Genomic DNA, 144,179 nt, shown 5'->3' on the forward strand with positions numbered 1-144,179 from the left:
TGGGAAGCCCACCCTGGAAAAGATTCCCAGGAGGGCCTTTGCCACTGCAGGAGCTGTAGTGGTCCTTAGATGAATTGCTTCAGGATATCTTGTGGCATGGTCCACTACCACCAAGATAAACCTATTGCCTGAAGCAGTAGGAAGGTCAAGGGGGCCAACTATGTCAACCCCTACCCTTTCAAAGGGAACCCCAACCACAGGCAGTGGAATAAGGGGTGCCTTTGGAGTGCCACCTGTTTTGCCACTGGCTTGACAGGTTTCACAGGACTTAAAAAATTCCTTTGTGTCCTCTGACATTCTAGGCCAATGAAACAAGGGGACAAGCCTGTCCCAAGTTTTCATTTGCCCTAAATGTCCAGCTAAGGGAATGTCGTGGGCTAGAGTTAGGAGGAACTTCCTGTATTCCTGAGGAATCACCAATCTCCTGGCAGCTCCAGGTTTTGGATCCCTTGCTTCAGTATACAAAAGGTTGTCCTCCCAGTAAACTCTGTGAGAGTCACTGACATCCCCATTTGCTTGTTTGACAGCTTGCTGCCTTAGACCCTCTAGTGTGGGACAGGTATGCTGTGCCACACTCAGCTCCTCCCTGGCAGGCCCCCCTTCACCCAAAAGCTCAGCAGTGTCTGCTTCCAGCTCCTCTGGTGTAGGTTCTGCACAGGGTGGAAATTCTTCTTCCTCAGAAGTTGAATCCACTGTAGAGGGTGGGATAGTAGGTAGTGTTTTACCTTTATTAACCCTAGCTTTAGGGAGCACTTGGTCTATTCTTCTAGGATCCAAGTCACCCTGTCCTTTTTGCTTTTTGGCCTGAGCCCTGGTTAAAGCAAAAATATGCCCAGGAATGCCCAGCATTGCTACGTGAGCCTCCAACTCCACATCTGACCAAGCTGATGTCTCTAAATCGTTCCCTAGTAGACAGTCTACAGGTAAATCTGAGGCAACCACAACTTTCTTTGGACCAGTAACCCCCCCCCAGTTGAGATTTACAACAGCCATGGGGTGGCTAAGTGTGTTGTTATGAGCATCAGTTACTTGGTACTGGTGACCAAGTAGGTGTTGTTCAGGGTGGACCAGTTTCTCTATTACCATGGTAACACTGGCACCTGTGTCCCTGTAGGCCTGAACCTCAACACCATTTATTAGGGGTAGTTGCTTGTACTTATCCATGTTAAGGGGACAAGCAACCAAGGTGGCCAAATCAATGGCCCCCTCAGAGACTAACACAGCCTCTGTGGTCTCCCTAACAAGACCAACCCCAACTAAGTTACCAAAAGTGAGCCCAGCTACTCCCTTGGATTGGCTATTAGTAGGTTTGCTCCCACCACCACTGCTATTACTAGGGGCACTAGGTGTAGCAGCAGGGGTTGTAGTGGTAGGAGGCTTGGTGCTTTTCTTTGGACAACTGGGATCTGTTGTCCAATGGCCTTTTATTTTACATAAATAGCACCATGGTTTATTTTCTTTGTTTTGATTTGAAGAGGATTTGGGCCCACCCCCCCCCACCAGAGTGTTTTTGTGGGCCTGATGAAGACTCATGTTTAGATTTGTCCCCACCCTTGTCAGAAGACTTACCATCCTTCTTCTTGCCATCCTTGTCACCCCCTGTATGAACTTTTCTGTTCACCCTTGTTCTGACCCATTTGTCTGCCTTCTTTCCCAATTCTTGGGGAGAGGTCAGATCAGAGTCTACCAGGTACTGGTGCAACAAATCAGACACACAATTATTAAGTATATGCTCTCTCAGGATTAAGTTATACAGGCTTTCATAGTCAGAAACTTTACTGCCATGTAACCACCCCTCCAAGGCCTTCACTGAATGGTCAACAAAGTCTACCCAGTCTTGTGAAGACTCCTTTTTGGTTTCTCTGAACTTCATCCTGTACTGTTCAGTGGTTAAGCCATAACCATCTAGGAGTGCATTCTTAAGAACTGCAAAATTATTAGCATCACTTTCTTTAACAGTAAGGAGCCTATCCCTACCCTTTCCACTGAAAGATAGCCATAGGATAGCAGCCCACTGCCTTTGAGGGACCTCCTGTACAACACAGGCCCTCTCAAGTGCAGCAAACCACTTGTTAATGTCATCCCCTTCCTTGTAAGGGGGAACTATCTTGTGCAGATTCCTAGAATCATGCTCTTTTACAGGATGAATATTGGGAATACTGCTGCTGCCACCATGGGGACCAAACCCCAACCTCTGTCTTTCTTTTTCTAGGTCAAATGCTTCCCTGTCTAGATCCAGCTGTTGCTTTTTAAGCTTCAGCCTGGACTCTTCCACTCTCAATCTATTGAGTTCCCTTTCTAACACTCTGTCTTCAGGGAGGGTGGGTTGGGCATGCCTTGACACAGAAGAATGGTGTGAATGAACAGAGGGAGACCTGTCCCTAACAGATGGCACTCTAACATTCCGGCCTACAGAAGTAACACTCCTACTGTGATGGGAACTCACACTCTTGCTGGGATGAGAAGTCACATTAGTACCAGCCATGCTAGGTGGCCTGCTAAGGGGCAGGTTGGGAAGGTTTCCTTCTAACTCTCTTACTAAGGGTGCCCCAGAATCAGAGTGGGAACCATCAGCTAATTTCTCACCAGAAGTGCCAACAAAGGTCTTTTCTTGTTCAAGAAGCATGTTAACTAATAGTTCTCTAGAGGGATTCTTCCCTACCCCTAAACCTCTTTCAACGCAGAGACTCCTTGCTGCCTTCCAGCTAAGGTGGTCATAAGCAGTCTTGGACAGATCCAGAGTTTGACCTGTACCAGACATAATAGAAAAGGTTTAAGGGACAGAAAAAGAAAGAAAAAGTTGTCAGAACTTTTTAAAGGACAGAAAAAAACTTTTAAAACTTTTTAAAGAACTTTTTGAAAGTTTTAGAGGTACTTTTCAGCACTTAGCAAAAGAGTAAGAGAAGAAAAGCAAAACTTTTTGGTTAGGTGTACATACACTGAACTTGTTTTCTATATTTTTCTCTTATGAAAAGTACAAAATGACAAAGTGGTAAGTAGTTGCAAGTACTTATCCCACCGCTGCACAACCAATGTAGGAGGCTGGACTGGCTTGTAGTGATTACCAAGGGGTACTTACACCTTGCACCAGGCCCAGGTATCCCTATTAGTGTAGAGGGGTGTCTAGCAGCTTAGGCTGATAGAAAAGGTAGCTTAGCAGAGCAGCTTAGGCTGAACTAGGAGACGAGTGAAGCTCCTACAGTACCACTAGTGTCACTTGCACAATATCATAAGAAAACACAATACACAGATATACTAAAAATAAAGGTACTTTATTTTTATGACAATATGCCAAAGTATCTCAGTGAGTACCCTCCGTATGAGGATAGCAAATATACACAAGATATATGTACACAATACCAAAATATGCAGTAATAGCAATAGAAAACAGTGCAAACAATGTATAGTCACAATAGAATGCAATGGGGGCACATAGGGATAGGGGCAACACAAACCATATACTCTAGAAGTGGAATGCGAACCACGAATGGACCCCAAACCTATGTGACCTTGTAGAGGGTCGCTGGGACTGTAAGAAAACAGTGAGGGTTAGAAAAATAGCCCACCCCAAGACCCTGAAAAGTGGGTGCAAAGTGCACCTAAGTTCCCCAAAGAGCACAGAAGTCGTGATAGGGGAATTCTGCAAGAAAGACCAACACCAGCAATGCAACAACAATGGATTTCCTGACAAGAGTACCTGTGGAACAAGGGGACCAAGTCCAAGACTCACGATCAAGTCGGGAGTGGGCAGATGCCCAGGAAATGCCAGCGGTGGGTGCAAAGAAGCTGCCACCGGATGATAGAAGCTGTGGATTCTGCAAGAACGACAAGGGCTAGAAACTTCCCCTTTGGAGGATAGATGTCCCACGTCGTGAAGAGTCGTGCAGAGGTGTTTCCGTGCAGAAAGACCGCAAACAAGCCTTGCTAGCTGCAAGGGTCGCGGTTAGGGTTTTTGGATGCTGCTGTGGCCCAAGAGGGACCAGGATGTCACCAATTGCATGAGGAGACAGAGGGGGCGTCCAGTAAGATAAAGAGCCCACTCAGAAGCAAGCAGCACCCGCAGAAGTGCCGGAACAGGCACTACAAAGTGGAATGAACCGGAGCTCACCCGAAGTCACGAAAGAGGGTCCCACGACGCCAGAGGACAACTCAGGAGGTCGTGCACTGCAGGTTAGAGTGCCAGGGACCCAGGCTTGGCTGTGCACAAAGGAAATCCTGGAAGAGTGCACAGGAGCCGGAGTAGCTGCAAAACACACGGTTCCCAGCAATGCAGTCTAGCGTGGGGAGGCAAGGACTTACCTCCACCAAACTTGGACTGAAGAGTCACTGGACTGTGGGAGTCACTTGGACAGAGTTGCTGAGTTCAAGGGACCTCGCTCGTCGTGCTGAGAGGAGACCCAGAGGACCAGTCAAGCAGTTCTTTGGTGCCTGCGGTTGCAGGGGGAAGATTCCGTCGACCCACTGGAGATTTCTTCGGAGCTTCTAGTGCAGAGAGGAGGCAGACTACCCCCACAGCATGCACCACCAGGAAAACAGTCGAGAAGGCGGCAGGATCAGCGTTACAAGGTCGCAGTAGTCGTCTTTGCTACTTTGTTGCAGTTTTGCAGGCTTCCAGCGCGGTCAGCAGTCGATTCCTTGGCAGAAGGTGAAGAGAGAGATACAGAGGAACTCTGATGAGCTCTTGCATTCATTATCTCAAGAATTCCCCAAAGCAGAGACCCTAAATAGCCAGAAAAGGAGGTTTGGCTACCTAGGTGAGAGGATAGGCTAGCAACACAGGTAAGAGCCTATCAGAAGGAGTCTCTGACGTCACCTGCTGGCCCTGGCCACTCAGAGCAGTCCAGTGTGCCAGCAGCACCTCTGTTTCCAAGATGGCAGAGGTCTGGAGCACACTGGAGGAGCTGTGGGCACCTCCCAGGGGAGGTGCAGGTCAGGGGAGTGGTCACGCCCCTTTCCTTTGTCCAGTTTCACGCCAGAGCAGGGCTGGGGGATCCCTGAACCGGTGTAGACTGGCTTATGCAGAAATGGGCACCATCTGTGCCCATGAAAGCATTTCCAGAGGCTGGGGGAGGCTACTCCTCCCCTGCCTTAACACCTTTTTCCAAAGGGAGAGGGTGTAACACCCTCTCTCTGAGGAAGTCCTTTGTTCTGCCCTCCTGGGCCAAGCCTGGCTGGACCCCAGGAGGGCAGAAACCTGTCTGAGGGGTTGGCAGCAGCTGCAGTGAAACCCCGGGAAAGGTGGTTTGGCAGTGCCCGGGTCTGAGCTAGAGACTCGGGGGATCATGGAATTGTCTCCCCAATGCCAGAATGGCATTGGGGTGACAATTCCATGATCCTAGACATGTTACATGGCCACGTTCGGAGTTACCATTGTGACGCTATACATATGTCGTGACATATGTATAGTGCACGCGTGTAATGGTGTCCCCGCACTCACAAAGTCCGGGGAATTTGCCCTGAACAATGTGGGAGCACCTTGGCTAGTGCCAGGGTGCCCACACACTAAGTAACTTAGCACCCAACCTTTACCAGGTAAAGGTTAGACATATAGGTGACTTATAAGTTACTTAAGTGCAGTGGTAAATGGCTGTGAAATAACGTGGACATTATTTCACTCAGGCTGCACTGGCAGGCCTGTGTAAGAATTGTCGGATCTCCCTATGGGTGGCACAAGAAATGCTGCAGCCCATAGGGATCTCCTGGAACCCCAATACCCTGGGTACCTCAGTACCATATACTAGGGAATTATAAGGGTGTTCCAGTATGCCAATGTAAATTGGTGAAATTGGTCACTAGCCTGTTAGTGACAATTTGGAAAGAAATGAGAGAGCATAACCACTGAGGTTCTGGATAGCAGAGCCTCAGTGAGACAGTTAGTCATAACACAGGTAACACATACAGGGCACACTTATGAGCACTGGGGCCCTGGCTGGCAGGGTCCCAGTGACACATACAACTAAAACAACATATATACAGTGAACTATGGGGGTAACATGCCAGGCAAGATGGTACTTTCCTACAATAATCTACAGCGAGTAAGTTGTATTTGTATGCATCAGGTTGTAGGGGACCGCAGTGGTCCAGGTACATACATTGTAGTGGCCTGTTGGACACTAAGAGGACGTTTGATGTTTGAGCCCTTAATTTGCTGACAAATGTCACAACAAAGGACATATTGCTTGGTCTGTTTGTATAGACCTGGCCACCAGAAGCATTTCTGTAAGAGTGGTATTGTGGCTGCAACACCAGCAAGAGCAGATGTGACACCCGCATGCGCTGCTTTAATGAGATCTAATTTCTGGTCTTGGTTGGGGATCACTTGATCTCCAACCCCAGGAACTGTCGCAAAGGCAACATTCTGTGCACTGATATGCTATGAATATTTAGTTGGGTATGAGTTTGGGATAGGCTTGCCTTCAGCCGAAGCTTTCATGGCAGCCAGAATTTCATTATCCAACCTCGTATGGGAATGAATCACTGCAGCAACAGAAGCCATAGCTACTGAGGATTTGGCTGCTTCATCAGCCAAGGTGTTACCAATAATGTGTACACCTACACGTTTGTAGCCCAATGTATGGATTACATGAGCATCAGGTAGCTTATGCTTAAGATCAGCCACCCCACAACAGAGTTCTGTGTTTTATGGTGTTCTCCTTGGAGTCTCTGAACCCGTTCAACTGCCAATGATTGAGATAATCATTGTAAGACAGGACACAGTAGCACGAATCACACACAATCAATGTGAGATATCTTGGATTTGTATGTTCCAGTGCCAGGATGAGAGCTTTGAGTTCAGCCTGTTGTGCTGTGCAGTTCCCTAGGATTTGTGTGTAGGTACTGTGAGGATGGAATACACCATCCTTCATCACTCCGTCTGTGGCTAGGCAAGCGGCTGAATATTGATGTTTTGTACCTACAGCTGGTTGCACTGAACCATCAGTGTAAATGACAGTGTGACATCTGTCAAGTGGCAAGATTTTAAGATGTGTGGGGTACTCCTGTTCTTATTGGAGAAATTCTTGTATTTGAAGTTTTAAGTCTAAGATGTAATCAACATTGGTTGCGGTCAGGGAGGTTGCCCACTGTATCCAGTGTGGATGTAATGTTTTAGTGTTATGAATGCTTGCTTTGGTGACAGCCTCTAAGTCTGGCACCGGGGTCATGACAATAATGTGTTTCCCTTGGGCAAGTGGCCTCTCCTTTATGACAGCCATGTGTACAGCAGTTAGAATTTTTTGTGGGTGCAAAGAGTTGTTCTGCATTGGAGTGTAAGTGTGATTTATATGCTATGGGCACCATTAAAGGTGACATAAGTGAATCCAATGGCACAAGCAATTATTATGTTGACCAAATTTGTTTTGTTGTCACAGTGTGTAAGTGTTTTGCTCTAGCATGTCCTCTGAGGATGCACGTGTGTTCAACTGTCCAGTGTCTGCTTGAGAAATCAGGGCAAATTAGATCTTAGAGTGGCAATGTATTGTTCATAGTCAGGAATGGAAGTTCTGCCAAAGTTGAAGAAACCGTGTAAAGACTGCAGTTTCTTGATAGTATTTGGTGGCTGGAGTTGAGCACATTTTTCTAAAAAGTGAGGGCCAGGCTTTTGCCCTCATTTGATAGCTTGTATCCCAGGAACGATACACTGAGAAAGGCTATTTTAATTTTCTTAAAATCAAATTTAGTAGCTAAGGGCTGCGAATCCTAGAATGATCCAATCAAACCCTGGCAAGATGAATGTTGAGGCTGTCATCTGTGAAATAGATGTCATCCACATAGGACAATGCCTTGGGATTTATATCATGCAATATTGATGTTACATGGGATGAGAACAGCCCTGGGCTGTTCTAGTAGCCCTGGGGCAAACAACAGAAGCATTTTTGTGAGCCGAATGAGAATGCATTCAGGTCCTGGCTTTCATGTGCTAATTTTTGGCAGAAGATAACGTTGGAGATAGCTAATGTTGTTTTGTATTTTTTATGCACTATGTTGTTAATTAGTGCGGTGCTGTGTGAATTTTGTATTGCATATGTGGGGGTGTGACTGTTCAAGTGTCTGTAATCTAAGACTATTCTATATGAATGGTCAGGTTTTACAAAGCGGAATAAAGGGTTATTCATTGGAGAGACACCGGGTTCAATTACACCCTGTTACTCAAGTTGAGTAAGGATCTCCCTCACTGGAGCTCTGGCCTCATGTTTAACAGGATATTGGGGCTGAGCTGGGGTGTAGTCCTGATAGGTATTACATGGTAGGGGGAATCCTTATCCCAACCTACATGGTTGCTGTCTAGTGCCCAGTTGATAGTGCAGGCTTGTTTTACCACCTCTGGAACAAGATCAGAGGAAGAAGGCAAAATTACATCTTCCCCGTGAGGGAGCTATTGACATGTTCGGGTGGCCAGTCTCTGTCGGCCAATAGGATATCACAATTAAGTTCATCACAGAATATTACACTAATGTGTACTCTATGTCTCTCTCAATTTGGATGTTTAAATCATAAACCCTGTCAGGTGGGTGAATGCACCCGTCCATAGTCTCGACTGCAATAAAGTTGTTAGTTGCTGTCGCATCCAGAAGATCTTTCAGACTCTGGAGACATATTGTGACTTCTGCCATGCTGTCCAGCAGGGTCACTGCCCACGTCTTGTTCTTAAACAATGTTCTCAAGTTTGCTGGCATTTTTAATTGAAAGCGCTGCCACCTTTTTCTTAAATTGTGGCTTTTGTTGTGGGAACTTGTCTTCTTTCTTGTCTGAATACCACTGTGAGTCTTTTTTCTCTTTCACAGTCAGGACATTGCTCTGACTGCCCCACTCTCTCGCTACGTCTATCTGGTGCATCCTGAAAGGAACAAGGGGGATGTGAATCAGTATATGTGTCAGTTGCCTTTAAACTTTCTCTATGTCTAAGATTATATTTCTTTTCGGAGATCTCTGGGTGTGGAGAGTCTGCTCTCTGACTTTGTCTTTATTTTGTTTTTATTTATCTCAGCGGTTTTTAGAACTCTCCTGTGCTTATTTAGTATGTGCCTTAGGGCTAGTACTCTGAATTTTAGGCTTTTCGGCTTAGCTCCTAAATTATTCCATCCTATGCAAGTATAGGTACCAGAAATCATTTTCGGTAGCTTCTATTCTAGTTGTGGAATCTCCTGGAGCCGCTGACATATAGCCAACGCTACTGATTCCCCTTTAATGTTACTGAGTATTATAGAGGTGACTGTGTCATGTGGTGCAGTCATCCACTGAGGGAACCATTCAGAATGGCATGCACATTGTAAGAATTCTATGTTTTTCCTGTGGTCCCATGTGGTGAAACACAGCTTCCAGCTGATTAGTTGTTTGTGCTATCCAGAACTGGATTTTCTCGCATTCCGTGGGCACTTTGCCCCTGATAAAATGACTGATTGGTATCCAGCTGGTGCTGGTGTTGAGTTCAAAGTTTGTAATACGAACTGAACAAGTCGTCTATATAATGTTACTAACTCATTGTAAAGAGTGCGCAGATCAGATGCCTGCATTTTTTGTACACCTGAGTGTGGTGTATACGTGGCAAACATTGGCCACATTGGTCCATCATTACTTAAGGGACCTAATCTCACAGGTTGTATTATATGTGATAGGGCGCCATTAAACCAGTTTTGATGCTATTGATAGGTAATTGGTATTTCAAGATACTCGTAAGCTTGGTACTGCTGTGGTGCGTCATTTCAGAGGAGTCGTGGTTGAACGGAGAGTACCCTTTTCTCACATGAGCAACAAGTCTCAGTCACACACAGGCAAAGAAGGAGATGCAGGAAAGTTTTTAATAGATTTATTAAAAAGACTGCAATATGCAATAAAATGCATTACCTGAAATGAGTAGGATAATGCACAATGCCAGAAGCATAATTGTGAAAATGAGAGTCGTGAATACAAAGACCCCAACCATCTTGCAATAAACATGAGATATAAAAACCCTAAAATCCTAGCATGGAGAACATAACCTCTAACCAAAAGACAGCTAGGTGTGATAAACACAATCTGCCAGTACTGTGTCCATAAGAAGTGCCTCCTAACCCTCGTTACCTTGGAATAGGCCTCTAGGTCAGACTCCGTGGGGACACTAAGGCTGGGTCTGCTTCAAGGCAGCATTTAGCCTAGATAGCGTTGATGGCATCTGGTAGGAATCCCTCTCATAACCTTGTCTGTGTGAAATGTATTTATACAGATTTCGTAGGACCCCTGATGTAGGTATGTTCCCAAACAATAGATAATGAGGCATGCTTGGTGCAACAATTATATAAACAATTCCCTCCAAAAGTACATTATGTACAACACATCAGTGATGCTGCCCAATCAGGAAATGACGCATCATCTGCAAACGTGACACATCCCTTCCTTTGGATCAATGCATCATACCTGAGCATTGACACAACCAATGTACTGTCAGCGGGTCTGCATGACTCCTGTACCCGACCCGCACTCCATCGCGGTCAGACTGAACTTTTGTTTGGATTGGTCTAATGCGACCAGATAGCCCTGGTTGAAGCTATTGACTTGTAAGCACTGCATTTTGATTTAATCTTTGAACATTCATAACTTGGCTTGTGTATGTTGTTTTTGTCCATGTTGGCCCTGTTTTACTCAGATAAATATTGGCTTTTTTTTCTATATTAGTGTGGAGTACTTTTGTGGTGTTTTCATTGTTACTGTGTGTGTGGACAAATGCTTTACATATTTGCTGTTTAGTTTAGGCTAACTGTTCTGTGCCAAGCTACTAGAGGGTGAGCACAGGTAAACCTTTAGTGTGTCTCTTAATTGCTGTGACTAGAATTGGGGTCCCTACCTCTGCCAACTAGAGACTTAGGGGGTTATTCTAACTTTGGAGGAGGTGTTAATCCGTCCCAAAAGTGACGGAAAAGTGACGGATTTACCACCAGCCGTATTACGAGTCCATTATATCCTATGGAACTCGTAATACGGCTGGTGGTATATCCGTCACTTTTCCGTCACTTTTGGGACGGATTAACACTCCTCCAAAGTTAGAATAACCCCCTCAATTTCTAACATGTGTCATCTGTACTGAGGGTGCACTAGTCCGTTAGGAGGTGGGTGCTCTTGATGGTGAAGGGGGGTTTGCGTGATGATGTCCTCTATCATCGGTTGGGGTGTGAAGTTAGAATAGATTCTGAGGATTTTGTTTTGATAAAAGTCTGGAAAGCCGTTGCAGAGGGCCTGTGAGGGTATGATGGTGTTGGCAGCAGCAGTTTGGTACGTGAATTCTTTGACAATGTTGAAAAATGTGTTGGTAGAGTTGGTGCAGGATTACAGTCTGGTCATGAGGGCCGCATACCTGGTTTCCTCGAGCTGTGCATGGCACCTTCTGAGTACGGATTTATAAGTGTCTCTGGAGGTTATGTCTCGGCTTGTCCTCCATTTTCTTTCCACCTACTTGCAATAACGCTTGGAGTTTCTTACGTCTTCTGTGTATCAGCATGCTTTAGTGCGAATTCTGGTGTGTCTGGTCTTCTTTATGGGGCCAGGTTGTTGGTGAAGTCTGAGATCCAATTGCTGAAGGTAAATAGGTTGTTTTGTAGGTCGCCAGTGAACCCCATTGGGGTGGCATGGGTCCAGTCTGTTACTGTTATGTTGTTTCAGTTGCAGATGGTGATGATGGTTGGTTTGGGTTTGTTGCAGTGGGGTGCGCTGATGACGAAGTGTACGAAGGAGTGGTCTGTCCATGTGAGCAGGGAGGTGTGGCGGAAGGTGATCTTGTTGCTGGTGGTGAAGACTGAGTTGAGCATGTATCTGGGAATGTGATTTGGGCCTTGTACAAGCTGTGTGAGAATATGTTGTTGAGGCTTTCTAGGAGGCCAGTGGTGTTGCAGTCTGTAGGGTCATCGAGGTGGATACTGAGGTGGCCGAGTAGGAGGAAGTCTTGAATCTGATGGTGATGGTGGTGATGTTGGTGAGGAGATTGTTGAAGGTGGTGCGGAGTCCTAGTGGTCGGTAGGCGAGAGTTTCTGAGATGGTGGTGTAATGGTTGGGCTTCAGTTGGAAGTGCAGATGTTTCGTAAGTGTGGTTGGTTCATCCGAAGAGAGCTCATGCAGATAATGGTGTCCCAGTGGATGATTGTGAAACCTCATCGAGGTTTGTGGGGCCTGTTGCGGCAACTGTTCGTGTAGCCGGGGGTAATGGGTGGCTATTGCGCTGATGGGGTTGGAAGGCGGGCTGTCATTCTTGTAGGACAAATGGGTTTTGCTTCTGTCAATTGAATGTGCCATTTAGAAGGCTATGAAACAAATCTAGTGGGGAAAACCAAAATCTGTATTAGGATTACACTGCTCCCAAACAATTAGGCACGCTCTGGGCAAGAACAGTTCTTGTGCACCATCAAAGGGAAAGTCCTGTGAGTATATCTGGTGCTTTAGTCTTGGGGATGCTATTAATAGATGGTACAGGGTGCAGTCAATGTAACAAAAGTGATAAATCTGCTAAAACGTAGATTGGGGATGGAGAGCACAGGATCCTTTGGCCTTAGATGCTTACATCATGAAATAATGGACTGGTCATACGTAATTATATATTTATAATTACGGTAAACAACTGTAAAACGTGGACATCTTGTTGTTATTGTTGTTAACTCCAAAAACTGATAAACCTTTAGTGAAGAATTTTTTTTTTTTAAATCTAATAAACTTGTGTAACAACTCCACTACCAGTGAAGCTCCTAGAGGAACCCTAGAGGAAGCTTGAAGTGAACATTGTGGGCTCATTTAACTTACCTTAATGGAAAGGTGCTTATGCTGGTGTTGCTGTGAACTATGGCTCCAAGTGAGAAATTTTGAAAGATGTCACAGCTGATATGGTGATCAATTTTAAAGATATTTTCTGTAGAGGGGGTTTATCTGAGGGTCTGTTGCTCTACCCGGGTCTATTTGTGCAAATGATGGACCAGGAGCTAGTTAATTCCTGTAGGATTTTGGTGCTCTTGACTGAACCTGGTTCTCTTTTGGCATTCTAAATGACAGTTAAAAAGAACATGTGACGTCTATTTGGTCTCACAAAGATGACAGACAAAGCATGCTTAAACCTTAAATGTTTAGTTTCAGATTTTAAGTCATACAACATATTAAATAGCACAGCCAAATTAACAAATCAATAATTCAGAATGCGCAGCTTAGATAGACTACAAAATTAATCAAGGAATTTAGCAAAGTTCGGGACAGCAAAACAGATTATAAAATGGGAGGGCAAACTGGCAGGAATTCACAACCTAGGGTGAGGGAAAAAAGATCCCTAACAATGGTCCTGAACTAAGGATTTCACACATTCAGCACAGTCGCACATGGTTCCCACCACGTGGACCAATCGGAATTATGCAAAGTGAAACAGTTGCGGAAGAATACAGTATATTTCAAAAGTCTCCCATAATCCTATACCAGGGAGCTTCTCACAAATTCTACCTGTACTAAAACAAATAAGGTTACATTTTTAGGTCGCACATGCAAGCACTTTTTGTCCTCTTGTAAGTATTCTGTGAGCTTTTAACTATGCCCATCACTTTCACTCGTTCGTGGGCCTGCCTTTCAAAAATCCCTTGATGTCATTGGTAAATGCTTTACGTTTGTCCCGCCTGGGGATAGTTTTGTTACTTCCTTACCCTGTTACATGGATTATTGCACGGTTGCCAATATACTCCAGTGTGGGCAAACTATTGTTTTTTTGTCGCTCCCCTTCATGCTCCAGGGCGGCCATGGGCTCACAGTGCACTTCATTGCCAGTATTGAAGCGCTGGTCACATTGTTCACACTGTTACCTAATCAGACTCATTTCTTTGGCTCTCCTCTTTACGCTCCATAGCTTTCACAAAAACACTTATAATTGATAAATGCTTTACGTAAAAAAAAACAGAAATCCTCAAAGCAGCTCTCCCGGCACAGCGGCACAATATTCACTGCACTCGGGAAACTCGACCCATAATGCTTTACGGGGCATTCATTTTACAAAACATGTTTGCTCATAACTGAGCCTTTGGTGGTCCTAGGGCAATGGGACCACCTTCAAAATGTCCACCACGATGTGCTCCTTCTGTCTACATAATTTCTGGGTTCCCACAGAAGGTTAGTGGGGACCCCAAAATATGAACCTCTTCCACCATTCATTGTCTGTTTAAGCTCTCATGATTGGAGCTTTTGTTTTACAGTGTAGTTTGTGTCTCAAGGGCCTTGTTTGTAATTTCATTGTAGGAGGCTTCTTAGCTCAGAATATGTGTAAGGCACTACGCCCTCGAGGGGCTAAATATATGGCTACACTAAATTATTTTCTGCCATTTTCTTTTCATGTGGTTATGCCCTGTAGGAGCTAAATATATGGTTACATGACCATGTTTCATACAAATGCTATTTTCATTGTGGTGTCCTCTAGGGGCTGTTCTAAGCATTACAGTTAACATATCAACATAGTACAATATTTACGGCACAGAAACTTGCCCCATAGTGCTTTGCAGGGCATTACTTTTAGAAAACATTTTTGCTCATAACTCACCCTATGGTGGTCCTAGGCTAGGGAGGAACCCAAAATAAAAAAAAACTCCCACCATTCAGTGTCTTTTTAAGAGCTCTCATGGTTGTAACTTTTGTTTTACAGCTGGGATTAGTTTGTGTTTGACATGCCTTATTTGTTATGTCATTGCAGTAGGCCTGCTAGCCCCATAAATGTGTAATGCAAAATGCCCCCTATGGGCTAAATTTATGGTTACAATGCATTACTTTCTGACATTTTCTTTTCATGTGATTATGCGCCCTAGGGGCTAAGTATATGGTTACATGACCATGTTTCTTCCAAATGCTATTTTCATTGTGATGTCCTCTAGGGGCTTTTTTGAGCATTACAGCCTAATGCCAAACGTTTATTTCTGAGAAAGGTTTTTTAGGTGGTTTACATGGTAATTGTATATGGAGTATTAATCTATCCTCATTGCAATTATGACCAAGATTCAGGTCAATTTAACATCCTTATTGCACTATTACTGTTTGAATACTCAATATGTTTGGGCGACCTTTCTAGTTTATTGCTCTCATTACTCTTCCATGGCTGTCTTGTGTCTTTTTTGGGGGGAACTGTGTTAGCCAGCCAGCAACTTGGATGGTGGGATGGTGAAAATGGTATTCTATTGGAATTAGCATGGCAGATTTAAATTAGGCTGCTAAAAGGCAATATTTTGACAGCAGATAGAGGAAGAAGGTAAATGGAAGTGTTTTAGTTATATGCAGGGCCCTTGGAATTATGTGGCAGGAAAAGGCAAAATTATGAGACACGGTTGACCAATTTATGTGGCAAGAAAAGTCCAGTTATGAATTTAGAACGCCAATAGCTCTAACTCAAGAAAATGTGAGGTCTATTGCTTTGCAAATGCTTGTTGCATACTAGTACCAAGACAGATAGGTTAGATCTTCGACACATACATTTCTGAAACAAGAAGTTAATATTCTTGGGAAGTCATAGTCTTGTTTGGGAAATAGACATTCAACATTATTCTACAGCAGAGGTCTTCAAACTGTGTGGTGCGCCTCCCTGGAGGGCCGTGGCAGTCTTCCTAGGGGGGCGCAAATATCTCTGTAAAGAATTGCAAATGAAAACAGCGTGGAGGCACAAATTAATTTATTGACCATGCTTACAGGCTGTCTTAAGTTACAAACAGCAGCTAAACTTCATGGTAGGTTCAAATATGTGATTTAAAAATTAAAGATAAAATATTATTTAACTGTTTTGTTCTGTGTTTTGTTAACTGTAGGTAACTGCAGTTAAAATACAGCACACCATAAATGAAAAATAATTTCAAGTTAATATTTATGAAACCTCAATAGGTGAAAGCAATCACTACAGATGTCTGTGTGTGGGGCCTAAGAGTTACAGAATTGAATCCTGGTGGGTGCAATGAGGAAAAGGAGCTTGTGTATATATTGTGCTATAAGGTCTCAGCCTATAGCAGAAAGCACCTGCATGTGAATATGTAAATCATTATTTTAAAACAGTGTTATACACAGTATAAGATAGGCTGCTGTAGAATGGTTTAGTCAGAGCCACTGGATTTATGAGGCAGGGGAGCACCAAATTATGCAGTAGGGTTGACAAAATTGTGCAGGAAGAAAAGGCAAATTACGCAGCATAATGTGACTTTTTACATTATTACTTCATATTTTTGTACTTTTTTACAAATGGTAATTCTATTTGGGCAAAGCTGGTAACTCATTAGAACAAGTTTAACAACCAAATACATTAATAAGCAAACTAAATGTGACCAGTTAACCTTTGTGAAGGGCCTCCCACTACTTCGCCATATTTTAGCAACGTTTGATCCATTTGAGCTAGAAATATTTTTTCTTTCTAAAGTCTGCAGCTTTTGCACCAGATGATGGATTATGAGGTAAATGTGGTAGATTCATAATTATGCCAAAAAAGACACAGAATCGCATAATTCCAATGGCTCTCGGTTTAGTGTATAAGATTAAACAAGGCCTTTTAAAGCATATATTTAGCAATAGCTAATCAGACTGTTCCTAGTGCAAGTATTTTTATAAGTATCCATTAAAATTACACTTTCCAGAACTCAACACCCTTATTTCACTTGTCATCATGAAACTTCAAGTAACTCCATCAATTAAGGCTTACATTACGTTCTGACATTTGGTGATTAACCAATTGCACACTGTTAGAAATGGGGTCTTTGGTTGGCAGTCAGGTTACCACCTGTCCAAGCAGGGGCCCTCACTCTAGTCAGGGTAAAGAAGAATCACCCTCAGTTAACCCCCGCTCATTCCCTTCGTAGCTTGGCATGAGCAGGCAGGCTTAACTTCAGAGGCAAGGTGTAAACTATTTGTACCAACACACATAGTAACTCAGTGAAAACACTACAAAATGACACAACACAGGTTTAGAAAAATAGATATTTATCTAAACAAAGCAAGACCAAAATGATAAAAATCACAAGTCAAGTTATGAATTTAAAAAGCAAAAGAGTCTTAAATCCTTTAGAAAACAGTGAGAATGTTGATAGGGTATAAAAGTACCTGGGTAGCATCAAAGTAAAGCCGCACGGGCGAGAAAGCGATGCTACAATCCGGACAGGCACCTCCGGTCCGAGTAGGCTTTGCGTTGATTTTCCACGCCCAGCAATGTTGCGTTGAAATCTGATCGCACGGGTGTCAAGAAACCACGCTGCGTGGGGGCTTGCGTCTTTAACAGCAGCCGCTGCAGGTGCTGCACCTCGTTTCTACAGCCACGTTGTGTTGATCTCCCAGCTGCGATGTAGGTCGAGTGTTGATTTTAGCCGCGAGGCAGCAACGTGTCGTTTTTCAGCCACAAAGCAGGTGGTGCATCGAAAGTTTCCCCGCACAGCAGTCTTTGCATGGATTTCTGTCCTTTTCCACCAGCTGCACCTTTCAAGGATCCAGAGACAGGTTAGGGCAACACTTGGCAGGCAGGACCCTCAGCAGAATGCCCAAGTGCTGGCAAAGAGAAGTCTTTGCTGTCCCTGAGACTTCAACAACAGGAGGCAAGCTCAGTTTCAAGCCCTTGGAGAGTCTTCACCAGTGGTAAGTCACACAAAAGTCAGTCTTTGTCTTCTCTCAGGTAAAAGTAGCTACTGCAGGCCAACCCAGCAAAGCACAGTCATAGGCAAAGGGGCAGTACTCCTCCTCCAGCTCTTCTCTTTGGCAGAGGTTCCTCTTGGTTTTAGAAGTAATCTGATTTTCAAGGGTTTTGGGTGCTCTTCTTATACCCCTTTCTGCCTTTGAAGTAGGCCTATTTCAAAGGAAAGTCTCTGTTGTTTTCAAGATCCTGCCTTGGCCAGGCCCCAGAAACACACCAGAAACACACCAGGGGGTTGGAGACTGCATTGTGTGAGGGCAGGCACAGCCCTTTCAGGTGTAAGTGACCACTCCTCCCCTTCCCTCCCCTCAGCCCAAATGGCCCATCAGGATATGCAGGTTGCACCCCAGCTCCCTTTGTGTCACTGTCTAGAGGAGAGGTGCAAACAGCCCAACTGTCCAACTGACCCAGACAGGGAATCCACAAACAAGCAAAGTCACAGAATGGTTTAAGCAAGAAAATGGCTACTTACTAAAAGTGGCATTTTCAAACACACAATCTAAAAACCAACTTCACTAAAAGATGTTTTTTAAATTGTGAGTTCAGAGACCCCAAACTCCAGATGTCTATCTGCTCCCAAAGGGAATCTACATTTTAATAATATTTAAAGGCAACCCCCATGTTAACCTACGAGAGACATAAGCCTTGCAACAGTGAAAACCGAATTTGGCAGTATTTCACTGTCATGACATATAAACCACATAAGTACATGTCCCACCTTTAACATACACTGCACCCTGCCCATGGGGCTACCTTGGGCCTACCTTAGGGGTGCCCTTCATATATAAAAGGGGACGGTTAAGGCCTGGCAAGTGGGTACTCTTGCCAAGTCGAATTGGCAGGTTACAATTGCACTCACAGACACTGCAGTGGCAGGTCTGAGCCGTGTTTACAGGGCTACTAATGTAGGTGGCACAACCAGTGCTGCAGGCCCACTAGTAGCATTTGATTCACAGGCCCTGGGCACCTCTAGTGCACTTTACTAGGGACTTACTGGTAAATCAAATATGCCAATCATGGATAGCCAATTTACACATACAATTTATACAGGGAACACTTATACTTTAGCACTGGTCAGCAGTGGTAAAAGTGTCCAGAGCAAACAAAACAGCAAAAACAGAGTCCAGCACACAGTAACAACCTGGGAAGTAGAGGCAAAAAGTTAGGGGAGACCATGCCAATGATGCCAAGTCTAATACACACATTTATATTTCTTTCAGGTAGCAGGCACCTTGGTCTCTGACCCGCCCTCAGCTTTACAACACATGAGAGTCCCACCCCCTTCCCTTTCACTTTCACCCAGAGGCAGCACAAGTTCCACATTAACCATTCAGGAACAGGTGTTTCTTTTTTGTTCAAACAAAACGTATGGGAACTGGCTTTGTGAAATTAAAAAGACAGAACACCCTAATTATGCAGGGTAGAGATTTGTGGTCAATTTTTGTTTTTGTGTGATGTTTTTGCTCTTTTATACAGCTCACATTTAGAGCAGAATTTGAGCCATAGAAAAGTACCCTGAAATTATCTTGTACTCCCAGATCCCTGTGTTTATCTTACCATTCCCTCTCCCCCATGTCTTGCCATAACGTTTTGGAGGGGGGCCCAGGTTCAAAAAAAAATTCTGAGGGGGGCTCAAAGCAAAACAGTTTGAAGAACTCTGTTCTACTGTGACATCTGAGGCCTATACTCTGTAAGTTAGCATAAGCTCTGTTTTCATTATTGTGACACATCTAATTTCAGAAAAACAGCTAAATCAGATCTTCTGTCATATAATGGTTCAGAACCCTTCAGAGGGAAATTTTCTGAATAATTTAAATGGGTGTAGTATCACACACCAGCAGGTCCTGTGTCATCCTCCTGACACCTAAGACCAAGTAGAAAAGTTTAACTGTATTATCAAGGAAGAACTTCAACTGGCAGCTCTAGGGCATATCTGGAGGAGAACAGCCCTGCAAGCTGCACTGCTTTCATACAGAACCACACCAAATTCTGTAACAGGGTGTTCGCTGTTAAAGTTATTGAAAAGATTTAAGCCTTAGTCACATCTAGCACTATAGCTAATGAAGTGAAGAACTTATATCATAGTTCCTTCTGGTCTTACAATGGAAGTAGTGTATGAGAGGGTTCTTTAAGTTGATGAGCATAAAATTAAGATGTGAAGTTACATGGTGCCGAATAAGGAAGAGCCTGCTGCAAGCTCTGAGTACTCCAATAAAGCACGCTAGGAGAAATAAGAAGTCAGACTCTTAGTGGTCTAGCCCTGTTGGGGTGACTGACTGGGTTGTTCAATGGGGCATTTAGGACTGAGGAAGGTGACTTCGGGAACTTGGCCAGGATTTTCATTTTCTATGATACTGGTGATAAGACAGATTTTGACCAAAACATATGGAGTTCATTCTCAGCAGGTGTTTCTGGGCTACCTGCAATGGATACTGATAATACTACTTGTTTGAAAGAAGGATATGGTGAGTGTCCTGGGATTTCCTACCATGAGGTGGAGAGTTTATAAGCTGCTCCTAGTGATTTGACTGCCAGGTCGACCAAGGTCACTCCTAGCCCCAGGTCCCAAGCAGATAGATGCCTCTGAATGGCATGCTGCTGTGAGACAGAATGAGAAATTTTCTAGCTAGCGAGAAGGCGAGTTTCAATTCTATTAAGGACACGGAGGCGAGGATTATGCACATCTTTCTTCACTCGTTATTCAAAAGCAACTTCAAAGTTTAGCAAGAAAAAACAACAAGAACTACAACTCCCATGAGGACAGTCCCATGGCAACCAATGTCCAATCATCAAGCCTTCGGCCGATGTGTATAAATGTCCCTGGTCGGCGTCATCCAGCCTCGACTTCACTGCGGGAGGGAGTTCAGACATTCTCAGGTTGTTGACGCCTCGGATCCTACGGAAACAACATCACTCATTAAGCGAATGACAGACTCTTTTCCAAAACACAACCCATATAGGAAAAGAAGCATATCTTAGATAAGTGCACTGTGTCTTTAAACCATATTAATTACATGAGTCAATGAATAAGCAGGAAGCAAAGACAACCAAGATACTCATACATGCACTGTATGCAATTCTATATGTGTATACCGCCTCAAATGTTACCTCTATAAAGCTCCCGGTGGGAAACTCATATCCTGTGTAGGGCGGGATAATCCTCGCCTTCGTGTACTTAATACAATTAAAACTTTCTTTCTCGCTAGCTAGAAAATTTCTCATTCTATGTCAGGACCGGATGCAAGGATTATGCAAGTTTCAAGCTTACTTACCACTACAGAGGCTGCTTCATGGATAGATTTAAAATAGATTTTTTTTAAAGTAGACTCTGATGACCAATCCGCAGCATTCATACTGTCCTCCAACCTGCCGCCCACCTGGATGGCTTTGGAGGCCAAGGCACCCCAAGTGGAGTGTGCCCCAAAAACTCGTACGTTGATGCCTGCTTCTGTCAAGATCCATCTGATTCACCTGGCTATTGAAGGAGAGGAGACTGCCTTAAAAGGTTTCTTCAGCGAAATCAACAATTGGCGTTCTGCAGGAGGCCGAAATTCAGCCCTCACTTCCTCACCAACCTTGAGGCATCTTACCACGCATAATTTGGCGCATGGGGAAAAGCTGGATAGGTTACCGAGCTGATATTACATTTAGTCCTCCTGGAAATGGCGAAAGTCATCCCCTCCGGGAAAACACTCTAGCCGAGACGTCCAGGGCCCTAACATCCGACACCCTTTTGCACGATATAAGAGATAATAACATAGCCAACTTAGCTGACAACTCCTTCCGTGAAAGATGTTGATTATCCTGCCACGAGGATAAAAGTCGAAGAACCTGATTGACGCCCCGTAACTCCGAATACGTAGGTTCCGGAGGTCTGGAGATCCTGATACCTTTAAGTAACTTACATACCCAAGGGTGCTCTCCAACCGGACGGTTCTGCAGTGGTGGGTGACCAGCCAAGATGGCTGATCTAAAGGAGTTTACAGAACAATAAGACAAGCCAGATTCCACCAGCTTTGCAAGAAAATTCAGGATAGCCGTAATCTGGGCCCCTATGGGATCGATATGTCTGTCCACACACCAACGAGCCCATCTATTCCATGCGGACCTATACCGCTTACATGTTCTTGGAGCCCATGCCTGTCTGATGAATTTCTCAGCATCCTGTGAAAGCTGGCAGTCCTGCCAGCGAGTCCGGAAATCTTCCAACTCACCAGAGCGAGGTGGCCTTGAAGGACCAGAGGATGAAAGTGCCCCGCAGGGTCCCGGAGAATTGAGGGAGAGTCCGGGAGGCGAATTGGAAAGTCGCACAAGAGTTCCAGAAGTGACAGGAACCACACCTGTGACCTCCAAAGAGGGGTTATCAGAACCACCGTCGCCTCCTGACGACGTACATGGGCTGATACTCTCAGTATCAGAAGGAAAGGAGGGAATGCATACCCCTGATGCCGTCCCCAGTCCTGCAAGAACACGTCCACTGCCGCTGCTCCTGGGTCCAGGTGCCAGTTGAAGTACGTCAGTAGTTGGGTGTTCCATCTGGACGCAAAGAGATCCACTTAACAAGGACCCCAACGTTCCATGATCGCTTGAAAAACTACTTGGTCCAGCTGCCAATCGCTGGAGTCTGCCAGGAATCTGGAATTCCAGTCCGCCAGAGTGTTCTGGGAACCGGGGAGGTACTCCGCCGTCACCGAAATCTGGTGCTGGAGGCAGAAGTGCCAAAAATCCTTTCCCAACTCTGCTAGGGCTCTCAAGTGCGTGCCGTCTAGGCGATTTATGTACCACACTGCAGACACATTGTCTATCCGAAGAAGAACAACACAGGAGACCTTGTCCCGAGTCAGGAATCTGATCGCAAACAAACCCGTCAGGAGTTCCAGACAGTTGATATGCATACTGAGCTCCTGAGGGGTCCATCGTCCTCCGAACGAGACGTCCCCGCATCAGGCACCCCAGCCCTGGCGGCTGGCGGACGATTCTATGACAAGGTCCGGTGAGGCTCTGAAAATGGCCCTGCCATTACATGCTTCCATGTGGTCCAGCTACCATTGGAGCTCCGTTCTCACCTCTTGGGTAAGGGAAATGAGCTTGGAATACGTTAATCTGCATCGAAGGTGATGTGCCTTCAGACGCTGGAGAGCCCGGTAATGAAGAGGGCCTGGAAATATGGCCTGAATCGAGGAGGAGAGCAGTCCCACTACTCTGGCCAATTGCCTGAGTGAGATCCTGTTGCGTCTCAGAACCTTCCTTAGTTCTTTCTTGATCTTGGAAATCTTCGGGCTCAGGAGACTAAGGGATGCAGATTGGGACTCTATGAGAAAGCCCAGAAAAGTCATCGACTGCAAGGGCAGAAGATCCAATTTCTGTTGGTTGATCACAAACCCCAAATCTTGGAGGAGTACAATAGTCGTGCTCGCATTGGATAAAAGTTGGGACCTGGATTGATCCACGAGGAGGAGATCGTCCAGGTAAATGATCAGGCGGATCAGGCGAGAGCAAAGGACTTCCACCACTGGTTTGAGTAGTTTGGTAAAGCACCACAGTGCCGAAGACAGGCCGAAAGGGAGAGACGTGTACTCAAACACCTGATTCCTCCACAGAAATTGTTGGAACCTGCGATGAGGGGGAAAAAACTGGGACCGTCAGGTAAGCATCCTTGAGGTCCAGACGAACCATCCAATCTCCCCGTAACAGGAGCTCCCTGAGCATATAAATGCCCTCCATTTTGAAGTGCCTGTAGATCACCCACTCGTTGAACGATCTGAGATTGATAACCGGGCAAAAGCCCTTGTCCTTCTTCTCTACAAGAAAAAGATTGCTCACAAAACCTCTGGGATGGAGGACAGACTGTTTATGGCCCCTTTCCAAAGAAGGTCGTGGACCTCCGAGTCTATAAGAGCAAAATCCGCTGCCGAAAAAACTAAGGGTCTTGGAAGATTCTCCTGAACCGGAGTTCCCCAGAATTCGATGTGAAAGCCTGTCACTGTCTGTAACACCCAGGTATCGGAGGTTATGTGTGACCATTTATGTTTGAACAAGCGTAACCTCCCTCCAATTTTTTGAGGGCAAGAAGGGGTAATCCTTACCAGAAGGGCCTCCTGGAGCATTAGCTCCTCCCCGGGCGATCCTGTTTGCTCTGCCTTTCCCTCTGCCTCGAATTGGGAAAGAAGGCGCCTTGACGACTGTCTTGCCATCCATTATTTCTGTAGGAGATGGGGCCTTGTTGGTAAAGGCGGCCGGAGGAGCGGCTCCTGCTTCGTCCGGCCCCTCCAAAAACCTTCCCCAGGAAGATCTTCTTGATAGAAGATTGTGCCTTGTCCAGCGGAGAAAAGGTGGCGACGAATTTGCCCAACTCCTTGACGAATGGATCACCGAATAAATTACCTTGGGCGACCGCCCCTCCCTCAGAGCTAGATAACTCCCCCAAATTTGGGTTCTATCTTGATAAGTAAGAACTGGCATCTCTCAGCCCAGATGGCGCAATTAGCATTGCCCAGGAGGCAAACTGCCCTCTGGGCCCACCCGGCCACAACATCCGTCGGTAGGGGGGTGTCAGTTTGTTTTGCACGTTCGGCCAGTTGAATGATCTTTGTTAGTGGACCTAACACGTCAAGGAGCTTGTCTTGGCGAGTCCTCTGGGATCGGTCAATACCCTTTTTGGGATCCTTGGTGTACTTCGCAAAAAAAGTACATCTGGATCTATATCCGGAGTGGCCGCCACTATATCTGGCAGGGTAGGACGCGGACATTCGGCCTTCAGGTGAGCCCGCACTTCCTTGTCGAGAGGCTGACGAATCTTACTAGCCACATATTCGGCTACCTTCTGCTCCGGCCACCACTCCGATGACCGAGGGTGATAAATTACCTCTGGTTCGAACATATCAAAGCCGGAGTCATCCTGTCTTGCGGATCTGGCATAGAGGCCCCGGGGCGCCAGGGGCGGCTGGAGTCTTGATCCCCAGCAGAAGAGGAATCCCCGTCAGAGTCCTCTGCGATGCATTTGGGTGACCCCACATCAGGGCCCACTATGTGGTGGAGCTTCTCACTGGTCACTCTGGGCTGAGAACCCTCCCGGAAGGGTGTGCGCTTATGCGCATTCTTGCAGAAGGCATTGACGAGGCGCTCAAAGTCTTCGAGGTGCCCCGTGTCGTGCTTGCGGGATTTCTTGGGAGCTGCGAGTTCGGAAGTCCTAAATTCAGCTCCCGTGCCCCCAAACATGCCAGACCCTTTGGACACCTGTTCTGCAAGTTGCGCCACACTCTCTTTAATAGGGGCCAGAGCCTGGGCGATAGCCTGCGAGAGCAACACATCTACCCCAGGAGGGAGAGCGCGTTGCGAAGGGCCTTCTCCTGGAGACATGTTGGGGTAAAAGTTATGGTCCTGCGTGGACTGCATCATGGGACTTAGGGAAAACTTTGACAGAAGAACACCCTAAACTAATAATAAGGGTAGCCCCCCCAACGCTTCTGTCACCAAAATGGTTAAAAAAAAATACACCCATAGGGTTGCGCGATGTTTTCTAAACATAAGCGGTCTCACTGTAACTCAGTGTCTTTCAACCGCAAAGCGCAGTGTTCGTGTGGGGAGTTGGAGGGGTTATAAATGAGCCTGGGCTCAAGAAACCCCTGTTGCGCCACAATTCCGAGTGCCAAGCACAACGTTACTTGAGCGCTCGAAAAAACGTGGTTTTTAACTTAGCGGCACAAGAGAGCGCCCTCTAGAGAGCCCAACGCGTTACCGCGTCTTGAATCAGTGCTCGGGCAAAAAGTCTGCTGCGCGCGCGGTAGGTGTCCCTAGAAACGAGAGGAAAAACAGTTTCACAAGGGCAAAACGAACATACACACCAACGTAAAGTTTAAGCAATTTGTAAGAAAATCAAATGCTCAGAGGCAGTAAGGGCAAACTTAACTGACACTGGAGCAGTGAAGAAAGAGGACGGATGACGCCGACAAGGGACATTTATACACATGTGCGGAAGGCCTGATGATTGGACATTGGTTGCCATGGGAATATCCTTATGGGAGTTGTAGTTCTAGTTTTTTCTTGCTGAACTTCGAACTTGCTGTTGAATAAAGAGTGAAGAAAGATCTGCATAATCCTCGCCTACGGTCCTGGCATAGAATTCTAGCTCTGGCCGACATGTTTTGTAAGTAATAAGACAGGGGCCAAAAAAAATGTTTCCTTTATGGCAAAGAGGTGGCTACCTCGTCTATAAATAAGAACTTCTGACACCTTGTCTGGTCCACAATAACTATTTGCAGACAGTTCTGCTTTGTTTATTTAGGTTCTAGAATCTAGAGTTATCCATGAACAAGAACTCTCAAGCTTTCCAGCATCGCGTGAGAGGAGCTCATTGCTGTTTCGTTGGGGTTCTATATTTAGGAGTCTTTCTGAAACCCTAAAATGTAAGGATAACAAGTCCTAGAATGTGAAGAAAAAAATTGAATGAATGAATTACTAACTCGTGGATCAGAACAAATCGAGGCGGCTACATTAATGTGAGGCAAAAGTATTCCTTCACTCTGCAGGCCATTATTTTCAATACTCCTTGTATGTGTAGTCATAAAGCCATAGCACTGAACCTGTGAGCGCTTCCGTAGGGTCTCTGTGGTAGAATTTCAGGTTCGCACAGCCCTATAAAATAATTTAACTGGAATAGTTTTGGGAGAGCATCATAGAAGGTACTATTGTCTCATAGAACAAATTATAATGGAAAGAGGTTTGAGACCCTCACCTGAGGTTCAACTGAAGAGCGTGAGGAAGTTAAACCTCTAGGTTGCAGAATACGAGGATTTTTTTTACAGTACAATATCGAATATTTGGCTAAAAGCACCCGCGCCTTCAGCAAATACAGATCGCCATCCGTTTGCAGTTTTCTCTCGCCACAGAAGCGCTGGAATTACCCGCAAACCACTGAAACACATGAGCAGAGAAAGCAGGTCACCAGCCTACCATAGCCGAGGCGAGCACTATGCCTAACTCCTCCCACCAACCGGCAGAAGCAGGGGCTGGACAGGGTCACGAGGTGTTTACCGTGGGAGAGTGGTCACATGACGCAGTCATCTGCAGCGCGAGCCTCAGGCCTGGAGTTCTCGGCTGCGGCGTCACTTCTGTTATAAAAACCCCCGACGAGGCGGCGCTCGCGCACTCCCGGGCCAGGCAGCGTCGCGCGCAGCTCCCGGTGAACATTCCATTGAGCCCAGCAAGAGAACCAGCAGGTAAGTGAGATGCGGTTGTCTGTTCAAACGTGCGAAAAGATCTGCCCGGGAAGAAATCACGCGCCAGAAACTTTAATACTATACCCACCTGGGTGTGGCGTTGTAGGTGACCTTACCTTCATTAGTTGGAGTCTGCCCAGTCCTGTTGAGGTCTTTCACAACCTCCCTGGTGTGGTGGTGTAGCCTTACTTGCAATAGTTGCGTTCTGTACAGTCTTATTGAGGACTTTAACAACCTCCCAGTAAAACGTAGGCAAGCTGGTATTTTGGCGCTGTGCGTTGTGGGACTCGTAGTACTTGCGTGGCATGGCCTAATGATTGGAACACTACGAGTGGTGTAAAATGTTATACATGATTTGCGGAGGCTGTACATCTTTATTCATTTGTCTTTAGAGCTTTTCACGCCAGAGGGGTACTGGTTAGTTTGGGTTTAAATAAGCATTTTGAGGCTGTTTGACGGATAATTTAAAGATTATTCTTTTCACATGGCTTGTAATCTCGGTTTCAGTTTTTGTCAAAATTAGCTTATCTGGGCACATCGTATTTTTAAACATTGTACACGCAGTTCCCCTCCGTCGATCTTGATCTCATTTTGTTAGCTATGTCCACCCAGCATGTAAATATGAATATATTTAATACATGTTCCATGAATGAGTTAAACAGCCAAGTTTTTTTGTAGAACTTTTGGGGTAACCGATTCATTTTACACGGGTATTTGTGTAAATACCCACCCAGTATGTAAATATGAATATATTTAATACATGTTCCATGAATGAGTTAAACAGCCAAGTTTTTTTGTAGAACTTTTGGGGTAACCGATTCATTTTACACGGGTATTTGTGTAAATTAGTAATAGTCGTATTAACAGGGACGTCAGCAATCCAAAATTAGTCATTTTATCTCTAGTCACGCGCCATAGCTTTGTTTCCTTGTTTCTCTACAATGCACTTCCTTATTTTTCCCGAGGTACCTGTGTTGAGCAACTTTCAATGCCAACGGAATTTCTGTTGCCAACAGTTACCCAAAAGAGATGCAAGGCCCTCTGGTCCTGGCATTGCGCCACGACAAACTGGAAGAACCAGTACCGGCATGTTGGTATACGGCGAGGAACGTTTGTGTCTGCTGAGCATTCCACTTAAGCACTGACCAGGTCTTTTATACAGTATGATCAGTCTTGGGGGGGAAATGCCAATTTATCTGTTTCGAACGGTTTCACTGGATCTTGTTGCTTCTACTGTTTTGGCTATTGCAGGTAGTCTATGTCTGTATAGCAACACTTGCCTGTACACGTAAAGAATCTTATTGGATCAGCTTGAGTTTCCATTAAGGGGATTAGGGGATGTTGTCCCTGATCCTGGCTACAAAGGAAACGCTTGCTATCCTTTTCGCTTTTTTTTTTTTTTTTTTACACTTATTAGTTTGCATTCTGATGGTGTCCAGACTGCAGTTATGCCGAGAACCACCAAAGGTGGTGAGTTTGTCTGCAAGGTAAATAAGCTGGGTGCTGGATGTGATGACTCTGTAAATGAGGCAGCTGGTTTTGAAGTTGGTGAAGGCTGGCAGTGGGAGCCTATGGAGTTCCACTAGGATGAGGGTCTCGTGACCATGTTTCTTTAGGTTCTTAATGAGGTGTACTGTGGTTCACAGTCTGCATCTAAAGGCTTCCAGTGTAGTGTCTGGGATGCCATGGAATAGGGCTTTTCCACTACCCAGGTACAAGAGTGAAAAGGCTGAAACTGCAGTTCTGAAGTTGCTTTCTGGAAGAATCCGTTTCTTTCTTTAGAAAAGAGAATGTTTAGCAATGTATTCTTGGGAGTGTTGCTACTTTGCAAGGTGAATCCCAGTGAGATGGCATTCAGTCAAAATTGGGGTGCAAAGCCATCAAGATTCACATAAGTGAGCTAAATTTGTACTGTATCTTATTGGTGGTTCTTTGCAACTAACAGGAATTTGGTGTATGGCTTGAGCTTCAGGTAGATGTTGAACATCGGGGTCTGGGTGATGTGCAGGCAGTGATTGAGGCTTTGGATGTTTAAAGCACGGAAGACTTTCAAGTAGAGTTGTGTATCATCCTCATATTAGTAAATATTGATGCTGTTAAAGTTATCCCTTAGAACATTAGACCTACTTCTAGAGTTCACTCCGATCATTAACACTGTACAATAATTTGGGCATTATCTAAGAAGGTGCTGTAACATGCTGTTTTTTTTCCTTTAACTTTTATTTATTTTTGCCATTGCAAGAATAGCTATTTTCAAAAGTCTGTGCATGTTTCGTATGTAGTGTGGCAGGTGTTTCTTGGGCCTAATAGGTTAAGATAGCCAGGTGTCCCATCTATTGCCTCTAGTGATTTTCTTTAACCTCCATCTGCTGTCGGCCCAGAGTAATGAGAAAAGAGAGGGTGTTAGTCCATAACCCTGCGTCACCTGGGCAAGCAACAAACACATCAAAAAGTGGCAATGGTAGGGGAAAAAATGATCACTTAGCAAATCAGCAGTGAAGCGGATATTCAGTTCAACTAAAATATTTAGTCAATTATAAGCACCTGCCTTTATACATCTACATTCTGTATCGATGTAAAATAATAGATTTTTGTATGATCTGTGATTTGGACAACACAACATCACATAATCCATAACTATAAAGACCACGGGGTGGTTTCCCACTGTTACTCTAGCAGCATGCTGTTTTCTTCTTGTGGTTCTGGCTAGACATGATTGATTCTATTGGTACCAATCTTGCACACCCAGCTGCAATCTTCTTGCATAGTAGTGGTTCTTATGAGCTATTAAGTAGCAGTATGTTTTTACCTTCAGTTGTCCATCTCACGCCCACCACTTTGTTTCGTTCCTTGGCCAGTCTTTGTGGGTTCTCCTGAAGGAGACCAAGAAATTAGCCAAAAATACGGCGAAAAATCTTTTTTTTTTTTTCTTTTTTTTTCAAAGGGGGTAAAAGGGCTACAGAAGGCTTGTGGTTTTTCCCCTGAAATGGCGCCAACAAAGGGTTTGCGGTGCTGAAATCACCATCTTCCCAGCTTTAAGGAACAGGCAGACGAATCGGAAAAAACAGTTTTTCAACACAATTTTGGCATTTTACTGGGACATACCCCATTTTTACTTTAAAAAAAATGTGCTTTCACCCTCCTTCCAGTTAGTGACAGAAATTGGTGTGAAACCAATGCTGGATCCCAGAAAGCTAAACATTTCTAAAAAGTAGACAAAATTCTGAATTCAGCAATGGGTAATTTGTGTAGATCCTACAAAGGTTTCCAACAGACAATAACAGCTGAAATGAGAAAATATTGAAATTAAGGTGAAAAAAACCAACCATTTTTCTCCACGTTTTACTCTGTAACTTTTTCTTGCGATATCAGATTTTTGAAAGCAATATACCGTTACGTCTGCTGGACTCTTCTGGTTGCGGGAATATATAGGGCTTGTAGGTTCATCAAGAACCCTAGGTACCCAGAGCCAATAAATGAGCTGCACATTGCAATGGGTTTTCATTCTATACCAGGTATACAGCAATTCATTTGGTGAAATATAAAGAGTGAAAAATGGGTATCAAGAAAACTTTTGTGTTTCCAAAATGGGTACAAGATACAGTGTTGAGAAGCAGTGGTTATTTGCACATGTCTGAAAGCTGGGGTGCCCATACTAGCATGTGAATTACAGGGCATTTCTCAGACGTCTTTTTTCATACACTGTCTTACATTTGGAAGGAAAAAATGTAGAGAAAGACAAGGGGCAATAACACTTGTTCTGCTATTCTGTGTTCCTCCAAGTCTCCCGATACAAATGGTACCTCACTTGCATGGGTAGGCCTAATGCTCGCGACAGGAAATGCAACATGGACACATCACATTTTTAACATTGAAATCTGACGTGTTTTTTGCAAAGTGCCTAACTGTAGATTTTGGCCTCTAGCTCAGTAGGCACCTAGGAAAACCTACCAAACCTGTGCATTTTTGAAAACTAGAGACCTATGGGAATCCAAGATGGGGTGACTTATGGGGCGACTTATGGGGCGACTTATGGGGCTCGCACCAGGTTCTGTTACCCAGAATCCTTTGCAAACCTCAAAATTTGGCCCCAAAAACTTTCCTCTCATTTCGGTGACAGAAAGTTCTACGATCTGAGAGGAACCACAAATTTCCTTACACCCAGTGCCCCCCCCCCCCCCCCCCCCCCCCCCCCTCCCAGTCTCCCGATAAAAATGGTACCTCACTTGTGTTGGTAGGCCTAGTGCTCCCGACAGAAAATGCTGCAAAACACTATCTGGACACATCAAAATGATCAAATACAAAATGACCTGTTTTTTCGGGGTGGGGACGGCACCTGCGTTTTTGGTCCTGGGCTCAGCAGCCATCTAGGGAAACCTACCAAACCTAGACATTTCTGAAAACTAGACACCCGAGGGAGTCCAGGGAGGTGACTTGTGTGGATCCCCCATTGTTTTCTTACCCAGAATCCTCAGCAAACCTCAGATTTAGCTAAAAAAAACATTTCCCCCCCCCATTTCTGTGTGGGATCACCATACCAGGACATATTTCCTACCACCCAACGTTCCCCTCAGTCTCCCGGCTGAAATGATACCTCACTTGTGTAGGTGGGCCAGGTGCCTGTGACAGGGGAAGAGCCAAAAACATGTTGAAATTGAGGGGGAACCACAGCGGGTCCAAGAGGGCAGTTTGGGGGAAAAAAAAAACATTTTTAGGCTGACAAGTGCAGCAGAACTTTTATCGGTATAGATGAGACAATGTTGGGTGGTAGGAATTTTGTGGATTCCGGAAGGTTCCATCACAAAAATGTGGGGAAAATGTGTGATTTCCAGCAAAGTTGGAGGTTTACAGGGCATTGTGGGTATGAAAATGGTGTGGGTGCATGTGAAGAGCACCACCCTGGAATCAACCAGATATTTAGTTTTCAGATGTCTAGGTCTTGTGGGTTTTTCTACATGGCAGCGTCCCAAAGTCATAAGTGCAGCCCTCACCATTCCAAGTAGAACAATTTTGAGAGTTACCAAGCTCTCATGACCCAACTGTAAAACCAAAACCCAAAATAATCAAATGTCGTCTTGCTTGCCGTGGGATTTGATGTTGGGGGGGGGGGGGGGGGGGGAGAACTGAAAGACTGTTACCACCTTCAGTTGGGGTGGGGCATATCCAGACCCATACTGGTTGGTACCCACCACCCCACAATTTTTTTTTGTTTTTTGTAAATTCCCTGGCATCTAAAAGACTTTCTGCCAATTTCCCCCCCTCCCCTCCTCCTCCCAGGGGTGTGGATCGGGGGTAATTACCAATCTGGCCATACCCCCACCCTCTTATTTTGAAGGAAAAAAAAAAATCTTCTCTGGTGGGCTTTCTGCCCCTCTTGGGGGCAGACGGGCCTTCCAAAAATAGGCCGATCTGCCCCCAACGGGGGCAGATATGGCCAGCAGTAATGTGCTCCCACGGGGAGTGACCCGTGCCCAAGGGGATGCCCCCCCAAACAAAACACACACATACACACAACCAATTCCTGATGTCTAGTGGCTTTGCCCCCCTTGGGGACTGATTGGACTAACAAAAGGCCGATCTGCCTATGGGGCAGAAATGGCCTAAATTCAATTTGTCCCCCAGGGGTCACTCCCCATACATAAAAACATGAAGTAAAAAAAAATATATATATATCTATCCCTGGGGTTTAGAGGTTCTGCCACCTTGGGGGGGGGGGGAAATGGGGGCAGAAAAGGCCTAAAAATATTATTTTTGCCCCCCCCCCGGGCCGGGGAGCGGCCCTTGCCCAAGGGGCCGCGCCCTTTGTGTTAGTATGATTTGGGTTGCGCCTCACATATATTATATAATATAACAAAAAAAAATGGGCCTTCCAAAAATACACTTGTGCAAATGTGAGACCTATTGCATTGCAAATGCCTGTTGTCGGAGGGTTGCTTGCTTTTCCTTTCAAAGCTCAAGTTGGACCATTGTGTGCGTTAAGTCGGTGCCAATATTTCCCCTTTTTCTAGGTAAATAACACTGAATGTTGTAATAGTTGAGGAGTTAGGTATCGCACGAGGGATCAGCTTTTTTTTATAATGGACTCTGGTTACTGAAATGTGCCCAGGCATGAAAGTTTTACTTCAGGTAAAGAGGAAGCTTTGACATCGGAGACAAATGTTCTTAGTGTTTTGGGTTGCTCATTGATTGCTGCACCTAGTTACTGCTTCATCTAGGTGATGGATGGATTCTGTAGGCAAGGTGATGACACTTTTCATTCACGCTAAAAACGCCTCCCCCCTCCTTTTGTTTGTGGGCTTTTCCTCTGCACGTTAAATAGTGAATCCCAACGGCCACCAGGACGGATAAATTACATAAGCACTATTGTTTGTTAAATCTTACTTGTGCTGTGTGGCTTAATCTAGTGTTGATTTATATTACTTGGTTTTTAACCATTTATGGCTTTTGCTTTTATTTAGCATACGTTCAAACTGACATGTTTTTTATTTTTGGTTAACCTGAACTCGTTGGACTGAAACTCCAGATACTGATGATTGATGGAGAGAATGGCCAAAAACTGGAAAAATTGTGTCTTGCGAGCAAGAAGTTATACAATAACCACGCGATAAGCTGTTCAAAATGTGACAGCACCTTGGGCAGGTTCTCTTTCTATGTGCCATCCGTCTGAAAGTGAGCTGCTCTAAAAATTCAAACTTACAAAAGTGTTCTGCAGCTAGGTAGTACTACCACGTGATATAAGATAACATTCCCTGGGTAGAAGAAGAAAACCTCACATTCCGAAACTCTCGGGCAGCGCCCCTAAGATATAGAATGCGATGTACACCCGTGAGTCGGGTGACTTCACTGACGCTTATCAAGTGCTTACTAAAAGATAAGCTCCTAATCAAGCTTGTGATAAGAAGATTAATTACATTTTGACCATGATTACCTTTTTAACCCCTTAATTACTGACACTCCCCCCCCCCCCCCCCCCCCCCCACGCGCTGAGCCATTTTTTGGGAATGTGGGTTAGTTTGTTGTTAGGGCTCCATAACTTTTTTTTCCCCACATAGGGTTTCCGCACCAAATTTGTGTCCTTTTTCCAATATCCTGGGGATTCTAAAAGTACCCAGGGTTTGTGGATTCTCTGGGTGGGGACAGAGAATCTGCAAAATATAGCACATTTTTTTGTTCTGTGAGGGGAAAATAGGGAAAAAAAAGTGCTCTGGATAAGTGTCAGTTATTTTTCCTAAAAATGTCATCCATGAGTGACAGTTTGCTGTGCTAAAGTCACCATCTTCCCAGCTTTCAGGAACATGCAAAGCTGAATGGGGGGAGGGGATTGGAAGGGGGAGGTGTAATATTTTTACCACCCTTTTGCCGTTTTTTGCAAGAGGTAGCCCATTTTTCTTATTTTGTGCAATCAACCTACTTTCATTTTGTGGTTGAAAACCAATGTAAAACCCATTGGTGATCCACTAAAGCTATAGGTTTCTGAAGAGTAGGCAAACTTTCGAATTCAGGCAAGGTGTCGCATGTATAGGTTCTTCAAGTTTTTCCCAAAGAACCCTAGTGTTGAAATATTAAATAGATACTGAAAATAAGTAGGAAAAATTGGCCATTTGTGACTGTTTATATTTAACTTTGTCACAATGGGCAATTTACAAAAGCAATATACCATTATGTCTGCTATACCCTTCTGGTTGTGGGGGGATTTAAAGGGTTTGTAGGCTTCCCAAGGTACCCGGAGCCAACAACTTGACCGCACCGTGCAGCGTTTTTTATTGTGTACCAAGTATAGTCCAAGTTATTGTGAAATTATGTAAAGTGAAAAACAGGTATCAAGGAAACATACGTATTTCTGAAATGAGCCCAAGGTAGGTTATATTTCAAAATGTCTTTTTGTTTTTTTTAACTTTTTTTTTTGTTTTTATACACTGACTCAGATTTGGAAGGCATTAATGCAATGAAAAACAGTTGGGTATACTTGTTCTCCTGTTTCATGCTCCCAAAAATAGTACCTCACTTGGGTGGATAGGCGTGGTCCCCACGATAGGGAAACTGCCCAAAACACATGGGAACATCACATTTTTCCACTCAAGTGACCTTTTTTTTCCCTGCAGATGTTTTTTTTTTTTTAACTAGAAAAACACTTCAACCTTTAGCCACTTCTTTAAAAAAAAAAAAAATGTTGGATGTTTTAATGAGCGCCCGCTAGTTTCCAGAGCAATACATTTGCAGTGGCGTTTGCCATTCATGATAAACCTAATGCATTTTACACATACTGAAAGCCATTGGCTTTTTTGGCACTGGGACAGTCCGCCATGGACTAGTGTCATTGTTGCTCTTGGATCAGCCTATAGGAGTCTCTCCTTTCTATTGACTATTACGATATGTTAGTCTGCCTCCACTGAAATGCTGTTTTATATCTGGAGAGTACACTGTCATTACACATTTCTTTCTTTCTCATCCATGTATTGCATACACAAACTAATCTATTTTGTAATCCCTTTTCTAATTGCCTTTTTCGACATGAATGTCCAACTTTGACTCTTCCAAGCCTTGTTTTTACTTTTCCGTAAAGTAGTGCTTGTTAGATCTCACTAGCTATGACCTTTTTGATTTTACTAAATTACTTATATAATATGCTTGTAGGCGCTTTCAGCCAGCCCTCTTCTTCCATTGTTCTGTTGTCATTCACACTTATGCCTTCTACAGCATACAATATGGGTCACTCTTTGGCCAGCTTAACTGAGTGATGGTCTGCTCTTTCCCAGAGAAGACATCTGCAAACAAAACGTGTTGCCCCCGTGCCAGGGACTACTATGGCAATATATACTTTCTGAGACCCCAAAAAAATATTTCTGCTCTTAGACTATTTTATTTTATATTTTTAACAATGTACTGTCGAGAACACTGCATTTTCCACAACAATAATTTTTCAGCTGCAAGACCCTACCACATCACCGAGTGAATCAGAACCAGAAGGTGTGCTTAGACCACTATTAAGAGTGCAGCCAAGAATGACACCAGTCATGGCCTGAGAAGAAAATGCGAATCCTTATTTTCTTAAATTGCAGAGGGTGGGGGAGCTCACCAGTTTAAACATCTGGGTTCGGCTTCTGTAGTTACTTCATTCAAGTACCTCCATGTCAAGAGAGGGTTTCCAACTGGAACAGAAACCAGCATGGTGGGTGGAAGGGTGAGTTATTTAAGAGCAGAGTCCATGCAGCTTTTAACTGGAAGGCGTGGGCTTGCAGCCTGACTCGTTCCGTAGCTTGCTTCCTCTTGGTAATCTTGAACGGTTGCTCACCACTAACCATAAATCTCGACAAACTAAGCCATCATAGTTGTTCCTCATCAGAAGCTGCACTCGTGTCTGTGTTGTGGTCATCATATCCTATTGCAAGCACGAATAGGTTAGCCATTTAAGGAAGAAGGTGTCGTTTTTTTTTTTTTGTTTTTTTTTGTTTTTTTTGGTGGGGGTGGGGAGACAAGCGAGGAAATTAGATGTTGTTCCCCCCTTTTCCTCCAGCGTAGCCTACGTATTAATGTCAATTGCACACTACTACAATCCTGATGTCGAAGGGAGGTGACTTAGTATGCTAAATCGAGGTTGGGGATGTAACGAGCAGCCAAAGCTGGTCCAAGGACTTAGATCTCGTGCGTGTGTCATGTGTAAAGGGTCGGCAGTAGTAAGTGGGTGCAGGGTCTGACGTTCCATACCAGCGATGCAGAAAACGTTATTTCAACACGCTAGCCTGTTTCCCTGAATCCTAATCTGTAAAACAGCTGCCTGGGTACAAGTGGTTTCTAAATTGTCGATCTTTTCACGTTCAGAGTTGCTCAGCCAAGCCAGTGCATGCATCGTGAATATATCACAAGGTGACCCAATATTGTAGAATGACCGGGTATGTGCCGGATTTTGAAGGTGTGCCACCGAGTTCCATTTAGGTTAATGTTATGTATACAGGATGCGTATACATGATTGAAATCTAGCAAACCAGCAGTTTTTATTTATTTATTTTTATATATTTTTTACCAGTTTTCTACACAGGTTAGGTTTTTGATAGTCTGATGTAGTTGACTAAATTTCATATGTGCATGTTAGTTCATGTAATTGCTACTTAGTTCTTTTGTTCTTAAAACTTATTTTGTTATTCTTAAAACTTCTTGGAGGCGGACAGTAGACGAGGAGTGGCAGATGCTGTGCAAGTTACAGCTGAGCACGCTTTTTAGTCTAGCAAAGTGACATTCCTAACATAAATACCCCCACAGCAAGAATTGTGCGCAAGCTTCAATTTGTGCAAAAATCATGTTAAAGCTTGAACAGCCACCATAAGTTCAGTTATCTGGGATCAGCAGTCTGAACTGGAGCCCTGCTTAGCCTTCTGTGAAATTCATTCTACTCTTCCAAAATTGAATTGAGGCTATATGTATATTACAGTGCTTCGAGGTGCTACATACAAAATAGCATATGAAGCATTGCACTAGACTGGAATGGAGGAATTTGCACACCCTCGCCTGCTTGCTAGAGTATGAAACGAAACAGATTTGTCAACTGGAACTTCAAGTTGCAAACGCATGTTCATTTTCTCTTGATGCTGCCACAGTTCGTTTGTTTTTGCTGATATTTGTGCTGGTGAAAAATTCATGGATGTTGCTAAACTACGTCCTTTCATTTTTCAGCTGCTGGCTTGTGTTTTCTTGGGTCATGGCGCCCACCAGCAGTGGGAAAACATTCCGTAGAGGGGTTTAGGAAATCATTTTCTCAGGCCTCGTTTACAGCCAGCGACCTCGTTTACTGCACTCCACTGTAGGCAAACCCACACCTATGTGAGTTTAGCTACTTGTGGAAGTGCTCAGTGGAACTGAAACCTTCAGTTGGTGATTACTTCTGTGGCTCTGCATTTAGTTGATACTAACTCCATGTGGATGTGACTGCCGCCTGCCGTCCAAGTAGGTTACATTGCACTTATTGTGGACCTTGCAAACTGAACAGTGGTCCTCCCAGAACTTCTGCTCCCAAGACTAATGGTTGGAAATTGGCTATGGATTCAACAAAAAAAAAGTTTTAATGTTTTTCCTAATAATGTTTGGCTCACGCACACTTAGGTGCTGTGCTAGGTAAAAGGGGCTTGAATTAACATAGTTCAGGTGGGAGGTAAGCCTAGAAGATTTAATAAACTGTGTCGTAATGTCCATTTGAGCTCCTTCCTCTTGCCCTCCTCTGAAACCGGTTGCTGCCTCCCCTCCCCCCCGCTTGCTCAGCTGCCTTATTTGATCTAGTCCTGCATTCCAAGAGTCCAAACCTGTCCAGATTTTTATTACCGGTTTGAAGTTTTCTGGAGGTTACTGGAATAGACCAAATAAAGTTCTCTGGGGTTAACTTCCAGGTTTAATTATTGATGAGTAATTAGTAAGTTAGTAATAAAGTTGTGACTGAATTTAATGGTTTGTTGAAGTTTCTAAATCGCATCAACTTCTATTGGTGGAGTATAGCTGGAAAAAATAAAACCTTGTCTGACTAAACTGGTGGTGGTTAAGGAAAAAAATCTCGTTCTGTGTGTTCAATCGATGCATACCATGGCAGCTCTGCTCAGAATTACTCCAAGTCCTGCCCATGCGCAGGTCAAATGCTTAATGCTTGCTTACAGACTGGACGACAAAGGTTTGCCTGTCAGCCCTTCGGCTTCATGCGACATCACTTTGATCCACATGCTTCCACCTGCATTGAAGTGCTCCATCCTTTAACTTTAGTACACATGAGTGTACCTAACCTGGAATCGGATTTCCCCCGCAGTCACCTGAAGTCATGCAGCCTGGACTGCTCTGAAGTTACAACCCACTATTAGCGGCCGGTGTCGCTGTTTAAGCACCCTGAAGGTTAATGCAATTAGTTGACGCTGTCTACTTGGCATGTCTGCATTCATTAGAATTGCTAAAAAAAATAAATCGTTTTACGTCCTCTCGAAACAAACCATTCTTAATAATTAACCTTTGGAAGACTTCCGAGACGTTTTGGGTTCCCAGATAGTCTGAAAATTCTGGCGCGTGCCTTCTATTTTAGTGTCTTGAATAACAAAAAATATACTGTTCATGTGTAGTTTGCAAAGGGTGCCTAGCGTGACAGCTGGGTTGCATGTGACCCTGTGCTAGCCTCATTCCACAGGCTCCACTTTTGAGACAAACAAAATAGTGTTATTATAACTAAGGTCTTAAGAGTCCCATTTGAGCAAAGGGCCCTCACTTGAGCAACCATTGAACCTTCAAGGTACAAAAGCACTGAAGTATCGAGTGCCATGAAGCCGTAAACAAGGTCACAGACTTTAGAACAAATTGAGCTCGCTCATCCAGTCTCACACTGTGCGCTGGTCAAATCACCCTTCACCCAAGCCTGGTTGTGTCCACCTGAGCATGCTCTGGTCAAGATATGAGGGGAAAACATAACATGATTGAACACCTTTCACAGTTCTTGCAAATGTAGTGTTAAACTCAAGTATACAAGAATGTCATACTAATCCCTATGCCCCACCCCTCCTCATGCGTTTAGCCCTCTAATACCCCGCCAAACTTTCTTTTCCCCCTTATCCAGTCTTTCTCTTTGTATTAACCTCCTTTCAACCTGCTTAGTCATACAACTCTGAAGCAATGTTTTTGACCTTGCTGATGCTAACCCCTCCCTCGAGTGTTTAGTTTGTTGGTCCACCCAACCGACCTCTCCCACCCTGAGCTCACACCCTTTTCTCAACTATTTCCTGCCTCTCTGCGCTTCTGCTCCTGTTTCAAATTCGAAAGCTACCTCTTTGTTTAATACCATATACTCCTACTTTCCTTTTCTACTCATTAACCGTACACGTCTAACACCTTCAAACCCTCCGCCTACCCATTACTTCATACACTCCAACTTCTCCCCACCTGCTTTTTTACCCATAGGTTCTCTCCCAGTATTTCCTCTACCTACCTTCTCGTCATACTACTTTGCATAGCTTGTTCTCTCCTCCCACCGTATCCACTGAAGTCGCTGATCATTATCACCATCTCTGCTGATGCCCTCATCAGAGCAGTGTTGCCTAAACGGGAACCACAACATGATGTGCCAGCACATCTTTTCCAGCACCTACCTGCACACTTTCGCACTATAAAACTGCACCAGTGTCTATCAGAGGGACTTCTCTAGTGTTGGGTACGGGTATGTCTCGAAAGTGTCCTACACATAAGACAAGCCCAGTATTCGCCCCTGCAGAAAATCCAATATTCAACAGGACACCCATTAACACAAAAAGCAACCACCATCCTAGCAAAAGCCATTGATGTGGGTGGTTGTTCAGCAGATCCAAGGCCATCATCACACATTTTCAAATCTATTGTACTTCTGCTCTGTTGCCACACCAGTGAAAGATGTCACCAACTCTTACCTCTCAACTGCTGAATTCCAAAGTGACCTAAAACCATATATTAAACGTATTCTAAAGAAACAAAAGACCCGGCTGAACCTGCTAATTATAGTCCGTTAGATAAAGGACCTTATTTATTTATTTAAACTCTTTGAAAAGCTCCCTTTACCCAGATATCAGCCTTCATAGCACAAAATAGTTTAGGGTCATCCATACTGAATGGATTAAAATCTGGCAGAAGCACGCAATCAGCACTTAATCTCAGTGTGGGACTGTGAGAAGTGTCAAACTGTGGGGGCACTGCTCTGCAACTACCCGAAGGTCCTCCACTCTTGCAAAGGAGAGTAGGTAACTCAGAGGGCTCAACTATTTAATTTCTGTTTTTCAAATCTACCCACCTCCTCTACCAGGCTTGATTTCCTTCAACCTTACCTGCTAAAACTATGCGGCTGGTGCTCGAATCATGATAAAACTTGAAGAGCCACCATAAGTTCTTGGATCAGCAGTCTGAACCGGAGCCCTGCGTAGCCTTCTGTGAAATTCATTCAACTCTTCCAAAAGTGAATTGAGGATATATATCCTTTTTGTTACAGTGCTTCTTCGAGGTGCTACTTACAAGATGGCATGAAGCATTGCACTAGGCTGGGACGGAGGAATTGCGCACCCTCGCCTGCTTGCTAGAGTATGAAATTAAGAACATTTTGTCAAATGGGACTTCAAGTTGCAACCATATTGTTCATTTTCTCTTGATGCTGCCACAATTAGTTTGTTATTGCTGGTATTTGTGGTGGTGAAGAGTTCATGGGTGATGCTAAACTGCGTCCTTTTATTTTCCAGCTGCTGGTTTGTGTTGTCTTGGGACATGGTGCCCACCAGTAATGGGGAAAACATTCCGTAGAGGGGTCTATGGAATCATCATTTTCTCAGGCCTCGTTTGCAGCGAGCGACCTAGTTAACTGCACTCCACTGTAGGCAAACCTACACCTATGTGAGTTTAGCTACTTGTGGAAGTGCTCAGTGGAACTGGAACCTTCAGTTGATGTTTACTTCTATGACTTTTTTTTTTCTTTTTCTCACAGGTCTGCAGAGATGTGGCAATCGCTAGCTGTTTGTTTGCTGGCGGTGCTCACGAGTGCGCGCAATGTACCGTACTTTGCTCCCTTGTCTCATGATATGATCAACTATATCAACAAAATCAACACCACATGGACGGTGAGTAGCAGCCGCGAGTCTACTTTGCAAGTTAAATTGTACAGTCGGTCAAATTTGGCCTTCTTTTAATGCAGGGACTTGTGCTACCACTTTGCAGTGACAAAAGGAAGTGAAGGAAACCCCTACCCTGAACTAACTATTTGATAATAAGGAAAATGCATGTTAACACCTTTTGGTGATAGGCATACTGCTGAGATTAGTCGTCAATGCGTTTTTACATAGGTTTGTGGTGTTAATATAGCATAGACTCCTATGCTGTCAGTATTTGACTATCCCACGTAGATAATCAACATAAGTTTGTCCATTTGCAGTTTATTCTGGCATCTTCTGTGGACATATCAGACACCAAACCCTCTTGTGCTGTTGATGGTACACGAGGCCTATCTGGAACATTCTTTAAATTACATTTTTTTTGTGCTGTGTGGATTAGTTGAAGCAGAGCTCCAAAACATATGTATAGCTAAAAAAGAGGAGAGCAGAATTCTCTGGACACACTTTGAAGAGGTCTAAGAAGTGGTGTCCATCTGGAGCACATAAGGAAGATTAATAACTTTTATGCAAAGTGCCCCGTAGAAAAGATGCTTATCGCGTTCTTATTCTAACTCTGCTGTGTTCAGAGTTTATTAGCAACAATAAATTGCATTTATACAGTGTTTTTAGGAAATAATACGCAGGTTTTCTTGCTTACCATACCAAAATCTACATGCTTTGACCTATACTTTATTCCCTCCTTTTAAATTGACACGCAGAAACTCAACAAAGGGTGCAAACTATTGCATCCGGTACCCTGAAGATTATATTTAGAATACTTTTGACTGGATGAGTTGTATTCTTCAGCTGCTGACATGAGGGAACTGTTTCATTTTTCATTTAGCTCCCGAAGGGGGCACATCTTTTTATTGTCGTCTCCATCTATTAGGCTTCACCCTCCTCTTTAAATTCCAAATAATGCCCTCCCATGAAGCTTCCCACTTCCCTTGTTCGCCTACTTCTAGCCTGCCCCACCCTGTACTTTTTTTTTTTCAAATGTTTTTAAATATCAAATTACTTTGTGGGTCTGATAGCAGGGCACTGCAGCTGGGCAGCTTGCTGCTTTTTCTTTTTACAACAGCGCCTGCATAATTTGGTTTGGATTTGTTTAAATTTACTGTTCTAAAATGACTGTTTTGGATAGTAAGTGCACACATCGACAGCCATCTTGGAATGTTATTTCTTTTTGACAGAAACGCTGCAAAATGGTGGCCCGTGTACACTTTGTGACGCACCATTGACATTCTTGGAATAGTTGTACATGTGGAAAAAAAAATGCAGGATTGCTACCTGCACATGCACATTTCATGAGTCACCAGTGGGCAGTTTTCTTTTTGCCAATGCCAAAAGTGCAAACAGCCATTGGCAAAGCTAATAGCTCAGCAATCAACTGATTGTATATTTATGCACCAGAATATATTTTCTTCTGTTGATGCTGTCTATTCTCATTCGTGCTTTATTTTTACTGCCCTAAATGTCTCGGTAGCATGGGTGGCTGATTTTTGCTGTGTACTGATGGCCCATCTGCTACTTATTTTGGCCTATGTTGATGTAGCTTCAAGTGTGTGTGTTTTTTTTTTTTTTTTTTTTTTTCAGCACATCAAAACTTCCCCCCAGTTTCTATATTCCTTTGATTTTCTTCATCGCCTATATTACATTAAACTAGTACACTTGTAATGAAAACTGAAGCCAGATGCTTCAGTTGATGTGTAGTTTATTACAAACACATCTGGTTCAAATTGTATATGGATGTTGCACCGGGCCAATAGGTTTCACCATACCCAATACTAATTAGTTAAATGAAAGTCTAGACTTCTGGCATGCATATGTAATACAACTGTTTAGCCAGCAAGTATAAGGTTACCTTCATGCATCCCCAGAAATGTGCATTCTAGTACAGCATGGCTGCCCAATGCTATGTAAGGAATCCTCTGGCTTACCCTTTTTGACATGTCTATTTGTACTCCTATTGGCAAGTAATTCAAGTGACTAATGGTCCTTGGCAAACAGTGTGTAACTTTTATTTATATATATATATATATATATATATATATATTTTTAGACTTTTCATAAACGCTCTCAATTTCACCAGCATTTCTAACAAATAAAAACAGGAAACCCTATATGCGCACTCAGGCATTGGCTCGTCAAATTTTTTTTTTTCTCCAAGCGGGTGCCTATGTGAGAAAGTCCTATGTTGTCACAATTATTGAAAGCGCTATGTAAGTGCAAATAACCTTAATGAGCAAAAGTGGTACAAAATAGACATTGTGCATGTTCAGAGCTTTCTGCTATAGGCCCTACCTTCTTTGTGTCGTGCAGTGCATTTTGAAATATGAGTGAAAGGACTTGTCATTCAGCATCTTAAATTGACAAGTAAAAATTTGATTAATTACTTGGTGGCTCAAATTCAATAGGTAACCAAATGATTGTCTAGGACATCAGTGGTATTGGCTCATGCGTCCCAGCTCTAACTGGGAGGTAGAGAGAAAGATAATTGTTTATGCCAAGCAGTGAATTTGTAAACGAATGAGTGCTGGTGCCCAAAGCTCTATCTCTGAAAGCCACAGCTAGTGCTATTAAATGTCAGTGCACAAATTATGTAGTCTTGAATCCACCATGTGCCTCTTTACTACCAAACACACCTTACACATTTATCTGTCTCCTGCAGATTCCTGCTTTCTCCTTGTGATTTTATTTTTATTTATTTTTTCCCTTCCTGTGTTGCTCAGTTAGTGTATGATGAGGGACAAATAAGTGGTGGTCCACAAAAACGAGTTTTTGTGTGCCCTACAGCAACCACGGACTCAAATGAAGCCCTGTGCCCAAGAACTGGGAGAGGATAACTGATTGGTTTGCTGTATGTGGCTGATAAAATTGAGATAGCTGCTTCAAGTAGATGAGTATTTATTTAAATGCATTCGGTCCAAAAGATTTGGACCATTAAATTTGAAAGAAAAACAGTTTTACATGGTTGTATAAATCCATTGGAATCACAATAACTCATCCAAATTCATAATAACAATCATTCAAGATACTATAAAAGTCTGATAATCAGCTAACGTATAAAATATTTCAATAAAATCCTTACAACTAAAATTAAAAATTCGCTTATGCGGTCTCAATTTACTCCTAAAAAAGGTCCAGAATTCTTGCTAAAATATGAAAAAAGATGTCACATATAAATTAATAAAATCAGGAAGATGACAGGATACATATCATATATTAAGCAATAAAAGAAGGAACGCGGAAATAAAAATCAGATTAGGATCTTCCTCTGTGAACGGACAAAGGCTCGGCCTAAAGCTCTTGGGGCCTCTCTACAGAAATGAGCCTGCGACGAATACGCCAAGCCTCCGATAGAAATTTAGAAACTGAGGAGGCAACCAGTGTGGATGTTTCATATTTGCATATTCTGGTGGCATTGACTCTATCCGACAATAATAGATTTTTACAGAGGGGGATAATCCACTTTCCTCTAGGGTTCTTGTAAGAGGGACAGAAAAACTGAATATGCTCGATTGTTTCTTTATGAAGAGGACAAGATATGCATCTATCAGTCGAAGGGATGCTGGATGGCCAGTGGGCCGTATAAATATTAATGGGCAGGGAACCATATCTTAGCTGTAGATAAAGGGCACGAGCATAGGATGGCATAGGGAGGATCATAAAAGTCTCGGGCCAAGGTTAGTGTTTAATTTGGAGACATTCTGATGTTAATCTACCCAGCCCATTATGGCGCAGTATATCTTCGTTGACTTTTTCCCAATATCTTCTTTTGACGAGATGTCTTGCGTTATTGGGAATCAGTTCCGGGTGTTCCCAGTAATGGGAAAGACCTATATTAGCCCAAGCGGATTTCATCTCCTGCAGCCATTGAATTCTAATCGGGCCCTGTGGAGTAACTAGAAGTTCCCTCACCGCCACCCTATATGGTTCTAGTTCGGGAGTTGTCCAAAGGCGAATCCAATAAGAGAGCGGTCTCAAGGCCGCTATGGTTGTAATACTGTTTAACCCTAAGTCGAGCCTGACAGGAATCATTGGGGTACCTGCCCCTAACCGGGAAACCTGTCTAAGGAAATTGTTTTCTTTTGTTTGTAGAATATCCAGTCTTCTGTGTAGTCCCCAGAGTTCAGCTCCATATAAGGCCGCCGCACGGATTTGTACATTATAGATCTCAGCAATTATAATCAGAGGGGAACTCGGGACCTTTCTGGACCTACGAACTAGGGCCCCACCTCTTTGACTTAAAATAAGTGCCCCTTTACCAATTGCTGCCTCCCATTTTCCAGTGGTTGATAATCTAAATCCCAAATAGTCAAACTCTTCCACTTTCTCCAGTGGTATTGAATTAATTTCAATTTTAACACGAAGTTGTTTCCTTTAAGAGCTATACATCATAAATTTCGGTTTTTTTGCATTGACATCAAGCCCAAAATCCCTACAGTAAGCACAAAATTGGATAACCAAATTTTGAATCCCCACAGGAGATTTGGCTAGCAAGATTGTATCGTCCGCGTATAATAAACATGGGATTAATCCCCCTGCCAATTTGGGCGAGTCGTTTGTGCAATTCTCCAAATAACGGATGCAGTTATTGATATAAAGCAAAAAAAGGGTAGGGGCCAGAACGCACCCCTGCCGGACTCCTCTGTTGATGGCCACAGGATCTGTCAGCTCACCCTCCTTGCCACATCTGATTCGGGTATAGGTGTTCTCGTGAAGCCGGGTGATAAGACTCAAGAGACCGGCAGGAACCCCCATGTTGGAGAGTGTTGACCATAGCATGTTCCTGGGGATCAGATCAAATGCAGCTCTTAGGTCTATAAAGACCACATACAGATTCCCCCCCCCCGCCCCCAAGTCCACATTCTTCCACTTAATTGCCAGGAATCTTAAGACTTGGTCAATAGTGCTCACTGCAGGTCTAAACCTTGCTTGTAGATTAGATAGGGCATTGGATTCCATAATCCATTCATCAAGGTGGCACAAAAGATGTTTGGCATAGATTTTTTGAAAATTATCCAGGAGACTGATCGGACGATAATTGGCTGGAATGTTAGGGCAACCTTTTTTAAAGATAGGAACAATCTCGGGCCCTTTCCAAGAGAGAGGGATGGGGGCTCCAGCTGCGATTGCGTTGCAGATTAGATTAAGATAAGGAGCCCATATATCAGGTCTTGTATAAATCGCCCGGAATCTTATCTGGACTGGGGGCCTTTCCCCAATTTAGTGAATCAATAGCAGCGCTAGTTTCAGCTAAAGTGAATGAGATCTGGGTAGCGGCTTGGGATATTGGGGCATCGAGGGACCTAAGGGATACCTCAGGAGAACCTGCGTATAATTGGCCAAAATGCTCAACCCAGGTTGCAGGAAGAATTGATGTGCCAGGTACAGAGGCAGAGTCTCCGCAGTTTTCTGCTATTAATTTCCAAAACCTTGAGGTATCTTTTGATTTAGCGGTTTCCAAGATAGCTACCCATCTAGCCTCTTCCCAGCTTCTACGAGCCTTGCTACATTTGTTCTTATAATCTTTTCTAGCTATTCTTATAGAGTCAACTTGGCCTGTTTTTAGAACTTTCAGAAGAGTGAGCTGTGCTTCCCTACATAAATTGTTGAACCACCATGCCCAGCACTTTTTCTTAGAATTGCTGAAGATCTCTTTTGTGAAGAGGTGTTTTAGGGAATCAAACAGTTTACTATGAGCTGCTAAAAGCCTATCTCCCGCATCATCTTCATTGTAATGCAGAATGCACTCCATTTGGTTAGCTAGCAGATTGTAGATTAATGGAAGATGCTCGGGGGATGTAGTGACAAACTCCTATTTTAAATTCCGTCTATTATTTGATAAAACTAGCTGATGGGCATAAGGCTTAGAATGGGGTATCTCAAGTAAAGGAAATAAGCCTCTAGTCGATAGAATCAATGGGTCATGGTCACTCTCTTCATGCTCTTGAACTCTCATATCAACCATATGGCCCCACAGTCTAATGTCGAGGAGTATATAATCAATCTGGCTTCTAGTCCTTCCTCGTTTGAAAGTGGGGTGCAAATTTGCATCGGAGCAGGAGCGACCATTACGGCCATAGGATATTGTAATATCAGCCACTAAACGGGCTGTTTTGCCCAATCTCGGCCGTTTGTTGGAGACTAGCTGTGAGATCCCCCAATAGGCATCCTCTTCCTGATATATTTCTTGAACCAGGGGGTTCGGCTCAAATGTAACGTTAAAATCCCCTCCAATCAGAGTAAAATGGGCAATATTGTTTTTAAGTAGGCTATCCAATAAAAATAGAGCATCGGGGGAACCCACACTCCTGTTATAAACATTAATTAGTAAGGATTTCTCCTCGGGAATCGTTAGCAATAGGGCCTGTAAATCGGGGCAGCCCGTGTCTATCACTACAGCTTTGCTTCTGAGAGAACTACTTAACCATATAAGTAGCCCTCCTGAAGATCTCCCAGAGGATGACTTTCGAGCTGGAACCCAATAGCTTCTGAAGCCTAATCTGTATTTGGGGCCCGTCGCCCAAGTTTCTTGAAATAGACATAATAAATGGTCGTCAATAAATTGACCCCATTCCAAATTTTGCATTTTGCTTTCCAGCCCTGCTATATTCCAACTAAGAACTTTGGCACAATCAATGGATTTGGTATTTCCAGCTTCCTTTGGAGGAATATAGTTGCCTGTATCTGTATTGACTTGTATAGTGTACACTTCACAGGATGCAGGGTCCGCTAAAATCATATCTAATGGGGTATCTGAGCAATAGAGCCCTGGATCCCTAGAAGTGATTGAGGGATGGGGAGCCCCCTCCTTATTGGCTAAATGAAGAGTATTATCAGGAGTGCCCCGATTATCAGGGTTCGTCAAAGGCAAAGAAGTTGCTGAAGTAGGAACATTAGAGACCGTATAACTAGTATGCTCAGAAACGAAGGTGTTGGAATCCTCTTCCCACGGGCCATCGCATAGTCAGTCTATCTCCGAGAGAGACAGTGATGGATGTCTAAGACCAAGAGCAGGGCTGAGGCGTGTCTCAATGTCACGGGGAACTTTCTGAATCAGTAATGGTTGCCTATTCATGGGTGGCCGTGCTGATGGATAGAATGCTTGAAGTCTACACAGAGACCATACCAATTTCAGGATACGGTCTATCTGCATTTAGCATGAGCTGCCATACAAGAACAGGGGAATCAAAATTGATGACAATGCAATCCCCTGTACCGATCTCTTCTAGGGAACCCACCCACCCAACCCTTCTCACCATTAGGATCGAGGATGTCATGGAAAATGCGAACCCCGCATGAAGATGTAACCAGTGGAAAACCTTATTTTTAAGCTCAGTGAAAGATTCCGGGGATTTGGTTTTAAGTACAGGCACATTGGTAATAACCAAAGCATATGGGCAGGACTCCGGGGGGAGTTGCAATGCTCTTATTACAGCTGGGCCGTTGGTCTGGGGCCTTTGCCAGGGGCCCGAAAGAACATGGTCACAGGTGGAAGTAAAAGTACCAGTGCTAGGAACTGGGTTTAACGGAAGAGGTATCCTTTCTGGGGGATGGGCTGGCGCCATCGGCAAGGAAATAGTTGGGGTATTTGATACTCTGGCAAAACTGGTTGGTTTGTTGGTTCATAAAAGGAAGGCTTTTGCTCGTTGGGGCAGGTCGTCTATTAATGCTGACCTGCTCGTGAGTAGAGAGAGAATGGTGTGAGGAAGGTTGGGTGTCAATAGTAGTGGAGGGGACAGGCTTCTGGGTCTTAATAAAGACTTCAAGTTTCTCCTTTATTGCTTGAAGGCGGGTTACAATTGGAAGAAGCAACTTAGAGATCTCTTCTCTTATGAGAACCCTAAAAGACTCATTTGACTGTTGGTCGCTGGTAAGAGGCGAGGAGGATAGATCCGAGACCTTAATGGGGAGCTGAGTTGGATGGAGGGGACTTAGAATCCTGGTACGTTTATTTAAAATGGCAGGCTCCCTACGTTTCCTTTTACCCTTGGGATTGGGAGCGATGGTAGTGGGGAGCTCACTCTTTGGAGGGTCATTTGGCACTTCACCCTGGGACTGCAGGAAAATACCTACAGGGGAAGGGGACACTATAGGTAGAGATCCTAAGTGCGAGGTGGACTGTATAGTGAGGTCCTCATGGGCTATAGAGATAGCTGGGAAGGGTGGAACTGCCAAACGACGCTGTACCAGCTCTATTTCTTTCTCTAAAGCCCCGACGGCCTTTTGTAGGAAGCCATCTAAAGTTTTGTTTGATCCAGGCTTCTTTTCACCCCCCTCTGACGACCCATCTTTCTTGCTGAAATTTAAGGGCCTTGAGGTGAAACCCAAGCTATAAGGAAACAGAAGAGACCCTCTTGGTACTGTTAGGAACCCCACACCATACAGTGGTTTATACACTCCACAACCCCTCTTGCAGATGGCAAGCGAACAGAGGAGCCCCCAAGAGCAAGAAGGAAGGGGAATAGCCCGGCCCGGACACCAATAGTCCTTGCAGAGAAGTCTTAGTGGGGCTGTCCCTGCCCCAGACAGCAAGGACCAGTAGGCAAGGGGGGCCTAATTCCTGCCCCTACCTCGCTGCAAGTCAACAGAGTCCAAAAAGTGCATCCTGCGGGGAGCGTGCGCAGAGAGAGTCTTAAAGGGGCCCCCTCCCCGACGAACAAGGACCAGTAAGCGAGGGGGGCTGAATCCTGCCCTTACCTCGCAAAAAGTCAGCCGGATCCTCTGCTCACACAACCGGCTCAGCAGCAGGAAAAAGTCCTCTCCATACAGCCCTTCGGGAGTGGGACGTCTGGGGGGGGGGGAGGGGGGGGCAGCCCAGCCTCTGTCAGACACTGACGGGCGCAGGACGGACCCGCCCTTGGCCCGGGTGCGTCCCGCGGGAGCGCTAGGTGAAATTTAAAGGGCTCCTGCCCTTTGGCAAACAAGCGGCACCTCCTCCGACAACAAATGCGCTTTCCCGCGGTGGCGGGAGCGCTAGGTGAAATTTAAAGGGCTCCTGCCCTTTGGCAAACAAGCGGCACCTCCTCCGACAACAAACGCGCTTTCCCGTAGATTAGTATAAACATCTTCTATGGTCCAGACCTGCTAATGCATTGTTTAAATAAAGAAAACCGGGTCACACTCTTACGAATCCTAAACAACTCAAAGTGGTGGGTGAGCTTTAATAGATGTGTGCACCAGAATCATTGACTTGGCAGTGACACCTGCAGTCCCAGTGAGACAGTCCCAGTTAGACAGTCCCTCTTGTGTGGGGGTCAATCTTAAAAGCAATTTGACTTAGAGTGTAGAAGGAAACACCAAGGAATGAAGTTTTACACTTGTTTACATAGGGTCGAAAGTAAGCAAATAGTGAACATGTGCTAAACCGCTACATACACAGCTTGGAAGACCTCGGGTGGAGGGAGTGGCCTTTGGATCTGGAGTCCCCGGGGGGGGGGTTGGGGGGGCTTCGGATCTGGAGTTTGAACTCTCTGAAAGAGAATGAGGATTCGCTGCACTGCATCTGCCTAATGTACTATAAGACATGGTTCAGATTACTGCGCAAAACACATGCAACCTCCCATAGGTGCGGAGTAGCGAATGCTGACTTTTTTTATAATATGCTCTACTGAGGGGGAAAATTATTGAAATGAATATCAAAATGGCATGCAGATCTGGATTCATAATGCCAGGTGTAAGCTTATTGGGCTTCATGCCTGTACTCAAGCCGGAAATATAGAAGCACAAATGTAAATTTGTAGACCTGGCATTGCTACTAGCCAAAGTGGAATTCCTCTCCACTCCTCACTGGCTGGCAGAATTTCTGAAATGGGTATAAGACAAAGTAGAGCGCACAGTGCTAAATGAGGAAATGCAACGAATAAACACAATACCTTGTTAAGGGATGAAATGTTAATTGCACGATCCATAGTGGGAAATGATGGGCCCGAGCAGATAGTGGCAGCATTTGAGAAGCTAGAGTTACTGTAGCCAGCTGCTGTCTGCGTGGATATTTTGAGAGCACAGCTGCCTAAAGGTTTACAGTAATAACATGAATGAGTTGTTGTTGTTAAGCAATGGTTGTACTAACATATGATTAGATTTGATAGCTTGTGCCCGCTAATAGTGTTGAGGATCGGAAGTTCCACTGTGATTAATATGAAGCTATACCTGCGAAGATGCTATTGTTCACCTTCCACAAGACTTCTATAGAAAATAGATGCTTGGACCCGAATTGTTAAGTACCATGTTTTACCTAAACTATTGTTTTGCTCTTTAATACAGAATGTTTAAGGTTTATTGTAGACAGCCATAATCTTCATCGGGGATACATTTTTTTTAAAACATTTAAAGTGCAGATTTGCAGCTGTAAATGCTACATGTCCTATGCATTATTTGTTTTAAATGAGCTAAAAAAAACACCTGGAATTGCCATTCACTTTGTAGTGAATTCCTAAACAGTAGGCCCAGAAATGAGGTGCTACCCCATAAAAAGGCCTGTTTCAGGTTAAACTGATGTGCTGGGCCCCTAGGGAAAATTTCCTTCTCCCCAGGTTTCGGTTCACAAACCCCCAGCACTTGGGTGAGTGAGACACTAACACCAACCTCATCCTCTGAGGTCGACTGAATCTTTGGACTTTGTGACAGAGGCAGCAGTCAGAATTATACAATTCCCAAACATTGACATTAAACCATTATCCGCATTAAGCAACATAAACACTAAATCAAACTCCAAACAAAGTTTTATTACAATCCCAAATTTAATGTTACATATACGTTGTGCAAAACAAAGTTATAAACGTAATTGAAAACAATAGGCTGACCAAAACGTCTAAAAACATTACGCCTACTAAACATCAAAACTGTTAGACACTCCTACAGAATAATGTAGATCAATAATAGTACAATATGCACATTATTGTTCGAATTCAAAGCAGATGATGGTGAACTCAGTAAATCAAAACATAAAATTTCAGGTTTCAGAGCTGGGCCATTTCTAACACTAACCATAATTGAAATTAGCATGTGTGGCAGCAGGCTAACACATGCTGGCAAAACAAAGACAGACCCATTTGGAAAAACATCTAACGAAAATAACTCACTACAGAATACCCTGGTGTAAGTAACTGAAAAGGAAGCAAGAAACCACATTGTTATACTTCTCCTCATGAGACAGCAGAAAGAAGTAGTTCATCAAGACAGAGCGTCCACCATTTTCTGGCATCGGATGACAGCAGCTTCACTGCAGAACATGGGTTGCTCATGGGACAGGATCAGCAGTTCAGAATTAGTTTGTCTTATTAGTACTGAACCACATAACAGAATAGGACAGTTGACAACTCATCATGAAACTCAGAAAATAGGACAGGAGATTTAAACTGTGTTCCAGACAGCTTCAAGGCCAGCATTGAGTGAGCACTGACTGTCTCACGATAGACTGACTTCAAGCAGGGTCAGAAAGGAACTGACTTCCATTCCAAGTTTTCACTAATTAGAAGTATGCACACTCCATTCATTGGTCCTTCAGGTGGTCGCATTTCAGACGTCCGTTTCAGCATCCAATCCTTGCAGATGGCACCACCAAGTTTTGCAACATTCAGAAATCTTCTCAGCAATAGTCCATTGTTTTTACTGGGACTACATGCAATTCTGCCAAAATATTACATTTTCTAATAATTTGCAACTTGCAGTTCCCTTCCCATGACACACAATAAACTAAATTAATTCATTTTGCATGGAAACTACAGACTGGTCATCCTGTTCGGCAGCTAGAACAAATAGTGTTACGTTGCTGCATCTAAAACATGTCTCTGGCCAACAATACAATGAGACTTTCAACATTCACATTAACAGCCTAAGAAAATAATTCAGGTCTGAGGGAACAGAATAAACAGTGAATTTCCATTATTTCTGCAAAAAGGATTTCCTTCAGGCCTCATCAAGTTAAGGAAGCCTAAATATACATTAGATTTAATACAATAATGCAACCTATTTGCACACGTTATATTTCAAATCAAACATGTAAAGCAAGTTATTTCTTGCAATATTATTCATAACCTATTAGAACTTTTATTTTTCAGCATATATGTGATTCATTTAAAGTGTTTCATTCAAAATCATTCATTACTCATAAATGTTCTATTTCTGCTTAATATTTTATTAATAATTCACTCATTTATGAAAGCACATTGTCTTGATGTTAAAATACACTTGATATAGGCACAAATTGTCCACCACAATTTAAACATGCTCATTTTCATTTCTACATAATTTTTTTCTGTTAGGCCTTTAAAAGCAGGTTTATTCGTCCCTGTAAAGTAACTTCTATGCCACTAATTTGTTAATCTCTCTGTGACTCAAACATGATTTGTTATAGTAGTGAATCTCGGAATGCAGCCTTGAGCTTGAAATGGTCAGGTAAATGTACAAAACACACGTTTTGTACACCTGAGGGAACTGATCCATTATTGAACCACTACTCTATACATATTGACTTGGGAATACTAAATGGTTGCACCCACATGGTGAGGAGGAGCGTATGAACTAGCAGTCTGATTTCTTATAAGCGGAAGGACTTAATTAAATTGGTGATTAATTGTAGGATTGTGCGAATGGATGAGTATTGTATGGAGTATCTGCATGAAAAATGTAGTTTGTATGTTGCTGCCCTGAAGTGCTATTCCGGCTGCCCTAGTGAGACCGGCCGGATTATGTTAGTTTAATTGGTAGTTTTAGAACAAGAATTCAGACTCGTCCCTCTACCCTCCTTCGATTGGCATTTGTTTGTCAACAAACTCACCGTATTATTTTTGTTGTTATCCTTGTCATATCCAATTGCATACTGTTTCACCCATTCATCTGAAACTAATCTGTTCAGATTCCCTGCTGCATAGGCACCTGCTGACCTGCATGGTTGAAATTAGTTGCTTCAGCACCATTTGTTCTGACATTGAGTGCACTTGGGAAACAAAAATGTTCTTGGTTCGTGTTACATTGCAGGCAGTAAGCAAAGGTATTCAATTCCTCTCTCAGCAGTCTATTACTTGGCCATTTTCAGAAACATGTCTTTACAGGATACTATTTGCATTTTAGGCTCGGCAAAACTTTCCCAGCGCAGACATGAGTTATGTGAAGAAACTCTGTGGCACTCTGTTGCATGGGCCAAGGCTTCCAGTACGGTAAGCAGCAATGATATGTGCTTTATCTCAATTTTGGCATTTTGCATGGGCTCCCTAGGGTGGCATAATACTTGCTGCAGTCCATGGGGAACCAGTGGTGCCCCAGTTCCCTGGGTACCTAGGTTCCACAACTATGGACTTAACTGGGGGCACCAGTATGCCAATTGTGGGGTGTACTAAGTCGGGAACAACAAAATTTAGAGGGAGAGAGCATAGTCACTGGGGGTCTTGGTTGGCAGGATCCCAGTGAACAGTCAACACACTGACAGCAGGCAAAAAGTGGGGTAGCTATGCCAAAATGAGGCTACTTTCCTGTAATATCCTTGTGAATGAGGTCTGTACCTGTATTTAAAAAAAATATGCCTTTGATAAGGAGAAAGGCCTTCATGTAATTCTGGTTGAAGACTTAAACTACAAAATCTCCAGCTGTGCTCTTAATTTATTCTGGAGGGTAGAAGAAAAGGAAGCCTTTCTCTCCCCCCCCCCCCCTGCACCCCCCCCCACCCAAACACACCCCCCTTCAATCCCATATCCTGATAATCTAAAACTAGAACCAATTGAGGGAAGATCCTCCTTGCCCAACTGAGAAGTAATGATTACCTATTAAACAATGGGTGATTGCCCTCTGACTCTCCCCACAAAATGTACCCATGAATCCCCCATTGAGTGAGGCTATTTTGGACTGTCTGGGTATACTTCTTTCCATTTGTTGGGTGATTTTAATTGTAATTGATTCCATTCACAATGATCATAGACTTCTGGTCTTTACTCTAGAGGTGAATATAACTCCTGTTGGGTTCTAGAAATTTCAATGTGGCTTCTGCAAAATTGAATGCGAAATAAGGTAGAACCCACTGGGACCCGAAAATGATAACTATCCTAAAAGACACTCAAAAGGGTGGTTACTGCCCTAGATCTCAGAGGTCCATGTCATGTACTCCTTTAATCAGTTTGATACTGGTTGTAAGAAGTTTCTACCCGAAGATTGCCTATGGCCCCACTAAATACAGCACCCCTCCCAGTTCTCCAATTAAATAAGGAAATAGACTGTTTATGAACCAATTTTGTTTTCTAATGAGACCTAATCGCATCTGCCTTTTAAAAAGGAAAGGCCGTATAAAGGTAAGCCTAGAAGAAGCAAGCTGTGGATCGTATTTGGGTGACTCTGAGAGGCAGCGTCCAAGAACCACATGAGAAATTGTTTGGGAAATATTTGCAGACATTTGTGGGACATAGGTTAGGTCCACCCCTTCCCCAATTGGAGAAGACAGCTGGGTTAATTTAATCTCCATTACATGCGGCGAATGGTGAGTTAGCAAGGCTCCACCCCGAATCCCCCCCCAATTAATCTCCACAACCTTGTACATATTCCTATAATTCACCTGCTACAACGGGGATGGCGATGGCGTCTCACGTTTTAGGAATGATCCTCCATGGCTATGTGTCCAGATAAAGTCAATTTCTGTAGTAAAACAGGAAGCTATCCTTTGGGGCCACATTATTGTCCTATTTTTTAAAATTTTGCAGTGCAAATACAACAGTCCTACTTTATGGACTGGAAGCATTATCCCCTTTTATAAGGGGGGGTGGTCTTGGGGTGGGAGATTGGTTGAGACAAGCTCAACATGTGCATGAGCTGAGATGCAGATATCAGATCTGTGCAGAGGTGAGTGGGTTATGAATAATTAATCGTTGCGGGTATAGGAGAGCTGCACTTGGGAGTAAAGAGTTGTTGGGAGGTGTCCAGACAGGCTCAACAGTCAGCCGGGTCTCTTCTTGCAAAAAGTCAGTCTCAAAGTGGCAGCAGTGGCTAGCAGGGTAATGAATATTACCCTTCACCTTACTTGGCCTCCCCTCGACAGCTGGCTGTCTCTCGCAGTGTCTTCTGCACCCCCCCTCCCCCACACAAGCACAGTTAGCGGCAACAGGCACTGATGCGTTGTGGGAATCCTGAGATGTCTCCCGGGGGAGCTCCGTCACGGAGAAGCCACAAGGCCGGGCTGCTGATTGGTCTACATGGCAGGCTGTTTGTGGGGGGTGGGTTTCCTCGTGGCCTCTCTTGGGCCAGAGTGGCGCTTTGTCAGACCTCTGGGGTGGGGGGAGAAGCTGATTACTTGCAGCGGCATGAGGTGTTTGTTTTCCCCCTCATGGACCATAGTTTGGGGATGCACCTCGCTCCCGGCCTTTGCTGAGGCAAAATGGCACTGCCGTCCCTAGTCTGGGATTGGCAGTTTACTCTGGTGGTGGTAAACACGAGCCTGAAGCAGCAGACGGGCTCCTACAGGTGTCTGCCCCTGTACCAATGGGCTTATGTTGGGCCAGAAAGTGAGCCCTCAAAAGGCTGTTGGGCCCACAGGAAGCCGGAGCTTGGACAGCAGGTTTCCTACTCCATTCCGAATCGGGCCACCTCAAATTTCTTCTTTTAATGGAATATTCTCTGCCATGGGCTGTTCCTGAATAAGCCAATCATGTCAGTGGTTGAAATAGGGGGTAGAGTCAGCCAAATGAATCAATGGCTGAAGCTATGTTGTGCACTTATATCTTTTACCAGACAGATAAAGCTCTGTATAGTGAGACTTAAAATAATTTAGATAATGGAAATGGTTGCAGCTGTTTAATTCAATTTATGTAAGTGGTGTTTTTATAACCCAAACCGAGCCAGAATGCAGAGGGCCTTCAGTTTCTTGCAGGTTGGCAGTGGTTAGTTAAGTTTGTTTTGAGGCCAAAATACCTTGAATGTTTGTAGGTGTTTACCAAAGATTGTCTTCACTTTCTCCTAGGTATAACAGCTGTAAGTTTGTAATCTTTGTTCATAATTTGTAACGCTGAATTATTTCAATACTTCTTTCAGAGAAACATTTTCTGAAAAACTTGGTCTTCCTGACACTTTTGACTCTCGAACGCAGTGGCCGAATTGCCCTACTATTCAAGAGATCAGGGACCAGGGCTCGTGTGGCTCCTGTTGGGTAAGCTCTTTTAAACCAGTATTGTGGTATAAAGACCACCAGTTTTATAACTTTAAATGTTGGACAATAAGTACAAGCTGCTTAATCTGAAGATGTATGACCGGTCTGTCTGTTGGCTTATAAATTAACAGTGGGGTCCGCATCCTTTGTTACATGCTTTTCTGTATTTACACATTTGTTTGAAGAGAGCACTATGGGGCTAGTGCAATTCACAGGCTGTCCTACTCGTACTCATGCAGCAGCCATTCCCAGATTATTTTAAGACCTGCCTTACAGAGGGCATCTGGTAGAGAGTTGAACATATGGGGTTCTTTAAGTGAGACTATCCAGCTCTTACAGCTCAAAAGTGTACAAGTGCAGTTAACACACGCTGGTACTGTTTAGATGGGAAGTCTTTTTTTGTTTGTGTGTGGTTTTTGTTTTTGTCCCCCCCACCCCCCCACCCCCTGTAATAAACGGTGATCTGCTCAAGTTTCATTGAGCAAAACGCATTGGCTATGACTTGTAATGGGCAGCCAGTGAGCTATGCAAGAGGATGTTGTTGTGGGGCTTCTGAATTGGAAACGGCAGTCTGCCATGGCCTGCACAAATCCATTCGTACATGTGGTGCATAAATATCAAAGAATGTTAAGTGCCTTTCAGGAATTATATTGGTAAATTTCTAGTGGCTATCTTTTACCTTTTGGCAGTCTTTTTGTTAGCCCTACATAGGGCAGACTACGTTTATTAGGTCCCATCTTCCTGTTTGCATATATTTGGTAAATGAGTGGATCCATCCATCCCTTTAGCTGATTGTAGGAGATACTTGATGATGAATGCATTTCGTCAATCAAAATGTAGTTGATTTTAGAGTTTTATGTAGTGTAAAATAGACGTGATGGTAGCCAGCGCACTTTACATATGAAATATTTCAATACCTAAGAAATGTAGGGCCATATGTACGAACACGTTTTCCCAAAGACATAGAATGGGTAAAACCCTTTGATACACCTGGCCCGTAGTTCTTTTACCTTGCATTCAGATAGTCCTGTTAAGCGTTAAAATAGGGTAAAAATATCTTTTTGAGTGAGTCAGGTGGTAAGTTGAGCAAAAAGGTATTCAGAGGTGTGTGTATGTATATATATGTGTGTGTGGCTGCAGATACACATGCTATGCACAGGTCCTGCCATCTAGTGTTGGGCTCGGAATGTTACAAGTGGTTTTTCTTCAAAGAAGTCTTTTCGAGTCACGGGACCGAGTGACTCCTCCTTTTCGGCTCCATTGCGCATGGGCATAGACTCCATCTTAGATCATTTTCTTTCCGCCATCTGGTTCGTACGTGTTTCTTTTCACTCCGGTTGTTCGAGTCGGAAAAATAATACAAACTCTCTAAATTCGTCTCTATTGTTTTCAATAGAGTATCATCCATCATCGATACCTCGGTACCGGCAGATACAGATCTCTACTTGCCCTTCGGGGCACCCGCGCCCAACTTGGGCCTGGTTGGCCCGACCAAAAGTATCGTTGAAGCCTCATGGACCGGACCCAGTTTAGATTCTGCCCTTTGTGCCACGCCAAGTATCCCTACACGGACCAACATCTGGTTTGTAACCTGTGTTTATCTCCGGGTCATCGAGAGGAAAACTGTGAGGCCTGTAGATCCTTCCGCTCAAAAGACTCTGAGAGACTGAAGAGCGCGAAGTTTAGAGATTGCTTCCAGAAGCACCGAACGCCTTGATGCAGAAGAGGAGGAGGTGATCTACACCGCCGTCTCCGTTCGGGGGGTCCAATTCCGAACAAGAGTCCGACATTGACTGACCAATAACAGTGGGCCAGCACGTAAGTACGCTTGCCCCGACCCAATCCAAGCCCAAATACAAGGCCTCTGAGATGCCACTGTCAGAAGGCCATGGCTCCACCTGTAAGAAAACTACCGGTGACCAAGCAACATCTTCGGCACAGAGAAAGGCCACATCAACAACAAAGCCTTCAGACTCGAGCCGAGGCACAGGCTCCGAAATTATAAAACACCTACCCATTGAGTCGAAGCTGCGAAAGTCACTCTCTGAGCCGAGGCCAACAAGTACGTCAGGCCCTTCGATAATGAAAAAACCACCTTCGGAGCCGAAAAAGCATACATACACTGAGGAGCATGGACTTTCAAAGCAATTAAAAGAAAGCCATAAATTTGCTGAGGAACTGACACAAATGGAGGATTTTGATGAGAAAGAGGCTAGAATACAAATCCATAAGGACACTGGAAAAATCCTCACTGCACCTCCTCTAAGAACAAAGAGGAAACTGGCCTTCCATGGACGTTTGGACACTGATCAGCCACCGGCTAAAGTGCCAAAACCAAGAGAAAAATCTCTACCTCAGTTTTCACCTCACCAGTCTCCTCCTCATTCTCCTCACCTGTCTCCCCGCCTGCTACTCCCACTGCAGTTTCCATCACTCACTGTACAATCACAACAAGATGACACTGATCCATGGGACCTCTATGATGATCCAGTTTCAGATAATAGTACAGGGTGCTATCCATCGAAGCCATCACCCCCTGAGGATAGCACCTCATACACAGGTTCTAGCAAGGGGAGCGGCATTTCACAATGTGGCCATGCACACAGAACCTCCTGAGGATGACTTCTTATTTAACACATTTGTCCTCAACTCATGCCACCTACTAGAGTCTACCTATGCTTCCTGGCATGTTAAAACATGTACAGCAAATCTTCCAGGAACCAGTTAAGGCAAGAGCTAGAACTCCAAGGGTAGAAAAGAAATAAGCCACCACCCTCAACCCAATTTTTATTACGCAACAGCTACCCCCAGATTCCGTAGTGGTCAGCGCAGTAAGGAAAAGGGCTAACTCCCAGTCCTCTGGGGACGCACCCCCTCCCGATAAGGAAAGTAAGAAATTTGATGCTGCAGGTAAAAGGGTGGCATCACAGGCAGCTAATCAATGGCGTATAGCAAATTCGCAGGCCCTAATGGCCAGATATGACCGGGTTCACTGGGATGAGATGAAAGATATTATTCTGCATCTCCCCAAGGACCAACAGAAGAGAGCCCAGCAGATAGAAGAGGGACAAGCAATCGCAAACAACTAGATCAGGTCAGCGTTAGACTCCGCAGATACAGCCGCAAGAACTATCAATACGGCTGTCACCATTAGGCGACGCGCATGGCTTAGGTCATCGGGATTTAAACCTGAAATCCATCAGGCTGTCCTCAACATGCATTTTAACGAGCAACAATTCGGCACACAAGTTGATACAGCCATTGACAAAATGAAAAAAGACACCGACACTGCCAAAGCTATGGGGGCGCTTTATTCATCCCAATACAGAGGCTCATTTCGAAAGCCTCATTATAGGGGAGGTTTTAGACCCCAACCATCTGAGCCATCTAACTCACAAGCCAAACCCTCTTACCAGACACAATACCAGAGAGGGGGGTTTTGGGGAACCTACAGAGGACAATATCCCAGATCTGGAGGAAAATACCAGCCCTCAAAGCAACCCACTCATACCAAACAGTGACTTTACCACCATCTTCCCTCACCACACTTCCCCTGTGGGAGGAAGACTGCAAAAGTTCCACACCCACTGGTTACCCAGCACAACAGACAATTGGGTGTTATCCTTTATCCAACATGGTTACTGCCTAGAGTTCACACAGACTCCTCCAGACATTCCCCCAAAATCGCACAAACTTCAATCTCAACACATATCAATGTTACAAACCGAAGTACAGGCACTATTACTCAAACAAGCCATAGAACTTGTGCCACATCAGAAAGGAACAGGGGTTTACTCCCTGTATTTCCTCATTCCCAAAAAGGACAAAACATTGAGACCAATATTAGATCTCAGGACTCTAAATCTCTGCATCTGATCAGAACACTTTCACATGGTAACACTACAGCTTGTATTTATAATACAAGGAAAAAATTTCCAGTTCAAAGTGTTACCTTTCGGGTTAACAGCTCCCAGAGTATTTACAGAATGCCTTGCCGTAGTCGCAGCATACATAAGGAGACAACATATACATGTCTTTCCATATCTCGACGACTGGCTAATAAAAGCCAACACTCAAACGGTGCCAACATCATACACATTATGTAATAAACACCCTACACACACTAGGGTTCTCAATAAATTACCAAAAATCGCACCTACAACCACCACAAATTCAGCAGTACTTAGGAGCCACATTAAACACCAAAGAGCACTTGCAAGTCCAAGTCCACAAAGGGTGCAATCGTTCCACAGCATATGGCCAAAAAACCAGCCAAACCAACAGTACACTGTCAAATTTGTCATGAAACTGTTGGACATGATGGCATCATGCCTCGCAATTGTCCCAAACGCAAAATTTAAACATGTGGCCCTTAGAACAGTGCCTTGCAAAACATTGGTCGCAGGCACATGGTCATCTTCAAGATCTAGTGTTGATAGACCGCCAAACACACATCGCTTCAGTGGTGGAATCCCACAAATTTAAACAAAGGGCGGCCATTTCAAGACCCTGTGCCTCACGTCATTCTTACAACAGATGCATCAATGATGGGATGGGGAGCACATCTCAACAATCCCAACATTCAGGGACAATGGGACAACAAACAAAAACAGCTTCACATAAATCACTTAGAACTGCTAGCAGTATCCCTAGCACTAAGAGCTTTTCAACCTCTTCTTGTTCACAAACACATTCTTGTCAGAACAGACAATATGACAACAATGTAATACTTAAACAAGGAGGAACCCACTCATCACAACTTTGCCTTCTAGCACAAACAAATTGGCATTGGGCAATTCACAACATACACCTGGTAGCTCAATATATTACAGGGATTCACAATCAATTAGCAGACTGCCTAAGCCAAGATCATCAACAAACACACAAGTGGGAAATTCACCCCCAAGCGCTTCACAAATACTTTCGCCAGTGGGGAACACCGGACATAGATCTGTTCGCCACCAACCACAACGCAAAATGCCAAAACTTTGCGTCCAGGTACCCACACCCTTGAACCAAGGGCAAAGCTCTATGGATCAACTGGTCAATGATATTTGCTTACGCTTTTCCCCCTATCCCGCTCATTCCATTTCTGGTCAACAAACTGCGTCAAAACTCATACTTATTGCACCGACATGGGCACCTCAACCATGGTACACCACATTGCTAGACCTGTCACTAGTACCACACATCAAACTTCCTAACAGGCCGGACCTGTTGACACGAAACAAACAGATCAGGCACCCCAATCCAGCAATACTCAATCTAGCAGTTTGGCTCCTGAAGTCTTCGAGTTTGGCTATCTACATCTTCCACCAGAATGTATGGAAGTGATTAAACAAGCAAGAAAACCTACCACCAGGCAGTGTTATGGAAAAGATTTGTTTTCTACTGCCAAGCCAAACACAACACCCCTAGACGCAACCATACAAGACATTGTAGGTTATTTGCTCCATCTACAAAAAGCAAATTTAACTTTTTCATCCATTAAAATATCTCACAGCCATTTCTGCTTATTTGCAAAATATACAAAACAAATCTCTATTTAGAGTGCCTGTCATCAAAGCTTTCGTGGAGGGTCTAAAACGTATCATACCTCCAAGAACGCCACCAGTACCTTCATGGAATCCTAATATCGTACTTAATGTATTCAGATTCATCTGTTAGCAGAACACCTCCCAGGGATGGCCAATAATCTTCCCGACCTACTCAGCAGAATGAGGAAACAAGTCCACAAATAGGAACTCCACCCTTTGGTACTACAAAAATACTTCCGTCAGTGGGGATTTGCACACCTAGATTTGTTTGCAACGCAAAATACCTAAGCTTTGCCTCCAGACTCCCACATCCTCTATCCAAGGGCAATGCTCTATGGGTCAATTGGTCAAGGATATTTGCTTATGCCTTTCCACCTCTTCCCCCTCCCCCACACCCCCCACCCCTTCTTCCCTTTGTGGTGAGGAAACTGGGACAATCCTCTCACTCTTGTTTTGGTGGCTCCCATGTGGCACGCCAACCATGGTTCACAACACTATTCGAGGTCTCAGTAGTTCCACATGAGAAGCTTCCCCTACGCCTAGACCTTCTCACTCAGTACCATGGTGAAATCAGACACCCAAATCCCAAGGAACTCCAACTTGAGATTTGGCTCCTGAGTTCATAGTTTGGGTATTTGCGTTTTACCTCCTGAATGCATGACCATCCTTAAGGAAGCACGCAAGCCCGCAACATAGCCCAGAGCATGCTTCACTGCTAAATGGAAATTGTCATTTATTGTAGCAACAAACAAAAAGACCCATTTAATTGATCAAATCAATATATTGTTTGCTACTTGTTACACTGGCAAACTTGTGGTCTAGCATATTCAATATGGCTGCATTTGGTGGCTGTAGCAACTTACTTACAAAATAGGTATCATTTAACACTATTTAAAATTCCAGTCATTAAAGCATTTATGGAAGGTATTAGGAGTGATTCCACCCAGTGCCTCCAACACCAACATGGAATCTTAATATTGTGCTTACCAGACTTATGGGACCTCCATTTTAACCTTTACATGAATGTCCAATTCAGTTTCTTTCTTGAAAAAAAAAAATATATATATATATATATATATATATATATATATATATATATATATATATATATATATTTTTGGGTGGCAATCACTTCACTATGACATGAGTGAAAGCCAGGCATTATCCTTAGAAGAACCTTTCTTCTAGATACATAAAGGTAGGCTAGTACTTTGTACTAACCCAAACTTTCTTCCAAAAGTGGTTTCCACTTTTCACTTAACTCAATCGACTGAGTTACCAGTATTTTTTCCTCAACCTGATTCAGTTGCTGAAAGAGCTCTACATACCTTAGATGACAAAAGAGCATTGTTGTTCTATATCGATAGAACAACTTTTTGTGGCTTTTTCACCTCCACATAAAGGTAACGCTATACCTAAAGCAGGTAAAGCAAGATGGATAATCCAATGTATCCAAACATTCTATATTAAAGCTAAAATAAATTTACCCATACCCCCTAGAGCACACTCCACTCGTAAAATATGTGCATCTATGACTTTCTTGAGAAACGTACCAGTTAGTGAGATCTGCAAAGCAGCCACATGGTCAAATCCACACACATTTACCAAACTGTGCAGATGTCTTCGCACGGCAATAAGCAAATGTTTCTGACAAGCTAAGGTGTGTCTGGGTTATTTTTTTTTTTTTTTTTTTTTTTGCAACACCCATGGGTAAGCCGCCGCTTTTGGGGATGTCACTGCTTTACAGTCTATGCACAGCATGAGTATCTACAGCCACACATGCCATCAAACGGATTGTTACTTACCGGGTAAGCGTCTGTTCATGGCATGTAGTGATGTAGATTCACACCCACCCCCCAACCTCTCAAGACACCCATGGCTGTTGTAGTATTCTTTATTACACTTCACATGTATGGGCATCTCTTTCTAACACTACTTACACTCCCTTCTTACCCGACTGCTTGAAAACAATCTAACAATGGAGTTGACCATGGGCAGTATCACTGAAAGGAGGGGCCACTTTACCTCGCGACTCTGACTTCGTCAAAGAAAAACAGCTTGTGTGTGTCTGGACCCAACACTAGATGGCAGAAGTATGCGCAGAATGTGAATCTACAGCACTATGTGTCACGGACAGATGCTTACAAGGCAAGTAACAATCCTTTATTTGCAGACAAATATGTGATTAAGCCATATCACAATATTTGAAAGTATCTGCACCATGCTGAGGCTGATTGAAAGGGCACCGTGATGGGGATTTCTTCACCTCTTTGCATTCTGAGTCTCCTGTGGCTGGAGTACCAAAGAGGTATTGCTCTGTAGAAGATGGGCGCTGCGGGTTCTGACCCACCATTCTCTACATAAATTGAAGAGAGCGGGTTTGTGAAGGGGAGAGTTTAAGGCGGTGGGCATAAAGTGTTGGTGTTTGAATAACCAGCACAAAGAGTTGTGATCTGTAATTGATCCTCAGTAAGTATTGGATTGGGTCTCTGACCTTTGTATATTCTGGTGTCTATTAAACCCGTCATGCCCAAGCGCAGCAGTTCTACTTCACCATGTTTGGAGTATGTTATCAAACCTCACATACCCTCACCTACAGTTTACAGATCAGAAATCTTACAGCCAACATCCTGTTCGAACCCTGCTATCCTGTAATGGTGCCAAATTATCCTGATAACTTGGAACACTTTTCATCCCAAATGTTGTTTGAAACACTATAAATGGTGTGGACCAACCTATTTTGTCGTGTTCTGTGTCTTTATACTCTGCAATTGAGAGAGGGGGTGGGGCGGCTGTAAAGGAGCGATAACATTGCACAGATTAATTACATTCCCTTGTGTAACTACCATACTAAATATTAACAGATTATATTTTCCCCTCATTTCTTTAACTTTTTATGAAGTTTTGCAATGTTGTTCTTGCAGGCTTTTGGAGCTGTGGAAGCAATTTCAGACCGAATCTGTGTACATTCTAATGGAAAGGCAAATGCGGAAATCTCAGCTGAGGATCTGCTGTCATGCTGTGGTCTGGAATGTGGTATGGGGTGCGTATTTGTGTAGTCTTATAAATAAAATTTAAAAAACTTACACTGATAGTGTAGATAATGGATGTAAATGCACTAGATAACTTTTATTTCATCATTACTGTTCTTCTTTTTTTTTTTTTTTTCCTCCATCAGCCCATTCCTTCCCTATTGCCCCTCAAAACCCAGTGTAGAACTAAAGTCATGAAATTTCCAGGTTGACAGTAGAAAAGAAAAGAACTTTATCTTAAGTGCTTTAGGTTTGTAAGGACTGGTGTAGTAGTAGTAGTAGTAGTAGTTCATGTCCGCAATTGTACACATTTAGCTGTATCGTTAAAAATACCAGTTGGGCAAAACTTTACAAAATTACCTGGATCTTTACCCTCAAATAAGTGTTAAGCTACTGAATTGTCTAAGCACCAAAATAGGGTGTACTGTTTATAGGTTGGTGACAAGGGACTGAGTTAATCAGTAGTTAGTGAAATGGCTACTTAGGTCTGAGGTAACCCAAGTCTGGATGCACAGTTCTGCAGTTTTTAAAACTTTATCAGCGAGGCACCGCACATTTGCACACAGTGTAAACGGTCACCAGACGTATATTTAAAACCATGCGTATAACTTTCCTTGCAACCTAAAAACTGTTTGTCGACGTTAATATCGACTGCCTATGTAATGAAGCTAGAAACTACATATCCATTTTACACGTCAGTTAAAAGCGGAGTTTGGTCTACCACAAATGTGTAAAATCATGTGTAACTTCAGCAGCTGCAAATGGATTCATGCACAAAGTGGAGGTTTTTTTGTTGCTGTGCTTAACTTTACCAGTTATGCAGAACTGTACCTTTCCAGGATCTTGCATTGCAGTCTAAGTGAGGTTTTCTTCTTTAATTCTAGACTGTCTGAGATGTTTAGCTTTCTTGATGCCCCCATTCAAGGCATCTGTCCAAGCACCATCCCCCAACAAGAGTAATACAGGGTTTGTTTAATTCAACCAAGAATTAAATCTACTTGGGATGGAGGACATGGTGAAAATGTAGATGGATCAGATACCTGTATCTGCCACAACCACGTTTGTTAATATTTATAACTATAAAACTTGCTGTGAAATCAGAATTATTTATCACTAATGTCAAACAACAAAACAAAAAAAAAATGTATGCTGGTGTTTGAGTGAAGAATATACAGGCTTTTTTTCCAAACACCATTAAAATATTCCCCCGGTATGTAAATGCGTTAGTCCTTTTGTGCATGCTTCCAACCTCACATGCCATGCATTCTTGATTTGTGCTTTTAGATGCTTAGTTCCTTAACCATAGTTCAGCACCTCAATATCTGTATTTTCAATCTGTTCGTGCAGATGTAATGGGGGCTATCCTGCTGGAGCCTGGAATTACTGGACAAAGCATGGGCTTGTATCTGGTGGGCTGTATGACTCCCATGTTGGTGAGTGTTTATTTGTGAATTTGATAACGAAGAACAGTTTACAAACTACATTTCAGAGTTTTGGTCCTATACTTGAAAAAACCCTTTGAACATAATACCGGCCTTTGCTCCATTTTCCATATTTGATCATCATGTTCAACCATAATGAGAGCTTGTATACCCACAATTGCTTTTAATTCTGTGTAGATGGTCAGCGACATGCTTCTAATAAAAACAGCATGACGTGTTGCACAGCTCCTTACTATAAATTCTTACAGGCTGCGCTTTGTCAACAAGTGAGTGTTCCAGTGCTAGTTATCGGTACATTGCAAACTAATCCTAACAAAAACTGAGTTCTCTCTCCCGTTATCTCTCACCCTTGTGGGGGCTGGAATGTCCTCTGCATGATGGCTTTCCGTGCCCTACGTTCCAATCATGGGTATAACTTCTATCCTGACTTTTATTTGGGTCCTGGCACTATGGTAATCTAAACATGAGCGCGGAGGCCTAGGCCTGCCCCTGACTGAGAGGTCCTGGGCCTGTGCTATCCTGAGACGTAGAGGCCTAAAGCATAGAGCTGTGGTGGTAGCATACCATGGTGAATAGAGATCTATGGCTGACTGGGCTTTTTTTATCTGGATAACTTAAGTTTAGGCCTTCACCACCACCTGTTAAAACTCTTATGTGTATGCCCTGATCCTTGCACCAACATCCCACGTGTGCATTGAGTGCCTCTGCGCCCCCCAAGTCTTGCCTGCAGCACCATTGCTTCTTGTCATCTGAGACGGACTGCAACTACCCGATTGCCATTGTCATGTTGTGCGGGGGCAGGGGCCGCACCTACCTTGAGTCAACCTTCATCTGCAACATCCTGAGACTCCCACTGCACAACTCGCAGGCTGTACAGAAGATAGCAGTGGCTGGGCCTAAATCTACATAGAATCTGGCGAGACCACCTCCCCAGGAAGGGCTGGGTGAGCACGCTGCTTCATGAGCTGAGTGTGGCTCAGAAGAAAGCTGAACAAACTTCCTGTGTGCTTCCTGTGGCTTTTGCAGAGCGCACACAAGGTCCACCCTGTGTATGAGACAATCTCAGAAAACCTTTAAAGGTATGTCCTCCTGAGGAGGTGTGAGGTAATTCAAATGTTAAGAGCATATGGCCCGTGGGCACCCAATAAGTGCACTTTGGCCAGATTCATGCTATTCCTGGTTACTAGTGAGAATGGGAACCAAGTACCAGGGAGAACACCTGGGAGGAAGCGAGATGGGTGTAGCTCCTGCAGGGAACTGCCCTCTGGGTCACTGATCTTTGGTATTAATTGGCATCTGCAGTAGTTATTGCAGATGGGATTAGAAGCACTTTTGGTTAATTTGTGGAGTACTCAGATCGAGCCCCCACGCTGAGAATCCAGTATGGAATGGGTTGTGTTTGGCATAGTTTGCAGAGCCATAGTAGGATGGTCCATGGGGGCAATAATGGCAAATGACCTCCACTCCACAGCTTAGGCGCAGTATCCCCTGCTGACCCATGACTTCCAGAATGGGGTCTGACAGCCCTCATCCAACCTCTTCTGACGCCCCCTGAATCCAAAGAAACAAGATTTAATCAGTTGAGGAAGCTGTAGAGGAACCATTGTGCAACCATAGCGGTCTTCTCCAATGCTACTCGCTCCTGATATTAGTCTGATGTTTTGCATCCTGGTGACCGCGGTGCAGGAGGATGGCAGGTGTGGAGAGGATGGCTGCTGTGAGGAAAGTCTTGCTGCAGCTCATGAGCAATGTTCTTCCGCCTAAAGGAAACGAGTCATGGGGTTGGTGTCTGCGAAGTATTTTGCAGGACTTTTCCATTAGGGTTTTTTTTCAAACTAAGGCGCTCTTTTTCCCTTTTGCTAATCCTATGGCAACTGTTTTAGCGGGTGGAAAATCTTTTACGTGCATGACGATGTCATGTTGTGAATCTTTACTCGCCCTAAATCTAAATAAGTAGTTGTTGTTCATTCCTTCCACTTCACGAGTTCATGTGCGTGTGTTCCCCTCTCCCCCTCCTTGACTACCACTTGCTTCTTGTACTTGCCGCCCCTAAAGTTCACCCATATTTCCAACTAGCACATCACACCCATTGTGTGGGATATCACAGTAAGTACCTTTAAATATCAACTGCAATTACAAAACCGATTTATCGGTAGCCAACGCTAAACCTCTAGAAATACTAATTCAGTCTTCCATTTCTATGGGTTACCCTGCCTTGTGCACAATTATCTCTTCTGTCGCTCAGACACAAGCTGGGAAGATCCGTGAGATATCCTCAGCCCCGCAAGGTGATGTGGTTCATAATAAACTTCCTCCAGTACCATGGTAAACTCTCTTCACTAACTACACAGTACTTATACCAAACCTCTGTAAAAAGTGACTGAGCTTCACTCAAGGCTACTCCTAACTTCACACACTGCATCTGACCCAAAACACACTGCTGCCAGGGTATGGCCCATGCCTAGCTACCTTATTTTGTTTACAATCCTTTATTTCTGATACGGATGCAAGCTTGAGTACGGGGCTGTACCATATCCCATATGTTTCATGCCAGAAAATTAACAATTTTTCAAATTCATTTTTACCCCTTAACATAGTTGCCTAAAAGGTCTGTGACCACTGCCCTCGCCTGTCGCTAAATGCACTAATACACATTGACTATTTATTTTAATAGTGAGTGGGGAGTGCTAACCATATACACAATACAAGTTGTCAAAGTTTTTATTTGTATTTTAAAGCTATTGTTTTGGCTGGTAGGCAATCCAATGTATTAGACAAATGTTTTGATTTAACAAGCCTTTAATTTGTCACATGCAGGCTGCAGACCATACACTATTCCCCCTTGTGAGCATCATGTGAATGGTTCACGTCCTTCATGCTCTGGAGAGGAGGGAGACACCCCTAAATGCGTGAAACAGTGTGAGGCAGGCTACACTCCTTCATATAAACAGGATAAACATTATGGTAAGTATTAAATGGTGTTCAGTGTAATTACACTATCGCCCTACTCACATTGGTGGATGGTACTTATAAAGCTTTAGCCCTGCCCCAAATGGTAACAAACCTGTGTACAAGGCAACCGTGTATAAAATGAACCCATAAGAATACACAGGCATGCAAATACTGTGTCAACAGCAGCCGTTAAGTTTGCACATATACAGATGTCTCAGCAACCTAACATTTCACTGGGATTAGATGAACAAGGAGAATAATCTAGGGCCTGATGTACGGTCATTCCATTAGCAAAAACTGGTCGTAATTTGCTCACCAACTTTTTGCAAATGGATTAGTATTTTGCAAACTGGCCTATGCAGCTGAATGGCCTGCCTTCTTAATATTCATTAAGTAGATTGCAGTTTGTTGGAATGGTAGCCTGCAAGGGACAGCAGACCACCATCCCTGTTATTGCATTCCAAAACTGAACAGTTATAGAAGTAGTGTTCCTTAAAGGAAACCATTACTGTTGGCCCTGCCACAAGAAAGAGACCAGACTTGACTGAACTTCTGCAGTAACTTATGATGCATAACCGTTTTGTGGAAGCTCGCTTCCCGCTAAACTTCGCATTTCATTGGGTTTTTCCAATACTGTTTTTCTTTTTTTCTGTACTGTATCTTGTTGGCTCATTTGTGCTAACTACATAATTGTGACAGTTGAGTAATAATTGTAAGCCACAAAAATGCATAAAAAATTGCAGAAATCGGTAGGATATGCATCAGAACGGGTACCAGAGCTAAGAGCATTTTTATTATTTTTCTCCTAAAAGGCACATTTAAATTATCAATCCAGCCCATACCGTTAAAGGCCAGATTTGTTTGAAAGTAATTTTAAAGAGTTCTGAGATGCACAAATACAATTTTTGAGGGCTAGCGTGAGATCATGCAAAGTATTTGCTTTTTATGTTCTATTGCCATAGCTCCAAGAGCTTATAATAGGAAAGGGTCTGAAGAATTGACAGTATCTTTTCTAAAGTCCAGTAACCCATTGATAAACAAGTAGTTCTGAGGCCTAAAGACTTCTGCTTTTTCTTCAGGTGCTACGTCTTACAGCGTTCCCAGCAGTGAACAGGAGATTATGGCGGAAATTTACAAAAATGGTCCAGTTGAGGCAGCCTTTTCAGTTTATGAAGATTTCCTGTTATATAAATCAGGTTTGTCTTGAGAAATTTAAGAATGCAATGTACTATTAATGTTACCTAGATGAACAATGGGGGGAGAAACTGTTTGTTGGAATGTGTGGCTGTAGATACACATGCTCTGCATAAGTCTGCCATCTAGTGTAGGGCACGGAGTGTTGCAAGTTGTTTTTGTTAGAATCTTTTCGAGTGACAAGATTGAATGACTTCTCTTGGTGATACTGCACATGGCATAGAGTCCTTTGTTAGATTGTTTTCTCTCTACCATCGGGTTTGGACATGTTTCCTCTCCAGCTTGGTCTATCCCAAACTCTTCTGTTCCGCCTTTCTTTCAGAGATGGTATAGTATTTCGATCACATTTTCAAAACTTAACTTACTCAAACCGAATTACTGAGTCTGTTTAGCGCCCTTTGGGGCATTGGTGCCCTTATTGGGCCTACTCCTTCATGTGCTGTCCTAATATGCAGGGCTGATGGAACGGACTCCATTTAGGTGCTGTCCTCTATGCCAGTCCAAATTTCCACGCACCAATCCACACCTGGTGTGTAACTTGTGCTTGTCCCTGGAACATAAAGAGAACTGCGATGCCTGTTTCTTTTCGATCTAAGAAGACTCTGGGACCGAAGAGCATGTGGGTTGGAGATGGCGTCGAAGACACCGGGCAACACTCCTATTAATTTCGGATAGGAGCATGCACAGAAGGAAATCTGATATCAGGCAGCCCTCTCTATTTGAGATTCTGAGTTTGATGTCAAATTTTACACTGAAAGTCAGGCGCTCACCTCAGCACAACGTAAGTACACCAGCCCCAACATCCTACATTAAGACTTAATAAAAAAAAATCCAAACTGGTTGTTGGTCCACCACTGCCTTCGGGCCATGGTCCGATCCAAAAGTTACATTTGGATGCCCCGCCCTTGGGCTTAGCACAAAAAAAATTGCCAAGACTTCTTCAACATAGACCTCAGATTCGACAGCATCCCACACAGTCTTGGGATCGAGTCGACTTTTCAATCCGAGCATTTCGGCTTCAAGAAAGAAGCCTTCCACATCTGTTTCGGAGCAGACTCCTTCTGCTGGACTCAAGGCTTCCATTCTGAAAACTTCAGAACCGAGGCTGTCTTCTAAAGGCTCTGCTCTTTCATCTAAAACACTTCACCAGTACAGCCAATTGGAAGTAATGGACGCTCATCAGCACGAGCTAGTCATACAAAAGGGAACAGGGAAGAATACAAAAGGGAACACTGAAAAATAATTGCTTCTTACTTTTCAAGAGACATTGGACACTGCTCCTCCTTCTAAAAAGGTCTCCAAGGACAGAAAAGCCCAAACTTTGCATCCATATACCCACACCCTCAGTCAAGGGCAATGCTCTATGGATGAATTGGTAAGGGATGTTTGCTTACGTTTTTCCACCTCTCCCAATCATTTAGTTTCTGGTTCGCAAACTGAGACATACATCGCTCACTATGATCCTTGTAGCTCCCACCTGGGCACGTCTGCCTTGGCACGCAACACTGTTGGATCTGTCTGTGGGTCCCCACCAGAAACTCCCCAACAGACCCGACTCAAACGCAAGGTCAAATCAGACATCGAGACCCCAAAACGTTCAATCCTGCGATATGGCTCCTGAAGTCATAGTTTGGTTATTTACAACTCCCCTCTGAAGGTATGGACATTCTTAGAGCGGCACGTAAACCTATAACTAGGCAGTGTTATGCTGCGAAATGGAAACATTTTGTTTGCTGCTGTCAACCTAAAAACACTGCCTTCATGTAAGACATTGTTAAGTGCTACATTTACAAAAAGCAACCTTAGCATACTCATCTATGACTTCATTTAGCAGCTATAGCTGCTTACCTCCAAAACGGGCAACATATTTCTTTATTCAAAATTCCAGTAATCAAAGCCTTTTTGGAAGGCCCTTAAGAGTTATTCCACCCAGGGTTACTCCAGCTCTAAAATGGAGTCTTAATGTTATCCTTACTAGACTCATGAGCCCACCTTTTGAACCCATGCTTTCCTGCTCTTTGCAATTTCTTTCATGGAAAGTTGCCTTTTTAGTGGCTATCACTTCCCTAAGGCATGTAAGTGAAATACAGGCTTTCATTTTAGAATAGTGGTCTCCAAACTTTTTAATGCCCCTCCTCCCCCCAGTTGAAAAATAAAAATCATTGGGCCCCCCTCAGAATTGTTCACAATTATTTGGCAATGTTTAAATATGTCTAGACCTATTTAAACATTGCAGTTCAGTACTGTTTCCTTTTTTAAGGATGCAATAACATGCTTCTGCTTAAAACAAAGCCCTGATTTCTGTATAATGCTTCTTTTGGCTAGAGCCTGACGGCCCCCCCTTGGATCACTTGAGGGCCCCCTAGGGTGGCCCACCCCCCAGTTTGAAGACCTCTGCTTGGAAGTCTTCAGATCTTATGTCCTGACAGCATTACTGTCATTAGGTACCTTTTTCTTGTTTGTGTATTTTCTTCCACCTAATTTGGAGATCTAAGCAAAAATCTAATTGCAGAGTGTGCATTCTTTTACTCTGAATATTCCATAAAATCTACAATCTTTGGAAAATTTGAGAATCCTGCCATGGTGAAGTCAATAGCTCTAGCCTGTGATACTCAGGCACAGGCCTATTGGGTTTGCCATAGTTTATGGCAAAAATCATTGAAAGATGGCCATCGGGGAGCATTCAAAAACTAATGTTCTATGGCATCTGTTGCTGCAGATACACATGTTGTGCACAGTCCGCCATCTGGTGTTGGGTCGGAGTGTTACAAGTTGTTTTTCTTCGAAGAAGTCTTTCGAGTCACGAGACCGAGGGACTCATCCTCTTTGCTTCCATTGCGCATGGGCGTCGGCTCCATCTTAGATTGTTTTTTTTCTGCCCTCGGGTTCGGACGTGTTCCTTTTCGCTCGGGTTTCGGGACGGAAAGATAGTCAAAACTTCGAAAAATTACGTCGGTATTGTTTCACTCTGGATCGGGATAGATGGAATCGACACCGAATCGTGAAGAGCTCCGGTAGCCCTTCGGGGTAATTTCGATGCACAGCTAATGCAACCTTGAGTTGCCTCTGGCTAAAAGGCAAGGAGGTGGTCTCCTGTACTCTTGGAGAGGAGCGACGGGCAGCTAAAGAATAAACCAGACTTTAAATCAAAGGGCCTGCGACCTAGAAAAAAAGTTAATGTGTGCAATTGATTCTTAGGAGGCAGTACAGACTTTAATTTCCAAAATTATTTGCTGCTTCATGGTGCAGCGTTAGTTTAAGAGGTACTGGAAAGCTGTTACCAGGTCTGGAACACGTTGTTGAAATGGATGCTAATATAAAAGCTAGCACTAGGCTCTGGAACGGCACCCTTCCTAGACTGGCCCTCTCCACCTGCCAACGCGACATCTATGTTGGGGGGGGGGGGGGGTGGTTTGGACGCCTCACCCTGCGGACCCCACTCTTGTATGGAAGACTACTCGCGGACGTTGCAGGACTCGGGATTCCAGAGGTGGGACAACATAGGAATCTCTACACTGGGGGATGTCTGGGAGGGAACACACCGGAGGTCCTTTGGGGAGCTCCAGGAACTTATCGCTACACAGGAGACAATTCCATAAATACCTGCAGCTTTGCCACGCTTTGTCCATGCACATACGAGAGGGAGACCACATCCCCGAATGCAGCCCTATTGGGGCAAAAGTGTTGATGGGAAATGTAGGCAAGGGCGGAGTCTCCCAGATATACCGTTCCCTACTGGTCAACACTAATAGTCCCCTGGTGGGGCTCCATCGGAAATGGGAGGACTAGGTGAGACCAATGGAGGAGGAGGACTGGGCAGAGGCATTGTTGGCCCCTGGGGTATTGACAATGGCCACGCAATTCCGTTTACTTAAGACCCTGTACCTACACATGGCATACCTCACTCCCACCAGATTATACAAAGCGGGCCTCCGAGCCACAGCTAACTGTCCCAGATGGTCCGGTCCGGACGCGGATTTTTTCCGCATGGTTTGGGCGTGCCCAGTGATAACGACTTACTGGAAGGCAGTAGTTGGGGAGGTCTCGGAGGCCTTGCGGGAAGATATCGAAGTGGCCCCTTTACCACTTCTGCTGGGGGTCATGGGCGAGCTAGGACTAAGGAGAGCAGACAAGATCTTCTTGGGTGTGGCTTGTTTGGTGGCTAAGCGAGAAATAATGGCAGAGTGGAAGGCCGGAGCGGCACCGGCTTTGAATAAATGGAGACGTGGTCTGGACTGGTGCGCACAGCATTCGAGGCGGGTATATGAAGCCAGGGGATGCCCAAACAAATATATCAGTGTGGGGGAAATGGGACGATATGGCATGCTCTTAGCGGGGAAGCGATGCGTCTGGGAAGGAGATACCCTCATGATGCCGAAATACAAACTATTGACTATCATTCATTCATTTTCTGTATAAGATTTGCTCTACGATGCCCAGAAGTGGTCCAGGGACTGACCGTCCGCAAACACCAGTTGGTGTTCTGTTATGTGTTTGTATCTTTGTTTTCCTAAAATCAATACATTTCTTTATTAAAAAAAAAAAAAAAAAAGCTAGCACTAGGTATAGTTGCATTGTGTAGTACTAAACATAACATTTCAAACGGTACAGTTGTATTGTGTGTTGCTAAAAAATATAGCTTTTCAAGAGGTACAGTCACATTGTGTATTACTAACTGTAACGTTTGAAAGTACTTTAAGAAGTTAAACAGAATATTTTTGCACATTTTGCTTTAACCCATCTTATACTATGTGCTATCCTGTACTGTGTAATACATTTTTTGGTTTGTTTTTAAAGTGAGAGTATACATATTCACAGCGCCCCTTTGTCTTGCCCAAGGGTGAAGGAGAAATAACAGAACTAAAACCACTCCTTTCCTCAAGGCGAGGGGTGGAGGGAATATTCCTAATCTTTCAGAACACCCCCTGCACTCAGAGCAGGGAAATTTAGCAAGGATCAGGGAGGTGAATTGTGCCATCTCCCCTTACCAAAATACACAGGGTAGGTTGTTATCAAGACATGGGGCTCCTCGCAGCTTCCCCTATTATCTGTTGCACTTATGAACAGCCACCCTGCTTCTGCGTGGTCTGCATCTGTCTGGAAGAAGTGCTTAGCTGGGAGTTATAGTTGAGTGAGGATGGCATGGACAGGAGCCAAGATTAAGGTGTCACTTTAGTTTATGAATTTTCATGTCTTTTTGTAGGTTTTGCTGTAGCAGAGATTGTCTCAACCCAGCCTTAATTCCCTTGTAACTTTAGTTTTTTTTACACAAATGTTTACTGTTACAAGGCGCAGCACGTTTTCTTGTAATTGGCTTCTGAACTTACCTTGTTTTGGTTATTGTGTTTTTTTTTTTTTTTTTTTTTTTTTCCCGCAGAGGGCGCACTGAAGTTTGGTGGAGATAGCAAGATGAACTCTAAATAAATAAATCCATATCTGGTGTTTCTGTACAAAAATCCAGTATTTTTAAGAGGGGATTTTGTAGTAGATGAGTGTCATCTGTCTAGATCGTTGGGTCACTGGTGTGTTGGGCAGTTGTCTATTTATGTGTATTGGCACTGGTTATCCCGGTAGGATACAAGCTAATTGAGGACACCACCGTTTGACCTATATGGATTTTCAGTAAAGTGTCATTGTTCCATGTCAGCAACTGCCGATGGGTCAAGAATGATCGGGGAGGAGTCTCCTTCTAGGATGAAGGAGTCTCCGTTGTCTAGGATGATTTTCTGCGGGGTTGGGGCTTGGACTTAGGCGGTAGTTGGTACGTGGGTCACCTTCATGAGATGCCACTGTTGAGACCGTCCGGGTCCCTAAGTGAAGCCTCCCAGGTGCAAGCCATGTCCATGGTCCCAATCCCTCTTCCAGCTTCTCTTAGCAATAATCTTCCTTCACATCCCGCCCACTGTTCCAACTCTTTGCACCACATTAATGTCCGAGGACCTCTTGGGGGGGGACTTTCAATTCTTTGATTTCTTGCTTGGCCAAATCTTCAAATTTACTTGTGGCTTTAGTTTTGGGGGTCGCGGGGATCCAACTCAGAAGGGAGTGACCCAGGCTGCAAGGGGGAAATCTCCTTTTCTAGCACTGTTGATAGGGTCTCAGTAATCTCTTTCCAGTTTCCATATAGATGCAAACATGACCAGAGCATATGAAGCAGCTCTGCTCTTGCCTCTCCTCACCTTGGGTAAGCCGCATCAACCACTTGGAAGTGTTTATGAATACATTCTGGGGTGAGATGCACTTGGTGGAGGATATAAGAATTTAAGCGTCTAAAGCGAGCATTTCTTGACACCTTGGGAATTCTGCTCACTATTATATCCCAGCCTTTTTTGCTAATCTGGGTCCCGAGGTCTTCCTCCCACCTGCCCCTCAGTCACTCCAATGGATGGGCTATATCCTCCCCATGGCCCTATATGAGTATGTAACAGTTTTAAAGGCACCGGACGAGAGGGCTATGTACCAACAGCTCTTAAGTGTCAAAGGATCAGTAGTACCAGTGTTTCCGAAGGGTGACCCCCTATGGAGCAAGAAGTGTCCTTGTGGATGGTCAAATTCTAAGCAGAATTATTTAGAAGGGAGAACCTTTTTGTTTAGGTCTCCAACTGTTGTAACCCTAGTGTCTTCCCACTCTTATAACCCTCTCCACTTCCCCCTCACCCACCCGCAGATAAGTCTGTAGTATATGGGCCCTTAGTGTGCGTCTTTTGAAGGCATCTGCCCTAGCACTTGGAGACCACCTGAAATTCCACAGAAGCTGTGGTCGTACGCAGTTTCACTCAGAGAAGCACTCTCGTCAGGTCACACAATGCTGGCACAAAGGGGCCAGATCTCTACCTAGGGTCTGTCTGCCCGCTAGCAAGATCATGAACCACTGTAGCAGGGCCGCAAGATAGTATGCCTCAAAATTTGGCACCGCAAGTCCAAACCTCCCCATTCCCCTCCAGCGCTGGGCGTTTCAAAGTGGAGAGGGCAATCTTCCCTCTGGACAGACCCCAGATAAAAGCTGTAATTAACTTATCCAGTTCCTTGAACACTGCCCTTGGGACTCAAATGGGGAGTGTTCCAAAAAAGTAGACATGGTAGGGCTATCATTTTTCAGTAAGGCTATTCTGCCCATCACTGATACTGGAAGCATTTTCTAGAATTCCATGCTTGATCTGAAGTAGCTGACCACTGAACCCACGTTTCTGCCTAATACATCAATCGATCATGGTCAATTTTGATTCCCAAATACATCAAGGCTCCGGGTTCCCACTGCAGCAGGCCTAGCCCCTCTATTGGCCGACTATCGGCGGCAGTCGCAAACAGGCTAGCCTTCTGCCAGTTTATTCATAGGCCTAAAATGGAACCAAATTGTTTCACAATTTCATGACTTCATCTAGATCTGTGTATCTCTGAGGAAGACCAGTAGGTGGTCCGCATATAAGGAGATTTTATGCCAGTGCTGCCAATGTGTAGCCCTTGAAAGTATAAACCTGCTCTGGCGCAAGCAGCTGGGGTGGTGGGGGATGCTCCATGGCGAGGGTGAAGAGTAGGGGCAACTCTGCAGTGTTCCTCACCCCCTCCCCCCCCGGTAACTGCGCCAGATGGTTTTGCCTGTTTGGACTTGGGCTGTCAGATCAGTGTAAAGTACCTCGGTCCACATGAAGTGCCCTGCCTGAGCTGCATATGGGGCATCACTTCATATAAGTAGCCCAATTCTAGGTTATCAAACGCTTTTTCAGTGTCGACGGCAAAGATGACCGCTGGCGCTGTATCATAATCTCCTGTCTCCATAATGGACAGGCGCCTCCTAATATTTAGGGCAGTGTTGCGTCAGGAATAAAACCAGCCTGATCAGAGTGAATGAGCTTTGTCGTATAAGGGGGAGCATATTTGCCAACATATTGCTTAATTTTATAGCCTACATTTAACATTGAGAGCGACCTGTACATTCTGCTGTCGTCTGTCGGTTTCCCAGGTTTTAATAAAACGACGATTGCCGCTTCCCTAGTTGTGGCCAGTAGGTATTCTGATGCTCTGGCAGACGCATATAAGGCTTCCAGCTTGAGGCCAGCTCTTCCGAGAAGGTGGTGTAAAATTCAGCCAAGAAGCCATCCATCCCCGGTGTCCTGCCTCGTGCCAGGAATATGATAGCTACTCCCATATTCTGCACTGTGATGTCGCATCCGAGCTCCTCTGCTTCCTCTGCAGAGATGCAAGGCAGCGACAAACCGGTCAGATAACATTTGGACCTCGGCCTCATTACGCTGTATGGTCTCTTAGAGCTCCGAATAATACTGATGGAAACCATTGATAATTCCCTTCTGAATATAAATCCTGCCCCATTATTTGTCTCTAATACTAATATCGGCAACCCATGCTTCGCAGGATTGGCCAAGCAGGTGAGCAATGTGCCTGTTCGGTCTGTCCACGTGTGCGCTCTCCATGTAGCGCCAGTGGTTAGAGCAGGATAGTCTCTCGACCCCGGGTGCTGCTTCCTTCCTTCCTTTCCAGAAGGACCTGAAGAAAGTTGGGGCGGTAAGGTCATACCTCTAGTCTTCGGAGATCCCTCTCTGCTTCCAATATTTCCCTCAGTGAAGTTTCTCTGACCCCATACAGTATTCCCTGACCACTACTTTGAAAGCATCCCTCTCCATTTGAACTATCTTTTGATCGTGTAGCTTCCCAGAATGCCTGATTTTTCCACAGGTTCAGGTTTGAGTCTCCAAGTGGGAATCCGGGCCGGTGAACGCTCCCAATTCAGATGTAGAAGAACCGGGTTGTGATCAGATTGTACCGGCCAGATATTCCGAACTAGACACCATGCTATGTACGTCAGGGGTACAAAGGGATGTATCTAGCCGCAGAGGCAACTCATGAAGTCCAGGGGGAATAATCAATTGTTTGTGGGTGAGTTTGTCTGTGTCCCCCATCTTATCTGCCACTCTGAGAATACCTGCACCACTCTAGGAGAGGGAGTGGGGCGGGACCTATTCGTGTGTGGGTCTGCTACACAGTTGCAGTCTCCCCTCAGCATGGTTGTGTTTGTCATATGCTGAGCCAGGGTGCCGGATAGTTTCGCCAAAATGGCCCCTGATACAAGATGGGTGCGTATATGTTCACTATGGTAACATCTTGGCCCTATAATCCGCTGGTTACCATCATATATCGACCTTCTGGGTCTACCAGTTGTTTAGTTGGCTGAAATGGAACGCCCGCCCTCACCCATATCAGGACCACCCCGCCCTCCCCACAAATGCTGAATAGGTTGTATAGAATAGCTGGCCTCCATCTCTGTTGTAGGGCCCTCCCCTCCGTGGACATAAGGTGTTTCATGCAAGAGTGCCACCTGTACCCTTCATCTATTCAAGTATGATAGTACCTTATATATTATAGACATGGTGTGCATTCCCCTAATATTCCACAACAGAAAGCTATATGTTGAAGGGGCTGTCATTAGTGGTGTTTAGTGTGGTGAGACACTCCCCTCCCCCCTGACCCCCTGTCCACTTCGGGCACCCAGGAGGTTTGCGAGTAAATCCCCAACAGGTAAACTGATTATTCCCAACTCCCAGGCCCCATGACGAGCAAGGGTTCGCCCCTCATCCAATCAATCAACCCTAATTGATGTTCTCTGCAGAGAATCTCACAGATAATGCAATTTGTACGGCGAGTGCAGGTATGAGCATCCCGTCTCTCAGCCCTCCATCCAGCACCCTCATTCCCAAGTACCCAATATTCAAGGAGGTAATAACCGAGTCACCTTTCCCACAGCGCCATCTTTATAGTGATCTGTCGACTGTGAGGACTCTGATTCATGCCACCCTTAAATCGTGTGAATCAAATGATGTCATCTGACGTTCCCGGCGTTGCATGTGCAAACTCGAGTCACCGGAATCACTAGAGACCCTGTCTGGCTCAGCTGTCCGCAGCTCTAGCAGCCATTGGTGATGGTGATCCTGCCTCTATGCCACTCAAGGAAGCCACCACCTCAGTCGCCCATCTTCTTTCCAGCTGTCTCATCTTGGGCTGGGGCCCTACCCTATGCCAACCCCCCCAGAACCCCCCCCCCCCCTGCATTTTAGCTGAGGCCAGAGTTTGCTGCTCAGGCCTGCTTGAGGATGCAGGTCAAGCCTATCCCATACTTCCTGCGGGAAATTGAAGAATCGGATGTCATCGGTGGTAATCACCCTAAGTGTTGCCAGGAAACAATATTCGGTACTGTAGGCCCAGTTGTCCAAGCTTCCGCTTTGTCCTTCTGAACCGTTGCACGCCACTTCTGCACTTTGCAAGTTAAGTCTGGGTAGATCTGCACTTTGCTGTTGTCCACCTTGATTTCTTCTTTGCGACGTGCTTGAGCCATAATGTAGCCTCTAGCTTTATAAAACAGCAGTTTGGCTGCCACTGGTTTAGGGTCGCCCCCGCGATCTGTTCCTGTATAGGTACCGTATGAGCTCTTTCCAGTGCGAAGAATAGAGAAAGGTCATTTCCCCTGCAGCTCTACCCAGATCCATGTCTCTAGGTGTTCGCCCATGTTTTTTTCCTTCGATGCGTTCAGGTAGCCCCACCACCCAGATGTTCCACCGTGACCTGTTTACTGCATCTTCTGACCAGAGTTAAAGTGTAAGAATTTGTTTCCATGGAGGCAAATCTTTCGTTCATTGTGGGGGGTGGAGGCATGGGGGGGGGGTATATCTGCTAATTCGAACTCCATCGCGGTGACCCTCTCTGCGAGGCAACCTGAGTAGGCCCAAGTCTGCTCCCAGAGTGTCTATTTTTGTTTCGATCACCTCGTCGGTGGCCATAATGGCCTGCAATATGTCCTGAAGTGAGAGGGTCGCTGGTTTCCCGAGGGAGGGTCCTGGGTGCCATATTAAAGCAGAGAATCCTCGGGGTCCCCCGTTGTCTGGTTCGTCATCTGGGAACTCCCAGCCTTGCCTCTGCCTGTCAGCCCCTATCCGCTCCTCCTGATGTCTGCGATGTCCTGGGCTTCCGCATCAAAGGCAGCCTTTTCTCTGTGAGCTGCTCATACCCGCAAATGTATGAGGGCAGGTCCTGATCTCAGCTGCCAAGTGCGTCTGGCTTCTCCTGGGTGCCACTGAGGTGATCCTGCAGGCCGCTTCACTGCACCACCATTTTGGCCTGTTGCACAGTCTTCCCAGGGTGGTCCAGGTATTAGCAGTTTCTCCGCTTTATGGCACCGCACAACTACCTCTGTAGTAGCCCACAGACTCTGTGGGTGTAGTGCGGTTTCATGTTGCCTCCAGTGTAGGGCGGGGAAGGGGCTGGATAGTGCCTGGCTTTGCAGAGCACCCCTTCCTCTCTGCCTACACCATTGACTGCAAACCACGCCTTGTGTAGCGGGTTCTTGATGGTTGGGGATCCTGAACTTATGGTTTCCCTATTTGAAAGAGGAAACCTTTAATCGTGGGATCCGTGGGCAAGGTGAAAAGCAAAGACTGATGTAGGTGAAACTATTGGGATCAGCCTCTTCTGTGGTCTACATGTTTCAGTCAAATTCTCCATTGCCTCTATGGGGCAATTGGCTTTCTTCAGGATCTGTTGATTCCCTAATCTAACATGCCTATTCCTGTTGATGTACACATGCACGTTGTACACATGCACGTTTTGTCATATTTTGTTATAATTGTAACTTACAATATCCGAATCGGCCCCAGTACAGGGAAATATTCAGTGACAATATATTGTGTATTCTTATCCATAGCACCTGAACATGCAGGTACTAGAGGATGGTGATGGGTGTAATTTAGGTGTGACACCTTGACGACGGACTATAGGGTTCGCCTACCTCTAGGGACATATGGAGTGCTGGATAAGTGTATATAATATATTTTCCTAACCTAAACGGTGTACTGTATATGCCAGTCCAGCAGTGATGCCACATTGGCAAGGTAGCACACAATTGGTAAGGGCAATACAGAGTACATAAAGAACTGAGAAGCTGAAAATGAAGACGTGGTTCTCACTTTGACTAATCGCAATATGGAATCAGGCTCTAGAAAGAGTAGTTGAAACTCTAAGCACTAAGTTACATATTTACACAAGAAATTTCAAAGGCTAGTGAGCACGGCTGGTTGGCAGGCATGGTGGACATGAATCTCAGAGCCTCCCTGTGAGGGATGTAATAAATAGGCCTCCAATGACTACCCATGTGCTTGCAAAAATGACTGATAGAAGTGTTGCTGAATGAAAACCTGGTCCATATCACCCTCACACACTGTGCAAACCTCAGTGGGGACATCAACAATCAAGATGACTGCCACGAAGCCCCACATAAGTGGTGTCTGCTTGTGGCAGTGGACTGAGTTGCATAGGGAGCAGAGGACACAAGCTTATCCACAGGTTGGTTCAGATAGCTGCACATCATTTAATGAGGTTGACGGTGAACAGGAAACACCAGAACTATGAAGGGGTTTATGGGATAATTTGGGATGGGCAGTACATGGTGAATTTCCTGTGGAACACTGCAGGGAAATTTGGGTCCAAGGAACGGTAAAGGAGGGGGAGGTTCAGGAAGGAGAGCTTTGCCTCGTGGACTCTAATTGCTGCTTTGAGCAGAATAGTTATAGGCACTTCCCCGCCAAATAACAAGTTGAAACACTCGAAGTAACTTTTACAGCTGGGAATAAGGACGCAATAAAGCGGACACGTTTTCCGAGGCATTGTGTGAGCTAAAGGGGTGTATTTTCAAGAGCACATCAACGGGAGGAAGTAATTTGTTGTTTATACACTTGGGATTGTACCCAGGAGAGGGGGCAATCAACGGTAAGCACTGAACAGGGCACACGGATTGGAGGTTCATAGAAGAACCAAGAGTGCCTGCGAGATCAAGGAAAGAAGCACCACAGTCCTGGAATTGCGAATGTGCCCAACTCATCCCAACTTCACAGTTCTAGCAACGGAAGGACTTCACTCCTACTTGAAAATGCCAACGAGTGTCTTTCCATGAGCTCTCCCCATCCTCCCTTACACTCTGACCCACTAGCCTTCCTCGCAGTGAGCGCGGATTCCTCTTGCCTTGAGGCCTCCAGCATATTCTTGTCAATACCAGAGTCCACCCTGCTTAATTGCCTCCTCCCGCCCCCAACTTCTTAGGCCAGTCTGTCAATTGTTATTAACACTCGCTCAGACCACCGCACCGCAGTTGCTTTCCTCTGTCTTACAGGATGCAGCTTGAGGAGAATGTTAAATTGTACCCTCTAAACGTATTCCTTCCACCTGTCCAAAATGTGACTTTGCCGCCCATAATGCCTTCTAACAGTGAGAGAGTGGACACTTTGGCACCCGCCCAGAATTAACAATACAGCATTAATTTTTCTTTTCTGCCTAGGTGTGTACCGCCATGTCACAGGAGAAGAAGTTGGAGGCCATGCCATTAGAATTCTTGGCTGGGGTGTTGAAGGTGGAACCAAGTACTGGCTGATCGCAAATTCTTGGAACACTGACTGGGGTGATCATGGTAAGAGACCTAATTTGTGATGTCTCTAACTTTGCTGTCCCTGCACATCCAGATTTTTTTTTTTTTTTACATTTAATTTTGGCTGTTTAGCAAGGACATTAGTATGTAGGTCAGTATTCCTACATTGCTTTGTCTACAGATGTGATATATTCATACAAGACATCATAAAAGGTAAGCAGGCATGTCCAATAGAATTTGAGATTGTGCCCCAGCAATGACAAACTTTGGCACACCAAGCACTACATTCAAGACCAGAAGTAGGGCAATGCGCAGGCCAGTACTTTAGCCTGTTTCCCCTTTTCTTCCGGATTACTTCTGTACTTCATTCCACTGGAACTCTAAATATTTTTGGTCCTTAGTATTCCTCTGGTTTATAGCATGTGCATCTGTAGATTGCATGTTCAGCAAACTCTTACCAAATAGTGTTGGTTGTAAATGTTGCAAGTTGTGTTATTTATTTTTATTTATTTATTTTGTCCTTCGAAGTAGAAGTTTCTATTGTGATGTAACTTGTGACGCTCGCTGACATCCACAATGCTAAATTGGTCTGGAAATGCACCACTTCCAAATAAGCAAAAATAAGTTACTGTGGGAAGGAGCACCAGTGGCACATAGCCAACGTCTGCGTCCTATCAAGGACGTGGTGACTGGTATCACTGAAAGCAAATGGAACAATTAGTTCAACATCTCCTGGAAGCTTTCTACAAACATGGTAGAGTAGGTGCAAGCAGGGAAAAATACTATCTAATGCTAACATTTGCTGCGCATAATGTGCCGATGTGGGCTCCAGAGTAGCTTTTCCCAGGTCACAAGCAGATTTTTTTGGTGGGTCAGGAAACTGCACAGTGAATAAAGATGCCTTTACGTTTTTTTTGTGTCTCTTTTTTTTTTTTTTTTCAACACACTAGAAAATGTAATTACCTGTGAATGAACTGTATACGTTTAATAGTCAAAATTACAAAAAAAATGTGCTTCATTTTTGTTTTTCTATAGTATGATAGAACCAAGATTTTTAATAGGATCAGAGATTTAATTTGGCGATGCACAAAATATAAATGGTCATAGAAACCAGATTTCCACACATTATCATTTGAGTGCAATATAAACAGTTTGTGCAAATGTAGTTGCCGGTTCAATGGAAAATGTAGTCTAAATGAGTGCTCCACCAAACGATGCTTTAGTTGCATTAAAAAAAAAAAAATGCTGCTTCATGGTCATTAAAGGTAGCTTGGTCGCAAACATTTCTCATTTTACAAAATGAGTTGTGGTTTTAAAGTTTATAAAGCACTGCTCCAGGAAAATGAGCATCGGTGTCATTCTTTGCTCAGTGTCAAGATTTCGCCTGAGTCTGCAGCCTATCGTCAACTGTTTTGATGGCAACCACTCGTTTGGCTCAGAAGTGGACTCTGAGATTAGAAATTAAAGGACACAGAAAAGGGGAAACCGAACTGAGTGGCCTTTCAGTAGCAGCAGGCATGCGGGAAGGCAACGCTGCTGCAAGAATTCAAGATTTTGGCTCCTAACAGCGCCAAACATTCCAGGAGGGCCAAACTTATACGTCCTGTACTAGAGGAGAATTTAGAGGGTGCATCCAAGTAGTTACTTGACTACCATTCTACCACATCCACACAACCCCTACCTGGAAGAATCTGGTTATTCCTTCCACAGTAGGAGAAAATGACCTTGGACAAGTGCGTCTAATAGTAATGCTAAAGGAGGTGCAAGCACTGAGCTAAGGTGCTATGAAAACTGTTCATCTGCACCAAAGGAGTTCACAACTACACTTCTTCCCCAAAAAGATGGCACATTGTTAGCTGCCCTGTTACCCACCCTTGACCTCAGGCTGCTAAACCATTACGTATTGTCAGCACTTAATGACCACCCTGCAGGACGTCATTCCACTGTTCTGCACAGGAGATAGCATGGCAAGTCTCTATCTCAAGGATGCATACTTTTTCAGCAAGAATAATTTCTGGATTAACATGCTGTGCATTATTCTCCCGTCTAGTGGATGGGTCTGGGAAAATCTGTATTAGTTTTCTTCTTGGGTGCCGACCAATAGGAGAGTAGTGCCATCCCCTTCAGACATCCGCATACACCAGCAATGCCCCAGTAAACATTTTCTGATTAATTTTTTTTTCTCCTGCTATTGGCTTCGGGATCACGGTTCACAGCTCCATGTTTGTGATTGTCGAACATCATAAGACCCCGAAAGGGAGCCAAAAACCTGCAACATCTAAAGAGAAGGGATGCCCAGTAAAAATAGTGAATGTAGGTTTTTCACTTGAGCTTCAACCACCTTGTAGGTGTTCATTCAGGGTGATAGATATCCCTTGTCCCCTACCAGGTTTAGAAGGGATGGAAAATTACCCTTTCGGCTTTCTTCTGAAATGCTGCCACAAATTCAAGGACTAGTACAAGTTTGCAATCTGTGACAGCCTAAGGACAATAAGTCTTGGGTGTGTAAGGTGTAGGAGTTCCTTCCGAGAACTGTTGAGATCCCTGAAATACGGAGGAGAGCACTTTGCACAGTGGTGCGGGTTAAACAAGTCTCAAAGACCAGGACTTTTGGTTGAAATGGAAGAGGCCGTCAGGGGTGCATTGCTAAGGGACAGCGTCTGGTGTCCGAAACACGGAAAGGGTGACACTGAAAAACAAAACATGCCCAGAGTATTTGCAGTGGGTCTGAACGACAGTTTCAAACTCGAAGACCCCAACACAATCCTCTGCCAAAGCATGCAGTAATCTTACAGAAGGTCAAATCACGAGCTCCACAAGCTGAAAAGCACAAGAACCCGAAAGAGACAACTCCTGTTCCAAAAGGGGATCAAGGAAAGAAAGGATAAAGGGGTGAAGGATAAAGACCTTTCAACTCTGATGCAAAAGGCTGTCCAAATACTCACTGCCAAACAGCGAGCTTTCTGCGTTGAGAGGAAAAAGCTTACATGAAGCCAAAATGACAGCTCTGCCAAAAAAGGAAAATATCTCTTTAATTTAAGGATTTTTGACTTCCTGCCCGAGACTAATCTAGAGCCCACGCCCCAGTAACTTTTCTCCATAGGAGGAGGAACAGGAGTCATCTTATGAAGTGAGGGAGCAATATGAACAGTCCATCAAGGAATTACAATGGGGGAGGACGTAAGGCAGGATTTAGCGCCTGACTCTTCAGAAGAGGGTTTTGATTCATACCCTCCCAGGCATCGTCACTCGATGACCTCTAGTATAATGCTATGACTAAGGTGGTAGCTGATTGTGTATTGGCTCATGCTTGAATAACAGAGCGCTGACCAAGACCCATCCTTCCTTGGTGCAGACAGCTCCCTCAGGTCCTCTGTGGAAACTGGCCTTGATGCCGAAATAACCTTGGGCATCCAGTTAGCTGGGCACAGCAGAATCCTAGGATTAGAGGTGCCAATTCTACAACATCTCTTAGACAATCTGCAGAAGACTGTTTATTCACCCCCCACATTGGGGAAAATCACAGTGAAGCCGCCACCAAGGGTGCAGGAGATTCTTCCTCGCAAGAGGGGGCTTACCTTAGAGGAGCGCCCTACATTGGCGCTTCCACCACGTCCCAAGTGAAAGAAGCATCTGATGGAGGCACCAGCCCACTGCCCCCTTGCCTTCCTGTGCCTCCTTCTCTCCCACCACCTCTTCCCCTACATGGTCCTCCTCTGCCACCTTTCCTGAAGGGTTCACCATGTTCATCCTACGGGGAAGGCAGTCCTCCGCACCCTATGGACCCTTATGGCACCCCATATGACCCTGAGCTGTGGGACAAATGGTGTTTCCCTGGGGGTGAGGGAACACTGACCCTGGTTAATATCCAGTCAAACTCGCCCCTCCAAGCAACACTACCTCTTTTCATGAGGTGGTGCTTAGGGCAGCCACTTTCCACAAAGGCAGATCTCCAGCCAGTCCCTGAGGAGGAATATGTCCTCATTGAGATACGTTTCAACACCCAGCGTTCAGTACAGTACCTACCCATACTGAAGGGCATGTTAAAGCTGCCCTGGACATCATTAAATACCAAGTGAAGGCTAGAGTGGTCATTCCCAGAAACGATTAAGAAATACAAGCCCTCCCCTTCAAACCCACACAACATAAGAGGCCATCTCCCACCAGACTTGCTAATAATGGATGCCACATGCAAACTGGCTAATGCACAGGACACCACGGCCCCCCTCCACCAGATCAGGAGAGTAAAACGCTAGATGCAGTGATGGAGGGTGGCCACTCAATCTGCCACTCACTGACATATCGCCAAGTCAGTTGGCTTACTCTCTGGATGTAATTGGGCCAAGTGGGATGAAATGGGAAACTTGAAACAACTCTTCTGGACTGCAGGCACAGAAGTTATTTGCCATGGAGCAGACTATTTCTAACACAAATATTCAGAGTGCCCTAGACGTGGGCAACGCCGTCGCCAGGGGTATAAACACCAGTCATCATACCCCACCCTTGGTTTGGGTCTGTGTCCCAGGGTGCAAACCAGAGGTCAAGCAGCATCTGATCAACATGCCCGCTAATGGGGCACCCCTTCAACCTCAAGATGATCAGTCGCTAGAAAAGATTAAGAACACACACTGCTAAAGCTTTGGGGGCTCTTCAGACCTCCAGACGTGGTTCCTTTTTCGTGGTGGAGCCAAAACCACCTCCTACCAAAGATAACACCAGCAGCAACGCTCCTGGGTTATTCCAAGGGCAGAGTGAATGCAGCGTGGGGGGAAATTACCCCCCCCCCCCATGCAAAACCTGTCAGTGGCAGACTGCAGGGGTTTCTCACCTGCTGGCAACACATCACTTCAGATCAGTGGGTACTTTCCATTATAGAGCATGGTTACTGTTTAGAACTTTCTGCCAAACCACCAAATAATGACCCCCCCACCCCACCAAACACCCTATAAACATGCGGTCTCTGCAGACCATCAGCACCTCCAAGACTAAGCCCCAAGCGCTCCTTCTCAAAGTGCCATAGAGCCTGTGCCACCACACTAACATGGTAAAGGGGTGTACTCCCTATACCCCAAGAAGGATGGGTCTTTCCCGGCCAATTATCTCTGGCCCCTCAACAAGTACATGCTGTCAAAGCATTTCCAAATGGATCCCGTTCAGGGATGTCATTCCTCTGTTGCAGTAAGGTGACTGCCCTTGATCTGAAAGACTCTTATTTCCACATTATCATCCACTGGGTGCACCAACACTACCTAAGGTAAGTGGATAGCACTTTCCATTCATATTTCTCCTTTTAGGGGTAGTTACCACCCCAGAGTTTTCACAAAGTACCTTGCAGTGATTGTTGCTCATCTTTGAGGGAACGGCATCCACCTCTTTCCATATCTTGACCATTGGCTGATCAAGAGCGCAACCCAGCCCCAGTGCTTGGCTCGCACCCAGGCCGCCATAGACCTGCTACACAGTCTGATTCAGTCAGTACCTCAATCTCACCTTCAGCCCATACAAATCTAGCCCTTTTTGGGGGCGGTCCTGAACGCTGTGGTAGGGCCAGCATTCCCCAGTCCTGCATGGGTTCAAGCATGTCACATGCTGCTCTTTCTCTTTCAGCCAGATCGACAGGTAAGTCGGATAGCCATACTTGTCTTTGGCATGTTGGCCTCTTGCATTGCCATAGCTCCCCAGTCCACAAGCGCTTGCTGCAGGAGTGCCATGCAGCACAGTGGTCAGAGGGTAACTAGGAGGATCTAGTTTTGATCTGAGGCCGTACTCATTGCTCTCTACAGTAGTGGAATGCCAACTATCTGTTGCAGGGACAGCCTTTTCTAGTCCGAGTTCCGCAAGTGACCATCACCTATCATGCATAGTACAGAGCATAGGGTGCACTTGCAAGATCTTACTCTCCAGGGTCTAGGGACACCCCTTCAGCGGGGCTTCCACATCAACCCCCTCAGTTTGCTATCCAGCTAGCTCTCAAAGCTTTACTTTGTCACATTTGCAACCCCCACTTACAACATACCTGCAATGTACTACCTATAAAAATGGAGAAGAACACACTTGCCACAGTTATTGCTCCTGGCTGGGAGCATTCAGCATTGGGCATGCCATCACAGTCCATCTACTTCCGGGAGCTAACATCGACTTTTCAGACCTGCTCAGCAACAAGTCCACAAAAAACGCAAAATGCCTAAACTCCTGCATATGAATTTACAGCACTGCATGCCACGAACAGGTGCCTAATGGGTAAGTAACAATTTCCTTACATTGTAATTATCTTTGTCTAGTTTGTAGTGCTGTATATTCCAGTACAAATACAAGATGATGGATGGAATGCTTGTATTAATCTCAGCCACTGGCAGTCGCTCGTTTTTTCACCCACCATGCCAACTCCGTTTGGACTCCGCCATCTGCAAATTAGTCATGACCTTGCTCCTCATGAGAACAGTCCAGCCCAATATGCCAGGTCCTCTTTGAACCAGAACACAAGCAACCCAGGACCAGGTTTTCCTTATTGGGGCTCTTCGGAAGGTATAGCTTGGCTCCAGTGGCATATCCAGAAAACTTTGGGCATCATTGCAAAAACAAGGTATTGGATGGAATGCTTGATATAATCTCAGCCACTTGTAGTTGCTCAGATTCAAATGTAACTCCCCACCTCCCAGATGCAAGACAGAGCTTTTACATTACATGCATTATATGCTTTTCCCACAATCCACCAGTAGGCACTGTCCTGCTTTCCTTAGCTCCATGTACTTCCACCCACCTGTTTTGGGTGGGGAGGACACAACCTTTGGAGTGTTTGTCCTGGTGCATTGTGTATTTGATGGAGGGATCATGAGTTAACTGAAACTTCTGCTTCAACAAAAACTTGCAAAATTCTTGCCCAGCTCTAGATGGCAGGAGTGTGCAGTGTGAGAATATACAGCACTGCAAGTGGATACGTACAAGCAAATTAACATTTCTCCTATTTATGGATGAGCCTCGTAGCTGTTTTCTGCCACGTTTTTTATTACCATTTAGTGGTAGTGTCATAATAGCAAAATATAAAAAGTGAACAAAATTGCCAATGGAAGTGCACAGTATTGTTCTTCTATACATACTTTTAAACCCGGACATTTGTCATTTATATTTGTACAGAGTTGCATTTGTGCCATGCATGTATTAACTCCTATTTAGAGTGTGTGTATGAATGAGTAAACATTTGTCCATCCGAGATTTTACCACAGCATGGTGGAACTGGTGTTAAAGCGCTACGGTCTGTCTCACAAATAGCATGTTAGAATAATTTAATTTAGAAAAGGCAGCGTAATAATAATTTTAGAGTATGACTTGATAGCGCAGCTGTTGCCGGACCTTTTTTTGATCAAAAAAGTTTTCAGGAGTTCTACAGAGTGGCTATGCCTATACATTTGCTCATCTAAGTAGAGCTTTTGATTTTGTAAAAAACAAAAAAAGTGTGCTTCCACTGAAATGCTTACCCTCCACCTGTGATAATTTATCCAGCATCCTGAGCCTGTCTCTTATCAAGCAAAGCTATTGTTTGACTTTTTGGTCTCACACACCACTATGCTCTATGGACTTTGCCCTTTAAGGTTACATAGATGCCATTCTGATGCTATTAAGCAACTTCTTGTGGATAAATATGGGATTTATTTTCTAGTTGCTATATGTGAACATTTATACTCATTACAGGAGGGCTTTGTTGGTCATAGTGGCAAGCCAACGGCTAAGACTTACCAGATATATTTCTCATGAAAAATGATGGTAAATAAGCGGATCTGACGGTCTGATTGCGAGGAAACTTTAAAGTCAATTGGGATTTAGGGGAATTTCTATTGTCTATTAATCTGCAAGAGGTATTGTTACCTGAAATACCAGCCTGCTGTTGTAGGAAAGGGTGTTAGTGTTGGTAATCTTCTCGGACAAACCTTGGGTATAGAAGACTCTTGGGTCCTCCTAAGAGGCAGAGCGCTTTGCTTTACCGACCATAATGTTTACATTTATTTTTTTGTGACTGTGCCTGATTGTTGTCTTGTTGAAAACCTGTGCAGTACTGTAGGTCTGAGTTGAATGTGGTGACACAGGTCCATTGATAAAGGGGAGATGCCTGATTATTTCACTGGTGAAAGATGTGTCCAATCCCTTCGGTCTGATCTCTGTATTATAAAACATTATGGCAAATATTGTAGGCTTGGTATAATTATTATGAACAGCATGTGTTAAAGCCAATATACCTTTTATGATTTATTATCAAGCTGTGTTACAGGCTGTAGTTGGGATTTTGTTTCATGAAATCTCATTTTACCATACTAGGCATTTGTTTTGATATCTGCCATCCCCTGTGACAATCTTGGAGGTATAAGATTTTCATTGTGTTAATCCTTGTAAGGCCCTTTTGAAAGGCATTGAATATTCTTTAGCCAAGTGTACTTTTCTACAGATTTGTAATTTTATATTTATTCATGATGGCTGCTAGCAAAAGCACACTTCAGTAGTCCTGTGATGGTTATGCTGTCAAGCCAATGTTAAGATTTGTTGGTTCATTGGGAAAAGTTATGTTAGACTTTACATGTTTAACATGTTTATTCTGGAACGTTATGAGAAGACCAGTAAGCCCAACCGGCTTGTTGTGAACAGCATGTTAAATGCAGTGTTTCTAACCGTGAATTCTTGTTACACCATGGTCAAACACTGTCAGAGTATTTTGTTAAATGGAATTTTATAGATTATCACAAGGGTGTTGGTGACCTTCTCAAGCCATAGGCATAGTAGGTTTTCAGTGTGCTAATCCTTAAGTCCTTTTTAAGAGGAATTTCATATGATTTTGACAATTTTAATACTGCATTTGTTGTATTACTGTGTATCTCATGGTTCTTTGTGGCAAAGTTGAATTCAGTGGGCCTAAATTAGTTAGGGTGAAAAGCCAATGAAAGCTATAGGCCTCGTTGGTCCATTGTTTGGAACTATTCCATCTGGCACAACTACTATGTGTTTTAAAACCATTGCAACTTAGGTAATATGTCATTTATTATGAAATAAGTGTTAAAGATAGTAAGCCTTTGAGGGTGGATTGTTATTGAAGTGTGTTAAGCCTGCAAACGTGTGTGTGTTTTTTTTTTTTTTTTTTTTTTTTTTTCCATGAAATCACAAATTACCTTTGTAGGCAAGGATTCTTTTTTGTATATTTTTATTAGACTTTGCAGATAAAAGCAACACATGAGGAGTGTATCAAAAGCAGTTAACCCAAATTAATCTAGCAGAAACTAGTTTACAAGAACCAGCCAGTGGAGTTAATAAATATTCTTAAGATGCAGACATACATCTTGACTGATCACACAGTTATAAAGATATAGGGAAGTAAAATAACAAAACGTGGATATGGTGTATCCAGAGCCCATCCAGGAGTACTTGCTACTGCATCAGGATAACCTCAAAGTGCATGATCTACAAAAAGAATGACCCTTCTATTAGGCAAGCAAACCTTCAGAAATGTGGATTTAAGGAGCGAATTAAAGCTCCCTTGCAATGGCTGCAGTCTCTGTCCCCTGATCTCTAAAAAGTGGGCACATATATTAGAGAGCTGCTGCCCAAGAATAAAGTTTTAGAAGTCTGGCTTTGCCCAGCCACCTCTATAGTAGATATTTGAGTGACCTTTTAGATTTGGAACATGCCAAAATGAACCATGAGATCATATCATGCATGGACTTAAACCAATGAATATTCAACTTGAGGGATGGCCCTAATCAAATACAACACTTCAGGCAGAAAGATCATCTTAATATTGCTGTGGCCCACTATACAAAGATGTAATTTATCTATCCTATGAAGTAGATCCCTTTTTACCCTCCTGGGGTTAGATTAAGTTCAATCAAGCGACCCAGTTCAGCTGTCATGGTAACCCCCAGGTACACGGCGCTTTGTACTACCCTGAAATCATCTGGATACAAATAGCTATTATTACATGGGGTTTGCTTTGATTTTACTGATAGCCTGAACAATGCCCAAATGTCTGCGCCTCTCGTTCAGTTTTCAGTACCGCCCCCCCAGGATTAGGTGTGACAACAGGCCCATCATCTTCATAGACCAGCACCTTAGGATCCCAGCCTTGACTTGCATAGTTACAGTTAAAGGATTCAGATCTAATTTCCAGGAAAAAAAAGGAGTTAAATCTAGTGCAAGCAGTAGTGGAGGAACAAGGGTACTCCTGCCTGGTGCCTCTTAGTATTCAAATTTCCCCTGACTGCCCACCCAACAGTTGTAATCTGGTGGTTGGTCCTCGATACACTGCCCTCATCGCATTAGTGTATCCGGTCCTATTCCAGATCCTCATAACTGTGCACAAAAATGTCCATGAGACCCTATCAAATGCCTTTTCTATATTTAAGAATATCAAGGCCATAAGGATCCCAGCACAAATGAAGCGTCAAAGTGTAATGACATGACTGGTCTGATCGGTAGTTCACTTTCCTGGTATAAACCCATTCTGTCTTGGTGAGTAACTTGCATAGGACTAGACTCTAGCATGAAGTCCATATTTTAGAATACATTTTTGTATCACTGTTAAGTTATTGGCCTATAAGACCCTGGCTCTTGCAGTGGTTTACCCTTCTTTGGAAAAACAATATATTCAGTGGTGTGTGGCTGTAGATACACATGTTTTGCATACATCCGCCATCTAGTGTTTGGTCTGGAGTCACAAGGTCGAGTGACTCCTCTCGTTACTGCGCATGGGCATCCTGTCCTTTTTGTTTTCTCTCTGCCATAGTTTGGGCATGTGTTCCCCTCGCTCTGGTATTCCTCGGCTCGGTCTGTTCCAAACTGTTCTTTTCTGTCTTTCCTTCAGTGATTGTATTATTAGTTTGTGTTTTCTCTACCAAGCGTAGTTGATCTGAATTTCTGCGCCGAGAGTCAGCTCATCGCCCTTTAAGGTTCCTGTCTCAGGCCTACTGCTCCACGCAGTGTTGGGATATACAGGGCTGACGGAACGGACTCCATTTTCGTTTTTGCCCTCTGCCATTTGAAATTCCCATACACTAATCAACACCTGGTGCGTAACTTGTCTCTCTCTGGACCATGAAGAAGAAAGCTGTGACGTCTACCGATCCTTTCCATCCATGAAGACACTGCGGGACCTAAAAGCATGTTGATTGGAGATGGCACTGCCTCCAAGGCATGGTCGGATCTGAAAGATATTTTTGGATGCCTCGCCTCCCAGCTCTGCACCAAAAACATCCAAGCATCCTCCCTCAGCCCCACACTTTTCAATATCTACGTGGCTCATCTCGCCACCATCATCGGCCCCCATGGCCTCACCGTCATTTCATACGCTGACTACACCCATCTCTGTCACGAGGAACCCATCTACCGACCAGAATAACCTACACGCCGGACTCCTCGCCATCGCAAGCCACCTCAAATTGAACTCGGGGGAAAAAAGAGATCATCATCTTCGGTCCCAACAAGACAGCATGGAACAACTCTTGGTGGCCCAACACCTACCACCCACGCACGCAATCTTGGCATCATACGGGACTCATCTCTTTCAATGAGTCAGCAAATCAACACCATATCATCCTCCTGCTTCAACACCCTTCACATGCTATGCAAGACTTTGAAATGGATTCCTTTAGAAACCAGAACAGTCACCCACACCCTCCTAAGCAGCAGACTGGACTACGGCAACGCCATCTACGCATGGACCACAGCCAAGCTTCAGAGAACTCCAGCGAATCCAGAGCGCAGCCACACGTCTCATCCTCAACTTCCCTCGCCACGAACACATCTCCACCTACCTCAGATCCCTACACTGACTGCCAATCAACATCATTTTTTAAATCCTTGTCAACACTCACAACGCCCTCCACGTCACCGGACTGGCCTACCTCAGCAAACAAATCAACTTCCACAAACCAACTAGACAGCTCCGCTCTGCCGAATTCCACCCCCAACCCCCCTCGCCCAAGCGCCTTGAGACCCTACCGGGTGAGTAGTGCACTTAAGAAATGTATTTAATTGAAGACCAAAACTTCTTCCACATCGACCTCCATTTCCAGCACACTTCAAACAGTCTCTGGGTCGAGCAGACCTATCGATCCAAGCGTTTCGGCACAGAGCAAAAAGCCCACCACATCTGCTTCAGAGCAGACTTCTTTGGCTCGACACAAGGTTTCGACCCCAAAAACTTCAGAACCTAAGAATGTATCTTCCAAAGACTGCAGTCACTCCTCAGAAGCAGCCTCACTAGTGGAACCCACCTTAAAGATAATGGACTCTCGCCAGCTCCATATTCAAAAAGAAACAGGAAAATAATTGCTACCTCTTTGTTTGTGAAGTGGAAGCTTACATTTCAAGAGGCCTTTGACACTGTTCCTCCACCTAAAGAGGTCTCCAAGGACAAGGCTCCAGTTCGACCCAGCCTTCTCAACCACACTCTGTGCTTCCTTCTACCCCTCTACCACCTCCCCAATCACCTACACCTATTACTGAGACCGTTGTCTCCACAAGGTTCACCTCCTGGACATGATTTAGGGGATTGGCCACAGGACATTGACCCATGGGATTTATACGATCCAGATCTCATTTTACCAAGTGACCCTGAGCTATATTCAGCACACCCATCACCTCCTGAAGACTGAGCATCATATCAGCAGGTCATAGCATGGGCAGCTGCACACCACAATCCCCAAATGCAGAGTGACCTTATTGAAGAGGATTTTCTCTTTGATACACTTAAAACCACCCTAAAGTCAGTTTTCACCGATGCTACCCAGCATGGTTAGACATGCCGCTGATATTTTTAAAGAACCTGTTAGATTTATAGTTATTACCCCAAGGGTAGATAAAAAAAATATATAAAGCAGCACCTACAGACCCTATATTTATATGTTCACAAATACCTCCTGACTCCATAGTAGTCAGCACAGCACAAAAACGTGCTAACGGCCAATCAACAGGTGATATGCCTCCCCATAATGACAGCAAAAAAAAGATGCAGCAGGGAAAAAGGTGGCTGTACAAGCTGCCAATCATTGGTGCGTTGCCAGTTCGCAGACACTCTTAGCACTTTACGACAAGGCCCATTGAGAGGAAATGGCGGATCTTCTCCAGTACCTCCTAGAGGAACATCGATGAAGGGCACAGGAGATAGTTTGAGTGTTGGACCATCGCAGTCAACTCCATCAGGTGTGCAATCTATGCCACAGACTCTGCAGCACGTGGCATTGATACCAGCATTATCAGGAGACCTGCTTGGCTTAGATGTTCAGGGTTCAAGACAGAAATTCAGCAGCCAGTTCTCCACATGCCCTTCGACAGGGGACACTTCTTTGGTCAAGAGGTTAGCAACACCATAGAGGGGCTAAAAAAAAACTGATACAGCAAAGGCTATGGGGGCATTACTCACCACAACCGGGCGGGATAATTTGCATTGCCCACAATTCAGGGAAGGCTCTACTGAGCCTTCCACCCCTCAAAGCAAGCAAGCCACCCATTTCTATACCAGAGTTTGTTTCAGAGGTTCATACAGAGGTGCAGACAACAAAGGCCAAGGAAAGGCATCCCCTCTAGAGGATCTGCCTCCACTTCATGGCAGTGACTACCCACACCTTCCACCGGCTCACACTTCTCCAGTAGGGGGAAGGCTAAAAGATTTTTACCCACAATGGTGAAATATCTCCATAGATCACTGGGATCTCTCCATCATCCAATATAGTTATGTCTGGAGCTCATTTCCACTCCACTAAACATTCCCCTTCACAATCAAACTCACAAGACCATCTTTCTCTTCTGAAAGAAGAGGTACAATCCCTTCTTCTCAAAGGGGCTAAAGAACCAGTTCCGCCCGTCCCTCACAAAGGGTTAGGAGTATATTCCCTGGTCTTCCTTATACCAAAGGACGGGTCACTCAGACCTATTCTAGATCTCGGACCACTCAACCGCTACATTCTATCGGAGCATTTCCATATGATCACTCTCCAAGATGTCATTACATTGTTACTACAAGGAGACTTCATGACCGTTTTAGATCTGAAAGTTGCTTACTTTCATATTCCCATTCATCTAGCCCACCGCAAGTACTTCAGATTAGTCATGGCAGAGAAACACTACAAATTCACGGTTTTACCACTTGGGGGTAGCAACCGCCCCCAGGGTCTTCACAAAATGTCTAGCAGTAGTTGCAGCATACCTCAGAAGACAACACATCCATGCCTTTCCCTACTTGGAAGACTGGCTCATCAAAGCCAGTACAAACCAACAATGTCAGTGCCACACTCAAATCACAATACACCTCCTTCATACTCTAAGATTCACAATCAACTTTCTCAAATCCCATCTCCAACCTTTACAGATAGTCTTACAGAGGGGCAATTCTCAATTCTCTCAGGGCGTGCATATCCAACTCTAGCTTGAATTCACTCTTATTTCCCAACTACAGGGAAACCACACTTACAGTGAGCACAGTGATGCAACTACTAGGGATGATGGCGTTCTGCATCGCCATCATTCCCCATGCCAGACTACACATGTCCCTTAGAGCAGTATCTATCTCATCAGTGGTCTCAGTCATTGGATCATCTCCAAGATCTAATGTTGCACAGCCAGACTCCACGCGCTCTGCACTAGTGTAATTCCACCAACTTCTCCAAAGGGTGGCCCTTTCAGGACACAGTGCATCAAATCATTCACTACAGATGCATCACAGACCGGTTGGGGAGCTCACCTCAACAACCTCACAATTACAAGGTATATGGGATCCCATTCACCAAGCTTCCCACATCAATTACTTGGAGTTGCAGGCAGTTTTCCTAGCAATCAAAGCCTTCACCACAACTCTACGACAGTGATTCTAGTCCGTACAGATAACATGACAGGAAATGGGGGGTTGGGTGGGGTGGGTGCACATTCTTAAGTGTCCCATCTCGCTCAGCCAATATGGAAATAGGCCATTCACCACCACATTCACCTAGTGGCAGAATTTCTCCCAGGAATAAACAACCAGTTTGCAGACCTCCTCAGCAGGATGCAGTAACAAGTCCACGAATGGGAACTCCACCCACAAGTCCTTCACCAGTACTTTCAAAGCGGTGGAACACCACAAATAGATCTCTTTGCCACTTAAAAAAATTCAGAATGCCAAACCTTTGCATCCAGATACCCACACCTTCAAAGGGCAATGCTCTATGGATGAATTGGTCAGGAATATTTGCTTATTTTTGCTGCCTCTCCACTCATTCCATCTCTAATTCGCAGACTGAGACAAACCTCACTCGCAATGTTCCTTGTAGTTCCCACATGGGCACGTCACGCTTGGTGCACAACCCTTCTGGATCTGTAGTTCCCCACGAGAAACTCGAACTGGCTGGACCTTCTTACTCAAAGTCCAGGTCAGATCAGACATTCAGATACCGAAACGCTCAACTTTGTGTTATGGCTGCTGAAGTCAAAGTTCAGTTTTTTTAAAATCCTCTGCCAGAATGCATGGACATTCTTAAAGAGGCACATAAACCTACAACTAGATAGTGTTATGCTGCAAAATTGAAACTTATGGTAATATCGACCTAAACACATTGACCCACTAAAAGCCTTAGTCCAAGACATTGTTTGCTATCTGTGGCATTTACAAAAGGCAAACTTAGCTAACTCATTTATCAGTCTTCATTTAGCAGCCATAGCTGCTTAACTCCAAAACAGACAACCAATCTCTTTAGTTAGAATTCCGGTTATCAAAGCCTTCATGGAAAGTCTCAAGTCATTCCACCCAATGTTCCCCTAGCACCATTCCGGAGCCTTAATGTTGTACTTACTAGGCTCATGGGTCCACCTTTGAGCCTATGCATGCATGTCCTTTACAGTACCTTTTGTGGAAGGTAGCCTTTTTAGTAGCTATCACTTCCCTAAGACGTGTAAGTGAACTCCAGACTATAACTTTGGAAGAAAATATTTTTCCAGTTACAGAGACTGAGTAGTTCTTCGAACAAACCCTAAATTCCTTCCAAAAGTAGTTTCACAATTCCACATCAGCCAGTCAATAGAATTACCACGCTTTTTCCCACAACCTGTCTCAGTTACAGAGAGCTCTTCACACACCAGATGTTAAAAGGGCTCTCCTGTATTACATTGACAGGACCCAACAGTTTAGGAAATCCAAACAACTTTTTGTAGCATTTTCAATGCCTCTTAAAGGTAACCCAATATCAAAAAATGGTATAGCCGGATTGATAGTCAAGCGTATTTAAACTTGTTATGCCAAAGTCAAAAGGCAGTTACCTATTACCTCAAAGCACATTCCACCAGAAAGAAGGGTGCTTCTGTGGCATTTTTAGGTAGCATCCCAATAGCAGATGTATGTAAAGCTGCTACTTGGTCTACACAACATACATTTACTAAACTCTAATGTGTAGATATTATAGCATGTCAACAGCCAGTGTTGGCCAAGCAGTGCTCAGAACACTTTTGCAAGCAACTCCTACAGGCTAGCCACCACTTACTTGGAGGGACTGCTTTACAGTCTATGAAAAGCATGTGTCTACAGCCAGATGCCATCAAACTGAAAATATTACTTACCCAGTAGACATCTGTTTGTTGCATGTAGTGCTGTAGATTCACATGCACCCACCCTCCTCCCTGGATGCCTCTGGCCACTATAGTTATATTCTAATACAAATATTATACACATGTATATACATTGCATGGACATATTTCTCTTTACACTCCTTACCTCACCTGCCTGTGGGACAACAATCTAACAAAGGTCTGTATGCCCACACACAGTATCACTGAGAGGAGTCACTCGATCTTGTGACTCAGATTCTTCGAACAAAAATAACTTGTAACACTCCAGAACCAACACTAGATGGTGGATTTATGCAAAGCATGTGAATCTACAGCACTACATGCCACAAACAGATGACTATTGAGTAACATTTTCCTTGCTGTAGACCATGGATCTGGAGCTGACAGACCCTTTTAAATCTGCAGAAGTGTAAATAACAGGTCTGATTTTAGCTGCAGAAATAAACCCTTGTAAAATTCTAGCTGAATCTTATCCACGCCTTCTGCCTTTCCAGAAGGCAAGTTCTTTGTAGTGGTTTGCAGTTTTCCAGTGAGAAAGGAGCTTCAAGAAAGTCCCTATCCTCTGCACGAAGTCTCCCAAATGGAATCAAGTCAAGGAAGCGTATTGAATCTTTGTCTAGGCTATCTCTTTCCAGCTCTTCTTTGTATAGCCTCTCTGAAAACCTCCAAAATGCATTCTGAATTTCACTGAGATCGGATACCAAGGTACCTTGAGTCTCTTATGTCCTTTATTTCAGCCAATGCATCTTTTTGCCTGGTCCAAACCGCCAGCAGGTGGCCCACCTGCTTGCTGTATTGATAGCTCTCCCTTTTCCAGGTCATATTTATTAGTGACTTTCCTTCCCTAAATATAAGTAATTGCTGCCCTAGCTGGTGCTCGGTTATATGGAGCCCCCTCAATATCTGCCCCTCCTCCTTAGAGTCCACTAAAATGAACTGATTCAGCTTCCTCCAGGGCCCTAAAAAGCTCAGTGAGCTGCTGCCTTTTAGTTTTTTCACTGTTTCAGGCCAAAGCTGAGTTTCCCCTCATATCCCGGCCTTGAAGGCATCCCACACAGCCCAGCTGTTGTACTCAACAATTAGTCTAGAAAAAGTCTGAGATCCAACCACTCATATGCTGTATATACTTGTCATCTAAAGGTAGTGCATGCTCTAAAGTCCAGTTCCGTGGTATAGGCTGCATGCCTGTCCAAGCTAGCTCAGAAACCAACGGATTATGGTTGGACATGACCCTGGACACATTTTCAATCTGGGACCCGTGCAGAAGGTGAGACAAAAAGTAGTCCAGACAGGCATGAGAACTGTGTGTGCAGAGTAAAACATACCCTGGGTCTGGCGCTCTGAGTTTGTTCCAAGCATCAGTTATCCCATGGTTTTCCCCTAGATAAATCAAGGACCCTAAAACCTTTTGAGTCGGCCAGAGTGCCAGTTCGTTGTTCAACCAATCAAAAACTGATGGGTCATCAACTACTGACCCATGTACTGATCCTAGGGTAAATATACCATTTGCATGGTGGCGCTCAACGTACAACCATCTTCCAAACCTATTTGATTTTTGTACGGGCAAATCTACAGAAGTTTCCTCAAGACAAAGTTGAAACACCTGTAGGCCTTCCCCCATTCACACCCCCACCCCAGTGGTGTCCACCCAACCAGTCTGAAGCCTAGAGTTTCCAGCAGGTGTTTCGCTGCATCTTCTACATGTCTCCTGTAAACAAATTGTCTGCCTGCAGTACTTTTAAATCTTGAGCCACTTTCCTCCTCTTTCTGGTGTCGTTTAGCCCACAGATGTTAATTGACGCCATCCGTACCTTGCTTGTGCACCTTGAACAATAAGCGATACAGACCTTCTGAATTTCACTTGTATACCTACTTCCTCCCTATATACTATAGTGACCGGACCGCTGAAGTATTAACACCACTCCTCTTGTGTTTCACCCATCCCACACCACCTGCCACCAAATGGAGGCAGTCAGGCCTCCCCAAGACCTTAGTGATGACTATCGAAGCACCCATCTCATGCTGCTTCCCAAATTTTCTAAATACTGCGTTTAAGGGAATACTATCAAAATGCAGCAATATACCATAATATGCAAGAATATCCCCTGCTGAAAGAGGGTGAAACACCTACCTCTTTTCCCATATCTGTTCCCCCTTCTGCAACCCAGAAGCAAAGTTAAGAAGAGAGACCAACCCCTGCTCCAAGCACACTGTTGGCGAGTGTCAATCCATACATCAACAAACAAATTGTTTTTCCTTCCACACACAAATTTTCATGTTGACTATGCTGCCCACCTAAACACAACAAAGGACCCCACACTACGTCTTCCCACCCCCAGAAGAAATTTCTTTTAAGTACGCGGAAGCTTTAATCTCAAAAGAAAATGTCTGCACCTTGTCCTCCAAGATAGTCTTCAGGCGAGCTGGGTGTGGCAAATAAGCTCTCCTCTTCCCCATCCCCCCGCCCCCACCCTCCAGATCCTGAAATGACTTAATAAGCTGTCTGAGTTGCCACCTTCTCTCCACAGTAGCATGACAGATATCCTGACGAGCAAAAAAGGAGTGTTCTTCATAGCTCAGTTTAGCTTCTGGGTGGGCTTTTTCAAAAATCCCCTGACACAACAGAAAGTTACCAAAATAGAGCATTATGGTTCTGGGCCTGTCTGCTTCCCCAATGTGTTTTTTTTTTTTTTTTTTAAGCATTAGTGGGAGGCAGTCCACACAGGCTTTCCAAGTCCCAATTCCTGTTAATAAATTGAGGAAAAGCCCCTCTCGCCATAAAGTCCCTTATCGTTGCCTTCTATTCACTCTGCAAGCCCAAAAATCTCAAATTATTTCTATGTTGTCTGTTTTTAAAGCCTTCCGACTTCCACATCAGGTCAGACATCTGGGCCTGTTGCATTTCCGATTGGCCTCAGAACCCTGACATCTTGTTCCAATGTTGCAGCTCGCTATTCCATAGAGATCTTATCCACTATCTCAACATAAGTCCTATTGACTTTTCTAACAGCCCCTTGGAGTTTCTTCGTGTCAAGACGTGCTCTGCAGCTCTAATCTTGCAGCTGCTTAATTGAGTTATATATAAGGCCCAGCAAGGGTATCCCTCTGACTGACGGGGCCTGTAGGCAAGGATTTGGGTGTTGATTATATAATAGGAAATGAAGAGAAGGAAAAAAAATCATCTGATCAGAAAAAACGCTGTCACTCGCGGGGAAGTAGAGCTAATGGCTGAAGTACTCCCACCTACATTCATGATAACACTTAGCATCTTGTCAGCCTCTTCAGACATTTACTTTTTGCCCCAGGAGTGGCTGCATTTTTCTGATCATGCACATATCTACCTGAAAATGAATACACTTCAGTTTTCAATTTTTCCTAATTTCTTTCCTTCTCTTTTTTTTTTTTTTTTTTTTTTTCCATTATTGCATCACATACCGTGCTAACATAATGCTTGTTTACTTTTAATTTAATCTGAATTACTCTGCATCCCACAGGCCTTAGCCTGGAAACCATACTACAGTCCTGTAATGGTACTAAGCGTAGCTTGTTTTACCATCCCAAGATAGCCAACACTTTGGTTCTAAACATGGCAGCTGTGCTTGAACGTCTTACAATAAAAAATACCATGTAAAATACCCTTGCAAGGGAGACACTTGCTGCAATGTTTAAATTTGCTATTTCAAGGAGATGAGTGCCGAGTGGTGACAGCACGTTATTTTCTACTATCAATTTATCTCTTGTGTTGTTGTTTGTATATGTTTATTGTGGTTGTATAAGTGATCAGTTTATTGTAGTTTTGTACGTTAAGTGCTAAAATGAGTGATGGAACCGACTGCATATATGATGACTTATTGAATGCCTAAACCCCGCATGTACAATGACTTATTGAATGCCTCAACCCTTTATTGACTAAGAAAGGCGTTCTTTTATTTAAAAGACAGATCTATTGGCATTGCCAATGCTTGTTCTAATCTGGATCTGGTTAAATGCATTTAACTACTAAGCATGAGTAAACAGCATGGCCTAAACATACATGCATATGTCAATTGTGTGATATGCTATTTATATCTATTGTTTGGGGACGGGAGAGTCACATTACCCCCTGCTAAGTTATTAAGCTCTTCCCCACTATCAACAATGGTAATGACCTATTACACTGTACATCTACTTATGTACTATGTAGTTCATTTCATTGAAGACATCTTTAATTTAGAAAAGCTGCCTAACATGTATATTGTTGTGGTGCAATTTACACCAGTGACCAAGATTCTCCATAGGGTTCTGGAGATACAGATTTTGAAATGAAATGTAAATCTCAGCTCTTTTCTCAAAAGTGCAAACAAGCATTGGTAATTGTAAAGTTTCAAAGAATTCTGTTCATTTTACTCCAGCCTGGACTCTGCAACCAATTCCATCAGGGGCGGGACTCTTTGTCACTAGGCTTTTGGTGTCCTGTATGGCATAATAAGGATCACAAGAACAGTTTTGACCTCCTCCCATCCGCATTGGGTAGCTGTTCAACTTTATTTATTATGCATTATAAATATCATCAGTGTTGCATGGGATTGCCATGCCTCCCTTTTAACCTTCTCCCTAATCATCCATACAAGCTGCAGAGCAGTGTAAACCGTTCCTCCATACACCCCCACACCACCCTCGTGAATCTAATGTTGCAGTCTTGGTTACGTACATAATGTTTACTCAATTTCTCAGGTATGTCCCGAGAAGATCCAATTATGCAAGTGTTTAAGTGACTAATGACGCGTTGAAAGTTGCTTTTCTTGGTAATAGGCAAACAAAAAGTAAACTGCAATAATTTTGTAAGTGCATTTATATTTTTTCTTCTCTTCATTTATTCTTTAGGTTATTTCAAGATTGTCCGGGGAGAGGACCACTGTGGAATAGAATCTGAGGTTGTGGCTGGAGTACCCAAAAATGAAATGTATTGATGCTCGTCCTCTATTGGCAAGAAAATCTGAACTTGGCTTATTGATTTAAGAACTTGCAACAGCGTTGCCTTGTTTGTGGGGTCATTCCAGTTGATTACAGAGGGCTGTTTTTAGTTTGAAGCTGCTTTTTTGAGAGAAGACCTGCCATTCATTTTTTTTATTTAAAAAATGACTGTGGCACCTGGCTTCCACAACCTTGCACTCGTAAATTGAAATGAATCTATTCTGTCAAACACACTCTATCTACGGATTTTAGAAAAACATTTATATACAAATATCGGTCTGTTTTGTGACCCTCTTTCATTATTTAGTACTAAACAATTATGGACAGTTTTAAATCTGGCAAAATCAGTCCCTTATGTGGACTGCTGCTTAGAAATGGAGGGCTATCGAATGGCCACCACAAATGTTTGGATTGTGCCTGGACGACTAGAGGCTCAAGCAGTTATAGCTTGTTTTTAGCCTTCTAAGCAGGTTTTGTTTTTAATTGCTAAAGGCACTAGTGCTAAAGTTTGTATTGCCCTAAATTTCATAGTGATGATTTTTAGATTGTCTTTAAAAAGTTTACAGTTTTAAGGAAGAAAATGTAATGACTTTCATGGGGGAGTTTTAAAAGCGTGTTTATTTTTTTGTTTTTTTGTTTTATTTTTTTCCACCTTGTTTAAAATATGCTGGTCAATGCCAGTTTCCTATAACAAACTGGCCCACAGAGAAATTGATGTAAACATTTTTTATAGCTTTGTGGCCCTTTTGAAATACAAAGTTTTTTTAATCATGTGGTGTGTACTTAACTGACACTAGAATGATCTTGTGTGAATGAGGGAGGTTTTACTTGAGACAAACCTGTGTTCATAATACATGTTATGTTGGCAAACCACTGAATCTTAATGTCCCTGTTATGATCTTTTGCTGAAAAATAAACTTTAAAACATTGTGCCTGTTTAATTTTTTTTCTTGCCAAATTTAATTGGTACCATAGTGCACCACAAACTGAGCGCTTACCTGCACACCTGGTCTCAGACAGCAGCAAATCCGAGTTCTCAGACAGAAGTCTATTCTGATTGCTTAAAGGTGGCCCGGTAGATGCAGCGATCTGAGTGACTGCTCTTCTTGTAAAAGCTATAATTCAACACCTACAACTGAATGTGGGAAATTGTTTTTCACTAGTAAAAGTTCATTACTGATTTTTACAAGATGGTGCCCTTTTTGGTAACCGACTTTAGAACAAACTGCTCACATCAAACAAGTTTGCTGGAGTGAAGGCACGTCTAGTATTCGCACAATCGCCTTTAGTTTACCACAAACTGATGGGAGGGTGGGGTGCTCCCCCACTTGCCTTCAGCCACCTGCTCGCTGGACAACCAGGACCTCCTTAATGACGCCTGACCTGCGCTGGTGCCCACCTTGGTCTCTTCTCTTATGACAACTGCCAGCACCACCATATCCTTTAAATAGCTCTGGCATGATTGAGATTGGTTGGCATCGAAGGTTTTTTCTTTTCCCTTGTTTTCCACCTAGTTCTTAGTTGTGTTATGGGGTGACATGCTTCTGGGGTGGAAGTGTGGGGTAAGGAGTGTTCTGTTGAGGTATTCATATGTAATATACAAAAGGTACACTGTTCCAAACGTGCTCAAATAACCTAGGGCACCCGAGGTGTCGGGAGCAAAAACCCTCAAGCATCACAATGGATGGCTGGCATCATCATTGGGAATTGCTCCTCGCCAGGCCGGCGCTGCAACGCCTGACGGGCTTCCCTAAAAAGGAAAGCACTCAGCCGTACTGTTCTAATGGTAACTCATCAGACAGGTATGCCTATATTCAGGCACCAGCATACGCTCGGAGAGAATAAGATGTAAGACTAAAATTGGTTATTCATCCCGAAAATGTTAAATTCCTTTAATCAATATACTTGGATGAAGACCAAGATTAAAATAAAAAAATGAAAGTAATAAACTGAGTGATGCTCAATTACTTTCAAAGAGCAACAAACTTCCGGGGTCTGTAATTTTAACAGTACCCTCAGGTTAGGGACGACATGTTTCGCGTCGTGTGGTCCTTAAGGATCCAGTGACGCTTCATCAGGACCAAAAAAGGGAATTATTATAACAGTTCTTCTCCAATTAAAAAAGGGAAAAAATGTGACAAATTAAATATATATACACCGGTCACTTACATTTTAAGTAAAACTGGCTACGTCACTATCAGGTCGCCCATCCCCTAATCAGGACACTTGTGCGAGACGCCGCTTTGGAGGGTAGGTCCACAGTGACGGACCTGGAATATTAACGCAACATGTTTCCAAGTCCCCGAAACGTGCCTCTCAAGGAGCCCTTGGAGCCGAGGGTAACCATTCGCCCTAGTGTATACTTTTAGTGTACTTATGACCTATTTCATTTGTGGGTTGCAGTGTCCTTTAAAGATTCTTGCTCGCTAGTGGTCAGTTCTGCCTTTTTCTTCCTCCTTTTTCTGTTTCAGAGCAGTGACCAACTACTGTATTATTCCACTTTGATTTCTTTATCTGTTGTTGTGACTGACTACTTTATTTTTGCTGCTTTCACTGTGGGTGTTTTTGAGCTGATAGCTGCTTGTGTTTTATTGCAGCATTCCATCCCTCCCACCTCATGTGCTACCTCTTACACTGCTCATTTAAGCTGAAGCTTTTTGCGGTTTTGAGCAATCTCAAAGTTTTCCTTTTTCGTCGTGACTAAAAGTTTTAAGATATATGCAAAGCTTAATTGTCAGTTCACCTCTTTGAAGTGTTTGCCAGTTGAGCCAAACCTGCAGCTGCCCTCTTACCCAAGCGCGGTGCCCCCCTCCCACAACTCTCCCGTGAGCCTAGAGCACGAGCAGTCCACGCCGTTCTTGTTAGTGTCTCTGCGCACATATTCCCTGGCTCTCTGGGCCCACAGGGGCGAACCTCCTGGCAGCTTTCCTGAAGGGTTTGCGAGTCGGTGAGCCCAACAGTCATTATTTTATCGTTTTAAAAATGGGTGCAAACTTTACTCCGAATTAATTCCTTAAGTAAGATTGTGCTTGCGATTCATTTTATAAATTATTTCCTATTGTGTGTGTGCACGTTTGCAAATAATTTTATGTTTCTGCTTCTTGCTTCTGGGAGCTTGGTCTGGCGGGTTTGAACAGCTGTAAGGAGACTGATCCCTCCAGGAAAACCCTCCCCCGCCACAGTGCCATGAGCTGGGTGATGCATGGCGTTTGAGAAAGCAAATTAACCCCAGCCCTTTCTCCATCTGTAGGGACTGCTGACGAGCATCGAAGACTCGGCTAATTGGGAGTTCACGTAACATAGGGTATTTCCATATTGCTTAGAAAGTTTTACAAAGCTTCTCCTGTGTTTTACAAATGTAGCCTTTTTTTGGGGGGGGGGGGGGGGGGGTTGAATCTGTTATTTTGTTTGTTATTATAGAAAACACGTTCTGCAGAAGGCGTATTCCTATTTGGAACTTTCACAATTTCCGTGCGCTGCTCTGGCAATGTGAGTAACGTTTGATCTGCTGACTCTTATATGGTAACAGTTATGTCCTAACTACATATAGCATCAGCCTTAAGTCAGTTCGTGTAATACGAGCTGCATTTCCTGAAGGAGAGGGACTTGTTTTTAACTGCATGCACGTTGTATATGAAAAAGCCCGACTTGCTCCGAGCGCTGTAGGAAACAAGGCTGTAAATCATGTTCTACGTCCGGGGGATGGTAATGAATTTTAAGTCCCATTGAGACTGCAGTCCCTGGATAACAGCAAAGCTGTAAACCTTTGCCCTGGAGGAAGAAGTCAAGTCAGCCATAGTCTAATATGTGCTCTCAACACATTTCTTTTCAGCAGTGGCACGGCACCCCAGAACATGTTCTGCAGAAGGTAAATAGAAGTACTTTAGTTATATGCAGGGCCACTGGAATTATGTGGCAGGAAAGGACCAAATTATGCGGCAGGGTTGACCAAAACCTCCAGTTAAGCATTTACAACGCCAATCGCTCTCTCAGCCAAATGTGAGACCTATTTAATTGCAAATGCTTGTTTTTTGTTTTGTTTTTGGATTGCACCCCCCCCCCCCCCCCAACACTCCCGGGTTCCAAACACACTATTCTGGCCACAAATCTGCCTCGCTGACTATCTCAATTGAGTGGGGCACAAGACAGGGCTCCCCTCTCTGACCCTCTTATCTGCACACACCATTGAACCACTGGCAGAATGGATCCTGTGGGATGCACAGCGCTGCAGCTTCCGATGGCCTCCTGACCGTCTTGCTCTATGCAGGTTATTTGCTTTCTATCTGGGTGGCCCAGGGACCTCAATCGCCTGCCTCCTACACATGCTGCAGGTCTACGCCCACCACACACTGAACTGGTCCTAATCTACCCACATCCCTGGCCGGGGATCACAATTCTGCTTTCTGCAGTGATGACAAACCCTGGAGGCCTCCCTAGAACCCCCCTCACCCAATCCAACCCTCTGGAAGCACACCTGTTGAATTCACACCTAGTTGGAAAGGGAGCAACCTGCATCTACCGCTAACTAGTCAATAACACTCGACACCATGGTTACCCTTAGGGAGCGACGGAAGAGGGGACCTGGGACATTTGGGTCATGATGACTGAGCAGAAGCAAAAATAGCTTCTAGGTCTCTGGCAAGATCAACAAGGCTTCGCCTCATCCAACTGAAATAACTTCACCGTGTTTACTATAGCACCTCACTGTGGAGTCACCCCTTCACTGCGATGTTGGTGGTGCCATCACACAATGAACACCTTCTACATGGTCTGGGAGTGCCGAGCTATCCAAGCATACTGGTCATGCCTTTGCAGTACTCCTCCTCTTCCCCCCCCCCCCCCCCCTCCTTTTTCCTCATATCGTACACAGGCCAATCCCATTATTTCTCTTTGGCCTTTTAGTCTCTTGAAGGAGTTGCAATGTTTGGAGGCTCGGCTGAGTGGGTTTCATCATTCCAAAGAGGGACATTGGCATTCTAAACTAGACCCACAATGCCTCAAATGGACTTCGCCGCTGCAGCAAAAAAAAACATGTCTATAAATCCAGAGAACACTGGAAAACACAATAAAATACAAGGTGAATGGTTGCAATAGTCTGAGTTTTTATCTTCTACAAGGTGTTTTGTTCTATTATATACTTTAACCTCCCTGCTAATAGGGTACTGCGAGACTGGGCTTAATGTGGTACTGTTAATATTATATGTTGGACCATCTTATCTGAAAATCAATTAACATATTTATTAAAGAAAAAAAAAATAAAGCCAAAATAAATGCTCGAATCCTGGGAAAATCCCTGCAGAAGAATCTACATGCCTCCCCCTTCATGGATTTTTCTTGTAATCCTGAGATGGGCTGTGTATTGACAAATATGGTGCTTTAAAGTATCAGGTGCACCACCCTATCATATTTTCTTTGTCCCCGGAGAGCCCCCAGTGATCCTGTGCCTTTTTGTTTCTAATGTAAGGGGCTCCTGCTGAAGAGCAACTCTGGTGTCCATAGGAACAATCCTGGTGTGTCCCCCCCCCCCCCCCCCCCCCCATTTCCCCCCCCAACCACTCGGAAATGGTGTACTGTACATTGGCCTCTCAACTCAATGTCTCAGGAGGGCATCCCCTGTTTACTTATCACAGGCTTGTGGCAGCCCACATGTAGTTTGTGGGGGGTGAACCCTACTGTCTCACAACCTAGGTAATTCCATTGCTCACACGCAAACGCAACCTCCTTGGGTTTAATTTGCTTTGTTTATAAAAAGATTACTGCTAACATTGTAACTATGCTAGCCAAATGTTTATTGTGAACACTGATGTAATTGTGAGCAGATCTTGGTCGGTCAGACCTCTTTGTGCTACAGTGCCCTGCCTGCATGTAAGCTGTGGGTCAGAAATCAAGAGAATCTCCCCAGTCTCATCCCTCCAACTCACCAGTGACGAGGGAGACCATGAGAAACTCCTCAAGTACATTGACTGCCTTGTTCACCCGCTCCCTCTTAACTTTAAATTTCATCCACTAGCCTCATCCTGATTATGGTGTCGCGTCTCATCAAACGCTTCAACATTTGAAATGGAAAAGGTGTCGGAATGGCCTGGCCGGGGTGTGCAGTGGCCCAGCACAGTCCAGGATCTAATTGAGGACTCTGCATGTGAAGTTCTTTGTTCCCTTTCTCTTTGTAGGCTCCCCACATTTGCAGATGAGTCTGAGCCAGACCTGACAGCCTGATCTGCAAAATTGACCTAGGGCCTGAAACTATTCACTCGGGCTTTGTAAGGCAGGCAATAGCCCTGGTCTCCTTGATTTAAAAAAAAATAAATAAAAAAAAAAAAAGTTGGCTCTTTTATACCACTGCAAATGATTACTTACTGGTAATCTTCATTATTCAGTCATAAAATGACATTGACATATAGATTATCTATAAAGGAGGAACTTTTTGTAATAATTAAGCATCAACATTGTACAGCAAAAAACTCTACTCCTTCCTCCCCATAAATTCCTGAAGGGAGTTGAGGGTGAAAAAGTAGGACTTGTGGTGAGGAAGACTGTGACTCTGAGTAATGTAGCTTATCAGTAAGTAAACCAAGCATTGCCTTCCTTGCCCATCTTCATTGTCACAGTCCTCAATGGTTGACTATACCCCAAGCCATGTAAAAAAAAATCTATTCCGAAAATACACACTGCTTGTGAAAATGTATCCCATAACAAACTTAGGCCAATATTTATGGAAGGTTTGTGTTGCCTTACTGCCACTTATTTTGGCACTAAAGTGGCACTAACCTAACGCCATATTTATTCTATGACGCTAGATAAGTCAAGTTATGAAATTACCGCTATTTTTAGGAAGCACCAACCTGCCTTGTGTTAATGAGATGCAAGGTAGGCGTTCCCTTCCTAACAATGATGCTAGCCCCCCCCAGCTCCATATTTAACTCCCGATGCTGAAATGACGTGCAACTGGGAGGCGGGCCTCAATAATGGCACTAAGCCTGTTTAGCGTCATTATTTAACGCTTGGTCAGACCAGGCGTTAAAGTGCAGGTAGGCCCATTTCCATGGGGGAAACACTATGTAATGGGCACAAAAATGCCCACCCCAAGCCCCAGCAACACCACCACCCACACAAAAGGGACACAACAAGAGGAGAGAGCCCATCCCAGGTAAGTGTTTTTGTGTGGTGTGCCATTGGGGACCCCTGACATGGGGCACTCTGCCTGGCACTGGGTATGTATGTATGGCTTGCCCTGGGGACACTGGTCCCCTGTGGTGGGCTTTGGTCAAGGGGTAACAACTCCTGTCTAAACTTAAGAGTCATTTTTTGGCTAGTTGTGCATCAAAATGAGACAAGGCTGACTAGTGGCAGATATTTTGCCAGTAACCAACCTAATGTCATTTCTGACCCGCTAGTGCCACTTCCCCCGAACGCCATGCCTCACCGGCCAGCATCTTTTTTGGTTGTTGAGACGCTAGCCATTCCTTGGCGCCATTGTGTGTCGTTTTATAAATATGGCGTAAGGATGGCATTAGTGAATGGCGTTAACTGGTGTTAAAAACAAATGGCGCACAACTGAGTTAGCGCGCCATTTTCCATAAATATGGGCCTAATTGTGCTGTGGGCAACACCGAACCAAAAGACACCACCTTCCCCCATTCTCTATTTCTAGTGTGAAAATAAAGTATTTGGGAAGGACCAAGGCCCGTATTTATACTTTTTTAGCGCCACATTTGCGTCATTGTTTGACGCAAAATCGGTGCAAACTTACAAAATACAACTGTATTTTGTAAGTTTGTGCTGCTTTTGCGTTAAAAAGTGGCGCAAATACGGCACAAAAAAGTATAAATACGGGCCCAAGTTTCTACGGCACGTATATCATTTAGGGAGGCTGGTCTGAAAGTTGCCTGTGGAGCAGTCACAGTCCTAGTTGGTCCACTAGGAGTGTGTCTGCTTTGTATCGGAGGGAATCGGAATATTTGAAGCTTGTTAAGCCAAACAAATGATCATTATCAACAATCCAAAGAGTGTTGACTGTTCGTCATACCAATAATGACAAATAAGACTACACTACGAACTGATGCAGATCTTTGCAGATAAATAGACAAAGCCTTCTGAACACCCAGAAGATGCCAACGAGATTGTTCCTCATTAAAAGGAGGACAAAACACAGGCAACACCAGATATTGGAATACATGGAAAGAAGATGAAACTATGGGACACAAGAGAAGGGATCAGTTCCTAGAACCGACTTGTCCTGAAAATGTCTCTAAAAGCGTTCTATGACTAGAAGGGCCCCAATCTCCCCCTCCCCCCCTTATGCCCTCAGGAAATAGCCATGAGTAAAAACTTCTTAGGGGTCAAGAATTGTAATTAAACTGATTTGTAAGGGTTCAAATAGGGGTACTCTGGCGTGCAGACAAAACCAGTTGTAAATCCCAGGAGGAAACCGGAATGTGAACCAGGGGGTCTTTAGGAGTAAAAAAAACTTCTTAATAGCCGAGAGAATTAAATGCTTCAATAGAATCTCTCCTCATGCCCCTGATTATTGTCCAGTCGCTACACAATATAGAGACAGATAAGTGCATCAGAAGCCATCTCTCAAACATTCTAGATTCTAAAAACCCTTACTAGAAGAAGCAACTACTCCTCTAGAATACATTGTGTTGAAATGTCCTCAGTGTCTACAGCTTGAGAGTACTGAGCTTTCTCAAATCCTAGTTGCAAAGAGCTTCTAATCTTTGTCTTTTAATTTCCAAACTGCACGGGATAAGCAACTGAAGGTCTTCTCTGGAAGAAATGGCTATCTCGGGTATGGAGAGAGAGGGAGAATCCAAAGTGTTCATACCGCCAGTTGGCAAAGAATAGAAAACCAAGGACGACCAGGAGAGTGAGGAGCCATATGGAGCACTTCCATTCATTCCTCCCTGATCTCAGTAGAGCAAACAGGAGACCACTCAACTGAAACTCATCACATCCACCACCCAAGATTGCAGATGTGGTAGAAGAGAACAAAACTTTGGAAGAAAAGAATTCTGAGAGAAGGCAAAGAGATCTAATTGAGGCCTCCAAATCTTCCTCTGATCATACCAAAAAAACTTAAGGGGCAAAGACTCGTAGATACTGAGGACAGGAAGGAGTGACTCAATTTGTCTGCCTGGGCATTCTCATTTCCTGGAAGATAAATCACTGTTAATGAAAGTACTGTTTCCTCTGCCCAGAACCGTATGTGTTCTGCTAGGTGGTACAGTTCCAGAACCCTTGTTCTCCCTAACTGGTTTGCATATGCCCTTGTCACCTGATTGTTCATGTGGACTCTCACTGCCTGGTAATTGAGAAAATGTGTAAATGATAGAAGAGCTTTGTATACTGCTGCCAGCTCCTTCCAGTTGGAATAGTTGGACTGCTCCTCCTTGGACCATCGACCGTACACTGTCTGATCTTTTATGATTACAGCCCAGCACAAAGTGCTGGCATCTGTTGTCACTGTAAGAAGAGCAGCTAGCAAAACCCCCTTGTTGAGATTTGAAGAATTCATCCACCATTGTGACTAGACCACAATCTCTGAAGAGAATGGAACCATGATGTTGTAGTCCTTCGATCCTGGATCCCAAGGGGTCAGGTGGTAATGTATGAGATGATATAGAGGCAGATGAGCCCAGGGATTTGGGAATAGAGGCTGCCATGTCACCATGAACTGTCAGCCAGTGTCTTGTTGGAGCCTCCTGAGCAGAAGTCTCAATCAATTCATCAGTTTCTCTTGTCTCACTGGAGGAAGAAATGCCCTTCCCACGTCTGTCATGGAGAGGGCTCCAATAAACTGCAGTCTCTGGCTATGGACTGGCAGAAGCTGAGACTTGTCCTTGTTCAGTTGGAAGCTGTGGGATTACATTATCTTGCAAACCATTTTGGACGGCCTCTAGAATCTTTGACAGAGGAACAGACTAAAGGCCCATATTGATACTTTTTGTTTAGCGCTGGCTTGCCCCATTTTTTTTAACGCCATCCAGGCGTCATAGTTACACTATGACGCACAATGGCGCTAAAAAATGTTTAGAGTAAAAACATTTTACGTAAATCCTTGTGCCCTGTCCTAAGGCAAATCGATGGTTATGCTGTAAAAATGATTCTAACCCATTTTGTGGCACGTAAACATGTCGCAAATGGATATGCACCATTTTAACCCCGCATTAGCATCAGCTTTAGATGCTAAAGCAGGAAAGGTGGCAGAGCAGAGGGAAGATGGAAGCAGCAGGCCAGGAGAGACCCCAGGGTGACCCCCAAATATCCAGGAACTAGCCAGGAGGAGACGCAGAAGTCCCAGAGGAAGGAAAAGAAAAAACACAAGTGTCGGTTTAGTAAGGAGGAGCATGAGATACTTTTGAGAGAGGTGACTGAGCACCAACACCAGCTTTTCATCATCTCCAAATTGCCAGTTGGCAAGAGAGAGAGGCAATATGGTAGCAAATAGTGGACAAAATCAAGAGGGTGGAAGAGGTGAAGCGAAGGGTCACTTGGTGCAAGAAATGCTGGCATGATTGTAAATGAAGAACTAAGGAGAAATGGCCAGGAACAGACAGGCAGCACTGCAAACTGGAGGTGGAAGTCCTGCACCACAGGAGGACCTGGATGAGATGGAGGAGATGGTTGCAGTGGTCATCCCGGAAGAGCTGGTCACAGGAATACAAGGACAGGACAGCGCAGACTTCCAAATACTACCACAAATGCAGGGTAAGTTGCATGGGGGAAATAACTTCCAATTTTAAAAATGCTAGAAGGGGGAGGCACGTAGGACACACTCAATGCATGCGAAAGGAGTGGAGCGGGACACATTGCCCATGAATCAGGTTGCACCATTCAAACATAAGCAACACGTACACAAGCCTTGGTCGTGCCATGTACCACAACACATACATAACCTGGACATACGTCAATCACCAGGGCTATATACCAACATGTACATATGCAGCACATAGTATGGAAGGCATGTCTAATTACTGAGCCTGTGCCATCACAACACCTCTTGCAGACAGTCAAACCTACCCTTCCCACACAACTAGAGATCAGAGAATAATAAGTCAGTCAATACCATTCCTGGGGTAACATTATGGTGGTGTCTCTTGCAGAAACACTTTGCAACTGCCATGTCCCATTGTCAAAACACATGTGCTGCATCTTAGAGTACACATTAAAATGGCACCTTAGCTAACATTACTCAGACATGCACAGGAACCAACACCACCCTGCACATAAACAGTACATCCTCCTAAAGCAGCTACTTCTCCATCATGCTGCAACAATGGCTGTCTGGGTGCAGGGAAAACTAATCTGTGTAGCTGCCGGGGGAATTGCAGGGTGGTCCAGTATCACACGAAACATGGCACTTCCCTGTGTAACTCACCTGGTGCAGTGTGGAGCCACACATTGATGCTGATCAGAACTGTGCCACTAGAGAGCATATATACTACAAATTGCAATCTGTAGAACACAACACATACAGGCTGAGCCCACAACAACTCTGACGCAACCATGTGAGCCACATAGGAATGGGGAAACAATCACACAAACACAACTTATGGTGTATGTCTGTGAACATCACGGTGCACATATCAAATTGACGGCCGGGGGATGGCACATGGGCAAGCCTGGTGTTGGTAAGTCTGTTAGTGCAGTTTACCCTCCGCGGTTGGCACTGAATCACACGCTGGGATGGCGGGTGGAAATCTGCCTCCTCATGTCAGCTCTGTGGGGTGGCCTCACCACATTGTTGCAGGATCAAATAGAGCCAGTGCCAATCTTGGGGTGCATTGGGTGTAGCAGCAAACGTTGCACTTGTCACTGCAAATCAGGCAGTGGAAAGCGCAAACGGTTTGGCCATGGGGCCCTCCTGCACTACCCATGCCAGGTGCATGGGCTATGCAGAGGCACACCACACCACATTACCAACAACCTTTTCATTGGGGTTGGACCGCCATGCAAAGGCTGGGGGTAAAGCTGTAACATACCTGGAGGGTGGTGCTGATTGTAATGCTGGGCTGGCGTCACAAGACAGGTGGCACTGCCAGTCTGTTAGCTGCCGTCAACCTGCCAGTGCCAGGCCATTGGCATTCCCTATGGTCAACATGTGCCACTTCCACCTGCTCTGTTGGCGGTGGTCATATTGCCAATGGCAGTCTGGTGGTCATAGGACTGTCAGACTTGTAATGAGGGACCATGTATGCATCAGTACAACTAGCTGCAAAATCTCCATCAAACTAGCTAGAGGCCCTGATCAAAGCTGAAAATGAGTCAACTGGCTTTGTCCATAATTTGGTGGCACCAGGCACTGTCATGCAGAAAATGATGTACAAATCAACAAATGATACCCATGCTGGCCATCCCTGGGTACACCCCTGTGCCAGTGTTAAATTAGCTGCACTGCCACAGTGCTGCATCCCTTGCACCATAGTCCAAGTTTGGCTGCATTGAGGGGGAGACATTATTAATGTAGGAGGAGCACCTTCCATCACATCCAGAAACGGAAATGGCAATCACTAGGTCCATGTGTGCTGTGGAATGTAGCACACATACACATACGTCAACATGAGGAGCAGTCAAAGGAAACCACAATATTGCGCCTTGGTAATTCCAGCCCTGGGTTTGTGTAAGCTTTTTGTGCGGCCCTGGTGTATGAAAAACTTGTAATACTAGGACAGAGGCAAATTGCAGTGTGTGTTGGTGTGGCTTGACCACTGCAAAACCCACTGCATGTCCCTACCATGCAAATTGATGCACAGGAAGGGGCCAACAATAAAAGATGGTGTCAAGCCACCAAAAAGAAATACATCACACCTTGTAAATATGACGCAGCCTATTTGCTGCAGTGATGCCATATGTTATACCAAAAATGGCAGCTGCCAGGAATTGGGACTCCACATCTTCAACCACTGAAGTGTGTGTGGCCCCCTCTACCTCACCACCACCAATGGCACAGGAGACACCACACACATCGGAGGATGAAGATGTGTAACAGATCACCTTTATTCGGAAGACTACCAGGTAACACCAGTCTATGCCACATGGGCTGTGTACTCCTTAGTTATGTGCTAAAGATCATGCCAGTGTTGTCACAGTAGGATATGTGCACTCTTCACCCACATGCTTTTGACCTGTCTGCTATGGACTGTCTGTCTCTCACTTACCAATTGGCAATTATTGTTCCCCCACACCTATCGACATTACTCCAAAGCATGTCCCATGACATTTCCCTCAACCCTGGACTTGTATTGTGTCACAAATATCTGTATTTCACAAGTGGGGTCACTGACCTGGATAGCAAGTATCTCACTACAACACTTCCACTTGTAAATAAACACCTTGTACACAATTAGAATGTCTACGTCTATTGTGATCCATCGACTCAGCTAAATGATTAATGTGTGAATCCATGTCATTGGTCACAGAATATCAGTACATGAGTGCAGGACTGTGGGGGCACAAAACTACACTCAAGAATCCTAACATGACAAAAGTGTATGCTGGTCTCATCACCTACAAGCAATTCACTGAGTATGTCACAAATGAAGGACACATATATGGGTCCCTCACCATGTACGGCAGGTATGGCTAAAAAGCAAGGCTAGGGCAATATCGTCAGCTGGGACTACCAGAAGAACTCATTGGTGTGGTACAGATGTAGCTAACCTCATTAGTGATGGCCACCAGTCAGTCTTGCAGGATGGAGTTCCAATTGTGGCTGTTGTCAAATGTGTCACAGTTCCCAACATTCCTACTACAGGCCCTCAACACTGACAGCTGAAGTACCAGACCTACCTGTCCAATACAAAATATACAGTCATCATGAGTGGTGGGTGCACTGGATGGCAGATGCATGCACCAGTAGATGTGATGTTGCAGTCAATGTGACCGCTCTGTAGAATGTAGAACATTGCTTAGTGTAAATCCTAGTTAATGCAAATGGACAACATAGTTCAGTGTATTAGGCTGACTCTGATACACAATGCACAGGTCAAATGGAACTGCCAGTAGTCTGGACCCAGTGCATGGCCAGGCTCCCTAACATGGCCTTGCATAATGACACAAAGAGGCTGATAGGACTACAGTATTGCAGCACCTGTTTCACCTATACTGTCCTTGTGGGCATTAGTGCACCCCTTACTCACATCCATGTGTGTGTATAGTCATTATTAAGTCACAGCATGATGGCAGTGTGGGCCATCATCATGTATACATGTGAAGGCCAATGATGCACTCAGCAGGAGATGCTACAGATCACGGAAACTTCTGCAGAGTACATAGGGGCCCTTCTCAAACATTTATATGCACAAATGTCAGACCTTTACTCAGCAGCCCTACAGAGTATTTGGAATTCATACTTTGGAACATTTGCTGTGACACTAAGGTCTGGATCTTGCCCTCCCTAACTAATTTTTACACACCCTTTTATGCCCGTTTCATGGCACAGGCGTCATTCCTAGATGTATAATTAGAAAATTAAACTGTGCATGCATCACTACTCTTAGGGCCATATATATGGAAGTGGCTCAGCATCTAGTGCTGGTCCTGTTGAAGTGCGGGTAGATCAACACATGACTCATGCATTAAAAAAAAAAAAAACACGCATGACACTAAAAACGTGACTCACACGCTCAGGAAGTGATGTACAAGGATATCCTGTCTGCAAGCATGGTACTGTAAGTGTAGTTTCACTTTCACTTCACAGTCTGTTCCCCTGTGACTGTGTGTGGTTATGTTTTGGAGGTACTGGTGGATTTGTGGTGTGTTTGGAGGTCTTGTTGTGTCTCTTGTGCTGTGCCCTGTGTTTTTGATGTATACATTGTCTATTTATTTGTCATTTGTATTAATAGTGTACTATTTTTGTCATTGTATTGTGGGATGTCTGTCTGGGGGGAGTTTGGCGTAGGTGTTGGGCTTGAGTTTGCTTTATTATTTATTTTAAGTGACATCCTGTACCCTTTTGTAATGTCTGGAAGGGTAGGATAGGGAGAATGATGCCGATGAACTGTGTGGGAGGGGTGGGGGTCATCTGGTTGGTGACCCATTACCTGCTCCTCATGCTGCAACCGGGTGGCTGGGTGATTCTAGGCTACCACACAGAGCACAAGCATCAGTGGGCAGATCTGGTGGCAAGGGAGCAGGTTCTGCTGGAGCATTTGGGAATAGAAATTGGCAGAACTGTTGGTAAGTCTCTCATTGCCCTAGATACCACCATTTGTGTGCCATCTCCAATAGACTGCGCACCATGGTGGTAGCTAGGGGGAGTAGGGTCAAATTTGTTTGGCAGTTGTCTGGCGCTTTGCAGGATTAGCATAATAATTATGTTCCCCTGGAGTTCTGCTAAGCACCCAGGGGCCCATTGATCATAATGGGAGCTTATTTTTAACACTTGCAAAGAGCAGGCATTACATAATCTTCTACAAATGGGATGCAGCAGTCTAATTGTCTTCTTTTTGCTAATATGGAGGACCCCTTTGTGCCAGAACAGCCCCCTTGCATACATTGCGGCTGGCACAGCCATGATGTGTGTCAAGCCTTGCCAAAGTGGTGCAATGCATGCATTGCGCCACTTTGTAAAGACTACGTAAGGTAAATGGCAGGTTAATGCTGCCTTACTGTTAATCATATGATACTATGGCAGCGCCAAGATTGCACTAGAGGCACTTACATATGCCTCTTTGTGATGGTTATGCAGAGTTCATCATACATGTGTCCTGCATTGGCTAAATTGTATGACATTTGATCTGCGGGCCTCAAGTGCAACCTGCATGAGGGTCAGAGACTCCTCAAACAGGTTGCATGCGACATGTTCACAACCATTACAAGCAGCACTCGGACTTATCTGCAGCAGTCAGTCAAATGCTAAATGCAGCCGATTGTATGGCAATGAGAGACTTGCCAACAGTTCCGCCAATTTCTATTCCCAAATGATCCAGCAGAACCTGCTGCCTTGCCACCAGATCTCCCAACTGATGCTTGTGCTCATTGCATCCGGTCTTGAATATCCTAGCCAGATGGTAAATGACCTTGCCCCACCGCAGCTGCTTTGCCTCTGTGTGGTAGCCAAGAATCACCTGGCTGCAGCATGAGGAGCAGGTAATGGGTCACCAACCAGATGACCCCCCCCCACACACAGTTCATCAGGCATCATTCTCTCTATCCTACCCTTCCAGACATTACAAAAGGGTACAGGATATCACTTAAAATAAATAATAAAGCAAACTCAAACCCAACACCTACGCCAAACTCCCCCAGACAGACATCCCACAATACAATGACAAAAATAGTACACTATTAATACAAAGGACAAATAAATAGACAATGTATACATCAAAAACACCGGGCACAGCACAAGAGACACAACAAGACTTCCGAACACACCACAAATCCACCAGTACCTCCAAAACACAACCGCACACAGTCACAGGGGAACAGACTGTGAAGTGAAAGTAAAACTACACTTACTGTACCATGCTTGCAGACAGGATATCCTTGTACATCACTTCCTGAGCGTGTGAGTCACGTTTTTAGTGTCATGCGTGTTTTTTTTTTTTACGCATGAGTCATGTGTTGATTTTTCTTCATGGTGCACTGGGGTAGTGGTAACGCTGAATTGACGCTCAGGGTCCAGGTGTAATTTTCACAACATTGCAGTTTGGTGTTGATGCATTTGCGTCATTCTGTTTTACGCATATCGGAATAGCGTCATTTTTTCCATTATTAACTAGTTATAGGACAGCTACACTTGTGCCATGGATTTTCCTATGCAGCTTAGTTGCTCCAGATGTTTTGTGCACGTGTGTTGGTGAAGAATGCTATATGCCATGTGTCTGTATGGACATGTGTTGTGTCGTTTGTGTCATACATCATGACATTGCTGTGTCAAGGGGATGTGCAAGCTCACATTGCCCTCTTCCTGCATAGACAGAAGTTGTCCTTTTAACTATTGCCTGTGTAGTCACATCACTGGCACATATGTTCTGTATGTCAGTACACAATTGATGGGTACATTTAAATTCTCACAGATTTTGTGACACCTATGCCATTATGTTGCTGCAAAGTTAGCTTTTGTACTGAATCCATTCACATTACCATGGTTGGCCCATTATGGTAGTACATGTGTGCAGAGATCTTTGGGGTATGTACGCCTGCCTGCATATGTATTTTCTGATCTGTCAACATCATGTCAGTCATGACTGTCACATACAATGCCGTACCACTGTGTTGCAGTGTAGCATAGATGGCAGGCCTACCCATCTACATCAATATGTGAGTTTGTGTGGCAACATAAACCCATGGTTGCATGTGAAGGTGCAGGTTAATGGTGGTCCACTTCACTCTGCCCCCTGTGCACGTGCATCAAGCATCTGACATTATCATACGTTGATGTTGTCAGAGCAGTGGTGCGTGGGTTTATTGAGCTGGTATCTCTACCAATAATGATAGCTAATTTCCAGCTTGTGCACACTCCCTAGTAGATAGAGACATGTACAAATGTGGACATACAGACCTGGTTGTGATTAATTCCAATGCAGTATGAGATGTCAGCCTTCCCCTCTCAGGTACAGAGGTCGTGTGCTTTCACATGTAGGACATGTATGGATGTTTTGGAGTCTAAAGTTGTGTCCATGTTCAGCCTGCTTAGGGGTTGCATAACTGTTGTCACGTAAAGGTTGGACAAACAAAATGGTTCAGATGGAGTTGTATGTGACTGTCTCCTGTTCTGGACCATGCGAAGGGCAATTACCATAGTAGGGTGGTGGCAAACTTGTCTGGGTCATGTACTAACGTGCCCACCCTCTGTGCATCAGTTAACATGTAGACATTGGTGTCTTACAGTGTCTGTTTTGGTGTTTGTCTGGTTATTGTCCCTTTTATCTGCCATGACTGGTGAGGTATGTTTGTGTCCTCCATTGCTCCCAGTCTTTTGACTGCTAGCATCTTGTACACATCTTCTACAGCAACATTGTCAGGTGATATTGGGAGAGGATACTACATGTGACTTGTGTAATGTGGAAATATTCCCTTTTCCTACAACTGTCAACTCAGTAGTCAATGTCCCATTGGTGATATAAGTGAGATGGAATGAGTGCCAGACACACATGACATTGCACATGCCACAGCACTTGAGTAGTCTCCATGTGACATGGCATGTTGTATCAGCAAGAATTTGTGGGTATCTCAGAGCTGTCCATCCACATCCACAGTTGAACATGGCAATGCAATTCTTCCAGGATGCCACAACCTAGCTGACTCGTACCATGATTGACTGACGTGGTGGTGTTTAATCTTCTTAGTGCTGCATTTATCCTTTGACAGATGCTAACAATGTGGCTGTGTCTACTCCCACTCAGTGTTATGTGGGTCCCTGACTGTATAGAAGAATTCTGCACACGTTCACACATGCCACACATGATTGTGATATTGGAGGCCAGTACATTTATGAGCTATTTAGTTACCTTTGGTACCATGCAATGGACCTGTCGTGTAAGTGACAATGAGTGGTTTGTATTGCTAGGTGCTGGGCAATATTGGTATTCGGGGCATACTGTGTAGACATGCAGACACAGGTCAATCATTGTGGATATTGGCATACCCGTTTCTACCTAGGATGGACATCCATACATCAGGCTACATGTATTTCTTATTATTAGCAGTGTGCATTTGTGATTCAAGCCTATTTGTGTGACAGGTATGCATTCTATGTAGATGGATGTATCACACACTCTGCCTACATTCCAGCCAGACTATCATTTGGCAGATGTATTCTCCGATTGAAAATCATAGTAGGCCATTGCCATATTGTCCATCCTGGAACCGCTCATTGATGGTGGAGTGCCGAAATATGTAAGCATCATGGATGCTGCCGGGGTACTTGGCTGAGATGTTGGTGAAGAGCGCACAGGGGTCCACAATGGCCTGCACACTTATCGAATGTGTGTGCTTGCGGTTCCTCTATAGGTGTTCCATAGCTGCAGGTGGCACCAGTTGTACATGGGTGCAGTCCATTGCACCCAGCATATGCGGAAACCCAGCAGTCAGATAAAATCCTTGCTTGGTCTCCTGCTGCAGTTGCTGGGTGTTTGGGAAGCAGATGTGGTGGGGTGTGAGGCAGATGATGGCATATAGAACCTTAGGCAGGTAAACAGATATTGATGGCTGTGAAGCTCCAGCCACTAATGCCCCCTGTTGTCTGAAAGGATCCAGAAGCTAGCAATAAGCAGAACAGTGAGCAGCTTTGTGATGGGTGGTATGTTGTAGGGAGTTTTCAGCCTTGCTGTAATGTCTGGTGCAATCTGGTTCAGCAGGCGTAGAATGGATCCCCGGTTGACGGTAAGCCCTGATGATGTCTTGCTCCCTGAGGCCAAGGAGTGTTGTCCTCTGCCGGAATATCCTCTCCTGCCTTCTGTGTTGCCTTTGTGGGTGTTGTGGTGGTATTTTGGGTTGCTGTTGTGGAGATGGAGGGAGCAGATGTTGTTGCGAACGTCTGCAGTGTGTGCCTCCCTGGAGCAGTACAACTTCCACGTTATCCTGGAGGTTAACAAATGTTCCTTCTGTGATGTTTCCTTATATAGTGGTGTCTGTGCCTCTTTTTAAGGCCTGGTCAGACCCAGGTGTTAAATTTTGACGCAAAATGGGGTTAACGTAATTTTTTGGGTCCACCTCCCACCCGTGCGTCATTTTTGCACGGGGGATAAATATGGCGCTAGGGGCTTAGTCATTTTTTGGATGGGAACGCCTACCTTCCATCTCATTAACGCAAGGTGGTTTCACACATTCAAAAAAATACATTAACTCCAATAATTTGCCGCTAGACAGGTATAGCGTCAAAATATAAATATGGAGTTAAGTTTGCGCTGAATTTGCATTAAAATAAAATGATGCAAATTCAGCGTAAACAGAGTATGAATATGCCCCTAAAATACCCAAAGCATGTAGATTACCAACAAATGGAACTAGAGTCCTTGTGAACATTCTTGGCGCTCATCTTACTCCAAATAGCAGGACACAAACAGAAAATGGTTTCTAAAAATGCTGAACCTTGGATACTTCTTGTTGGACATGGCTCTTCTTAGGGATTTCTCTAAAACTTTTGCTTTTTCCTCCCTGTTTTACTGGCGATTCTGTGTGTGGCTTCAGGACTCTGTGCACTTTCTACTGTACTGCAGTGGGAAAGTGCACGCACCTTCCTACACATACCAGGAAGGGGTACTTAGGTGGCTGGTTGAGGTGCTGTACCCAGGAGTACCCTGTTAAAAGGCACACCACATATCCAGGGCGGGTACAGCACTGGCTACTTGTGGGACGTTGCACTGACAGTGCCAACAATCAGCATAGACTGTTAAGCAGGTATATAGGCTGATAATGCAGGCCTGTGGAAGTATGGTTGTGCCTGTGCTTAGATTGGGCCTTCTTACTCCTTGGCCAATATTAAGTGGCCCTCCTGTACCCCTAGTGCACCCCTGAAGGGCGGAGCAGGTGGTAGGCACAGAGCTGGGTGGGAACACATGGGTGTCTCATGCCCCTGTAGCAAAGAACCCCCACCTGGGTTTTCCCTCCATAGGGGATCGGCTCTTCCCATAGGTTTTGCTGATTGCCTATCCAATGGCCTTAGCACTCTGGGCACTTTCCCACTGTAAGTGCAGTGTGAAAGCTGGCACTCCTTTACTACATCTGTTAGGAAGTGGTGCTCACCTGTATGTCCCCCTTTGCACCTATGGTGTTCTTAAATGTGTCCAGCCTGTCATAGCAGGCCTGGGTGTGCACACTTGCACCTATGGTGTTCTTAAATATGTGTCCGGTCCATAGCCTCAGGCTCCAATATTCAGATACTTTAATTTTTCTTAAAGCTCCTGGTTAGCCAAGATGTGTTTCATCGTACTCACCAGGGATCATCAGGGCTGGGAAATACTTTTCAGCACCTCCCCTTCTTGTAATTTAGATAAACTTGCCACTGTCAAGTGAGACCATAAGTATTTGGTCATGAATATCACCCATGCTTCAAATACCAGGTTCCTCCTCTATCACAATTACTATCTTTTGTAAAGGACGTGCTTCTTCACAGCCAAATTAGAATAATGTATTGTATTTACTCGAAATTCCTCTGAGTCTCTAAATCCTACCGACGGTGGGTACGCCCTTGGTTCACAGCGTGTTGAAAAGTATTTCCCAGCCCTGATGAAATTGTGAGTATGACGAAATGTGTTGGCTAACCAGGAGCTTTAAAAAAAATAAAAGTATCTGAATATTCAAGATTGTAACTAAGGTGGTTTAATCATCAACTGAGAAAATGATGGAATTGATGTGTTATGTGCCTGAGGCTATGGACTTGATAATTTAAAACCGTTTTTTGTTAGGGGATGTGGGGTGGACATCCTCCCTCGTGGGCACCGGGAATAGTGGTTTTCAGATAAAGTGGTTACTTTTCAAGTGAGCGCTTATATCCTACAGATTCACCCACATTTAGTTTAAATATGTGTCCAACCTGTCATAGCAGACCTGGCCGTGCGCACTTGCACCCATGGTATTCTTAAACATGTGTCCAGCCTGCCATTGCAGGCATGTATGTGCACAAGGACACGTGCCCAGGGAGTGAAGAATACCCATGTGTGTTTTCACTACCACGAGAGCTGCTTTGCCCGAAGGTTAACATGGGGAAAGTTTACCATTACTCCTAGCTGCAATAGTGGATTGCAGTGGAACAGCCTCACAATGTTTCTATCATGGGATTCATCCTGACAAACCCCTGCCTAATGTAAAAATGTTTTTGTCATAACTTAGAAATGCCACTTCTAGACAGTGGGCATTTCTCTGTTCTAAAACGCTTTGGGTGCCTTTTTAAATGTGACTCTAATCAAAGTAGAGGCTGAGGGAGCACATGTGTACATTTCTCAGCGACAGCTATAAACTGTGAGCACAACTAAAACAACAGACTTCTGCCATTTGAGGGCCTGACTGGATAGATTGGAGGGAGAGGTTTTGACACATGGGCTCTTGGAGCCAGATCATGGCCCCACTAAAGATTAAGATCTGCATTCCACATCCCCATGGCAGACCGGACATAAATTTAGGGGAGACATCTGTGGTTCAAAGAGGAACCCTTTCAAACACCCCCAACTTCAAAGGCACACTACAGTATATCTACTGGTGCCACACTGCATCAAGGCAGACATACGCTTGTGGGGACGCAGCATCGGAGATACTGGACTGCGTGGTGCACACTGCCAGAGGAATCTATTGTGCACAAGGAGTATTTCCTGCCTGTGGAAGGGACCGCACACCCTTACTGAATAGTGGCTGGCCTGGGCTGACTGCATGTTGCAGTGAGCCCAAAGTGTGCTCTCCATGGGATTGTCGGATTGCCCCCTGTTCTTGGTGGAGGTCTCAGAGACATCAAAGACCTCCCACGAGGGACTACACCTTCTACCTGCGATGCCTGCAGAGCAGCTTCCTCTTAAGTGCCCACATTGTCCGCTGGACCCCATTTGGTAGCGCAAGTGTGAGAGTGGACCAAGTATTGTGCCTGGAGATTGGATTGCCTGGTGCGGAGCCTCAAAGTACTGCCTACATTCAAGGAGTGTGGTCCTGCATCGTGGGGCCTTGACATGCATAAGCATCTTGTTGGTAAAGAGCAGATTCACTGGTTGCCAGACCCCGCGTGGCCCACTTCGTCGATCGTGCCACATTTCTCTCATGCAACATGCCAATTACATGCTTATTGTGTGCGCTGTCCGATTCATAGGTTGAGACCCTCGGAGATGGGGGCATACACGTAGCCGTGCCACATTCTAACTCATGTGGCACCTCTCAACTTGTGCTTATGTGTGTGTGACCGTAAATGTCTGGTGCGACTCAAGTCATTGTGCATCAGACAGTGTGCCTCATTCCAGGAAGGTACGGAATTGGTAAAACTGCATGTGATTGGAATTTTCTGGTGCGACTCAAGTCATCGCGCACCAGACATTGTGCCTCATTCCAGGGAGGTATGGAATTGGTAACTCTTCGTGTGTAACTGGGATTGTCTGGTGTGACTCAAGTCATCAGACATCGGATGTAGTGCCTCATTCCAGAGAGGTACAGAATTAGTAACTCCTTGTGTGAGACCGGTATTGTCTGGTTTTCAAGTCATCACTCACCAGACGTGCCTCATTCCAGGGAGGTACAGAATTGGTAGCTCTTCGCATGTGACCGGAATTGTGTGGTGCAATTCAAGTCATTGTGCATCAGACGTTGTGCCCCATTTATAGGGGGTGTGGAGGAGCGGATTTGTGTACTGGGGTGCCTGGCTTGGCTGGGCACTATTGTGAATGGCTTGTGTCCTTCAGTAAACCCCCTCCCCGTGCTTTGCAGAAACAAGTCCGTGCCAGAAGACACAGTGTGGAGAACTTCGAGTGAACTTCCCGAGTGGTGGCCAAACCTCCATTTGTCGACTGCTACCTAGATCAGCCTGTTAACTATTTTGCTTCCCCCACCTTTCCCCTGGGCACCTACATAAGTGTGACTTCAGCTGCGATTGGCCCTAGTACCTGGGGAAAGTGTTCTTTCATCTCCAGCCTGTGGAGGCGGGGTGGAAGAGGTTGGTTGAAGAGTAGAGGAGGGTTTGGGTCCATGGGGTCTGCGAGAACAGTAACAGCTGACCTACTGGGTGTCAGTGTACCGCATTAGGGTGTTTGGAGTGAGTGTGAGTGCATGCTACACGAGCCTGTCCGCTATGCGGTGCCACGGATATCAATGTCGAGTGAGTGTGTGGAAGTGACTGCCTGTGATTAACTGCACCGCACTGCAGTGTTGCCATACACGTTGTTTTCTTTCCAAACAATTATCACAGTTGACACTGGTTTATCCGTGCGGCCTAGGCCCACAAGGCTATTCAAAAGTGCTGTAATTAACTGTGTGTACACATTGCTCCTATTGTTGCTGACCGGGGTGCACCCTATAACTATGTGGCATTAAATTGGAAATATGCTAGGGTGGCTCTTGTGCTGACAACGTTTTGCACCCCATGAGGGAGTGGGAAGTAAAGTACGTTTTTTCCCAAGTGTAGATATAGCTGATGTCGTTTTAATCCGTTTGAACCTAGTACTACTAGTGATATTTCCTAATGTGATTTATGCCCAGAATTACATGATGTACCTGTTGTGTTAGATAATGTGTGTTAAATACAAATCTTCATTACATACCCCACGCGTGCAGTCTCTTTTGTGAAGCTCAGTGTATTTGTTGTGTAAGAGTGCTGTGCCAATGCTTTACACATTGCTTCTGTGATAAGCGTGACTGCTCAGTGCCAAGCTCCCCAAGGGTGAACGCAGGTTATACAACAAGTGTAATCACCCACCCCTGACAGGAGTGGTAGGTTCCTCCTAGCTAGGGCCTTGCCTCAGCCAACCAGAACGTGCTGCCTCCAACACTTCTGAGATGTGTAATTAATCAGGATATGCAGATACACATATTGGAGGTCCAGTGAGGCGCGAAAAATCCCCAGAGATGGCATTGGTAGGATGGATTGCAAACTCACCATTTTGAATCACTGGTATGAAATGTGTTGGCTCACTTTAGGGGCAAAACAGAACTCTCCTGATACTCCTTGATGCTTTTCATACAAAAAGGTAACAACCGAGTTGTTTTTCTTGATCTGGTACTGAGACAATCTTACCTTAGTTGAGGAGGTTCTGTACTCCTTTTTATAAAGTCCTAAACTTCACAGGACAACGAAGAGGTGGGGTTGCTAGGAAAGAAATGTGCTGGTTCTGTCAAAAATCCAATTTGATAATCCTTGTGAACAACTTGAGGACCCACACATCCTGCACATCAGTTTGCCACTCTTTTAAGAATTGTCTGATTGTCTGATCCTTCCACGCACCATGTCTAGATAGTCATGACATTGGGGCAGCCAAACGGTTGGTATCAAGTGAAGGCTGCTGCTGGGTTTACCTGTGAGGGGAGCTCCCTGACCACATACCCTGCCATGAAAGTGCTGAACGGTTCCCCTTGCAGCAGATGACTGAAATCTCAGAAATAACCAAAACCTCTGCCTCTGGTTCTAACTTGCGGTCCTCTGCTAACTTTTTAACCAAACTCTCTAGTTGAGGGCCAAACAGTTTGTTTCTGTAAAGTGGTAGGCAGAGACTTTTGAGGGTTATCCACCCTTCATGAACTCATCCAAATGTGTCTTTTGGCTGCTACAGCTGAAAGAGAGGTAGATGCAGCTGCACACAAACTGCTGAAAGAAATGGCTGAGAGGAACCAAACTTGTTCCATTAATGCTAATGAGGTAGCTGATCCTCTTCTTGATGATGCTCCTCCACTAATGCATGGAAATCCTGTATAAGGGATTGAGCTGTATATATAGCATACGTTTGTGCCCTTAAAGCAAAGTTGTAAGGTGAGTAAGCTCTTAATGCCTCCCTCTACTTTTTTGTCTGGTGCATCAGGAGAGGCTGCTTCCTCTGAAATTATGGTACCAGTCCAAGGTCATCCCAGCCATTAGAGAGCCCACATTGATGATTGAGGGGAATTTATCCAGGAATTATCAAATGGGTAGCACTTAGAAAGGAATCTCAGAAAACTAGGCTTCTCAATGTCTGCCCATTCCCTAGGCAAAAGTCCCCTGATAGTTTTATGAATTAGGAGCCTGGATCCTTTCGTCTGTATTAGGAGAACAAAAATATCCTCTTCTCCCTTCCAAAGTAGTAAGCAATGAATAAAAGGTCCCCCCATAAGTGGTTCAAAACCTCAGTTAATTCTGCTTCTCAATGTACCTCCCTATTCATTCCCCTTGCTCCCCATTGTCTGTATCCATCTCATGAACAGTTTTGGCCTATTTAGAAGTTTTATTTATCATGCTCTGTAAAACATCCATATCAAGATGAGGATCAGAGGGAGCAACCTCTGGAATCTCTTCCTCCGAAAAGATGTAAGTATTATGCTTTCTCAAATCCATATCAATAATAGAGCATCAGGACCAAGCATTCTCCACTAGTCACTATTGACAAATGAAAACCGAGAGGCAGCCGCCATATTTTCTGGTGGCGAGCAGTGAGATGGGAGAACGTACATAGAAGCGTCACAGGGCCTCTGTACACGTGACCCCGCCCATTAGAGTCAATGCTTTTGAAAGGTGTGTGGACGCAACTTTCAGGCTGGCTGATCGCCAAGACCCCATTAGGTGGTACCTAACATGTTAATAAGCACATCAGGTGACCAGGAGAGTATTCAAGGCCTGACTTTTTTTAAAACAAAATTTACGGGACCTTAATCAAGCACCCTTAATATAGATTTTCACAAAATCCAGCTGAAGCAAAAGGATAGTAATATAAAAAAAGAGAACAAACAGGCAAAAGTGCATCGTGGGAACAGGTCTGTGTCAGGAAACAAAAGGGATTCCACATGTATGAATATGAAAGATAGTAAGATGCGACAGCTTTGAGTACGTAAGCGAGCACAAGCAAAACAAAAGGGCCTCATTTACAAGCCCTCTGTGCCACTGCTACGTCTTTTTTTTTTTTTTTTTTTTTTTTTTTTTTTTTTTTTTTACACAGCGGCAGAGCCAGCAGTGCACCACACTGCTCCATATTTACAAACTGATGCATTAGGCCCAGTGGATCAGTTTGTAAAGCCCTGTGTCACATATTACCTGCACCAGGTGTAATGTATGCAGGGTAGGCTTGCCCTCGGAAAAAGCCATGTAGAACTGATGCAGTGAAATTTGCAACTTTTCATTGCTTCATTCTATGACTTCACTGCATCAAAATGTTACTACCATGAAACTGCTGCAGGGCTTTTTCCTATTAGACTCTCCTAGCATTGTTGGAGTTGAGTCAGTTTAACTACGCAACTCCAGCAATGCGTCAGTTTAGCACCAACAGATGCGTCAAATTCTGATGCATCTCTGAAAATGTGCGCCATGGAGCTCTGTATTGTAAATACAATGCATCCATAGCATTGTTAGGGGATGTGCGGCAGGCGCAAGAAATCTGATGTGACGATGCGTCAGGTTCCTGTAAATGAGGCCCAGATTGTTTTAGTTTTAGGTGACAATGATAATCACAAGATTCAAAGCAAGATTCAGAGGGTTTGGGGCAATGGCTTTGGGTGGCAGCTGGAAGTAAAGAGAGAAGGGTAGTGCCTGAACATTTGGGGAACACAGTGATCCCAGTTTTCATCCACTTGGTATCCACCGCGGGGATGACACGGATGAGGCCAGTAGAAGTGAACAGTGATTTAGGAACACCGGGATGAAGAGTGGGAGAGGTTTTGTGCACTCCTCACAGCATCGTAGGAGAAATTTTAATAAGAAAACATCCTGAAGAACAAAATAGAATAATTTAAAGTGTCTGGGAAAATAAATGTCCAATATCACCTGTCCTTTCCATCGGTCATTTACTACAATACTTAGAATTAGGCCACTGGAATGTGAATTAACTTTGAGTATTGAGTGATCGAATCCTGGTCTTGGATTTTGTCTCACAAAAACATTCTAAAATATTGAATCAATAGAAACGTTTTTTTTTTCTTCAAAAAATGTTTTTTGGCTTACATTGCACATTGTCCATTAGATGGGAGTTTTAATTTTCATTTGGGTCTTCGTGATACAGGAACAATTTATATTATTCATTTCAGGGAGGATGTTTGTTTCTTATAAGTTATTGAGTAATAAAGTTGGATCTCTGTATCTCTGAATGTTGGTGAGTGGAATCTTACCACTTTATTACAAAAAAAAAATAGTTAAATATAAATTATAAGTATTTTTATCTCAGACGTTGAAGTCAAGTGAATTTGTTTTTTCATTTTCCCTGGAGTTCTATGAGATAAAGGGTGCTTCCTTCATTAAACTTTCCATTAGAGATAAATAACTAGAGTCCTTTTTCACTCCTGGGTGCAGTAAACCACTTTAGTCAATATTGATGACGTGCAATTTATTTCATTTTGATAGTGGAATTTATTTTTGAGCCAAACCATTATTAGTTAAGATGAACAACGTGCAATTCATGCCATTTAGATATTGTAATTTATGTTATTTAGCTGTTGTGATCTTTTCTGATCAAAACCTGTGGGTCTATACATTGTGTGTGTTTTTTTATATATGAAAATGTAATGTTACATGTTTCTATTTTGTTGCCAATTATGTATCATTTACAAATTTGTAATATGTGATATTTGCAAGACACATTTGGGTCTTTCATGTGAATTTTGTCATGCCAGTCATAGATAACACAAATAGAAGTGTTTGTAATAGATTCTAAAATTTACATTTTGATGATTCTTTCTGTCGTTGACAGCTTTCAGTATTTACAGGGAGATGAAAATATTGGGATAATTTGTGTTTATATTTTAATAAACCATTTCATGACGATCAAAAGGATGAGTAATATTGGACATTTATTTTCCCAGACCTTTTAAATGATCACATTTTGAAAAATGACCAGTTGGGTGAACAGTATTCCGGGGATAGTGTGCCAGACATATTGTGCACCCAATTTCTTATACAAAGTTAGGAGTTGAAATCCCGCATTGGGAAGCTTTTGATATGCCAGCAAAAGGTGCTAGAGAATAGTCCCAAAGAGGAGGTGGAGGAAATCTAATTTTCCAGATCTCTTATCTGTTGTGCAGGTTGGCGACAGGCACGAAGATAGACACAGGCTGGTGAATAAGAAAAGGTCAAGAAAATGTTATTGAACAAGGGAACAATTAAGACAAACCAGTGTTTTTATTACCAAGTGAGTATGAGTGGTGGGCTTGTTGGGAAAATGGGATAACCTAAACTGACACCAACTCAAACACAAAGGGGGTGGGACAAGATATAAAGGCAATGTAGTTGCTACAGGATTGAATTTAAAGCACCAAAAATGTTATTACCAAGTACAGACAAGAAGGTATTAACTAAAGGAATTCAGGTAAGTGATGATGAACTGCCAAAACGAGACAAAGAATTGACAGAGGAGAACGGAGTTAGTCAAATAAAAAAGATGGGTCAGATTCATGCAAGCAACTGCCTTACATGGGGGGGTCGAAGCCTTTAGGAGCTCATTTTTCGATAGCCACAAAATATAAAAAATGAAAAGGGGAGTCAATTGATGTATATAAGTTGCTACATATGAAAGTACAAGCTAAGGAAGAGTCCAAAGACCTAATATGATGCTCTAACCGCTCCCACGAGCTCCTGGACCTCGGAGAGACCTCCGATGCCGATATCGGCACAATCCAAGCCGCGAACGCTGGCCGCGACCGGAACGACAGTTTTTTTAAATGGCGGCTGGGCTCGCAGCGTCTCGGCGGGCCCAGAGATCGGGGCTTGCCTGCTGACGGGGCCGCCTCTGACGAGAGTGCCGTGTCCGGCGCTCGAAGTGCCTGGAGCGGGCTCCGCGATCTAGGGCCCCCCGCGGGTAGAGGGGCGGCGCGGCCGGCTTCGTTGGTCCCCCTCTCGGAGACCCAGGCCCCGTGACACCGGGCTCGGGGGACTGAGGGGAAGCCCGGAGAAGGTGAGCCGTGGGATGAGGGCTCCCTCGCCTGATGTAAATAAGCGGGGCCGGGCCCAGGGACAGGGGCTCGCCGGCTGAGAAGACCGCCGCGGGCGAGCGTGCCACACAAGGTGCAGGGGGCACCTGGACTTGGCTCTGCGATCTGGAGCCCCCCCGCGGGAGGGGGAGCGACGCGGCCGGCTCTGTGAACCCCTCCCCTGGCGAAATGAACTTCGTGATGCTGGCACCGAAGGACTGGAGAGAAGCATAAAAAGAGGTGAGCCGTAAGGTGGGGGCTCCCTCACTTGAGCCGGGCAGGGCGCGGCTGGGCGGCGCGGCTGCGCTCCTAGCCGCTGAACCCGGGCGACCAAGGCAAAGCGAGTGGCCCTCGGACCCCAGGTCCAAACGCCTGAGAACAAAGCTGCCCCCCTCCTGGAAGAGAGAGAGAGGAAGGAGGGAGAAGAGAGACCCGGCCCCCCCCCCAAAAAAAACAACGCAATAGGGGCCCAAAATGGCGCAGCAGACCTGGGCGACAAGGCTGTGCCCCCGCGATCCCTAATCTTTAACTTTGATTAACGGGAAGAGACTCCCCTGAGACCCCCTTGCATCCCACGGCCACAACGCTGCTAACACATGCCAACATACCCCGGTGATGGGAACCTACTAAAGATGTGCTGAAGCCTCCAGAGGGTCAAAACGCTCCGCGACTTCTCGAAGTCGTAAGACAGGACCTGGAGCGGGGAGAAACCAGCCACTTGGCAGACCAGCAAAACGTGGCTGACCGGTGGCCGCCAAATACCAAGGAAGGGACCGCGATAGCGATCGCCGACGCGCCCTAATGAGACCCTACTGATGGTCCTCCTCTGGGACCTTCCCTGTGAGTGCGCCTAGGGTGTAGAATTTAGACGAAAGAGCTGCAGAATTCGAATAAGACACCCCACCCCCCCCGAGACAAAATGGGGAAGGACAGAGCGAGTAAACATCCCCCACCTTCTCAGCAAAAGATTGATCAATTTACATCAACAGGCCTTAGATGAGAAGGAGAGACAGCCGCGGGGGGCCCAGCATCAGACGGAGTGACCGCCATCCTCCAGGCAATTCAATCATCGCAAGCAGCTGTGGAGACTAAAATCGGGGAAGTGCGTGAGGACATGGGCCTCATCAGGCAGGACCTCAGAAACGCGGTGAATCGAATCACTGAAGTGGAGGGCCGAGTCTCCCAAAACGAAGACGAACTAGCTGACCTTAGAACCAAAGTGGCCCAGCTACAGACTCGGACATCCGAGCTACACCGCCGGGCGGAAGATGCAGAAAACCGATCGAGACGTAACAACCTACGCTTTGTAGGATTCCCGGAGGGCTCGGAGGAAGATAAAGCCACAGAATTCTTGGAGCAGTGGATCAAGACTTGGATGCCAGACCAAACTCTTTCACCCTGGTTTGCAGTGGAGCGTGCTCACAGGGCCCTTGCCCCGCGCCCCCCCTCTGGGCGGTCCAAAACGCCCGATGATTGCGCGAATCCTCAACTTCAGAGACCGTGACAATATCCTCAAAGAAGCCAGGCGCTCCGAAAATCTTCCGTGGGAAAACCACAAAATCTTAGTATTCCCGGACTACACCCGGGAGGTCCAGACCCGTCGCCGCTCATATGAGCACGTTAAACAAAAACTTAGAGCTATGCAACTTTCGTACATGCTCCTCTTCCCTGCGAGACTTAAAGTCATTATGGCGGGCAAAGCGCACTTCTTTGATTCCCCGGAGGAGGCGTGGGACTGGCTAACTGAGGAGGGCATCGGGGCTCGGGGGGCCCGCGGCACGAGGGGGGGGAGCCCTCCTGTGTGGATACCCCCCGCTGGGGGGCCCTGGAGGGGCCGTAAACACACTAAATATCGGAGAGGGAGACAAAGAGAATTGGACACTCCCATGGGTGGAGAGACGGTGAGAGAGACTGGCTCACAGAAAGGAAGGTTGCCCGTTGAGTCTCCAGAGAGGCAGATCCAGACGCAGACCGGAGACGACGGCCGCTTGAGCCAATCCCCGGCGCTTGGCTGACATGTTACATGGAGCTCCGAACGGGACGCGTGGGAAGGGCCGGAGAGTCCGGTCCATCCCGAGGAAATCCTGGATGGACTACATCGGGGACATGGGCTCTCCCTAAGACTTGTAAAGTATGGCTTGACTTTTTGCGAATAGTTGTAAGTGATCCGACTGAATGGAGGGGTCCACCACTCCACTCCTATGGCAGCCCCTTTGGCTGTTTTGTTCTGGTTGAGTGTTAGGGCGACAGATGCTTCCTGGGTGGGAGTATGGGGGGGTGGTTTTGGGGGAAGAAGGTTAAGTTAGGGTTAGATAGATATATTTTAAGTATTGCACTGTTAAGTTTTAACTGGTCATTCCTTTGTCCATTGACTGACACCCGACACTGTAAGACCCCCACGCAGCTCACGCCTGGTCCTCATTGACACAAATTATCTCATGGAATGTGAACGGGCTGCTAGATAAGATCAAAAGATCCGCAGTAATTAACACTCTCCGTAGATATTCCCCCTTGGTGGCCCTACTACAGGAAACCCATCTTCTGGGAACTAAATGCCCTATGCTGGCTCAAGGAGGATTTGATAGGGTTTACCACGCAGGCTTCTCTAGAGGCTCCAGGGGGGTGGCTATCCTGCTCCACCGCTCATTACCCATGGTGATTACATCTATGAGGTCCGACCCACAAGGCAGATTTGTAGTTGTCTCGGGGTTACTTCGAGGCGCGCCACTGAATCTTGTGTGCGTGTATGCCCCCCCGGCGGGATTTGACGCCTTTTTACTCTCACTTCGTCAGGTGGTAGCGGGACTCCCCCAAGGAATCACAGTAGTAGGAGGGGACTTCAACGCGGTTCTAGATCCCGGATTGGATGTGTCAGGGGATGTCTCCGTGGGCAGGTCCACCTGAGCCACAGGCCTCAAGAGCTGGGCTGATAGCCTTGGCCTCTGTGAAGTGTGGAGAACCTGGCACCCCATGGAACGTCAATATACGCACACCTCGGCCGCCTACCGGACACACTCTAGAATTGACTTAGTATTTATGCCGGCCCTGGACTTCACCAGTGTCACGGGGGCAGAGATACTGCCTCGAGGGGTGTCGGACTACGCACCGGTGCGAGTCCGGCTGGGCGGAGTGGATCTCATTAGACGCCCGGTGTGGCGCCTGAATGCTTGGCTCTTGCAGGATGATGTTTATACCCTCGAGATTAGGGATCGTCTCACGCAGTACTTTGAACTGAACGTGGGAATGGTCCAGTCGTCGGGCGTACTATGGGCTGCCTACAAGGCCACCCTAAGAAGGCATGCTTATTGCCTCCTACGCGTGCGCCCCCGTGACTCACGAGTGTCCGAGTTGGAAGCTGAAGCGTTAAAACTGGAGCGCCAACAAACGGCTTTATCCGAAGCCTCCGCATTGAGGCAGCTCGCCAGGGTCCGAGAAGAAATCAAACACTTAGCACTAGAGTCAGCGAAGTATATGTGGAGGGCATCGTCCGCCCGAATATATGGCTGGGGAGACAAAAACGGGAAGCTCTTGCACTGGTTGGCCACCCGGCCCTTAGTTAACAGAATCATTCCCGAAATTAGAGACGATACAGGCACCCTCTTCCAAACACCCATCGAGATTGCACAGAGCTTTGCTTCTTATTATGCACGCCTGTATGCAGAACACCCCCGGCCCACTGTTGAAAAATAATCCCCCCTCCTGAATGACATAACGCTCGCCAGAGTTTCTCAGGCGACCAAGGCCAGGTTGGACGAGGCACTTGACCTCACAGAAGTAACTAATGCGATCGCCAACCTGGCATCAGGCAAGACACCAGGACCAGATGGGTTTCCAGCGGAGTTGTATAGGAAATGTAGTGACATTTTGGCCCCGCACTTACTTGAGATGTATAAAGAAGCTGAGCAGAAAGGTCACTTCCCTCCAGGGATTGACCTAGCTACAATAGTAGTAATCCCGAAGACCCAACCCCCGTCGCCAAACTGCTCGGCTTACCGACCTATCTCCCTCCTCAACACTGAGATCAAGGTGTTAGCCTCAATCCTTGCCACTAGATTAAAAGAGGCAATGCCCACCTTGGTGCACCCTGACCAATGCGGCTTCATGCCTACGCGGAGCACTAGGCACTGCATTAGGCGATTGCATCTTGCCTTAGCACACCGTAAAACCCTGTCACACACCCGCCTGGCTCTGCTTTTACTTGATTTTGAGAAGGCCTTTGACACAGTGGATTGGTACTATCTTGAACAAGTACTAAAAAAAAATGGACTTGGACCCAAGTTCCGGGGTCTGGTGGGATTACTCTACTCTAATCCAACGGCTCAGGTCCAAGTAAACTGAGTAGTCTCAAATGTATTCCCGATTGGTCGTGGCACCCGACAAGGATGCCCGCTATCCCCCTTACTCTTTGCATTAATAATAGAACCCCTGGCGAAATTATTTCGAGAGGACCCTCTGATAGAGGGCTGGTCTTGGCCTGTGTGTCCGGAAGACCGTGTGGCACTGTACGCGGACGACGTCTTACTATACATTGCTAACCCGGCCAGGAGCGGCCCCCGCATCATTCAAATTCTAGACATCTTCTCGGAGGCTTCAGGTCTCACCCTAAACCCCTATAAATCCCTGTTGGTTCCCCTCCACCAATCTAGAGACTGTATAGATTGGCAACAAAACATACCAGTGCGGAGGAATAGCTTTAAATACCTGGGGGTACATGTCGCAACACTCCCTGAATTAACATGGGAACTCAACATCACACCCTTAACCAGAAGAATCAAAGATGATCTTCAACGGTGGAAGGACCTTCCCCTTAACTTGCTTGGAAGAATCGCACTCTATAAGATGATGGTCCTTCCCAGGCTTCTCTATCTCCTCCAAAATTATCCACACCCTATCCCCATGAAATGGTTTAGAGATATGGACTCGCTAGCGCGCCAATCTCTGTGGAGTGGCACCCGTCCCCGGCTGGCGCTTAAAACCTGCCAGAGAGACATCTATGAAGGGGGTCTGGGAATGTCTAATGTCCTTTACTACCACCTGGCGATGCAACTGCTCGTGATTAATGACTGGTTGGGGGGGGGGGGGGGGGGGGGATGACAGACCCGGCATACCGGCTGGAACTCCAGACACTGAGCTACCCTAAGATCTTTGACGCCCTGTATGGCGGCCCGATCACACGTGGGACTCCCGGGGTGACAGGGGTGGTGCTGCAGGGATTGCGGACGGCCCAAAAGATAACAGGATGGTGGGGGCGCCCTACCCAGCAGACCCCACTGTGGCATGGGACGTGCTTGGGAGAGGTGGCGGGTCTTGAGGGATTCCAGAAATGGGATAAAATAGGTATCTCTACATTTGGTGATGTTTGGGAGGGCACACACATGCGTTCCTTCGAGGACCTCCAAGAAACCTTTGCACTAAATAAGACACAATTCCACAGATATCTCCAGGTACGACATGCCCTACTGACACAGGTCCAGACAGGGGACAACATACCCGAAAGCAGCCCTATGGAGAGGAGGGCTCTGATGGGGAATCTGGGTAGGGGAGGCATTTCCCAGGTATACCGCACATTAATCACCACCACCGCCTGTTCCCTGGAGGAGCTTCGTCGGAAATGGGAGGGATGGGTGGGCCCTGTGGAAGAGGAGGACTGGACTGAGGCATTGGCAGCTCCCCACGCCCTGACCATGACGACACGTCTCCGACTAATACACACTTATTACCTCCACACGGCATACCTTACACCCTCCAAAATGCACAGGGCGGGGCTCCGATGCACAGCTGATTGTCCCAGGTGTATGAAATCAGACGCTGATTTCTTCCACATGGTGTGGACATGCTCGATTATCAAAACCTACTGGAAGATGATCTCGCGGGAGATCTCGTTGACCCTGCAAGTGGACATGGAGCTGACACCATTGACATCCCTATTAGGGGTCATGGGAGATTCGGGATTACGCAGAGCAGAGCGAACCTTACCAGGGGTGGCGTGCCTAGTGGGCAAAAGAGATATCATGACGGACTGGAAAGCCAATAAGGCACCGGCCCTGACCAAATGGAGAAGGGGGATGGACTGGTGTGCCCAATGTGAAAAACTCGTATATGAGGCTAGAGTATGCCCGAATAAATATAACAAGATCTGGGGGAAGTGGGAGGATATGACAACTTAACCCCCTATAATGCAGACTGACACAATGAGAGGAAGAATCCAAACACATTCCTCCAACCCCTCTTGAGTGGGATGAGGCACCTACGTGCCACACCAACATAGACGTGTACAATCTACTCATTCAGGGTGTTGTCTGGGGCATTGGAGTTGACCACTGTTTGGTGCCCATTGGCGCCTTGTTACCTATGTATATAACTGTTTTACTTGTTTTGTTTTACCTTATTTTATTGCAAAACCAATAAAAATTCTTTATAAAAAAAAGGAAGAGTCCAAAGAAGAAGTGGGGGAACTTGTGGGAAGACAAAGGGTGCCTTCTAACATTGATACAGTCAGCATTTTTAATTTATGTGAGCATCTACTGTGTAAACTTTCCTGCCAGGTCAGTATCCATTTTTAAATGCATGGATACTATCAGACAGTCTCAAATGGATTTTGGAGGGATAACAGGGCTTCATTTCAGTGAAGAATTCCGGGCAAGGTTGGGTCTGAAACCAGATAAGCAATGGGGTGAAGTGGATAATAAACTGTGGCTACAACGGGTGTATCCCACTAGGCCTCCCCCAGCTTTGCACAGCAAGTGGGTTACTGGTACAGTATCGACCCTTTCTGGGGAGACCCACCGTTGGGGGAAGGGCATGTTGGATTTTCAATAGAGATTACCTGAACTACAATTCCTGTAAATACAAGCATGTGTGTGCAAAATGAGGGGTGGGGGGCAAACATACAGTTTTTCAATCTTTTGAGGAATTGTCCAGCAGTGGTCAAGGCTCTGCTGGAAAGGGCAGAGCATCCACTCAACCACAACTTGGAAACAAAGGTTTGTAAACCTATTACGGTGCTCAAATTGGATGTTTACTGGACCTTTATTCAAATAGGGAAAATGCTTTGTTGTTGCACTGGTGATTTCACAAAGGTTCAAGTTAGATTACTGATGCCCCAGAGTTAGGTGGTTTGCAGACAACTTAAAATCAGCAAAAGAAAGGCCACCAATTATCTGTCGAAAGCTAGACAAAAGTGTCAGAAGGTGGGTCCCTATGATTACTGGCCAATCAAAACCTCATAATGTCACTGGTCCTCAAAAAGTCAGAAGGGAAGTTACGCAGGATCCATCTTCTGTCATGGCCAGGAAAGTATTTGGTTGATGATTTTATTGTGAAAGAAGATACTGTGGTACAATTTGCTACAGTTGATGTTGCGATTGAGTTGATCAAATTTCGTTTCGCAGGGACTCAGTTGGCTAAATGTGACATAAAACCAGCCTTCAATATTTCTTCCTGTAACTCCAGCATATTTTGCCTTATTTGGTATTCACTTTGAGGGTTTATCTTTGTTGATAAAGGGTTACCTAAGGGTTGTGCCATATCTTGCAAGTTACTTTAATCATTTTAACGCCTTTTTACTATGTTTCACTGCTAGGTTTGGCCATCAATTAGTTCCCCATTACTTGGATGATTTCCTGTTTCTAGGTCGGAGAGGTTCTGATGCTTGTGCAACTGCATTAAGGAATTATGAGTGTATGGTTAATGAATTTGGAGTGCCACTTGTACCAGAAGAGATGGAAGGCCCAAGCTCTTAAGTTAGTGTTCCTAGGTATATTTAAATAGATACAGCATTGATGGAAGCAAGGCTTCCCTGTAGCAAAATTGGTGAATTACTTGTACTGTTGGAAGAGGAAATAGCATCTAAAAAATTGGAGTTAAAAATGTTTCAGTGTTTGTTGGTGCGCTTGCATTTTACCTGCAGACTTGTATGAGCAGTTAGGGCCTCTGGTAGAGGCCCTAACTGCTCATACAAGTCTGGATTTTAGGCTTTGCTGTGTCTAGACCAAAG

At 44.8% G+C, this 144,179-nt stretch overlaps 1 protein-coding gene and 1 long non-coding RNA gene across 3 annotated transcripts; one reads left to right on the forward strand and one right to left on the reverse strand.

Annotated features, from left to right (window-relative positions):
• Window positions 1-20,300: 20,300 nt before the first annotated feature.
• Window positions 20,301-27,076, reverse strand: LOC138296743 (uncharacterized). Its single transcript, XR_011203888.1, has 2 exons — window positions 26,961-27,076; window positions 20,301-20,522 (listed from the first exon to the last, which is right to left on the reverse strand). It is a non-coding gene; the product is annotated as an uncharacterized lncRNA (long non-coding RNA).
• Window positions 26,682-107,623, forward strand: CTSB (cathepsin B). Of its 2 annotated transcripts, XM_069236151.1 has the most exons (11): window positions 26,682-26,844; window positions 41,058-41,208; window positions 41,300-41,432; window positions 54,543-54,628; window positions 57,480-57,594; window positions 66,056-66,174; window positions 67,511-67,596; window positions 70,423-70,569; window positions 71,637-71,753; window positions 85,085-85,213; window positions 106,604-107,623. In XM_069236151.1, coding segments are annotated over exons 2-11 (1,020 nt in total). In that variant the 5' UTR covers window positions 26,682-26,844; window positions 41,058-41,206; the 3' UTR covers window positions 106,690-107,623. The 2 variants fall into 2 exon arrangements, with proteins under 2 accessions (XP_069092252.1, XP_069092253.1); XM_069236152.1 differs by lacking the exon at window positions 41,058-41,208 and having other exon boundaries at window positions 26,689-26,844.
• The last annotated feature ends 36,556 nt before the right edge of the window (window positions 107,624-144,179 follow it).

The sequence above is a fragment of the Pleurodeles waltl genome, chromosome 5 (genome assembly GCF_031143425.1).
Source record: "Pleurodeles waltl isolate 20211129_DDA chromosome 5, aPleWal1.hap1.20221129, whole genome shotgun sequence".
In the NCBI taxonomy this organism is placed as follows: Eukaryota; Metazoa; Chordata; class Amphibia; order Caudata; family Salamandridae; genus Pleurodeles; species Pleurodeles waltl.

Excerpts from the sequence above, each read along its gene's own strand:
- CTSB (XM_069236151.1), top strand. Across the intron at positions 54,629-57,479 it reads GGGCCAAGGCTTCCAGTACG|AGAAACATTTTCTGAAAAAC; the intron begins GTAAGCAGCAAT and ends TACTTCTTTCAG. Across the intron at positions 57,595-66,055 it reads GCTCGTGTGGCTCCTGTTGG|GCTTTTGGAGCTGTGGAAGC; the intron begins GTAAGCTCTTTT and ends TTGTTCTTGCAG.